Raw genomic sequence first — 144,179 nt, forward strand, 5'->3', positions numbered from 1 at the left:
GATCTTTCCACATAAACATGCTGCCCTGAGCGTATCTGCCACCCAAATTGATTTCTAATACCCTTTCCACTAAAAGGAGCCTGGGTTACTTCTAGAAAGGGCTGGCAAGGAAGGTCTAAGATAGACCTGAAATAGTTCATTGTGACAAAAACTGAAGAATGGCTAAAAATAAAATAAATAAATGGCTCAAAAAGAGAAAAATTCTTAATGACCAAATCTGAAACAAATGGAGCTTCGAAGTAATTAAAAATAGAAATGCTATAAAGCATTGACAAATCTGATACTTTTGTCATGAAGCACCAAGACAGGCTGAGGATGTGTATAAAGGCAACATGTCATTCTGAAGTAGATGTGAACTGAAAGAAAACTATGCTCAGTCAAGTGACAAAATTTTAGATTTCTTAGAGTTGTCAAGCCACTATGCCTATTTGTTCTTTTTAAAAATATGTTTCGGGTTACTTCTGGAAATGGGCCGTAGGCTCAACATATGTTCCATCTGTTCACAAGACAGTTTCTACACTGTGCGTATTTATGTCTACACACTACTGTGTTTGTTACTCGGTGCACATGTGACAAAGCAAATGGCAATTAAGACTAAGAACTGGTGAATCCAAATAAAGGATACACAAGATTTCTTACATTATGCTTGCAGTATTTCCCATAAGTGTGAAATCCTTCCAAATAAGATCTATGAAAACTTGAGTTCTGCATACAAAAAAATTAGACGTTTGCAAGCAGAAGGGATGATAGAACCATGTAAAGACGATGCAAGCAGAAGGGATGATAGAACCATGTAAAGACCATGCAAGCAGAAGGGATGATAGAACCATGTAAAGACGATGCAAGCAGAAGGGATGATAGAGCCATGTAAAGACCATGCAAGCAGAAGGGATGATAGAGCCATGTAAAGACAATGCAAGCAGAAGGGATGATGGTACCATGTATTGTGAAGAACAGTTGTGTGGAGGATGCGTAATACCTTGAGTTCGGATAATTCTGCTTGGTCAGCCCATTTGCTATAATGTCACTATAGCATGTATCAGTGCTCATGACTTGGAAAAGGCAGTAGTTTTTAAGCTACATAAAATCAATTTCAGGATCAACTGGTACAAGAGACATAAAAGCATATTTTTCTCTGAGGGAGGGTTCACTGGGTGGAATAATGAGTGAAGAGAATTAAGTAGTACTAGAAAAAGAGAAAAGTAGGTAGGACTATGAGGGCATCTTCCTTAAACAACAATGTCACAACATGACATCATAGGCGGGATCATATCTGGGAATGGCCGGCTGAGTCCCATATCATCCAATCCTCCTCCTTACCAGGGGAGAATGCAGGCACCAAGAGTCACTGTGTGTAGATAATAAAAGGTGTAAATTCCACTCCATTCTTCACAAAAGAAACTAGTATTCACACATTCGTGCTTCTGTACAATTTGGGATAATATATAATTTTAGCTGTTTACAAATAACATGTTATGCTTCAAATATTACATAAGGTTGATAATACATTTCTGGCAGAAATAAATATATTGCACTTAAACAGAACTTCATTAGATGTTACTTCATAGTATTAGGCTTATAATTTTTCCCCATAGAACATTTCCCACGCCCTTCCCCCCACCCCACACACTGCATTACAGTGACTTTTCCACGCAATTCATTAAGCAAATGAAGACACAGCAAACAAGAAGACCGTGACAGTCTGCTTAAACAGGTGATACAGAATTTCATATTTTAGTTAACAAAAGAATCTCTTCAGATTTCTAAAAAAAACATGTTAAAAGCAACTTAATACAACATGTCTTTGCACCAGAAGTAAAATACAACAAATTGTATCTTTTGTCCAGATGTACTATTATACACACACACACGCACACACACACATACACACACACACACACAATTTATTTTCTTTACAGAATGCTTTCTTCAAAGAGGGAAGAGATTGAAATTATGAGAGGGGGCAGATAAAGAAAGCTAGAAAATATGAATTATTAAGCCATCAAATACTTACAAGTGAGCCTTCTATGTTTAGCTTGCAGAGGAAAGGTAAGTGTTTTGGTGTTTTTAATATGGTATAGACTAGTAAGCCATGACAAAAGGGTTTTATGCTTCCTTAATGTTTTAAAAGTTTATAATCTTCCCGTTGCTTGTTTACAGCAATGTCTTTCTTTCTAAGACAATACAAAAAATACATATAAAACCCACACTTCCTGAAGTAACTTTCTAGAGGAATAAGCTAATTTTTTTTCTTTTGTCTACTGGTTTTTCAGAATGGGTATTGTTTTGTTTGTAATAATTATCAATTTTAGAACACTGAGTGAAAACCAGGGTTTTAATACAGCATGTTAGCATGTTCATTAGTGACTAAGTCACCATCGAGCCTTCCTGCCTAACAGTGTGGAAAATCCTCCCATCCGTTTTATACATAGGTGATTTTTCTCAGCATAACTGTCCTTTCCATAAGGACTGTAGCTTGAAAAGTTCATTGGAAATAGAGAAATAGGATAAACAACCTAGCATCTCCCTGAAACACTCACAGGCAATGTGAGACATGAGGTTTCACTTCTAAAAATATTTCTTGGACATGTTGAGGATTCCCTTTCTTTTTATTACTGTGTTTGGGGATGGGAGTGTTGTACCTGGAGAAGCAAAATGGTGGACGCTTGGCCAGTGGTTGGGGAGGTGAGATCTACAAATGGCCTAGGAGTCAGTGCAGCTCTTACACAAAGATCACACAATGTTACTGCTACATCATGAATCTCTACAGAGAAATTTTGCATCTCTGTCCCCACTCACTACCAGTGCTGGTAACCCTTCCAGACAATACACCATTGTTACTAGCTGGAAACGCCAGCAATTGAGCAGAAAGCCCTGAGCTAGACAGTGTTACCTAACAACTGTTGATATGTCATGCACATCTGGATGTAGTCCCGCAAGAACTGCTGGGGACAGGAAGCAGGTGGGATGATTCACTAAACAAAGAATGGGCACAACTCAGCTTAGAATTATTGAGGTATATTTTAAAGCCAGTGAGTTATGAACGAGTCCATTAGAGCTCAGTAAAGCAAGGCTGGCCAGGCGTCCTCAGCAGCACTGCGCTTGGCCACGCAAAGGGGAAGACCTGAATTTATTCCAACTATATTTTAAGGCTTAGTCATGATTATCCAATTGAATTTACCTGTTACTATCTAATTCTTGCCATTAATTTTGGTGGAGTGATTTTTAAATAGTAAATTCCCAAGGAATTAATAAGAATTGATGGCCAGAATAAACACCAAAGTTACAGGTGGCTCCCAGGCTTGACTGCTAGGCACTCACATGGCCCCATTTCCCTTGGATGGCTTCTGTCTGGTTCATGTGATACCAACAGGGGAAACAAACACCCAGTTAAGAACTTTAGGGGGAAAAATTTTCCGGAGCCCGCTTTGCTTGGCACCATCCATGCCATTCAGTTTCGTTCTTATATTGCTGAATTACAAGAAAAATTCCTAGAAATATTGGCAAAGATCATATTTAACAACAACAACAACAACAAAATTCTACTGTGAGGCACACAGATTGGGAAAACTACACACAGTATTAAAACAATCATCTCACTGTCATGGGAAAGAAAACGCAGACACTCACTCACTTCAGTAACCCGGCATCCTAGAAGACAGTGATTTTCCCTGCAACACTTTACTCCAAGGTCCTTTTGCAAGAGGCCAGTCATTGAGTACCATTACCTACCCTAACCCTACGAGCGTTTACTTTAAACATCACTCACCACTGGTTTTAAAAATAAATGCATGTCTGTACTTGTCTGGATACCAACTCCCTGTGGATTCACTGCGACACGATGACACATAAGAGGCCAGATTGACCAGCAGTGTCTGACAGGGGAGTTTAAAGTGGTTTTGTTGACAATTCATGCCTCTTTGGAAGCCCGGTATAGACTTTGGTGGAAGAATATCAGGTGAGAAATCTAAAGCCAGCATCCCACCCTACGCTGTGTGTGGTACCTTGTTTCAGAGGTTGGACTTGGCCTAGAAAGTCATTCAACATGGAAACATCTAACAAAACTACCAAATCAAATTGCCGAGTGATGTGGTACCTATATTGAGCTGATGCCTAAATACACTTCTGCTGTCAGGAGTGCCATTTCCCGTGTCTTCTAGCACATTCAATACATTTGAAGTAGGAACAGAGTAGAATGAAAACTACATACGAAATTTAAACTAAAATAAAGTTCAGGGGAACTGTGTGAAGCAAACCAGTCACATCCTAAAGGTGGAACACACTGTCTTCCAAGCTGAAGGTCTAACGACTTTAATAAATCTATGCTATCAGGGATTTATTATTGTAAAATACCAGATTTGTTGCCCTGGACTGTAAATGCTAAGATACATGTTGTTCAAAAATAACATATTGATTATATAGCAGTAAAACATAATCTCTAGTGTATTTATAGAGGGGACGCTTAAGAAGGAAGCAAGAAGCTGGCTGCAGCCCTAGTTTGCTGGTAAGAACTGTCAGGGTTTCTGTCAGGGAGTCACCAGACTAACATGCAGTTTCATGTTAGCGATGGGGAAAATGGAAGGGAGTCTATAAATGTAGCACGGAGAGATAAGAGAAGTCAGAGGCAGGACACACCCATGCCCGCAGGCATACGTGAAAGCGTGGTGAGCCGCCTGTGAGAGAATGGCCAGTGGCGAATCCCTGACCACAATGGCAGCAGCAATAAAGCAGATTCTAAAAAAATCAGATGTTGGCCCAATGTGTTTAAATACGCAAAAGATCCCCGACACTGAAGAAAAAACGAAGGGGACTTTGGTTCGCATGGCAGAGAAATCCCCTTCAGACGAGAACCGCCATATTTTGACTGTAGTTTGTACAGGGGAGCCTTGCGGATCACCACACACAGGCTCTGGAGAGGTCCTGGGTGGTCACGCCAGCAGCCTATTGAGAATGCAGCACCCCAAAAGCTAACCTCTTCGATAATAACAAAAATATCTTTCTTTAAAATAACAGACAGAGGGTTTCCCCTGCATACCTGAAAGGTTTTTTGCAAGAAAAAGAATTAATAGGAAAAAGAAAAGGGGAACGGAATGAAGACAGAACTTCTGGTGCCCTGGCCCGTGGGCAGCAGGAACTCGGGAAAGGCGGCTTTCGCTATTCGTTCATACCACAGGATGCATTAGCACCGACTCCGCCCCTTCCCCAGCAAACTGACAGAAAGGAAACTAAACATGCTTAAGCCACAGCACTATAAATGTTTCGCTATTGGCTCCCATTTCACACTGGGAGAAACGGAGTTGAGCATTTCAATATGCTATGTAGTATTGCCTTCTGGACGATGCTTTGGACCTGTTGATAGAAAGAAAACCTATACACAAGGATTTTATACAATACTGCATCAACAGGACTTTTAAACACTAGGAATAACGCACCTGGAGATTCCTTTGCCTTAGATCATTAAGCTTCCTAGGTAAACTGATGTTTTGTTATTTGTAGGAGCAGGCTGGCTAAACTTTACACTGGATCCAACTGCAGATGAATCCTTGCCCATGATGCATTCCCCTACACTGTGAGTCCAGCTCTCCTCTTTAATAAGTCCTGTATTTCCTGGAGAGCCCAGGCTCCAATTCCCTACATCCCACCCACCCATCCCCCTCCTATGTTTTCAGACCCTTTTGCACATTCTGGATCTAGCTCCCTCGACTCTCAGAAGAGTCATACAAATGGCGTCATCACCGCAGAGGAATGGCGTAGTCCTTGGATGGCTGCATAGGGCCCCTGCTGAAAGTAATGATGATATCGAGGCATATGGAATGATGGGAACGTAGGACCACTTCCCTGCATCGAGCTGGCAATGGCGGATGGGGTCAGAGGCATTCCCAGGCGGCTATATGGTGGCAGAGAACCCTGTATAGGGTGAGGAATGGGTGTTGCTATAGACGCTGTGCTGGTGCCAAGAGCAGTCAGGGTCTGTGGATGCTGAAAGCCAGGGAAACTGGAAGACGATGATACCCAGGAACTGAGAGACAAATTGTCAGATGTTGTAAAAGCTGATCCTGCAAGAAAAACACTCATTAGATTTAGGTGGCTCCATAAATATACTGATGAAGAACTAGAGATCAGTTTATTTTCGTTGTTGTTGTTATTTTGAGATAGGGTCTTACTATGTAGCCCTGGCTGTCCTGGAATTCACTATATAGACCAGGCTGGCCTGAATTCACTGAAAACTTACCTACCTTTGCCTCCTAAATGCTGGCATTAAAGACATGTGCAGCTATGCCCAGTTTAAGATCAGTTTACTTTTAAAAAAAAATTGCTAGTACTCCACATTCAATAGTAGTTGGGCAATAGATGGGACTCAATTATTTCTAAAGAAGGGGTTGGACTGTGTTGACTCATCAGTTGAGAACACTGTATTCCAGGGGACAGTTTGAATCCCAGCACCCACATGATAGGCCACAACCGTCTGTAACTCCAATCCCATGGGAATCTGATGCCTTCTTCTGACCTCTACAGACACCAGGCATGCATATGGTACACAAACATACATGAAGATAAAGTACTTGTGTGTGTGTGTGTGTGTGTGTGTGTGTGTGTGTGTGTGTGTAATAAATATATAAAAAGAAAGAAGAGAACTCAAAGTCAGGAGGCTAAAGAAGTGAGGGTGGTTGGGTCGAGGAAGAGTTTGGAGAGGGAGCTGAATGTGATCAAAACACACTCTATGAAATTCTCAAAGAATTAATAAAACTATTAACATTTTAAGAAGAGGGGAAAATGTTATATCAGCATTTCAAAAAGACAAACCAACATGAACCTTACTAAAGTGCAGATCCAACTTTCTAGATAAGAAGGTATCGTTGGCATCCTACACGGAAGGAAGAACTAACTAAACAGAAGAGCAGTCAGCTGATTGCAAGCCTGCATATTCTGGAGTGGCCGAGCAGTGATGCTTTGCCGGAGAATATGACTTCATTTCCATAAAAAGATCCACATATCTGTATCACCTATCTGTAGGAACCAGATATGTCTCAGCAAAGTCACCTTTTCCCAAAGTCGTCATGAAAACCAGAAGAATAAATTCTTCTACACCAGGAATGCTGAATTTTCCAACTGCGTAATGGTTCGTGGCTTCCTTTCCCTGAGTTATTAGAAATGCCCTGTGTTTTCACTAATTGTCTTGCTTGGTATTTTAGAAACAAACCCAGAAGAAAGGATAGAAATTCTTTCCCCATGTTACCAGCCTACGGTAGAGCCACACTGTCCTCTCTACTCTTTCTTTCCCGTCTTTCGTGCTTCCTGTGTGCTCCGTCTTCTCTCGGAGCTTTCTGCTCAAGTCAACTTGACTCAGTTCCTTTGTGCTTTGGACAACCTCGGGTGTCATTCCCCACCCCGTTTTTGAGGTACAGTCTCTTACTACTCTAGAGCTAACTTACTATGGCAGACTGGAAGCCAGGGAGCCCAGGGATTTGCTTGTCTCTGATTCTCCAAGTCAGGGAATTCTAGGTGACCAAGCCATCTCTCTACCCCTTGGTTCAATTCTTACTTTAACTATTAGGGCCAATGATGGCCCTCTGTCATGATATTTCTCTTTTAAAAGTGTTCTTCATTTTGAACTTTGATCCTAACAAAATATCCCTAATTTTCAAATAATAAAGCTGAGATTCAAAAATGGTAAGAAACTATCCAGAACTGTGATTGGTGGCTCTTTGGCAGTAAGTCACAGACAAACCCGTCTCTAGCCTATTCAAAGGTTCTATGCCTACTACCAACAAAACCACAGACATAGTAGCCACTCAAGCAAACTAAAGAGGCATAGGAGGATCAGCATTGGAGACTGCTTCTTTTGAAAAGGCTTGAAGGCACTTATTGACATGCGCTCCCAGAGGACCAGACATTCCATCAGCAACCTGCCTTCATTCCCTGTCAAGGGCTCTGGCCTCCAGCAGCTCCACATGTCCACATGGTAGACAGCCTTACCTCGATTTGGAGTTGTCTGGCTCTCCTCTCCCAGTACATCCTCTTCTCCGTAGGTGCGGATGGGTGACCGGGCATAGGAATGCTTCTGGATCAGGCTCTCCACACTCTCCCTGTGCAACAGAGAGACATATCACAGTTCTCTTCTGAGAGGAGGTTGGGGGGTTCACTAGCCTATTTTTTCAGCCGAAGAGCAAGACAACTTTCAAAGCTTGTACGTTCATTCACTGTAAAGAGACTTCTGGAACATGAGTTCAGATGCCTAAGTGCAAATGAATACAACAAGGCATAAATAGAAAAACACAGAGCAATGAAATATGGTTATAGGAGGATGGGATTTAATGAAGCAAAAAGTGATGAATGAATCTACTATAGGACGGCAATAAATCTTATAGACTTCAGCAGATAATGATTCAAAACGGATATGAATTGATTCAAATATACTGGCTCAGAATATGATAAAATATTGGGAAAAGTTCATAGTATCAGTTATAAAATGACTCAGTATTCACTCATAATGTAAACACACAGAGTACATTGCAATATAAACAGCTTGGATAATGGACCTAGAAGATCTTTGTGATGTTTAAACTGAAAATTACATAAAAGCTTTAACAGATACATGAGCAAATCAAGACCCTCAGAAACACTGGTACATTGTCTTTGAAGAGGCTCTCCCAAGAGGGCAAATAACTCTTTCGAAAAAACATAGTTATGACCTATCAAAGGGCCAAAAATTGATATTTTTAAATTGTGTGGAATGAGAAAGGAGAAGCCAAACACCCAACTGCTTACTGAAGAAATAAGAAAATAAATCAAGTGTCACAATAACAATTCAGTGTAACATTTGACATTTCACAGAGATAAATCCACACTTGTGAAGATGCTATCTAATTAATAGTGTGTTTGGGGTTCTAAAAGTTTACATAATCATGACGCTGTGGGGTCTTTTCACCAACAGATAATGGGGAGAGCCCACTTCTGCAAATTCCAATGTTTTGTCAATCTCTGTTTGTAGAGATCACCAAAAACCACAATGCCCTAATTTCTGTTGCTGAATTAAAGTATCAAATGAGTTTTCACCAGTACCCAAAATTCATTTTTTATTCAAAATTGTATTGGTTATTCTAGGTTCTTTATTTCCATATAAATTTAGTACTTGTTGATTTATTTTTAAGATTACTGAAATTTTAATCAGAATTGTATCTGAGATGTACACCAATTTATGGAGAGTCGACATTTATAATATTGAGTCTCTTTCAGCCTGTGAATAGTATGTCCTTCTGTTTATCACTAGAGCTAAAAAGATTTAAATATACCAGCCTGACACATCGGAGCCACATTTATCTCAAAACGTTTCATGTTCTACTAAATGCTTTTTAATTTCAATTTTCAACTTCTCATTTATAGTAGATATAAATGCACTTTTCTTTTGCATGCTGCATGTAGCTTCCAGCTTTGCTAGCACACATATTTGTCCCTGTGACTCTTTCAAAGATTTGCATTTATATGCAGTCATGATATCTAGGATCAGAAATGATTTCAATTCTTTGCTTCTGTTCATAATGAATTTTATTTTACTTTTCCCCCATCTTACTGCAACACCCATAATCAACTGCACAGCTCTGAATAGAAGTGTTCAGATTCACTTAGTGAGATCCCACACCATATACACAACGTTGTTCGCAGGACTTGGTGGTTGGCTTTCATTGGAATTGGTTTAATGAAATTCAAAGAATTGATCCCTCCTCATCCCATGTTGCTGACAGGATTTTTTAAAATAAGAAATAGATTTTGCATTTTGATTTTGTTTTTGTTATTTTCTGTGGCTATAAAGAAAATAAAATGGCTTTTCTTTTTTAGTAAGTTAATTTGATCAGTTACATTGGGTAAACTTCTAGTATTAAAATAATTTGGTATTTTTGAGGAAAACTCTAGTTGGTCATATTGGTCATATCAGTTTTGTTTAACTCAACCTCCTAGAATTATTTTAAAACTTTTCCCATGGATATTCAAAAAGGAATATTAGACTCTTATTTTCTATTTTGCAATATCTTTCCTCAATCTTGGTCTTAAGGTAACAATGTTGTCATAATGTCATTTTAAAAGTATCCTTGGATTTTCTTCCTGTTGCTATAATAAAATTGCCTACCAAAGCAACCTAAGGGGAAAGGGTTTATTACAGCTCATAGTGCACAGTTCACCATGACAGGAATAAGACAGAATAAGCCTGGGATGGCAGGTCATGTTGTAGTCACAATCAGGAAAGAAAGAGATGCAAACATGCTTCCTCCACTTACACAATCCAGGATCCAGCTAGGGCATGGTGTCACCTCACCCACAGGAGATGGGTTTGAGTTAACACAATCAAGATAACCACACATGCTCAGAGGTCTACTTCCCGAGTGACCACAGGTCCTGTTAAATTAATCATTAAAACTAACTATCACATAACCCTTCCCTTCGGTTTACTAGAAAAGCTAAAAAATTTTGTTACTGTACATTATTTAAATATTTTGTATAAGTCACCAGGGGGCACCTTAGCCCTTATGGAAACATTAATTACAAATTCACAACTATCAAATTACATTTCTTCTTGAAATGCACTTGATAGTTTTTGTCTTCAAAAAATTTATTTGCCTCCTTTAAATTGTTGAAATCATAAGTGTGCTGATTATTGTACTATATAATATTCCCTTATTAATTTTTGTCTTAGCTTCTTGTGTCTTTGCTGTAGTAAAATGCTCTTACAAAATCAACTTACAGGGGAAGGTTCTACCCATCTCAATTACTGTGATCAACACAACTCCCCACACATAACATAGAGCTGCAGTTCTCAACTTTCCCAGTGCTGAGACCCTTTAATATAGTTCCCCATGTTGTGGTGACCTCCAACCATAAAATTATTTCATTGCTTCTTCATATCTGTAGTTGTCTACTGTTATGAGTTGTCATTTAAATATCTGTGTTTTCTGTTGCTCTTAGGTGACCCCTGTGAAGGTTCACTTAACCCAGAAAGGGTCACAACCACAGCTTGAGAACCACTACCATAGCCCAATTTGCTCTGGTCAGTTCTTCATGGCGGTCTGAGAGTTGAGAGATTATGCAGTCTCAAGAGTGGTGTTAGTCCCCACATGCCTAATAACGGGGACTGTGTTTCCTTCCTGATCTGTTTGACTGGAGAAGTGTCAATTTTATTAATCTCTGCATTCATGGTTCCTGCTTTTCTCCCCTTATTTTCTTTTCCCCCAACAAATAGGACTTTTTATTTGTCACTATTAGAAACAGATTCTTTGATTAGTGACTCATACCCATCAGCCCGTTCAACTTTAGCACCTGTCTCATCACCAATAGCTTTCCCAGAACTACCACCTTCACCAGGGAGCTCCAAGAGATTTCCCAATTCAAACTTGGGTTTCTTCGGCATTTTCACTTTTCTAACAAAGACATCATGAAGAGAATAAATGGACTGGCAAGACTTTTCTATTTTTCCCAATGCTGTCTAGAATCAATTTATTAACCACTTCCTACAAGTCATTTTGTCTGCACTTCTCGGATTATAATTTTCATCATCTTCTGGATCTAGGGGACCTCCTAGTGCTGTGCACGGGAGGTCTTGAGTATCTGGTTATAGTGCTTTTCAGTGAAACCAATACAGAACAGACAGAGCAAATAACCATTGGGTGTCTTGACATGAGTGTCAATCATGGTCTACCACTTTTTGACCATAGAACACATTTTGTCCCAGGTAAGATCCATGCCATGAAAGTTAGTTGGACAGTTTTTACCCTAAAGATCCCCAGTAATTACCTTGAAATTTCTAAGTGCCACTTTGTCCTTCTGTACATCAGCAAGGCTCACTTCAAACATGCGACTCTTGGGGCCATCAGATGCAATTTTGGTTCCTTGAGTCCTTGTGAGCAGTGTTTTTTCAATGTTTCTGATATTGAACATAGTCGGAGCTTTCACATCATACCAACCTTTCTTCAAAAAAGATCACTCCCTTCCTGATGGCTTTCTTCAGGCACTTGTTCTTACTGAGCACCATGGTGCTGCTGAGAGCTCTTATGGTTTTTTTCCTTCTTCTTTGAATTGATTTGTTCTTCCTCTCCTAGTTTCTTTGAGAATGAAGATGTGGGTGATTGGTCTTAGACATTTCTTCATTTCTAAAGGAAGACTATACTACTCAGTAGTGTTCCAACAGCTTCCCTTTTCTTGTTTAGCAGTTACAGCTTCCTTCCGTTACTTTACCGACTGTCTCCACATTTATAGTAAATACTGAATTTGTCACAGTCTACCTTAAGGTGATATTGCACCTTTCAAGGATAGCGGAAGAATCTTGCCAGTCCACAGCACTTAAAAAACCTTGCAGTTATATATTTAATTTACCTCTTCTAGCTTTGTGTCCATCTTTTAAAACATTATATGTTTTATAAATTCCACTCTCTACTTTTACATCTTTTAAAGATTTAAATGATATGGAAACATTTTGTTTATCCAAGTCCTTTGCATTTCTGTCAGTCTTCGTTTCCTCCTGGAGATCCAGAATGAGACCTAGCACAATCTCTTCTGCCTAAAGGACTTCCTTTAACCGATCTACAGAGCAACTAGATGGTGGAGATGAAGTCGTCGGCTTTTGCGTGTCTGGAAAAGAATCTTTGCTCTGCTTTTGCTTTTAAGAAGTCATTCTGGTGGCTGTCATAACTCTACCCACGCACGCTTCCCCTCGGCTCTTCAAAGACAGTTCCTTAGTCACAAGAAGTCCATCGTCATCATCGCTGTCATCCTCAGCTTTGTTCCTCTGACATAATGTCTTTAATCCCCTCAGTGCTTCCAGTCTTTCCTTTGTCATTGACTTCCAGACATTCAGTTATGATGTAGCTTTTACTTTCTTTGTGCTTCTTGAGCTCAGCCCGGTTGAACCTTCTGGATTGCGTGTTTAATTGTTGTTAAATTGGGGAAAATTACATTTCTTTTCCCATCCTCCAGTGACCTTCCAGGGTCTCTAGTTACATATATGTGATGCCTCTTGAAGCTCTTTGTGTTGTCTACATTGTTTCTTTGTTCTCTTTCACCCTTGAGAGTTTGTTAGTCTGTCTTGGATCTCATAAATTTTGTCATCTTCTGAGTCTAATCTGCCCTCCGCCCACCCAGTCTACATTTGACTTTGTAAACAGTCACTTCTTTCAGAATTTGATGAGATCTTTTCTTCATCTTCCATGCATCTAACTCTGCATATGTGAAATAGTCATGACAACTATCTGATTATCTTTGTTGATTATCAGATCGACATGACTTTGGCATTAATTTCAGCTAATTTACCCTCGTGGTAGGGCATATTCTTTCATCTCTACATACCTGGTCCCTTCTTTCTCTGCTGATGTTTAGACTTGACCTTGTCACCAGGCATTGGGAACTGATCTTGCCAGGTACTGCAAGTCCTCACATTCCCACACATATTCTGAAACTTTGCTGTGAGACGTGGTTACATTAGTTGGAAATCCTTTGCAATTCTTCTTCCAATGATATGTTAGGTAGGACTGTCCTTAACCCAAGGCTATTTTTCCCTCCTCTTGTGAAACAAATCCTTCAGGAACTTTTCCCAGTGTCCTGTTGAAAGGTAGTAACCCCTGTGTCAACACTACTGCTGCTTATCCCTTCTGCTTCCACCTCCTTCTGGAAATCCCTTCACATATTTATGCTTAGCATCTTTCAGAACACCTAAGGAAGACTCTTCCTAGATCTCTGGGTTTCTTTTCTTTAAGCCCCCACCTCTCCCTCTCCCTCAAGTATCCTCCGAAGTCTCCTAGCATAGGACTCTTCCACTCTGACTTTTCAAGGAAGCCTCCAAGCGCGCCTCCCTTTCTCACTCCCATGTCCGGGTCTGAACACCCTCAGAAGTAATGCATTGGGGCATCACTTTCCTCTCTTCATTTGCTTTGTCCTCAATGACTGCGCTGCCTTTTGTTGCTTTAGGCCCAATGTCATTTTAGAAAATGTTTTCTGTGAAACTAGGAAACAATCTTCCTCAAGACTCAGTAATACCACTTTTGGGTATATATCCAAAGGATGCTCAATCGTGCCACAAGAACATGTGCTCAACTATATCCATAGCAGCATTGTTATAGCCAGAACCTAGAAACAACCTAAATGCCCCTTGACCGAAGAATATATACCGAAAATGTGGTACATTTACACATTGGAGTACTATACAGCAGAAAAAAATAATGACATCTTGAAATTTGCAGGCAAATGGAGCTAGAAAACATCATATTGAGTGAGGTAACCCAGACCCAGAAAGACAATTATCATATGTACTCACTCATACGTGGTTTTTAAACATAAAGCAAAGAAAACCAACCTACAAATCACAATCCCAGAGAACTTAGACAACAATGAGGACCCTAAGAGAGACATACATGGATCTAATCTATATGGGAAATAGAAAAAGACAAGATCTCCTGAGTAAATTGGAAGTATGGGGACCATGGGAGAGGGTTCAAGTGAAGGGGAGAAGTAGGGATGGGAGCAAAGAAAAATGTACAGCTCAATAAAATCAATAAAAAAAATGTTTAAAGATACTACCAAAAAATGTTTTCTATGTTTTGTTTGTTTCTCGCTCTTGATGCAACACCTTTTCTCAGAGCAGTGTTCCTTATGATGATGTCCTTCTAAGAATCTCAAAGCCCACCAGAACTCCTAGATCAACTCAATCACAGCATCCAGGGGTGGAACACTGGTTTCAGTAACTGGCAGAACTTTCCAGGTAATTCCAACAGAAGGCAAGATTTAAAATAAAGGGGAGATATATGAAGGAAACTTTTCACCAAGCACTCTTCTCTAAGTTTTGAACTTCTGAAGTATGTATTATTTATTCAAAAAATACTTATAAAGTATAAAATGTAATATGACTCTCACAGCTTAGCAAAGGCAGAACATAAAAGATCTGATGTCCAACAATAACAGTTCTGGGACTTATGATAATGGATTAATAAGAATACTAATCATATCAGCTTTTATATCAACATAAAGGACAGAGGAGATTTCATGTTACATTGGAAATGCCATAAATGTTAATGCCATTCATTGACTGTATGAATGAATCCATGAGGAGATGGACTACTTACAACACTCCAACCCTTATTACTAGCCTAACTTCTCTTTGTTTGTAAACTGGGGAACAAAATATTTGCTACACAAGTTCAGTCTTATGTTCAAGTAAATAAATATACTTTTGTACACTTATTTATATAGGTGCAGATATATGGAATTGTTACCACGAACAATATGTTATAGAAATTGTAGGGGTATTAGCAAATAAGACACAAAATATCTTCCCCTTGAAGGAGAATGATGAGAAAAAAAGAGGAGTGAGGGGAAGGAAAGAAAGTAGAGAGAGAATGTGGTAGATATATTCATGATGGTATATATACTCACGATGGTATAATATGCCATCATGAGGGAAACAACATCCTGTCTTTTTCAGCAAAATGGTAGAACAAAAAGACCTGAAGTTAAATGAAACCTTGGCTATGGAAACATGTGTTTTGTGTGTGTCAGTCAACAGAAAAAAAGGTTCTGATGGAAGTTGATAATTAGAGGTCAGGAAGTGGGAACATAGGACGGTAAAGAACAGAGAACTAGACTCAGTCTCTCTCTGTGTGTATGTGTAATGTGCATATACTGAAGCACAACACTAATATGTTAATTTAAAAGACTAAACAGAAAGGATGGCTTTAATCATGGCAGACCACACTCCTGTACTGTTGAAGATAGCAGCCTCTAGAGCTAGTAATATTTACTAACGACTCAACACACTGTAATATCAAAAGGGTCTCTGCTTAGGGTAAGTTAGGTGACTAAGAAGAAAGCCAAGTTGGCTGAACAACCCATCACAAAATGACAATCAAAAACTACACCAAAGTCGATGTCTTTTAAGTCTGTGCCTGAGTCATGCCGTTAATGTTTAAAATAAAAAGTTGAAAGAATTGGTCACTGTTTATACATAAGGAAAAGAATTTGCTTAAATGGCATAGGAAAATGCCTCCTTTTGAATAATTATAAGAGAATATAGCAGTATGTTTTGAAAATATATTCCTTTTCCAGGACTTTCATGTGTAAGCATTTAAATTCCAAAGAGGTGTGTAGTGTTTGCCTCTCCAAAATTGCCTTTACAGAACACCATTTAAGCATCTTTACATTCAACAAAAGAAAACTCATTTTCCAAATGACACGATGAATCACTGCCTTGTGAAAGAAACATTTTGCTTTTCAATAAAAAGTACATTACATTCATTTTGTCCTTGCTAGATCACTGGTATCATTACTTATGCTGTTCCCTGGGAGTGGGGGGGAAAGGGGGATTTTATCGAAGTGATTTACTTGTGTCAGGCCTGGAAGTGAACTGAAAGCAATAGCAGTTCTTATATAGAGGACGGCCTAATTGCATTACTGTCTTTCAAGTGATTGAACACAGTGGTGCATATCAGAGCCATCTCCTCGGAGATGCTGCAAAGAGTAGACAGCTCACGCTGCTTACTTTATGGCAAATCCCTGTTTGCAGCAGAGAGGAAAGAGCAAAGACTCTGTTTAGCCTGCAAAGCCATCAGAAGAGTTTCAAAGACACTGTCCCAAGACGAGTGTGGAGTTCAGCTAGCGGGATGAATGATTCATGTGTTATACACTGTGATGCTCAGTTCTGCTGCCTCATGGTGCAAGAGACTGTGGTTTCTGTTAGACTTGCCTTGCAGTTACCTGAGTACCACTGTGAAGGAGTAGTAGTTTTAGCATCTAATGCTAAACTCATCTAAGCAAAGGATGGCATTATTGCTTTAGGTAGTCTTCAGTGGATGGCTTCTGACTGCTCTGTAACTGTCAATTCTGGGAATACTTGTTCGAAACACAAGCAGACAGAAGTTGACGAAGCAGAGAGGAGGCAGGCAATCATTCTGTTCTCACTGCTTTAGTGTTCATAAGCACTGAAACCATTTCAATGATTTCTTCAGAGTCTCAGCAAGCAAAACCTGCCCACTCTGCTGGAAGTGGAAATGATTTCCTTCCTTCATCCTTGGAATTAAATTTTTTTTTTCCTCAATGCTCAAAACCCCAAAGCTTCCCCCCCCCTCACATTCCTTTTTGCATAACTGCCCTTCCAAACACACCTTTTTCATCAGCACCTGTCAGCTTAAGGGCAAGTATTTGCATGACCCTCTGTTCAGCTACTTTACTGGAAAACAAGGCAGAGGACAGTGGCTTCTTCTGGAAACTTCAGCATGCAATGCCTCTAAGTCTATCCAGCTCTGACCCAGGGCTTCAGCGTTCTGGGGTGTGGCCTGAGCACGTGGAATATTTCCATGTAGTTCAGATGTCATTGGCTGGAGGCCCCATATAGGGAACCACTGCCCTGGGCAACCTTCATGAATGTGTTTGCCCCAGTGCCTAATCAGAAGCTCAGCTTGGCAGCTTGTCCTGTAGCATTGAGGACATATTGTCTCACTATTCTACATCTCCATCGTAACACAACTAAAATGAAGATTTTATAGTGTTCTCATTCTTAGTGTTGTTATTAGATTATGCAAATTAATACAGTATTCATTGGTCCCTGACACAAGAATGCTCAATAAGTATGTATAGATTAAAAAACTCAGTTTGATTTCAAAACTGTATTCTATTAAGCAAACTTATTTTAGATAAAACTGACACTTCTGGTCCCTACACTTTTCCATGCCTTATTTTCCTAGAATTTGCTAAGTCACAAAGAAAATCAGTAAAAAGCAAATGTCATTTCAATTTAATTCTAACTTTCTCTTTTAAAGATAGGCCTTCCTCCCCTCCAAAAACAACCAACAAAACAAACAAAACAAAAAAGCTTGTGTTTAGGAAGAAAATGTCAAACACACTAAAATCAATCTAATTTATAGAAAACAAAACATTTAAATTTTCTTTTTCATTAATTTGTTCTTTATCTCTTCCCTTCTGCTCCTGATTTGGACCTTGGGGTTGTAGTCTGATGCTCCAATGTGGGACTCTGTCTCTGTCTCCTTTCATCACCTGATGAAGGTTAATATCCAGGAGGATGTCTATATGTTTTTCTTTGGGTTCACCTTCTTATTTAGCTTCTCTAGGATCACGAATTATAGGCTCAATGTCCTTTATTTATGGCTAGAAACCATATATGAGTGAGTACATCCCATGTTCCTCTTTTTGGGTCTGGCTTACCTCACTCAGGATAGTGTTTTCTATTTCCATCCATTTGCATGCAAAATTCAAGAAGTCATTGTTTTTTACTGCTGAGTAGTACTCTAATATGTATATATTCCATAAGAGAGCACGAGCAAGGAAATCAGGGCCATGAGGGGTGCACCCACACACTGAGAAAATGGGAATGTTCTTTTGGGAACTCACCAAGGCCAGCTGGCCTGGGTCTGAAAAAGCATGGGATAAAACCGGACTCACTGAACATAGCGGACAATGAGGACTGCTGAGAAGTCAAGAACAATGGCACTGGGTTTTGATCCTACTGCATGTACTGGCTTTGTGGGAGCCTAGGCTGTTTGGATGTTCACCTTACTAGACCTGGAAGGAGGTGGGAGGTCCTTAGACTCCCCACAGGGCAGGGAACCCAGTCTGCTCTTTGGGCTGATGAGAGAGGGGGAGTTGATTGGGGGAGGGGGAGGGATTTAATAAATAAATTAATTAATTAAAAAATTTGTTCTTTATCTCATGTCTCATAAGTCTTTTATAAATAACTTCTTGTCACAACATCTTACTAAAGATTTGTGCAGCTATGTTGTAAATTATAATTCTTCAATATCTGTACATTCCATAAAATATTTAAAAAATGAAAACTTTGGGATAATACAATTTGAGATATATTATAAAACATTAATTTTAAGAACTGAAATATAGTATGTAATCAATTTTGGAAAAGCAAATAACTCTTAAGTTCATCTTTTAAAAAGCTTTTGGACTTGATGTTTATTTGACTAAATCCTATTGGGTTTTATTTTCCTTAGTAGTATGTATTTCTCATTTTGTATTATCACTAACAACTTAAATAAGTAAAGAAATCACTGAAAAACGCATAAGATCTGTTGTTTTGTTCACTAAAATCCCTGGCTATGACTAGAAGAAATCTCTTCAGCCAACTTCAAAGAATTCAGTCTATAAATAAACCCTGTAACTCATGAGGGATTCTTTATTGCAGATACTGTAGGCTTTTCACTATATGTTTGGCAAAATATAATTGTAAATACAACTGAAATACAAATGAACGAAATGAAATTAGCAAACAAAGTTATAAACCACAAAAATGTAGTTACTTTTGCTTCCTCCTATCCATGACTGATTCCCTCCTTTAAAAACTGAAGTAAACAATATTCCCTTGGCCCAAATCTATTCCACCGGCTTTCTTTCAAGAGCTAAGGAAGGAAAGAGAATTACTTCTGTTGTACACTGGGCTAACAACTATTAGGTTGAATTGGTCAGCTCACAGCATGCATGGCCTTTTCAGGAGTCCTGGGTGGCAGAGTCCTCTCTTTCCGAGCTAGACAGTACTGGGGAGAAAGCACAGAAGTGCAACCCAGAAGGATGAAGGCAAAGATGTACTAAGGGCCCACACATGTACGGCAGAAAATCTCATCTGTGGGGAAAATGGCTGCATGTCTAAAATAAAATGACAATAACATCTAAAATAGTGGGGTAGAGGGGGATTGCTTTTAAGGAAATGCCTCTAGTACAGGAGAGCCAGAGAGGTACCTGAGGGTAGCATCCGTTCTGTTCCACCGAGCTCCCTTGAAATGGCTCACGTGCCAGAGAACCAGATGAACTCCATGAGGAGAAGGATTCTTCATAATCCTCACGGTGCATTTTCCCCACAACTGTCTGCCCTCCTCTAAACCTACAGTCACACTTTCAGCCACACAAAGACATGCACTGGGAAACTCACCAGAGCTTAGTGTGGGGATGGTCTCGGACTGTCTTCAAAATACGATGCATCGTAAGAAGTCTTGCTTGGTGCATGAAGGAGTGAGCAAGGGAAGTTGTAGCACTGATGCCACCCTCCCCATATTGTGTCACTTCTATTTGGAAAAGACACAGATATGCAACAGGTACAGAGTTCCTGTCTGAAGATTCTGCCCACAGATGACAAAGAAATGGTAGCAAAAGGAAAAAAAGATTTTCTAACTATTTAATGATGTAAGAGTATTTTTAACATCTATATTCATGTTTCTTCATGCTGTCTTTCATACCAATTCTTCAAAGACCCTTCAAGTTCCCAGGATCCTAAAGGGAGATGGTGTTACACATGTATTTGATGGGGGAGAGTCTTCTGTTTTGTATTAATTTCATTGGTTAAATAAAGAGACTGCCTTGGCCCTGATAGGACAGAAAATTAGGTAGGTGGAGTAGACAGACAGAATGCTGGGAGAAAGAAGCCGAGTCAGTCAGTTGCCATGATTCTCTCACCCAACACAGACGCAGGTTAAGATTTTCCCTGGTAAGCCACCTCATGGGCTACACAGATTATTAGAAATAGGTTAGATCAATATGTAAGAGCTAGCCAATAAGAGGCTGGAACTAATGGGCCAGACAGTGTTTAAAAGAATACAGTTTCCATGTAATTATTTTAGGTAAAGCTAGCCGGGTGGCGGGACACAGCCCCGCCATTCCTATTACAACATGTATTCCTCCATGTTGCTCTGCTATACCAGAGTACGTGAGCTTGGGTTCTTCCTAAAGAAAAGATGTGCACCTCTCTTGTGATTTTAGAAGTTAAATATCCAAGAAAGGTCATGCTCACTTTTCTAGGGCCAAGATCAGCTCCATCTGATGAGATCCTCTTGCTATTTCATAACTTGGCAGGCGACATTAAGTGACAGCATCAAGTGTTAGTGGCAAGAGAACACCCAAAAGAAACGCCATAAGGTGGTAAAGAAAGCAAGAGAATAAATATGCAAACGAGGACAGGTTTCACTTGTACTACTCACTCTTGAGGTAGGCAATATAATTTTTCAAGAACAAGAACTCATACCCTATGGTGGGGAAAAAGCATCAATCCCTCTTGATGACCTAGTACTCAAAGACACTACTTCTCTACACAGCCACATTGAAATTAAAGTCACACAGTGAAACCATATAGGGTCGAGTTATTTTCAAGTTATTCATAATAAATGAGGCACATATTTAGAAAACAGGCAAAAATAACACAGTTCTTCGAGATGTTTAAGAGGTTTTACAGGTGCACATCTACACATTGTCACTGTCTCACCCCACCCTTGTCACCTCAATCCCACCCTTATCACCTCCATCCCACCCTTGTCACCTTTATCCCTACCCTTGTCACCTCCACACAACCCTTATCATCTCCACCCCACCCTCATCATCTCCACCCCACCCTTGTCACCTCCATCCCACCCTTGTCATCTCCACACAACCCTTATCATCTCCATCCCACCCTCGTCACCTCCATCCCACCCTTGTCACCTTTATCCCTACCCTTGTCACCTCCACACAACCCTTATCATCTCCACCCCACCCTTGTCACCTCCACACAACCCTTATCATCTCCACCCCACCCTCGTCATCTCCATCCCACCCTTGTCACCTCCACCCCACCCTCGTCATCTCCATCCCACCCTTGTCACCTTTATCCCTACCCTTGTCACCTCCACACAACCCTTGTCATCTCCACCCCACCCTCGTCATCTCCATCCCATTCTTGTCATCTCCATCTCACCCTCGTCACCCCATCCCACCCTCGTCACCTCCATCCCACCCTCGTCACCTCCATCCCACCCTTGTCACCTTTATCCCTACCCTCGTCACCTCCATCCCACCCTCGTCATCTCCACCCCACCCTTGTCACCTCCACCCCACCCTCATCATCACCACCCCACCCTTGTCACCTCCATTCCACCCTCATCATCTCCATCCCGCCCTTGTCATCTCCATCCCACCCTCGTCATCTCCATCCCACCCTCGTCATCTCCATCCCGCCCTTGTCACCTCCATTCCACCCTCATCATCTCCACCCCACCCTTCTCATCTCCACCCCACCCTTGTCATCTCCACCCCACCCTCGTCACCTCCATCCCACCCTTGTCACCTTTATCCCTACCCTCGTCACCTCCATCCCACCCTCGTCATCTCCACCCCACCCTTGTCACCTCCACCCCACCCTCATCATCACCACCCCACCCTTGTCACCTCCATTCCACCCTCATCATCTCCATCCCGCCCTTGTCATCTCCATCCCACCCTCGTCATCTCCATCCCACCCTCGTCATCTCCATCCCGCCCTTGTCACCTCCATTCCACCCTCATCATCTCCACCCCACCCTTCTCATCTCCACCCCACCCTTGTCATCTCCACCCCACCCTTGTCATCTCCACCCCACCCTCGTCACCTCCATCCCACCCTCATCACCTCCATCCCACCCTCGTCACCTCCATCCCACCCTCGTTACCTCCATCCCGCCCTTATCATCTCCATCCTACCCTTGTCATCTTCAGGCCAAAGCCGCAAGTACTAAAACAACCCTAATAACATCTTCACTGCCAATGTGAAAACAGAAAAGAGAAACTAAGCAGCAACCGTCACTACCTGGACTTCAGAATAAAGCAAGCCTTTTAATTTAACCCAAAAGGCAAGGCAAGACTGGACTGATGGTACATGTCTGGGTTGCAAACATTTAGAAGCTGGGGTGGGAAGATGGGGTTCAAGGCTACTATAATGTGATTCTGACTCAAAAAGGGGGTGGAGAGAAAAGGTAAAAAAGAAAAGGTCCCTTGAAGGAAGTACTATTTCTTGGTGGGAAGTCACCTGGCTGTCAACATTCCCCAGGTCATTAAAACCATACCACATATAGTTAAAGTTTTTCTGTGGGTCCTGTGGTCTCCATATACTCAGCTTTGTGGCTGGAGTAGAGAAGAAGCTACATTGTGTAACTAAATATATAAACTAAAAACATAACTGTGTTCCAACAAAAATTACTTCATCTTGCTAGTCTTGTTCCCAAACTCCACATTTAAAAGTTTTATTCAATGTACAGGAATTTTTTTAATGATTTTCTGAGGCTCTAAGTATGGCTTCTAAAGCAACATGGTAATATAAGCTTACGTATTTAATTTCCTGCTCCACTTTCATGACTAGAGAAACCCAGAAAATGAAGGACAATGACAACTCTATACTTGTATATTTCAGTCACAATAAGAAAAGAGATGGGGAGGCACACCCATGTGCCACTTACCAGTGTATAAAGAAAAATACTACTTGAGAACAACAAATCATTTTTTTTTCTAAATCCCAGCTTGGACTAGTTGGTGAACAACAGGTTCCATACTCCTGAAGAGTAAGAGAAGCCAACAAGGAACTGCCAAGTAACAGTGCACTTGGTTGGTTGGGAGGTCCTTCTGTCTATGTGTTGCTTTCTTTGGTTAATGTTAAAGAAACTGCCTTGGCCTGTTGATAGAGCAGAATTTAGGTAGGTGGGGAAGACAGAACAGAATGCTGGGAGAAGGAAAGAGTCAGGGCGACGGCATGGATCTGCCGCCGGATATAGATGTGTTTGCTAGTAAGCCACTGCCACATGGCAATACAAAGATTAATAGAAATGGGTTCAATTAAGGTGTAAGAGTTAGCCTATAAGAAGCTAGAGCTAATGGGCCCAGCAGTGTTTTAATAAATACAATTTCTGTGTGGTTATATTGGTTCTGAGCAGCCAGGACAAACAAGTGGCCTTCCTCCTACACTTGGTACCCTAGCGGAGCCATCCATGACCCATATCTTGACTATCTCTAGGGAAGGGTGCATGCTCACTTAGCTGGGAGTGGTTGGAGCTTAACCCAGATGAGTTATGCTGCCAAGGCAGGCAAGAGTGCTACACGAGGGGCTGGAGAGATGGCGCAGAGGTTAAGGGCATTGACTGCTCTTCCAAAGGTCCTGAGTTCAATTCCCAGCAACCACATGGTGGCTCACAACCATCTGTAAGGGGTCTGGTGCCCTCTTCTGGCCTGTATGCATACAGACAGACAGAATATTGTATACATAATAAATAAATTAAAAAAAAGAGTGCTACATGAATGCAAAGATTTAGTCCAGCAATGGGATTCCATGCTGCTGAAATGACAATGAATTATTTAACCTTCTTCAGTCTCAGTTTGAAGAGCAAACCAACCATCACATGATTTTATTCAGAAGCCATTTTGATTTCTAATATTAAGCAAACATTTGATCCTATAAATGAATTTTATAGGGGGATATTATAAAATATTCAACAATAAAAAGAAGGAAAGCTACTATTAAAATATAACAAGATTCCTTTTGAAACAAGTTTGCTGCAAACAATAGGAAGACACAGCGCTAGCTTGTGTTTTGGAATTTTGATATTTAATAAAATTAGATGAACAAAACAGGAGTTAAGATCCACAAAATGGGAACATTTTGAACTTGGTAAACTGTTCAGAAATAACAAAATAGTAATTGTCACATTTTATAGAAACTCAGTAGAAACTACCAGCAGAATATTACATGCAGCAGAAAGCAGAATCAACACACTAGAAGACTGATAAATTTGCTCCAAGAGTCAGAAGAAAGAGTTGGGGAGACAAAGGACCAGGACAAAGACTCAGGGGTGCTGTGTATGTATAGAAGGAGTTTTAAAGCCTGACTGGGGGCAGATGAAAAGCAGCAACAGAGAGGAGAAATGCAAAATCCAGAAGAAGTTTTCCCTGAGCTTAATTAAGACTTTTTATCAGCACAAAACGTTAATCATACTTAAATGCTAACAAAAAGTCTACAGTGGACAGATATTTGGTATTGTTTGAATTTCGAAGTTTAAGAAACACTTCAGAATCATATTCTATAAAAAGAAAGAAGTAAGCTCCCTATAACTAAAACCATAAGTTTGGCATTAGCTTTTATCCCATTATCTACAAGAGCTAGATGACATAGTGTTGTGTAGCAATTTCTCTGAGATAAAACATTTAATTCTGGAGGGAAGGTTATTAAGACACAAGATGCTCTAAATCATCCTGTCCTACAGGGAAGTTCCGTGAAACCCAGGAGTAAACAACTCATACACTTCAGGAAGTTCCTGAAACTGATCAGATACACTAGGATCCTCCTTTTCCAATCATATATAAGCTACAAGGACTGCTGAAAGATGCTTAAAGACGCAGAGACCAGTCCAGTTGTCTGAAAAGGGACACTGTACAATCTGTAGAACTGCCTACAAGCTGTGCAGTGTACTTGGATTTTAGAAGACCCCAAAGGCTGATATTGGAAGTTTAATAGTTCATAAGGATCCTGTTCTCATAAATGGGTTACTTTCGTGAGACCTTGCTGAAGGAAGTAGATCACTAGACTACTGCTTTTGAAAAGAATGCCTAGCCTTCCTCCTTTATGAAAACTATGAGGCATGGGCTGATGGGCCTCCTCTGCCATACACTTCCATAGCCATGACATTCCACTTTACCTGAGATCCAAAGTGACATAGCCTATCAACCATTGCTAGGAATAGTCCTTTTGTACATTGCAAAAATTTGTCTTTTGAATTAGTTTAATAAATGCTGATTGGCCAGTAGGCAGGAAGTATAGGCAGGACAATCAAACTAAGGATGATGGGAAGGAGAAGGTCAGAGTGAAGAGCTGCCAATCAGATGCAGAGGGAGCAGGAGATGAACATGCCATGCTAATAAAGGTACCACCATGTGGGAGAGCATAAATAATGAATAGGGGTTAACTTAAAATGTAAGAGCTAGTTAGTAATGCACCTGAGTTATTGGCCAAGCATTTGTAATTAATATAAGCCTTTGAGTATTTATTTGAGAGTAGCTGTGGAACACAGAAGCTTCTTCTTACAAACCATGGTCTGAAATTTCTGAAACTGTGAACTAAAATTAATCCTTATCCATGTAAGTGTTCTTTCGTACTTTGTCACAGAAACATACATTAATAACACAATGCATATAGAAGAGGATATCCATGGCCTTCCAGAATCATTCATTGTAAGTTTACTACCAACTGAGAGTCAAATGAATCCAATTCCAGTAGCTGGAAAGAGTATGGAGGAAATAAGTATAAGAAGAGTTAAGACTAAAAAGATTGTGGTTAATGTATTATAAAAACAAGAAAGACACAAAATGGCATAGGGATGAAAATTTGAGCTCAAATTATTCAAATAAAAATTATTGGTTGATGAAGGTTGGTATCTAGAATAGGAAAATATGCAATTTCACTTTCATTCAAAACAGAGAATTACAATTAAAATCTTTTAATTCTAGAATTTAAAGGTGATGATCTTGAGTTTAAAGGTAATATTTAAGAGCGATATACTGACCATTAGAGAAGGGGATTTTATGGAAAGATGGCTATATGTCATGCTGTAGACTCAGAAGTTTCTAGGTGTACCTTCGCTGAGGGACTATATTTTATACAGCACAACCTGAGCCCTTCTGAGCCCGAGTACTAAGGCTGGTTCTCTGTCACACTAATGCCACCTCCAGTCTAGCACAAGCACATAGCGTTGCCAGAATAAATAGTTACAAATGCAAAAATGGCCACTCGTGCTCTTCTGGATTAACTCAGGGACACACAGCATATCAGATGACCTCAAAAAAAACCAAGTCTGTGACAGTGCCATGCCCCTGAGACCAGTGAGTGATGCGCCTCTCCTAAAATACATTTAAAATTGGACTTATACCGGTGGCAAGGCAGTGCCTGTCAGCCGTCAGACTACCTAGGGTATGTATCATGAGACAGCCAGGTACAAGCTTCTAAGTGTAGGGCTGGAAAGATGGCCCAGCAGTTGAGAGCACATACTGTTCATGCACAGAACCCACCTTCAGCTCCCAGCATCCATGTCAGGATCCTCACAACCACCCGTGACTCCAGCTTCATGGAATCTGATACCCTCTTCTAGGTAGGTGTCTGTATCCACATGGTGCACATACATACACTCAGGTACACACACACACACACACACACACACACACACACACACACACCTCACCATAAATAAATCTTAAAAAAAAAATAAAACTCTGGGTGTATACCCAGGCTTCAGTTCAGTGCTATCTACCTGCTTGATGCTGCCACTGGGAACTGCCTACACTCTAAACTGAATGTCCTGACAGTCCCTCCCCTGCAGCCTCTCCCCTGCAACCCCTCACCTGACAGATCTGCCCTGAATAGCCTGTGTCTTGGCTCAACAGCTCTCATCACCTTCCTGACTATTCCAACTCTGACTTCACTTTCAGCAAGGTTCTTTTGATTCCTGAGGTAGCATTAACCCTTCCTTGTCCACCCTCTCACTCCTGTATTGTTGTGTGAAGTGTAATGTGTGACTTGAATGTCAGTGACACTGCTCCTTAAGGTTAGACTAGAAAAATGATTTGCATTTGTCCTATAAGTGAACTTAAGACATTTTGGTGAGTTAAAGCGTAAGAAATGACAGCACTTGTGAATTTACTAGTGCTAAGTCCTGATTGTGGAAAGACAAACAGTCCATCTACATTGCTGGCATAACTTGCCCAGGCTGCCTTGGTTTCTAACAAACTAAACAGGCTTTGATGCTCAGCTGTCACAAATCGTGTGACTACTGACAGAGCACCAGTCTCACTCAGCTTTATTTGTCACATCTACCAAACAGAGATAAGCTTCCTGGTGAGTGATTGTTTTGAAGAGTAATAAAAATTCACCTTTCTAGTGTGTACTTCACTGCTGAGCACGTATGGAGAGATCCCATCACAGTACTAAGAGTGAAACAAACTGAGGATGTTCTACACAAGACACAGAGTTCATAACAGCTGTCCTACACAGGACACAGAGTCCATAACAGCTGTCCTACACAGGATACAGAGTCCATAACAGCTGTCTTACACAGGATACAGAGTCCATAACAGCTGTCTTACACAGGACACAGAATCCATAACAGCTGTCCTACACAGGACACAGAGTCCATAACAGCTGTCTTACATAGGACACAGAGTCCATAACAGCTGTCCTACACAGGATACAGAGTCCATAACAGCTGTCCTACACAGGATACAGAGTCCATAACAGCTGTCCTACACAGGACACAGACTCTATAACAGCTGTCCTACACAGGATGCAGGCTCATATCAGAGAAGCACCATACAAATTAACTGTCCCAGTCTTATAGAGGTTTAGCAAAGAGAAAGTAAAGACCTTCACACATTTTCCAGATATACTGAATGATATTTTTAAAGACACATGATCAATAATACAACTTACCAGCAATACTTGAGTGTTAGTATTACCAGACTGAAGACATTAGAATACAAAGGCTGAAATGAGGGCGTTAAGTACAGTGCTGGTGGAGGATCTAAGTATTCCCACTTAGCCTTGGCAAGCTAGGAGAAAGACAAGAGACCAGGGTGTCTAGAGCAAATGGGCAAGAGAGGGACAGATGCACTTGCTTGGAGACCAGGGAGAACTCACTGGGCCTTCAGTGAGTAACTAGAGAACTGGGCACAGCTTCTTGTCACTGAGAAAGTCCTTCTGATTGCTCTATTGAAAACAGACAGAAGGACAGAAAGGGTGGAGGCAAACAGATCAAGTAGAAAATTAATGTAATAATCTAGGAGAAAGGGGATAGTGGCTCCATTTGTGTGTTGGTAAGCAACATGGCAAATGTTTGAGGCTCTACAGTGTATTTTGAATGATTAGATAGTAAGAGTCATCAACTGTTTCAAGACAAAAAGAGGAGTCAGAGTGACCTCCCAGTTGATGGCCCGAGCATGACTGCATCAGGAACAATGAGGGAAGAGCACGTGGAGGGGGCAGTAGCACATTCCATTTCAGGTAGGTAAAATCTGAGGTGCTTTTAGCCAGGAGGGGACAGTAAAAGCAGTGGCTGGTTATATGTTTGAATCTGGAGAGAACTCAACAAGCCCTGTAGAATTGGCCTCACACTGAGATAGACCTCCCAGGATGCATGTGCAGCCTAAGAAGCAAAGATGGAAGATCTAAAGTCTGTATCACCTCGCCACTATGGAGGAGACAATGAGGATGGAACAGCAGGAAAGTCTACTTAGAAACCAGTAGAGGGAGAAGCTGAGAAGCCCAGAAGGAAATGGAGAGATGTACTAGATTTGCTGATGTGCTGAGCAGGCTGAGGACTGGAAACTGGTCTGGCAGTCGGTGGGTCACAGGCAACCAGGCCAAGGTGGACTGTAGGGCAGTAGTGAAGCTCTACGAGACAGGGCAGAAGAAAGGGAAGGAAAAAGCTGAAGAAAGTATGTACAATTCTAAGAAGGCATTAAAAAGGAACAAAAACCTAGGCAATGAAAGCAGGAGATGCTTATTTTTGTCTGAAAGAAATATCAGGATGTTTGTTTGTTGAAGAAAGAGAGGAGAATGCATTGGTATCATGACTTCTTCTAAAAAATGGAAGGGCAGGGGCTGGAGAGATGGCTCAGTGGTTAAGGGCACTGCCTGCCCTTCCAAAGGTCCTGAGTTCAATTCCAGGCAACCACATGGTGGCTCACAACCATCTGTAATGAGGTCTGGTGCCCTCTTCTGGCCTGCAGACATACACACAGACAGAATATTGTATACATAATAAATAAATAAATATTTAAAAAGTGTTTTAAAAAAGAGACACAGGCAAAACACCAATGTATATAAAAATAAATAAATAATTTTTTTAAAAAATCAAAGGGCAATCAAAAGAAAAGGTCAAAAGAGAGTGCATGCATGGTTAGATGAAGCTGAAGTCAAACAAATGCCCTAAATGAGACAAAGTCCATCTATAGTTAGCTATGACTTGTGGAACAAACTAGGAATTTTGACAAAGAAGTGGTCCTCTCAAAAAACACTGCAGCTGGTGTTTGTGCCAGCCTGATGCACTCTTCGGGTAAAGGTTATTTCTTTTCTATTGAAACTAAATTCAAACGTGAAAAGAAGAAATACTATATTTCCATTAAGCAAACTGAATTTGATAGTGAGAATGAAAAAAATCTGAAAGGGCCAAAGAGAGAAAAAGGAACGAAGTCCTACCCATTACAAATATCAGCAAAAAGTCTTAAATAAAACACAAATAACTAAAGTCTGACAATATACTTCCAAAGCAACATAAAATCCAGATGGGAATTATTCCAAAAATAAGATAATAATTCAACAGGCAATATGAGAATAATAAATCATATTATTATGTAAAAAGTAGACAAAAAAATTAAATCAACTCAACAGATTCTAAAAGAATGTTGAATGTAAACCTAACAGTGTTGGCTTAAAGGAACTTCTAATTCCGGCTATGGTGCTTCTGGGGCTTGTGTAATAAGGAATCTGAAAGCCAACCAGCAGAAACTACCCACAGCAAGACCCAAGAAGCACTACAAAGGACAGAGAAGAAAAGAGAAGAATGTCAGAGATTGTGTTTGTCGGCAATATGCTTTAGTCATTGTCAGAAAGAAAGAAATTGCTTTAAATATGCAATTATAAAAGATAAAATTATCATCTCTTGTAAAGACTGTAAAGCAATATAATTGGAAATCAACAAACATTAGAATTTATTAAACTAACCTTGTGTTCACTACAGTGATGGAATGATATGGGAAATTTGATCATTTTTAATAAAAAAGAACAGTTTGGTTTCTAACTTAAAATTGTATTTATCTCAGCAAACTGTTTCATAAAAACTCCTTATTACAGTATTTTCTAGTGGAATAAAATGCTAGCCACATATGTAATTCTCTAATAGTCTAGTAGCTGCATAAATAAGCAATAAAATATATTTTATTTAATCCAATAACCCAAAATATTTTAATATCTAATGAATATTATAAACTTCTTTTGGTTGTTTCAAGACACGGTTTTCCAGTAGCTATGGAGCCAGCCTTGAAACTTGCTCTATAGACCAGGCTGGCCTTGAGCTCACAGAGATCCACCTGCCTCTGCCTCCTGAGTGCAGGAATAAAGGCACTTTAATAAGAGTTTTTCATTGTGCTTACTAGGGCTTTAAAGTAAAGTTCAGATGGACGGAGGGTTCTTTTACTTTCATTCCTAAATTCAGGATTGGGAGAGCCTCCCTTCAAATTTTCACTGACTACCTTTACCCAGAGCTGTTGCACTAAATGTTGCAGCTTCATAGAACCAGGTACTCGTCTAAGAAAATTAATATGGGATTTCAAAACCTGAAAATGTCCAAATTCTGTCAGTGATAGTGTTAGCTAACAGAGTAAACATGAATAGTTCTGAGAAGAACTGAAAGGAATCCACAAGGATGACCCCCAGCTAGGACTCCTAGCAATAGTGGAGAGAGTGCCTGAACTGGTCATCTACTGTAATTAGATTGGTGACCACCCAATTATCATCAAAGAGCCTGCATCCATATACACTATAAACACATCAATTTTCTCCTGAGAACTTGTGTATAAATTCAACAGAAACAAAGCCAAAATTCTTATGACATTTTCGAGGGAAGATTTGCCAGATGACTCTGAAGACTAGATGGATGCATCATAGAGCATCAAGGAAATTTGAAAACAACAAGAAAACGGAGGTTTGACATCTGAGACACTTGAGTATTTATGTATGTTATCAATTTATGCAAAGTACAAAAGCAGCAGCTAGGAAGACTACAAGACTTAGTATAGATAAGAATTGGGGGAAAAAGAATCAGGTAAACTACCATCTTACATCTGTCAGAATGGTTAAGATCAAAAACACTGATGCAGCTTATGTTGAAGAGGATATCGAGTCAGGGGAACACTCCTTCGTTGCTGGTGGGAGTGAAAACTGTACAGACACTTTCGAAATCAATGTGACGGTTTCTCAGAAAATTGAGAATCAATCTATCTCAACACCCATCTATACCAATCTTGAGCATATACCCAAAGGATGCTCAATCATACAACATGCTTAACTACGTTCATAGCAGCATTATTCATTATAGCCAGAACCTGGAAACAGCCTAGATGCCCCTCAACTGAAAAATAGATAAGAAAATGTGGTACATTTACATGACGAAGTGTTACTCAGTTGTAAAAAACCAATGACCTCATGAAATTTGCAGGCAAATGGATAGAACTAGAAATAATCATCCTGAGTGAGGTGACCCAGACTCAGAAAGACAAACATGATATGTACTCACTCATAAGTGGATTAGGAGTAAGTATAGAATAACCAACCTAAAATCCACAGCCCCACAGAGGCTAGATAACAAGGAGGGCCTAAAGTGGGATGCATGGATTTCCCTGGGAAGCGGAAATAGAAGAGTTCTACTAGGCAAACTGGGGGTGGAGTTTGGGGTGGGGGTAGGAACTTGAGGGAGTGGATTGAGCAGGCTGGGGGCCAGAGGCAGATGAGAGGCAAGATGGAGGGAGAGAGTAATGAAAGAGACACCTTGATTTGGCGGGGGGGGGGGGGTCATTTTGGAGAAACCTGTTGCCAGGGAAACCCCCAGGAATCCACAAAGATGATCCAGCTAAGACTCCTAGCAATAGTGGAGAGGATACCTGAACTGCTCATCTACTATAATTAGATTTGTGACCACCAAATTGTCATCAAAGAGCCTTCATCTAGTAACTGATGGAAGCAGGTGCAGAGATCCACAGCCAAGCACTGGGCTAAGCCCTGGGAGTTCTGCTGAAGAAAAGAAGGAGGGAGTATACAAGTGTGAAGGGGGGTCAAGGTCATGACAGGGTAGGGGGTCACAGAGACAGCTGACCTGAGCTCCTGGGAGCTCATGGACTCCGGAGCAACAGTTAGAGAGCCTGCATGGGACCCACCTAGGCCCTCTGCGTGTGTGTGACAACTGTGTAGCTTGGTCTGTTTATAAGGCTCCGAGCAGTGAAATCAGGACCTGTCCCCTGGTGCTTAGCTGGCTTTTGGGAACCTGTTCTCCACGCTGGATTATCTGCCCAGCCTTGATGTAGGGGGAGGAGCTTGGTCCTGCCTCTATTTGATGTGCCTTGCCTGGTTCAAGGCCAAGGGAGGTCTGCCTCTTTCTGAATGGAGAAAAAGGAGTGGATGAAGAGGGGAGTAGATGGGATGTGGAGAGGAACAAGAGGAGAGGAGGGAGGGGAAACTGGTCAGTATGTAAAAATAAATGAAAAATGTTAATTAAATTTAAAAAAGGAATTAGGTAAATAATCAAGGCAGACATAATAAAAATTGATTTACAGGTAATATATGGTATAGAAAAAATATAAAGTGATATGTCTCTTTGATATATATATATATATATATATATATATATCATGTCAAAAATGTGAATAGTAAGCTAGAAGGAAATACGATGACTTCATGTTAACTGTCAACTTGGAGTCAAGAATGGGGAGACTGGCCCCTGATAAATCTGTGGGAGACAAATAAGTTGACTGTATTAACTGAAGTAAGAAGGCCCACATCCTGGGGGAGACACCATTCCCTGGCTGGGATTCTGGTCTGCATAATAAGAGAAAGTAATTGAGCAGAAGCAAGTATCCATCACTCTCAGATTCCTGGCACTGGACCCAATGTGTCCAGCTGCCCCAATCTCCTGCTGTCTTGATTCCTGCCATGATAGACAATACCTTGAATGGAGAGCTAAAACAAACCCTTTCTTCCTTACAGGCTTTTGTCAAAGTTCTCATGATGCATAAATGGCTTTCATAGGTTGATAGGAGACAGACAAAGCAAAAAAAAAAAAAAAAATAGAGCTCCAGAAATAGGCTAATTCCTAAAAATTTGTATTTAGACCATCATCTTAGCAAAAATGAAACGGTGACCACCATTTTTGACAGGGCACAAATATATGAACAGACAATCTTTTTTTCCTTCTTCCTTTGTTTTAATACCTAAATGAGCTTTCTTGGAAAACTTGGTTGTGTGTTAAATATATTTGAGAACATGTGTCCACTCATTACAGGAGATAATTAACTAGGCAGATTCACACAGACAGAAACTAAAATGGATCAGGCCAGGAGAAAGAAGGGAGATGGGGGGGCTGGAGCGATGGCTGAGAGGTTAAGAGCACTGGTTATACTTCCAAAGGTCAATTCACAGGAACCACATGGTGGCTCACAACCATCTATAATGAAATATGGTGCCCTCTTCTGGCCTGCAGGGACATATGCAGGCAGACCACTGTATACTTAATAAATAAATATTTAAAAAAGAAGAAGAAGAAGAAGAAGAAGAAGAAGAAGAAGAAGAAGAAGAAGAAGAAGAAGAAGAAGAGGGATGGGGCCTGAGCATACCATCTCTTTGTGATACTGAGAACATTCTGGAAAAGGATAGAGGTGATAGCTGCATGACATTATGAATCTACTTAATGTCACAGAATATCTTGCTTAAAATGATTAAAATAGTATTTTTAATTTTATGTATTTGAACACTGTTTTCTAAATCATGTGACAATAAAGTTTATTAAATCATTTCCTACTATTGAAAGCTTAGGTTCTTTCTCTAGTAAAACTGACATTTAAAAAATAGCAGAATAGTAGAAAAATAAACAAAACCACATGCTTTCACCCAGTATTTTTACCTTTGGTTACTTATCCTATATACATAATCAATAATACATGTAAAGAAATACATTTTTCTCCCTGTCATTCTTCAAAATGGGAAAAAAATAAGAACCCTAAGTAACTAAAATTGTGGTATAAAATCAAAAAAAAACAAGACAATAACTTATAAATTATAAGGTAAATATATCTAGAGGGAAAGTGGTTAAAAACAGCATCTGGTAACTGGTGTCCTCAGAAAAAGAACCCAGGGGAACACACAGGCACTGGAGTCTGCTGTTGTTTTTATGCTTTTTCCTTCCTGGTCAACATTCATTGGTTTTTTGTTCTGCAGTTGAGCAGTAATTCTTTGTCCAAGGAGCGGGACTAACAAAAGCACTGACTTCTGAAGAAAATATCCTAAGTTATCTTCCCTTCCTCGGAAGTACCACTGAGCTTTTGTGCCTCTATGAAACCCTCCTAAAAGTGGGGAGGGGTGGAAAACACAGCAGGCCAGAGGCTGTCCTAGGCTCCTTACTACATAGAACCAGCAGCAAGGCTTTCCCTGGTCTAACTGGTTAAAAATTCATTCCTGTGGAGTCATCCCTTTGGGATTTGTAGTGTGCTTCCACTCCTGATAAGGCCATGAGTTTGCTTTACAACTCAGGACGCTGACCCTGCACAGTGAGGCTGCACATGAAGGGCAGGAAGGACACATCCAGCGACACAGACCCCGCCAAACCCAGACCCAGAACAACCGTGAGGCCTTAAGAAGCACTCGGCGCTGGTAGTTATGAAAAGACCACGTTAAAATCCAAGAACACACGTCCGATGCTGACAGTATTTGGGGGCGGCTGTCCTCCACAGTAGGTTATAAATCTAGGACAGGAAACTTGAAATCATTAAAGTCACATATTTATTACATCATATTCAGTTAGGTTAGAAAAATGCAGCATCTGTCATCGTGTCATAAAAAAATGTGTTTTCCCCTCAGATCTCTCATAAAGAAAAGCTCCCAGGATTGATACAGATAGGGCTGTTTTCAATCAGTTACAAGGAACAATTCAATTACTACATGCTTTAGTGCAGTAACTGACTCCAGACTAATTTAATTTCTTTAGGTCTCTAAAGATCAATTGATCTGATTTGTCCCATCCCCAAAGGCTATTTAGGAAAAATTCAGACTTAAATACCTGGAAATGAAATCCAAAACCTTGGCCAGTTTCACACCACTTAGGTCATCTTGCAAACTTTCAGCTAGTCACATCAGAGCGCTCTCTTGGCCTTAGGACCATCGCGAGGCACTTAGCTTCACAAGCAAGCAAGTGCTCCCACATCAGAGCGCTTATTCAATAAGTGGAAAATGTGGCCACATGCATTATCAAATCTGCTGTTCTAAAGGGCAGCCAGGCTGGGCTCCTATCTCCTGAGCATGGGGCAACTCCAGGACTATTTTTACTCTAAGATCAGCACACAGAGAGCGTTCAGAGTTACTCAGACAGGGTCTAAAGGGATGGATGCTAACGCTACTCTAAGACCAGAGACTCAGAAACATTTCTGCCCTTTGGGCTTATGTGCACTTTTATAAATGCCACCATTCACAATTCTCTAACCAACCTGCTTTTTGAGACTCGGGCAATAGATGTCCCTTCAGTGGCCTAAGGTTTGTCGCTGACTTCACCACTCCAACCAGTAGCCAGACTCTCCAGCGATTAGTCTTTATTTTTTTTTTAACTCAAGCTCTCCAGCTTTCTACACAGCCCCTACATCCATTCCCTCCAAGTATGTCAACCACTCGGGGCTCTGCCACTTTGGCAGGTTTCAGAAGAATCAGACACAAGTTGATAAAGCACAGTTAACCTTTCATTTGAGTTGCCAAGACAGATTGGACAGAGGTGTCAAGGTCAGAGATGCCCATGTGGTAAACAATAAAATGAAAAGCAGAAATGTGTGGCAGTTGGCAGGAGAGTCGCACAAAAATATTAAGCTACAGTATAAGTGAGGGGGCTGGTAGCTACGTGGTGTTCCACCCATTAGCAAACATATCAGACCTAGTATGAAGATGAAGGATAGAAATTTACTGTGTGTAAAGAGTGTAGATAATCAATTGGCTCAAAAATCTTCTCGAAAAAAATACATTTCAGCATTCGGAACGTGCTAGTAGCTATGGATCCCGATCACTCCGTGGTGTCCAATGACAACAAACAGCTGTCACTGTGGAGGGGTAAGTTTCACATGCACAGCCGCTTCTTGTCTGCTTCCGGGCCCTCAGACTTGGTATTTATTTCTCCAATGAAAGATAGCAACCCACTTTACAGACAAAATTGTGTGGCCTCAAATTAAATGGCATCTCCTTGGTTCAAAATTGCAAATCATCCCTCAGTTCTTTGTGTTACCAAGCACATCCCCTCTGAAGGAAAATGGCTATGAAGTCCCTCAGAGTGGCGCTCAGGAAGACAGTGTTCCATCGTAACTAGGACCCACTTTCTAGTCACAGAAAAGCCAATGTTTCAAAGTGGAAGACACGGTCCATATCAAACAAACCTCTTTTCTGGGGAATCATTTGAGAGATCCTGCAGCAGGCGCTCTCGAGACAGAGGAGCTGTACAATGACAGGGCTTATGGTTGGGGAAGGAAAGGTGCGGAGACAATGGAAACTACATGCTGTAAAAACATGCTTCGTGGGCGTTAAGAGGCACCGGTTCTTACCACCCACTCTTTTATCTTATCTGGACAAAAGAACAAATAGAAAATTCTCATTACCTCTCAATGTCAGTGAGCCTGGAGGAGTCCCGGAATCCTTTGGCAAACGGATTGCTGTCTATTTTCAGCTTGGTTATCTAGGAAGGAAAAAATGGGTACAAAACGATCTCATTTCAGAGGTCAACATGACAAAACCAGAAATAGTTTTTTCATTTCCCAAAGACCCCAGTGATCCTGTAAGCATCAGGAGAAGTTTGGGTTTGGGTAAGGGACAAGTCCACAGGTGTCCTGGGGTCATGATTGAGAGCAAAGATTTGGTGGCCTTTCAGGCAAGACGGAACATGAAAGTAGATTGTGAAGGATTTAAAATGCTAGGGAAAGGTTAGGACCAACTGGGGCAGGGGAACTACCTCGATGGGAGAGTTGTGCAGACCGTGTGTGCTGTGGGGAAGTGAAGAATGGAAGCAAAGACGCTGTCTCATTCTGACTTGGAAGCATGAAACAACTTTTTGTGCAGGTGACTATATACTGTAATAGATAAGAAAATTAAAAGGCTAATTATAGCCCATGTTCAACACTGTGCTGATACTGACGTGTTTTATATAAATGCAGGACATGAAGCCTTCAAAGTATAAATGTACTACCAGTATCCTTTCCGTTTGCCTAACTTAGAATGGAAACAGTTACTTTGTCAGCCTTCTGTTTAATGTCACTCATATAACTATGCTCATCTAGAAAGAATTACTTTGTAGTAAAAATCAGTCTCCAACATTAAGTGTCCACATTTCGGAATTTATAAATCTTGTAGTGTTACTTTTAACACAGAGAGACCCATTAGACTCTGTGTGTCATACCTCTGAGGAAATATACTTCAGGCTGTGAAGCAAATACCGAGGAAGGACTGATGAGAACAGATTCGGAATGGATTTCTGTTAGCACTAAAAGGAACCTCACCGACGAGCAGGCTATGCCTTCATCTGGCAAACAGTCACAGTGAGTCACAAGGAGCTCTAGGACCCAAGTACCTGTTCCTAGCCGAGTTAGTAACAGGGAACTCTTTCAAGAGGGTCTTAGCTTGTAACATCAAATTTGGGATACAGGTTCACCTTTGGAGGAAGACACACAAAATACTCTGAGCAGGGAAAAGGGAGCCATGGGTGTGGGGTGTCCTTCTGCTTCACACTAAAGAGAAAGCAATTAAAACAGAATTTTACATGCTAACTATAAAATTTATAAAAATAAGTATATTATTTATTTATAAAAGTTTTATAACAAATACTACTTTGAAAAAAAATGATCAGACTACATCCAAAATTCAATACTTCGAGTTTCTCTTATCAATAGAAAGAAAGATACCGTTTCCTTTTGAAAATATCCTCAGTGTGAATTGTGTTTGTAAGGCTGCCAAGAAGCTTTCACCTCCCTTAGGGAGCCCTCCATCACACAGGGGGATGCTCTTCTCTATCTGTAGCACTGACAGGCCCAAGCAAGAGCCTGTGACTTAGAGTCTTGGGGGTACCCGCTCACTCAGAACATCTCTTGCAGAGCAGCAAAGGGATAATGAGGTTCCTTTTCAGTAAAATTATGGATATTGCTAGACAGGGATGGAGCCATGATAGACAGTAAGATCTGTTCACAATAAAAAGCAATAATAAAGCGTGCACAGAGCCGAGTCCTCCAAGGCCTCAGGTGGCCTCTACAATGGGCACATCCAACGCTTTGGGATGAGAATCTCTTCTCATGCATGGCTGCCGCTCCTGAAGACCAGTCTGTTCAATCATTTGTTTCGGACTTGAACTTATTTTTGAATGTCCACTTTCAAGAAGAAAAAATATTGTTTATTCAATATAAATTATAAAAATTCTTTAAAGTCCATAGAACCAAAATGCCCTAAGATTATAAGTCCCAGCAAGATTTTAATCTTCAAGAAAAAAGATGTTCTTCTTTCTGCTCAGCAACTGTAATGTAAAATACTCTATAATGTTAAACTGTCATAAGGCATTCATTAGCCAGTATTTATGTAATGAGGATCGGTTGCTTTGGTCCAGGGTAATGGCAGGTAGAGACCTGAAACTCTATGGAACAAGTGCAGAGATACACCCTGAAGAGCCCTGGGTGATGTGAGTCCATTGCAAGGTAGTGACACTAAAGGCAACTCAAACCCCAATGAAAATGTTAACTGTGTGCCCAAACAACAAAGGCAGATCTCGTTCTCAGTAACGTATTCTAAAACTGAAAAGTGACTGGATTTGCTGGTAGTTAGAATTGTCTGGAGATAATGGCAGATGCTGTGTCTAACGTGGAGGGCAACATCAGAAGTTCTTGGAGCCTTTTCTCTTCCATGTGAACCACAGCAAGCTTTATTTGGTTGCAAATAAACCATGCAAGAGAAAGAAGTGTCTACACTATGATGGCTGCTTTGTCCTGGAAAGGATTTTGAAAAATTTATAATTGGTTTTCATATTTCCAAAGTTTAAAAGTCAGTGGCTTTGAACGACGCAACTTTGGTTAAAATTCTCCAGTGCCCTGATACAAGTAGAGAAATGAATGCCAATTAATGTGTCCATGATCTAACATTATTGTCATAACTTTGTGCCTGGAAATGAACTAAATACAGCATGAGTTTCTTTATTTCTTAGAATTATCTTTCATTATTATAATTATCTACCACAATTTTTTTAAACTTTCCTTTTTATAACATTCACTGGTATCAATGATAGCTTTTCTTCTCCACATCTTGATATAATTTCAAGCTTCAGAAAAATTGCAATAGGGCATGGTCCTCTGTATACCTAGGCCTACTAATAAAGTACAATGATGATTTAATTTAGAACAATAATTAGAAAGGAATGCAAGACAATTGCCTGATGTTTACTTTCTCTATGGATGAGTTTGACTAAATCCAGGGGGGAAAAAATCACTGATTTTGAGCATTAGAAGAGAAAAAAAGCTGGGTGAATCTGGGGTTGTGGTTATATTCTCTCCAGTGAATATAGCAGCACAGAGATCGTAGTTCCCTTTATACCTTATGTAGCTCAGCTCACCTCCAGACCCAAAAGACAACCACAGCAGTAATTCCAGACAAGACTGTTGAGCTTTATGCTAATGACAAACTGCTAAATTATGACTTAATGATTTTGCAGACTATGTTAAACTGTGTGTTAACCTAGAATGCTTAAAAGCATTTTATTTGTTTTCTTTTTTCTTTTTAATCGTTTTTCAAGACAGGGTCTCTCTGTAGCTTTGGAGTCTGACCTGGAACTCACTTTTGTAGACCAGACTGGCCTCAGACTCACAGAGATCTGCCTGCCTCAGCCTCCCAAGTGCTGGGATTAAAGGTATGCTCTACCACCTCCCGGCTTTTATTTCTCTTTCATATTTCAAGATTAAAACACACACACACACACACATATCCACATACATATATACATACATATGTGTAAATGAGTGTGTGTGTGTGTGTGTGTGTGTGTGCGTGTGTGTGTGTGTGTTGGTTCTTTGAGACAGAATCTCTCTACATATTCCTTGCTATCCTGGAAATCACTATGTAGACCAAGTTGACCTCAGTCTCACAGAGATCAGTCTGCCTCTGCCTCCTGAGTGTTGAGTATAAGTCTAAAAGTTTGTACTATCATATCCAACTGCAAAATAATTTTAAATAATAAAATTTTTATTTTCTAAGTAACAACAAACATTAGTATTTAAATTAAAAACATGGAAACTTGCTTATGAAGGGGAGTCTGACATCTGCTGAAGGAGGCAGAACTTGACTGCTTGTTCGTTTCCTGGCCATCCAGACCCCAAAATAACAACACAGAAACTGTATTAACTAAATCACTGCTTGGCCCATTAGCTCTAGCTTCTTATTGGCTAACTCTTACATATTAATTTAACCCATTTCTAATTAATCTGTGTATGACCCTGTAGCTGTGGCTTACCGGCTAAAGTTCCGGCATCCATTTCTGGCTTCTCTCTGACTCCACCCTTCTTCCTCCCAGCATTCAGCTTAGTTTTCCCTATCTAGCTAAGTTCTGCCCTACTATAGGTCCAAAGCAGTTTCTTTATTAGTTAAAGGCAATCACAGCCTACAGAGGGAAATCCCACCTAGACATCCCTTTGTAGAAGTGAGGATAATGAAATGACTGTCTGTGAGAATGGATGAGACGAAGTGGCTAAGCACCTGGACCTACTCCAACAAACTACACCAAGTAAGTTCGCAGCCTACAAAGCAGCTGCCCTGTTAAGCCAGAGACACAGATCTTTTTATTACTCAAAAACAATTATTTTAAAATTTATTTTTATTGTGTATATATGTATGTGCCTATGTGGGTTGACATTTACTACATGTGTGCAAGAGCCTGCAGGAGGCAGAAGAAGGTATCTGATCCTCTGGTTGAAAAATGCCAGATGGGAATTCTGGGAACCAAAGCCCAGTCCTCTGCTCTGGATCAAGGAGCCGTCTCTCTCCTCCCCTGAATCAGCTTTTAAAAGCAGCAAGATCCTTCACTTGGTGAAGAGAATGTATTAACAACTAAGAATAGCACTACATACTTAAGAAATCCTGCCATGTGTATGTTCATGTACATGCAAAGACTTGTGTTTTTGCTATCATTGAAATGTAGGAGAGTAATGCAGGGGAAACCAGAAAATTCATTAATTTTACCATTGCTATTATCTGTAAATAAGTGTATTCACAATTAGAGGGCAGATTTGTGATGCCAGCAGCAGTGAATGGAAAGACAACTTTACAGCGACTGTTATTCTTTTCTGCTGTCACAACACCGGACTCAGAATCCAGCTGGGGTCCCAGCCATAAGGTAAAATTGGCCCTTGGAGACCATTTCTCCAATTATCAGGAGGAGGTCTGACCAAAGGCATTTAGAAATGAAACCTGACCTACACTTCAACTCCACAGCAATGATCTGCCAGCTCAAAAACAATGCATGACCTTTAAATCTTAAATTATAAAATAGTTTGTTGAAAGTATAATGTATTTAGCGTTTATCTAATAATGTAAAGAAATGCAATCATCCCCTTGCAAAAAGCAGAAGAAGAAATGGGTGAAAAGGTCCCATTTTCATTAATTTTAAATAAAACTACCGGTGTCAATAAGTAAGAAGGTTTCACACACACATACACACACACACACACACACACACACACTTTCAGAAACTTTGACTTGAATTTATCAGACATAAAAATATTAGTCATATCAAAGTTTAAGACAGAGAGAAATGGGTCCAAGTGGAAACTTTTAACCCCTCCCCCTTCTCATCTTAGTTCTTCATGCCTGGAAAACTTTTTGTTGATGCTATACACAGTATGTATTTTGTTTGTATCATATTTATTTTTGTGTGTTAACTGTAGGTAAATTAGTGCACGCAGTGTGGCAATGAAAAAGCAGCTGACTCCTGGAGCCCTGGAGGTGAGGTAGGGAGAAGACAGCACCCACTGAAAGTGGCAGTTCCTGAACTGATTTCTAAAGAGACCTCAGTCAGCTTTATTTGCTGAAGGAAATCTATCAGCCAGTTGTGCAAATGGTCCTGCTATATTAAGCCACATTTATGAATGGTTTTATGCTAAGGATGACATTGAAAGTGGATTACAGAAATAAACCCAGGAGTCTGAGGAGGAAGATGCTTCTATTGTGGGCTATTCCATGGTGAAATGGCCTACTAATCCTATTAATCTTTAGACTTTATGATGCAACCAAAGATTGATGGGTTCTTGGGACTGAATTTTGAACCCACTTGTTCTTTTGATTAGAAAACTAAACATTAGCGAGAAGAGTAATGAATGTTAGAATCTGCATTAGTTAGCAATAAAATATACATTATTTTAATATAGTAGCATTCTCAAATTCAGCTTTCAAACTATTGATCTTAGAAGTGATTACTTTATTGCTTGCAATCCAACCCAAATGGAGGAGCTAGGACTCAGAAGTTCAAACCTTCTTGACAGGCCTGGCACTTATCAAATATGTAGCCATGAGTCCTAACCACTTGGAACTTCAGTTTCATTATCTACAAAATGATACTCACCGGACTCCCATCAGGGATTCATGTCAGAATTAAATAAGATTACTGAGAAAAATGTAGAAGGATTTTTCTGAATTAAAATAACCAGCCTAGACAATGAATCTTAGTTGGAGCTTAGAACAAGAGGGAAGAAACAAAACCACAATGGGTACTGTGGGCCAACACTAAAATTTAGATGAGCTGACATCGTATGAAGGGATATTTCAATAGATGATCTGGGCTGTCTTAAAGACAATATGGTCACAACAATAATATCCTCACCGTGGGACCGTGCTTGCTGGAAGGAGTCAGCCTCAGTCGATGAGACTACTATCTTAGTTTGGATTGGCAAAACAGTACAGACAGGAGAAAAAGGAGTAGACAGAATGAAGCAAACTTGGTAACATTTAATTGTGAAACCTGGGTGGAGAGTGTATGCAGTTCACTTGACCATTTGCTTATAAAACTTTCCTTCTGACACTGAAGTTTTTCTGAGTAAATAGGTTAGTAAAAAAATAATTCCATGAGACTATCAAATGGATGGGCATGGTATAGCTTTGCTAAAGTGAGCCAAGCAGACTCTTGGCCCTCTTGTTGAGGATAGTAACCCTCACATGATACTCACCAATATCCTGTGTGAGCATAGCCCCACACAGCCAAAAATCAGTGAGTGTGTGTGTGGTGAGGGGGAACAATAATGTAAAACCCTCTGGGAAAGATGTATGAAGGTCCACCAGGGTCAGAAGCTCAAAGAAAAGGTGTCCTGCCCCTCTGACACTCAGTTCAGAGATCAAGGACTATAATAAGTGTAATAACTGCCTTGCTTCAGATCCACGATGGGCACAGCAAGTCACCTCAACTTCCCCCGCTGTGTATTGCGTAATAAACTACTATTTCTCTGATTTAATAAGATTCCTGCAAAGATTAGATAAAATCAATCCTTTAAGTGGCACTTTGTACAATAGCAACCACACAAAGTCTAGCCACCTTTATGTAATCTATGCGCTGTGGCAGAAGGCCTGCTGGTGGTTTTTTAGGATGTCTCCTTCGCCTATCAAAACAAATCTAAGGTATTGCACGTGGAAACTTCCCTCCATATTGGTTCTAATTCATTGCATTTCTGTTTAAAAAATAAAACTTGTAATTTACTTTTTCTAACTTTGTCCCTCTTAAAAGGGAATTCTGAGAGCAGCATTGAAGTTTCCATAGGACAAGTTTTTATTTCATCCCAAAACATCAACAAGGTTTTGAAAAGTGTTATACGTCTAGTATTGTATCATAAAGTTACACATTCACTTAGTGGAAATGAACTTAATATTTCTCGGAACCTGGGAGAGCCACGTTCTACGTGCTTTCCACAAGTGCGGTTGTGGCTTCAAAGATCAAGATCTTCAGGGCTTTAGGATGCTGTGGACTTTGATCTATTCACAAAGTTTTCCTTGGATATTCTCTGAAAGTCTCTCCTTTTGTGCTATCATTTTGGAGAACAAAGACACTTTGTTTATATAATAAGGTAATTTATGTAACAACTGTGCACTGATTTACCTTAGCAAATATGCCAACAAATTTTTAATTTCATTTATTTATTTAAATGTGTGTGTGTGTGCGTGCATGCGTGGGTGAGTGCATGTGTGTGTGTGTGTTTTCTAGGGATCTGCCTCAGGTAAGCAGGTCACAAGTGCCTCTACCTGTTGAGCCATCTCCATGCACAGTCACTGACATTTTAAAGTCCAGGTGTGGATAAGCACTCTTGGCACTCCTGAACAGTCCAACATTGTATTCCCAAGACATGTTGGTACACATCATCCCATCTGTGGGGCACTGAAGTCTCCAAATACAGTCTGGTTAGTTCTTAGCCCCAGCTTAAAAGCCAGGGAAATGGCAGCGATAGCTTTAAACGGAACACGAGCCTTCTCCCCCACTCTGGCCATTCTTAAATACTTCTTCTGTCTGTCCCTACTTCTTTTTCTTTTAAGATTTTAATTTCTTTTATGTATGTGAGTGCTCTGTCTGTATGCATGCCTTTACACCACAAGAGCGCCTCAGATTCCACTATCAGTGGTTATGTACCACCATGTGGCTGTTGGGAATGGAACGCAGAATCTCTGGAAGAGCAGACAGAACTCTTAACTGCTGAGCCATCTCTCTAGCCCCCTTCCTGCTTTCTTATTTGCACAGGACTTCCTCTGCTTTCAGCTTCCTCCTGACTTCCCAGAGCCTCTGGATCTCCTCTGCCTACCCACCCACGTTGGATTCTCAGCCAGCAGGCAGTATGATTGTTTTCCATTACAAACCTACACCAACAGCCCACCAGGAGGAAGGCAAGCACCTAGCTACTTATAGCTAATCAAACAAAAGCGAGATGAAGAACTCTGAACAGCCGCATTGTCAATTAAACTAACGGTGTGAAGACCTTTTATTGTGTGCACTCAAGGGAATTCTACTTCCTGCTTTTTTTTTTGACTGCAGAAAAGTTTCTCACTCTTCCTTCCCCTCAGCTTCCTGGCCATGCCATTCAGCTTCAGTATGATGCTACAAACCTGTCAGCATTCTGCTGACAATGAAAGAATAAAATGTTTGAGCTAGTGCCTAACAGCACTCAGCCTTAGTGGGACAATGATAAATATTTACTAAGACTAAATCTTATGCATGAGAATAATAGTCCAGTTGGAAATATGGTGTGTGACAGAGAGTAGAAGATAGGACCTGATGTTGTGAGCTGGAATCTTGACGTCAATGAAATATCCGACTGGAGCTTTTTATTTAAAGAGCCATTCACAACCATTTTCCCTATCCTCAGTTGTGGCTAAGCTCGTCTCACAAAATTCCTCAAGTGTTAGTAATTTGGGCAGCTGACTACAAGATTTACATTTGTTAGGAAAACAAAAATAGCATGCTTCTGCAGTAGGAGGAACCAGTATCAGGGAGCTCTCTGCAGAAGGTACGCTGGGATGGATTCAGGTTAGGGCTCAGCTACCAGACAGCCTGTATTACAGAACACAGGTCCTAGAAGATAAGATGATGCAATACATGGTCCCTTGGTACATGATGCTGTAATGCTGATGTTCAATAGCTCTCTCCAAAGAAACTTCCGTTCTGGGTACAAGGAAACCCCTTGTGCAGGAGCTGAACTCACCAGCTGGTTCTGGTAGGCAGTGACTGCTGTGAAAACCGTCTCTGGAAAGATGAACGTTCTGAATTCTTCAGACTTCAGATTGAGCAGGGAGGCCGTGTGGTCCTTCTTCTTTATGATGTGCACCCGTGGCTGGTACTTATGCATTGAATTCAAAATGATCTACAGTAAAGAGACAGGAAGTCCTGAGTTTCACATCCTTAAGCCATCCATCAACAACTTCAAGTTCAATTCTAAGAGTAGGAACGACACTTTCCCTTCTGTCAAGTCATTCTCATAAAATTAGAGTCGTCATGGAGGCGAACATTATACCAGAACAATGGCAAATCACAGGAGCCATCTTCTAAATGATGGAGGCAGGAGAGAAGGCATCTGGAGACATGCTGCATGTATTAGATTGAGGGTGTGTGTGTGTGTGTGTGTGTGTGTGTGTGTGTGTGTGTATGTGTGTGTGTGTGTGTGTGTTTCTCCGGGTGTTCCTGTATGTGGACACATGCGTTCATGCATGTAGAGGCCAGGTTGAACATTGGGTGTTTTCCTCAGTCTCTTCCTCTGGACAGAGTCTCTCACTGGACCTGGAGTTCACTGACTAAAACACTGGCCAGTGAGCTCCAGGTTCCAAGTGTCTCCATCCTACAGCAGCCCTTGCTGAAACCTGTCTTTTGTGGTGGTGCAGAGAATCCAAACGGAGGCCCTCACGCTTACGTGGCAGGCATGTTACCAACTGACCCATCTCTCAGACCAAGTCTTATTAAATTTTCAAAATCAATCCTTGGGTCAGTGAGATGTCTCAGAGGGCAGAGACACTTGCCCACAAGTCTGATGAACTGGATGTGATTCCTGGGAGCTACGTGACAGAAGGAGAGAACAGACTACTGGAAGCTTTCTTCTGAGTTTCATACGTGCTCTGTGGCATGAATGCACACACACACACACAAATAAATAAATAGATAGATAAATAAATGCACTTGAATATCTGGAGATATGCCTCAGTGGTTAACAGCTCTTGTTGCTCTTGCAGTATGGCAAAACACTCAAACACATAGCATAAACGAATTAAAATAATAATGTCGTTTTATTTATTTATTTATTATAAATATGTATGCCTACAGGCCAGAAGAGGGCACCAGCCCTCATTACAGATGGTTGTGAGCCACCATGTGGTTACTGGGAATTGAACTCAGGACCTTTGGAAGACGAGGCAATGCTCTTAACCACTGAGTCGTCTCTCCAACCCCAAATAATAATGTCTTTAAAGATTTTTGGTGTTTGGTCTATTCAGTTCATAAAATGCATGTTTACATTTTCTAAATAAAAAACAATATTTTGTAGGCCAGACTGCTATTTACAGAGGGAAAAAAAAGTAAAATGATTTAGAAATACAGGCAAGCACACAGACAGAATATTGTATAATAAATAAATAAATAAATTTTTTTTTTTTTAAAAAAAAGACTATTACCCTGTGAGGCACACAAAAAACAGGAATTGTTCAAAAATGGAAACTATTTTTTGAAAAAGAAAAGTGACAATTCCTTTGACCCCAACTTCCAGTTGTAAAACTAAAGTTTAGCAATGTCATGGCCCTCTTCCATGTTGCAGCTACCAAAGCTGCAAGTTCACAGAGATGGTAAACATATCTTGGTTGAAAGGGCAGCTGAGAAATAGCACTTTTATTTATTCTATAACGAGCTTATAAATATTTTGCGACTGTGCAAAATGAACGACAAAACTTGTGAGTACTTGTTTGCTCACTGATGTGTTTGTTTCCAGGCAGGGTTTCACTTTGTACCCCAGGCGGGTCCTGAAACCTTGGCAACTTTCCTGCCTCTGCCTCTTGAATGCATGAGCTACCACATTTGACAGAACAAAACTCATTTTTAGGTATAAAATGTTTCCCAAGTGTCTCCACTGACAGACAGCTACTTAAATGTACAAAAGCCTTTTCTGGAATTGGAGGTTCAGCTGTATCCTCTCCTCAAACACCGTGCAAATCCCCTGGCCTCAGGAAGCACCCCATAAATGGTACTTTGGGGCCAATAGGTGTTTGTTATATTGACATGGTGACTGAAGGGCCCCTTGGTTTCTTGACTAACGTGGATGGATGTGGTGAAGGGAAGAGAGTTGCTGCTGAGTGTTTTTACAAACTCTCCACAAGATACTGTGGATAACTGATACGTGGCAACATCTGCATCTTTGGGTGATGCCCCTGCGGATTTAAACAACCTTAAACAGGGCCAGGCATGGTGGTGCATGCCTTTAACCCCAGCTCTCAGGAGGCAAAGGCAGAGATAGGTGGATCTCTGTGAGTTCAAGTTCAAGACGACCCTGATCTATATAATGTGTTCCAGGGCAATCAGGGCTACAGGGAAGAAACTCTGTCTCAAAAAAACAAAAACGAAAACAAAAACAAGAAAGTAAATAAAATTAAAGTAAAATAAAATAACAACCTTAGATAAAAAATATTGTGCCTGTTAACTATTCACATAATACTTGCATTAGATATTACCAGTAACCTACAGAGCACTCACAATATAGAGGAAATTATGTGTCAATAGTGACTTTAAGTTTTATTAAGTGACTTGGGCCATGGTTTTACTATTTTCGGAACACCTTAGAAACAATGTCCACAGAAATGAGAGAATAGCTGACCACATAGTCAGTGTCTCTCTGCCAATCTCTCTGACTTGTAAATCAACCTAGAGTTATTAAATAGGATTGAACTTTGTACCTGCTGCTCCTTCTAGTCTCAAACCAGAATAAGAACAACTAAGGAGAAAGAGATCCTCAAATGTATTAAAATAAGTTTTGAAAAAGAACCTCATTTCTCTGTATAATGTACTTCCTCCAAGGAGTCCAAAACAATGGGACTTGATCATAGACCTGGATTCAACTTGAAGTAATAAAGGCAAATATTTGTCTCCTAATATAAAATGTCTTTCAGAATTCCTTATATGTTCAACTGAGAAGATAAGAGCACTCAAATAACATTCCCACTGACCCACAGGTATACATACCGAAATGAGATAAAAAAAAAAAAAGCAAACAAAAACAAAATCAAACAAAAAATCCTTCAATTTAAATAACACCCCTCATACTCCTAAGCTCCAGGCTGGCTTCATTTAGTAAGGGGTGCTGAATAACCTCAGACTCCAAGGCCTGCTGATGCTCCTCCAGACCTCACAGAGCTAAGAGCCAACATAAATGCCCACTCGGCTTTCTTGAGAACATACCTTCCTGGGAACAGTGATGTTCCTGTCAGGGACTCAAGAGTAGTGTGTGTGTGCGAGAGGGGAGGGGGGGGCGAAGGAAGAAGAGATGGGGAGGAGAAAGTGGGGGATCTTTCGGAGTGGATAAGGAGCACTGGTTGCTCTTCCAGAGGGCCTGGGTTCAGTTCCAAGCCTCGACACGGTAGCTAACAACTGTCTATAAATCCAGTTCCAGGGGATCTGACACCCTCCCACAGATAAAACATCAGTACACATAAATTAAAAATAAATTTAAAGAGAGATATAAAGTTCATCAATCTGATTCCACGAAGCTGGCTAAATAATATATTACCTAAGGACCCTTCTTACTCAATTTCTGAGGTTATTAATTCTGGTGACAAAGGGGAATATTAAATCAGACAAGTTTTGAGGCTAGAGTAAATATAAGCAGCCACCGACAACTGAACAATTGACAAGATCCAACTGCCACACAATTGGGCTAGATCTCAGAACCCTTGAAACTGATGCTAAAATAAATCATTTAAATTCTGGGTAAACAATCTGCCATTGAAGTCTAAAGTTTTTCTGAAGAATCCTAAAGAATTCTAGAACTTTCACATGTAGAATATGAAACAGAATTTTCTTTTTAATTGTACTTTCTCTCTGTAAAGATTCCAGTTGGAACCTAAAATATTTTAATTTGAATCACATTAAATAAGACGGATGACTAGCCTACAAAGAATATCTCAGATAGTTCGTAAATCTTAACCTGACAAAAAAACCCACTGAGTGGAAGCATCATCTATTTTTCTTGAAGGGCAAAGTAGGCCAACACTGAAAAGGCTATTATCTTTCCAAGAGGTGAAACAACAGAAGCTCCTTAACCCATTTCCAATGTCTCTCCAATGCCACCCACAAGATCCATGGTCACCCTGATGTTATTATAGTAAGCACAAGGATAGGGACACCAACTCAAGTCATTGGTTTAATTCTAGGTTCAGTTGAACTCTCTGAAACCATCTCTAGAACTCTCTCGCTTATTTTCCTCCATACTTCACAGATCCAAGAAAAACTGAGCCTTAAAGTCACAAGAACCTTATTTAGTAAAAAGATAAGAGAGATTATAGATTACTGTATAACTATAATAATTATCCAAGGCAAGAAACTATGAAAGAAATCGTGTGCTTTCCAACAATGAAGGCAAAAACACAGAAACAATATTTTCAAAAGAAGCATGCTTGTCTGCCTTGAGTTTCTCACATAAAATCTAAGAGAATTTTACATCTATTTCTACTCAAGAGCATTGAATCATAGGGGCTTGGGCAGTGGCCCAGTGAGTAAGAGTGCTTGTCCTAAAAGCAGAAGGTCCTAATTTCAAATCCCCAGCATCCACGTAAAAGGTTGGCACAGCCGTGTATACCTACAACCTCAGCACTAGGGGACAGGAAGAGGAGGGTCCAAGGAGCTCGCTTTCCCACTAGCCTGACTGAGACATCAAGCTTTGACTGGGGGAGAGATTCTGTCTTAACATAATAAGGAGAACAGAGGTAAAGGAAGACACCAGATGCCCACCCACCTCTGTCCTTGGCATGCATGGCATGGGGCACACACACCTACAGACATGCCCATGTGTACACATGTGCACACACACACACTCCTACACAGGCACACACAGGCACAGGAACATTCAATCGCATCAAAGACAATGCCTGACAAGGAATGTAGCAAATGGCAAGGGCCCTTTTATCAATGGTTATTTGCTCTATCAAATACTGATAGAAGCTCCGAGCTATATTTTCTCTTGGTCCAACAACCAATAACACTTTTTTCCCATCTTACAGTGAAATCTTTACCTACACCAAATAAAATGTGTTTTGTTTTGGTTTGGTTTCCTTATTGAGACAAGGATTTTTGGTCAAGGCGTGTTACTCGGACCAAGGACCAAGTTGCCTCCTCCTGGCTTCACCTCCCCTGGAGAAATGACAGGTGAGCAGCATGTCCTCTGCTCTGTTTACAATGACAAATGTTGTCTGTCTTCACACTGGTGCACCTCACCCAGAGGGCAGACAACTGCCTCAGCCAGTGCAGCCGAAACTAAAACTTTTCCTGGAAGAAAAGAGTAATGGCAGAGCCTGCAGGAACACACAGACTCTGGGTTCCTTTTAGGGAGAAAAGAGGACAACTCTATTCTACAATTTGGTGTATTTATTTGGTGCAGAGTAGTGTCACTGGGGGTGCCAGACCTCCTCATCTAGAACCTTAGCAGTCACAGGGTTCTGAACACCCTCTCAAGCACTTCCTCTGAAAGACACACCTGCTGGCAGGAGGGTGTTTTCCTCCTGCCCTGCTGTTTTCCCAAGGAGACAGGCGAATGTCAAAGGGAAGATTAACTGGGTCAGAGTTTGCCCTAGGTGTAGGGTTGCCCTTAATAAATGCTTTAGAGGCTTTCCCGGGTCTGTACAGCTACATACATGAGTCAAAGCTTTGCGGGATTCTTTGGAAATGAGGTCCTCTCCACTCTGCTGCAGGCGCAGCGTGCTGCGCTCTGCAGAATGCACTTAGGAGGCTCCCACAGGAAGTCTTGGTCCTACTTTTTTATGTGATATCAATATACTAACATCCGTAACCCAAAAATGTGTTTGATGGCCTCCCTAAACTCACATTTCCTTTGTCTTGTTAGAAAATGTGGTGGTGTTTGCAAACATATTAGGAGATCCTTGCACAGAAGGTCCCAGACCTCTTTGTACAAACAGTACAACACAGCATCCACATGAATGGCTTTAACAAAAGCAGTCAAGGTAACCTGGAGAACGTGAGTGTTCTCATACAACGACTCCTAGATGGATAGCAGGAAGTTTGGATAATTGGGAGAGGAGAAGGTAGAGGGAGGGGAGAAAGGATATTTTATATAACGTGTCCATTGCATCTAGGCGAAGCTGCAGATGCAAGGCTCTGTACTTACATGGCCATGTTGATCGAGTTCGTTGTTGGTGAGTTTCACCTTTTCAAAAGACACCATCTGTTTGAGGAGCTGCTCGCCAGTAAAGGGGGAGTCCGGATGCACATAGAGTCTAAGAAGAGGATTGGAGAGCCTTATTGAGGTGTGCTTTAAGACTCCCTCTTGAACTAAGCATAGTGGCACATGGATCTGTCATCTCAGCACTCGGAAGGCTGAGGTAGAATTAAGAGTTTGAAACCAGCCTGGAATGCATAGTGGAATCCTGGATCAAAATACAACAAAATCGGGTCCTTATTCTAAATGTTTTGATTCTAAAGGAACACAGAAACGTCATGTAAACGGCACTTTTCATTTTTCCCATGTACCTTGAATTTATTAAAATAGCAATGCTAAGATAACTCCAAAGCATCTAACAAACTTATTCATGTCCCAGAGACCTTAGAAGTAATAAATACATTTTCTATTATCTGCTGAGCAAGCAATTTTTCAGGGATGAATTGTTTCTGTCTTTTTTTTTCCCTTCCACTCTACTGGTCTACATCTATCAAATACGTGATCTTACTATTAGAGGATTTAAAAGACCTGTTACAGCAATGTGTACGTTTCTATATAGGCATTACTGTAGAGCAGTGAAAAAGAAACAAGTTAAATGAGGAAATAATTTCAGAGAATCAACTCGTTTAAATTCAAAAGTGACTTCGTTTAATTTACCAATACAAGACTGTTGAGTTTTCAGTATAGGACACAGCAAATGTTCTCTAGTGTACAGATCAGAGCTCAGAGCTTACTGCCCTGCCTACTCTAAACTCCACCACACAGCTTCGCTGCTATCTGGTTATACACTGCTAAAGGAGAGTTTTAACAATTTAAATGAACCTCTGTCTATTAAATTGATTCATTTATAAAAAAATTTAGACATTAAAAAGCTTTGGCAAGGAAAATCTATCATCTATTGATTAGCTGCTGTGTGGAAGGAATAAACTCACTGTAGAAGAAAGGCTAGCCCTCTCTCCATCCCTGCCGCCACACCAGCTACAGCACTGTGTACAGTGTACACCTGAACACTGCTCTCTGCATCACAAAATCTTTCCAAATCGAAGCGAGATGGCAGAAGACTGAGAAGGAAAGCGACATCCTCTTTTTCATAAGACAAATTACATTTTCCCCTTCCTTCTTCTTTTGTTTTCTTTCTCTTTCTTCTTTTGTTCTTTTGTTGTTGTTTGTGTGTTGGGAATTGACCCTTGGGCTTGATGCATGCTAATGCTGCATCATCAGGAGCATCATCAGGAGCCCTGACAAATTCCTTTACCCAGGTGTCAGCTTATTTCTATATAAGTTTTACATACCATCCTTCGAGCTGGAATTTGTGAACAGTTGTGCTGGGAAAAGGTCATAGAGCAAACATTACTGGCAATATTTGGGTAGAGAATGAGAAGTCTGTGTCACGGTCTGTCATACGGAAAGACTAAGAATGGAAAGAATCTGTCCCCTTGGTGAAAGAAATGAAACAGTCGGAAATGAAGCACAGTGAGGCTGGCGGGACCAGGGGTGCCACCCCACCCACAGTGGACTCTCTTCTTGCATTGTCTTCCCCCAAAGTGTCATAATTGTCTGGTAAATAAGAGTAGTCTTTAATAGCTTGAATACAACAGCATATCAAGGTTTATCTCTCCAAAGGTATAATTTTAAAAATACTGTTATTTTATTGATCAGCCTCACATTGCCCTTCTCTCCTAGAATTCCAATTTACTAAAAGATCTAGAAATTGATGACATGTTCCTCCTTTATCATATTCACTATATGTAATCACATTAGCATAGATATGAACTTGTGTAAATATAAGTTACAGTAGTGGTATAGAACTGGAGCATTACTTTTGGTCATGAATAATGCTGTGCCTGTTATAACTACCAGATAATATTACCAAGTGTTGTGCTTCCTGATTAGAAATCACTGGCTTCAGTCTGAGGAGGGAGAAAGGCATCTTAGATGTAGAAGTCTCTTAGAAACTGACTTTCTACCAGTAGCGAAAGCATTCCAATTTCCCAGATTCCTTCCTCTATGGAGGTAGGAAATCTGGAAAACTATATTCCATAATAATAATAACAACAACCAGGAATTTTCATGAATTATCTGAAATGTCTCCATTTCATGGTTTTATCTAATATTGATTTAAATAAGCCAAACTGGGATACATGGAACAACTTACAGGAACTTTCCCCTCCCTTACCGCCTCCCTCACTCCCTCCTCCCAACCTAAAATTCCAGCAATAGCTTACACAAGCTTCAGTTAAGATAGCACACTGGTAGGCACTTTTCTTTCTCTAACCAGAACAGATTAGAGGCATAAACAAGCATGTCATATTTATGAAGTACCGCTGGCTTGCAGCATTTGGCCATACCTTCAGAGAGGAAGAAAATGAGGGATAAAAAAGAGAAAGATTAAAGAAAAAAAAAGGCTAGAGAAAGCAAAAGCAAATGTGTGCTCAGAAAAATGGTTAGAAGTCTGCTCAAATTCATATCTGCCCCCATTCTCCTTTCTCCTTGAGATCCATGTTAAAAATAAATTAGAAACTGAGCATTTGTGAGTCCCGTCATAATGCAATCAGCTGGATGCTGCGGCAGGAGGACCATGAGTTTGAGGACAGGCTGAACTACATAAGACCGGGTCTCAAAAGAAAAACAGTTTTTAACTGAATTGACTTTTCAGAAGTAAATTATAGAAAACGCCAATTCTATTGATTTTAATATCTGTTATGAAGGATTGTTTTTTAATTTAGAAGAACAAAATGCCATTTGCAAGTATTTCTTAGTCCTAATTGTTCAATATGCTGACTTGGAAGCCTTGGAAGGCTGTTTTCCTCGCCTGTTTTAAGAACAGAGAGTCAAAGAGGGCTGTTATCTGTTTTCTGATGCTTGGAACAGGCTGACAGGCCAGTAGAGAAGCAGAAGCACCCCGCTGAGTCCGTGGTGCCTATGGCTGTGGACTGGATGCTTACCAGTCACACCTGCAAGGGTTTTAAATCTGATTGTTGAAATACATGTGTTGGCTGTGATCTAACTTTCAATCAAATACCAAAGATCAGTCAGGAAACAAGCAGTTTCTTATTCAGAACAGTGGAGTCAGCTCATGCAATGTCCTGTATAGTAACAGGAGTTGCCACAGCGACAGACTCCTGGGACTCCGGCTATTCTGCTGCTCCTCCTGAATATGCCTCTGAGGAAAACGCTCATGAGAAAGGTTCATAGGAATTTTTGACAACATTATCAGCAAAGGCAACCAAGAAAACAAGCTGCATTGTCTCCCATATACTATCTGAGTTTGATGTAAAAGAATATTAACATATTGAATTATGTTTATTCATCAAAATTGTGGAAGGGCAAAGAAATTGTTGTCCTTACCTAAAACTTGTGGCTCTTGCATGGCTCAAAGACAACCAGTTTTACCCAAATGCCAGTAGGTGTATGCAGATATAATCACGTTGCTAAGAAATGGTTAAACATGTCATAACTATGTATACACATGAAGACTCAAGGGCAAATAGCAGTGCATTTATATATACTTACTCATCAGCCTATCAGCAATATTATATCCCAAAAAGGTCACATTTCTAAAAAAAATTCAAACTCAAATTTCACGAATATCTGGAATTAATTTTGAGAGATAAAGGCAATGTTTTCTCTATGCACAAATTCCACTTTTCTTGAAGACTAACCGACAAGTTTTGAATTCAGTCCTGCGCTGTCCTGCCTTGGAAATCTCTCAAGTCAGAGCTCAGTAGTTAAAAACAACTTCCAAAGAAGGATTAATATCACTTTGATCTGCAAGAAGTCCAAAGTCACGAACCTGGCTGGCAGAGGAGGATCAGCCTTGCCGGCCACGAGCCACGAGGACCGATGGTAGGCATAACGATACCTCTTGTTGTCCACCGGGACGATGTCCATCAGGACTATGTACTTGGCCTCAGGATCCACTCCAGAAAATGACACGCGGATGGTGGGGAACATCCTCCTGGCAGAGAGAGAGAAACTGGATTCACTCATTGTAACGAGTTGACACGAATTAGGGAGAAGGAAGAAAACTGGAACCATCCGCTATGCAGTGCCCGATTTCCCATTTGGTTGTTGTTGGTTTTGTTTGTCCTGTTTATGAACCCTCAGAGATGTGCCTACAGAGACAGGACTTGCACTGCAAAAACAAAAAACAAACAATAACAACAACAACAACCACACAAAAAAAAAAAAACCGATTCTGTCTCTTTTACAGGGGCCCCTACCGGTAGATAGAAATTTTGAGCTTGTTTTATTTTCTCCCAAATAACCAGAGGTGGGTTGCATAACCCATCAAAAATCCCGGGCATTCCTGAGCGAGGGGATTCGTGGAGTTCACTTCCAAGAGTCCCTACTGGAATCGCCCAGGGTCTGGCTTAGAGGAGCAGCCCGCCTCCTGTGCTGGGGCCACCTCCCGGGCCTTCTCCCTACTCTGAGTTCTGTCTTCCGCCCCGGTTTTCAACTGAGTTTTTATTGGAAGAGGGAGACTCTATTAAGAGTCATACCGCTGTCTCTTAACAGAACCTTTAGATGTTTCTGTTGCCCAATCTTTGATTTAGTTTAGTTATATATTGTATACCGGGGAACCGCTCCTTCCCCCTCCTGCAGTCCCCAGCCGAGCTCCCGCCAGCCGGGCCTTTATCCGAACCCAAGATGCCTGGGTGGGAGCAAAGACCACGCTGTGGGGAAAGATCTCCGTCTCCGGATGTGGAGTCTTGAAGCCACACCCTGCGATTGCAGGACCTACTCTAGTACCGAGAATCTTTCTAAGGGAACTGGTGAGAAGCGGAGGCCTCTGAGCTCGGTCACCCCTCATACTCACGTCCTGCAGCTCCCATTCCAGACCCCCGAGAGCGCAGAGTGACAAACCCTTTGCTCTGCATGCTCCTGCCCACGCCAACTACCTTCCCGACTTGGTGATGATCATCTCCGTGCCCAGTTCGTGGAATTTGTCCCAGAGCTCCTTCGTTTCCAGGCTACAGGCGATTTTAGCCATCTCCTCGCTGGGGATGATTGGAGTGGTGGGGATCAGTGGCTCGGTGCACAGAGAGGATGAGGAAGGGCTTCCGCCCCCGTTGCCGAACTCTGCGTGAGCCTCCAGGCTGGTGAGCTCACCCAGGGGCTGGGCGCAGGACGACTTCTCCACGAATTGTTCTGGAGGCAATGAGAAGTAAGATTGACTTGCTGTCACTTAGTTAACAACAGACACTTTACAAAGGAGCTGGGCAGAGCACGTAAAAAAGGCACTTGGTCGCCGCTAAACTCCCCAACTCCAGCCAAAAAGCACAATCCACCACAGGACAAAAAGTACCTGGGGTGTGCATGCCTGGGGCTGGACGCCAACTGAATCAAATGAGGAGGGTCTATCTAGAACCAGGGCCTATCACCGAGCTGCCTGAAGCTACCTTAGGAATAAAATATGAGTGAGGAAAAGAAAAAGTTGTGATCATGAGGGATAAAATGTTAACTGTTACTACAGTCATCCCAAATTCTAGGCTCTGCAGCTACAGAGGGTAGCATTAGAAACCAGCATCCAGCTTGTTAAATCACAGGAGAGGGCTCTAACAGACTTTGTTTGTTTGATTGATTGATTGATTGATTGAAGACAGAAACAGATTACTGGGGAGAGAATGTAAGCAACTGTTTTTCCTCCAAATAGCCCTGGAAGTGAAGAAAACAACTTCAACCCCAGTCTAGCAGGAAATTAAAATAGAAGGTTTCACCACATATGAGTGGCTTGAAATATCACTGCTATGGACCATTCTCCTGCACAGATGCTAAAAGACTGAATCTCCACAGTAACTTTGTGGAACACAGGGAGATTTTTAAAACCCGGCCAATTATCTTTCATTTCTTAAAAAGAAAAAAGAATGAAGAAAAACTATCTAAATCTGCAGTCCCCCAACCAGACCAATCTGTTCTAACTGCTCTCAAGAAAAGTCTCTCAGCTCCAGCTGTGGGCATGCGCCTATATATGGGTGTGTTGTGTGCTCCTGTTTGTTCTGAAATGATTTCTTATTCCTCATACCTCTTAATGTGAGGCTAATACAAAATAGGATTTTGTCCTTCTTGTCATAAAGCAACAATCCAGCTCATGCAGATGTTTTAAATGAAGGACAATCAAATTAATTGTCATAAGGCTGTTCCCAGATCAAAGACTGGTTAGACAGTACCAATACCTTATTTTCTAAAAAAACTTTTGGAAGGAAATTCACACCACATATTTATAGCGGATCAAAAAGCAAACTGAACTTCTCATAGTTGTAGCAGCTGACAGGTGAGCTCTCTCAGCATCACCTGGGCTGAGCATTGCAGACATCGAGAAGGAAGATAACTGCTCCAGTACTGATCCCCTGAGTGGTGGAGCATGGGGCACAGGGGAAACCCACCCCTTGCGGTTTTATTCTGTTTTTCAATGAAAAACACCCCCACTGTCTCTTAACAGAACCTTTGGGTGTTTCTATTGCCAACTCTTCAGTTTAGTCATTTATTATGCTGTGTTGGACTGGAGAATGTAAGGGACTGGAAAAGGAATAGGCCGGAACTGTTCTCCAAACAGGTGAACAAATGCATTTCAGAGACCAGAGCTGGTAGCTATCTGGGGGAGGCTGTTGAGAGCCAGGACTGGCCTAGCATTTAGAATTTGTAATTTTGATTGAAGGGTTTTTTTTTAAAGAAAAATTAAAGAGAATACTAATGTAGACATGAGAGTAGAGTTGGCAGGCTTCCCAACCCAGTACTCACAAGTCTGTCAGGAATTTTGACCTGAGAACTTCATTTTCTATTGGGTACCAAATGAAATGGGGGTGTTCCAAAAGAATTCCCCTAACCAGGAATAATAATGATACTGCTATGACCCTCAGCAGTCCAATTGTGAAATCAGTAGCCAATTCTATGTCTAAAAAGGAGGATTTGGTGACTAGCTCACTGGCTTTCGAAGATTTTGATTTAGATGGAAGTTAAAAGAGGGGGGTGCAGCTCAGAGCTAAGAACTGTGTTTTGACACTGGCATTTCCTTGGTTTCAAGCCATTTCGGACTTTAGTTCTCTCCTCTTCATGTGTAGTCTCCTTATTTTTCCAAGCCCCATAAGGGTTCTTCTCTGCTGTTATCTAGGAGGAAAATTAGTGAATTTTTTAAAATTTGCCCTAAGTTGGCTATTTGATTTTTGGCAGTATTTTAAGAGTGGTGGTGATTCAGGTGTGTGATAATGTTTTCCGAAGACCCCAGAATGAACGGCAACAGCTCTTTCTCTGTGGGTTGGAAGGAGGTTGTCAGGGGCATTTGTTTTCGTATTTCATACAAATCAAAGTTGCCCTCCTCTCTTGCTCATCTCTCCTCTCTTTAATTTGATTCTAATGTCTTCTATAAAGAAAACAGTTTTTTTGCAAAAGCAGTGTAAGTAAACGTGGGGAAATTTAGGGAGAGTTTTGCTAATCTCGACTGAAAATGTCAAATGTAAATGAAGGTTGCAGATAAGTCTAGCCCTTCCTTGGAGAAGCTGCTCCTGCTTGGAAAACCGGATAATTTTATAGTTCTTGGCAGAGAGGAGAAAGATGTTTGTTGCGACGGAAAAATTAAACTGGTTTCTTGTGAAGTAGTTCAGTATCTTTGATTCCAAGTACATACTCAGGTGTTACACACAGGGTGGATCCTGGTCTTTAAAAAAAAATCTTATTTGTCCTTGAATTTGTTTTGATTCGAATTTGAACATGCATGCACTATCTACATGACCTCAGGATTCCAGGAAACTCCAGAGAGCAACTACAAACACAAGCTGGATTCCCACGACCTTTAGATGACCGTGAAACCCCCAAAGAAAACTTGCGCAGAGAAGAAAATGGAATCTCCCTCCTCAGACCTATATCTGGTCCATAGTCTAAGTCGTAGAAGCAGATCTGGCCGGGAGAAAAGGCCACCCTTGCTGCCCACGAAGCAAACCGCCTGTAGCCAGGGGACATAGAGAAAGACGGCCCCTGTGGACAGCCTAGCACCCCGACTTACCCAGGGGTTTGATGGTGTTTTCTGCTGCCTCCTTCTCCTTGGGGCCACCGCTGGACATAAGCGCGGCGATGGAGAAGGCATTGGCTCGAGAAGAGAGCTGGGGCTTTGGTGACGCCGTGAACTCCATGGTCCCCAGCGTGCTCTCCTGGTTAGGGACCGGGCCTGCCAAACCGCAGTCCAGCTTCTCCCAAGAGGGACAAAAACCCGAATTGCAGCTCAAAGTTCCCGAGTACAGTCAGAGCGGAACTGAGGACTCTCGAAGGGTCCGGTCCTACGTCCCCAGAACTCCACGCTGACCTCTCCAATCCACTAGAGCAAAGACCAGGAGCCTCAGAGACTTCGAACTAGCGGGAAAGCTGGGTGGGGACCAGCCGCGAACTCAAACTGTGTGCAAGCCGCGGGGCACACCAGACTTCAGTTGAGCAAAATGCGGGATGCACCCAAGCGGAGTTCCCCCTCCCTCCCCTGCTGACTGAGGAGTGGCCCGGGCCACCGGGAGGTGACGACCCGCTGTGGGACTCTCGAGGGTGCGGAAACCAGGGAGCCCGACCGCAGCTTTGCAGAGCGCAGCAAGGCGCGACCTACACTGCGCCTGGGCTCCCGCGGCCCCGCGCCTTAATTTGCTGGTGGCGGCCGTCCCTGCCTGCAGCAGCCAGTCAGAGTGGTCTCACGTCACCGCTTCCTGGCTGTGTGGCGTGGGGCGGGGCCAAGCGACGCCTGCGAGGAGTGCTTGGGGCGCGTCGCCCTCCTGCCTCAGCGCTCTGGAAGGAGAACTGGGCACCCCTCACAGTAAATAGTGCCACCAACAGGGTAACGCAGCTGCCTCTGTCACCTCGGCCGGTGTCTCAGCTCCCGCGGGAGGGCGGCTCGCGGTGTCTGGAGCTGCACTTTCACTGCCGCCCAGAAGATCAAGTGATGTGCTCCTAGCGCAGGATCCGACGCCACCAGAGGAAGCCCCTCCGAGTTCGGCTATTTCCACTCTTGCCTACTAGCGTTTAAAAGTTCCCAAATAGCTGAGAAGAATAGAGAAAATTTCGCATCGCTGAGTGGTATTAACCCGGTTAACGCCGCACAGTCCCCATGGCTAGGTTCTCTAATTGACGGTCCCCCAAGTCACATCTACTTTCTCAGAGAGCTGGAGAGGTACAACCCTGGGAAAGAAATGCTGAGATGCAGGGATCGTGTAGGAAGAATACTTTATGGAGAAGCTGGGCTTTTGCGGCGCACTGGTTGCTCCTGGGCTGATTATTTTACTCAGAAGAGGGACTCTGAAAGTAGGCAAAACCAGGGCAGAGCAAGGAGCCCTGCGGGGACCACGCGAGGACGCTCGGTGGGAAAGTGTGACCTTTCCATCGTTCTGGCTTGGGGGTGGGGGGGGAACGAGGACACGGAACTATCTGCCTTGCAGACCCGGCTAGGGCCAGGACTTCCCACGGCCTTGTGTAGGGAGTTCTGTTGGCCTTGCTCAGTCTAAATAACTCAAATTCTCCAAATTCGCAGGGTAATCCGCTTCGCTAGCACTCCTGTAAACTATAGAGGACACACACACTCTCAGGCTCTGCTTGTAAATGTTTGCTCTCCTTTCCAGCCAGTTGGTCTGGCGATTAGGAACCTCTTTGGTAGGTCTTAAAGTGGGGGAAGAGAAAGAACAGGACACACACACACACACACACACACACACACACACTCACACACAATCTTCTGCCTCCCACTGCATCCTCTTCACAGCTTCTGAAACAAAGCCATAGAGAAAAGAAAATGCCAAAATAACTATAAGAGCATCCGATGTAAACAACATGTTGGCATCTGAGGAAGTTCTCTTCTAGGCTGGCCTGGTCATTCTAACATCTCTGTCCAAATGCAAAGTGTCAAAGTTGGGGAAATTTGAAATTAGTAAAAGGACAGAGTTTTCAGGCTAGGTGTTTGTTTACTCCTTGTCTGTGCTATGCCTCACTTTTAAAAGATCGAAGGTGACAGTTGGCAGAGCAGCATCTCTTCCCCCAGGCCACCTCCCAGCTAGAAAGGGTCTGAAGATCCAGAGGCACACTCCAGTCCAGGTCCCGATCAGACCCAGACTCTGCAGCTCTGGCTATGGAGGAGTTCATAACAGGACTAAGGCCAAATGGCAGCAGGCTTTGGAGATAGATCTCCCTGCATACAACACATTTTACATTTTTTATTATTTACTTATGTGTTTGTATGTATGTGCCTGAGTACCACATGCATGCAAGTGGAAGCCAGAAGAGAGTTATCAGATGCCCTGGAACTGAAATTACACCCTCCATGTGGGGGCTGGGAGTGAACTCTTCTAGCCCCTCTAGAAGAACAGCATAAGCTTTAGATTGCTGAGCCATCTCTCCTGGTCTTATATAAATTATCCTAATCAAGGTAACATTTTCTTTTTATTGTAAGGTTCACATTGTCTTGCTTCTTGTCTGAATTTTTAGAGTTTGTCAAGGAAGATGAATTTTTTTTTAAGAAGCGAGGTTTTTATTTGGGAGAGAAAGAGGTTAATATAGACTTTGATATAATGCTTCAACTAATGCTGCAGGTTTTGTTTGCTGCATCTAGTTTTTAATAACTTGTATCATTATATCTCAATTGATAAAACTTCCTATTTTATCTTATATAAGGGGGGCACTATTTTTTATTACCTTAATGACTTAGCTTATAGTTGGAATGGCTGGCACCCCGGGAGATGGATGTGTTTCAGAGAAACTGACAGAGCATGGGAAAGCTGAATTGTTGTTGAGCAACAATTGCTCAACAATTGAGCTTTGTTGCCATTCTTACAGACTCCACCTTAGCCCTGTTCTGGGACTTTTGTGGACAGGAAATCATGCAAAACCAGGAGAGGTTGAGCAAGTGGGAGGACAGAGCAAACTAGAGGAATTGAAATAAACACTTAAACAAATCCAGGAGCCGGAGTCACTTGGGTGTCCCTTAGCCATGCATCTCGTCGGTGTTGAAACCATCACCACAGTGAACAATGCTGCAGGCATACTGTCCTGGTAAACTGTTCCTCCTCGGAATTCACTGCCTTTGCAAACCAATGTGTTGCTATAAGATGAAGAACTGGTGCTAGTGGAAAGTTGCAGTCGTGGGGTAATTCAAACCTTCCACCTGGGAGCCCAGAGGAACTAGTTCTGAGGTCCCTTCAAAACCCTCGGGGAGCAAGGGTTAACACATAAAACCACCCACGGAGCTAGAACAAAGCAATCACATTAACACTTCCCGCGACCCTGCTCAGGCTGCTGACAGGCTGTGTGTTCAGGCTCCTTTCAGATACTGGAGAAGGCATTGGACTTGAAGAAAGCTTCTTGTTTTAACATGTGTTTGTGCTGGCGTTTTGAAGGTTTCCCAAACTGTTCGAAGCCTCCGTGTCATCGTTTACCTTACAGTGGGACTAATACTCCTATCGCTCTGTGAGTTAATAAAATCCGCAGTGAGTGTAAAACACCCAAGGATAAGTAACATCGATTCTTACTCCGCATAAACAAAACAATGCATTTTAATTATTTGATTTTGAGCTGCATACTCTTAATCGCAGAGACATCAGGTAGTTCTGTAATTGATGCAGAAGACTGGGACCACATAAAGGTGCTGGGATTACCACAGACATTTAAGCTTCAGAACCGATAGAGGCATCTAAGATTTTGATATTATCTAGAAAGACGGGCCAATGCCCCCTAATGTAAGATATGCATCTTAGAAAATTCTGTTTTGTAACTCCCCAGAACTCAGAAGCAAAACTGTCCAGGGACCGATCGGCCACCCGCATTCTGCCAAGGTCCCCGACTTAACGAATGCTCCCTGAACGTTTTGCCGGAAGCTGCTGGGGCAGATGCCACACAGGTCTAGCTGACAGTTCCTAGGGGCTGAGGACAAGAGCTGAGCCCGGGCGTTGGACCAGGTATCAAGCAGAGGTACTAAGCAACTGGGATTGGGAGGCAGAAGCCAAGGGCAAGAGTGACACCCGTTTCTCCGCAAACAGGCAACTACTTCCGAAAATGGCCCGAAGTCTTGTCCTGATCTTCCTTCTAGTTCTGCCGGGTAGAATCTATAAAAACGACAGTCAAAAGCCACCGCGCCTTTAGATCAATAAATTTGGTTTACCGAGGAGGAAAGCCGCCTCGAACAGTGCGGGGAGCTAGGCGACCACAGTCCTAAAAGGCCTTTGAGGCTAGTTCCCCGTGATGCGGAGCTTTGCGCTGCTAGCGCTGGGTAGGCAGCGAGGTCCCAGCCTGTGCTGCGGGGGGCCTGGGTTGGTGCCCAAGCACGCGGTTAGCGTTCGGTATTCTTGAACTCGCGTGGTTCGCAAGAAGCAAGAGCGTGGGTCCCAGTTCAAACCGCAGGATGTGGCCCTAAACATTCAGACCTTCGGGAGACCCTGGTTGGCGACTTCGTCCAGTTCCCTTTGTAAGGCCAAGCAGAGTCACCCTGTGCGGGGAGGCTCAGTGAGCGCGCTATTCACCTGGGAAGTCACGTTCCTGCTCGGCGTAGACTGGGAGGAGATTGACGTGGCGTCCACGGCCCACGTGATCTAGCGATAAGGACCAGAGGCTGAACTGCGGCGACGACATTTATTTCTTCAGCTGCAGGTTTGAGGAGGCCAGCAGCTGAGGAGGGCGCAGCCTACACGGTCACGCATGTCCTCGTGGGGGCCGGTCCTCTGCTTGCCCTGCCGGCTTTCCGCAGCGCCTTCGGACCTGAGACCTCGAAGGCTCCTGCACTCCTCTCCTTTTTCTACGAAGTGCAGCCTCTTCGGCCCCCAAACCATCCAAATACTGGCAGGTGCTATTTAAAATTAAAATTTCAAACTTTTCGCGTTTTTAAAATCACATTAAACTATTTGCTTGTTTGCTGATATTTGAGGCACTTTTAAATTTGGGGGTCTCACCTGGTCCCAGGCTTGTCAGGAAGGTTAAGAATTTCATCAAAATGAAGCTGAGACTAGCAAGTGGAACCAGGACTCAACACAAATGTGCAGTTTGGAAGAGTGGTACCTGTAATTCAGCATTCACTCTTAGAGCCGCCCTCTCAGCTGCTGGTGGAAAAAGGCACAAGCTGCTTCTTCATGGGCCTTCGGTAAAGATCCGACGGACAAATTCTCTAGCGATATGGAAGGACGTGGGCTAGGGCCTGTGTACATGAGTGTCTGGACAACTGGCCAAAGGATCTTTCCAAAGCTGCGGTTTCTTAGGCGTTTTAAACTAAAGTTTTAAGTACATCTAGAACAGCAGCCACCGCTGCCTTCCTGCGCCCTTTCCCGGTCAATTGGGGCCAGTTTAACCAAGTTAAACTCAAAGCAATTCTGGATGGTTCAGATAGTTCCCTTTGCCTCCACAACTGTTCACTGGCCCTTCTGGTGACTGCAGGAGCGGTTCCCACGTTTTCCATTTTGCATTCTGCTTAACTGCAATAGATCCACATCTTTATCAGAAAGTTAGGGATGTTACAGTGGCAGGAACTAGCCTCTTCCACTAACCTTAGCAAGACACAGGGAAAGTCACTGTTTGACTGCAACCTCCCCACACACCCCGGTACAGCAGCTGACAAAACGCATCCCTTCAGGGCTTGGGTACCAAATGCCAAATGTCAACTGGCTTCAGACAGCCTGAAGCAAACACAAGGGAGCAAATGCCTATGCATCTAGTAAACAAAAAAAGGGCACAGTATCTGTTCATTCACCAATATTACCTAGTGATTACTTTGTTCTGGTTACTGTGCCAAGCTTAGCGATCAGAATCTTAAAGGTCTCGCTTCAGTGCTTCAGTACAAGTCAATACAGGCCACAGATAAAAAGCACACAGGCGCAGCATATAGAAACTGAAGGGAAGATTTAAGTAAATTAAGAGGGGACTTAGAGAATTCAGTCTATTAGTGACAACTCATTTATTCCGGACCAGACACTCCCCATAAACTTGAAGATTTATTTTTCTTTTTCTTTTTTAAAGGATTCATGCAGAAAATAGGTATGGCATTTGCATCAAAGTTTTGCTAAGAGATTTCCAGGGATATAGGGGTGCGAACTGCTTAGCTTTGAAAACACGATGGGACAAAATAACAACTTTCAAGCCCTTGCAGAAGAAGCAAATAGAGTCTGGCACTGGGCTTTGTTTCCACATCTGTACATATGGAGACTGCCCACATCAGCTATTAAGTGAAGCCACGCATTCCTTCTGGCCAACATGCCTTTCTTGATTTAGAAATTATATAATTATATCTTATCAAAAAGTTGTGTTCAAGAGACATAATTCCGCTTGAGAAACAGCCGGCTCTCTGGCTTCTGTGTGCTAACTCTCAGAAACTTTGCCAGGAGGGCTGCTTCCTGCAGAAGTCAAGACTGTGACTGTGAACACCTTATTAGAATATCTGGAGACCCGCAGCCTCCGTGGCTGGATTGCCACGCATTAACTTACACTTCGGGAACGTTACCTTTCAGTTTTCCATAAATCCCGAAAAGCATTGCACTCATAGTATTGCCAGGCTTTGCAATGGCTGAGTGTCATTTGCCCAAGACACAGGAGTTTCAAGGTTTAGTATGCGCCCCTGGCCCATGCAACCAGTCTGCTGGCTTCTCAGTGACAACCTCTAGCCTTTATCTACTACTAGCTGCCCAGGTTCATGGAACAAATATTCCTGGGGCACTAACTAATCTCAGAACCCAGAAGCACGAGTGTGTTTGTTTTAAGAAACTTGAGCTAACTCGTGCACCACTGGCCTCTGTAGCTCTTGTGATTCTTTTCTGAAAGTTACTACCTAGGTACTACTTCAGGTACTGCCCAAGCAGCCAGCCAAGGCTAGGTTGTCTGTGGTGTCATTTGTCTTCATGAAGGAGACCCTCCCAATCAAATGCCCCGTCCGGACTTGGCAACCTTTCTTCAGTTTCCCAGAGGCTCCTTTACCCCTAAATTTAGGAGACAGGCTGCCAAGGTTGTCTTCAGCTTGGTCTGCTGCCGTCCTGTGACCCTGGGTCACTGTATTTCTCTAGGCCTTATTTTCCCTGGTTTTGAAAGGAGGGGCAGGTGTTCTTGTAGCCTGATCTTATGGGAAGGCAATGCGGGTTGAGTGACCCAGCGAGGGTAAGGCTTGCCCGTACTGGGCACCGTCTGGGCTGTGAGGGAGGAACTGGCTAGTAGATGTGTTTGGCTGGCCGCACATGTCTGCTTTTTCTAGGCAGAGTACCGACACCCGAGCCGTCTCTTAGTTCTGGGTTTTGGGGTGCCTTGGTCCCCTCCTCTCCTTCCCCAGCATCTGCTCCTAGCCCCAAACCCAGACTTCAAAGAGGCCAGTCCAGCACAGAGCTTAGGGGCTGGTGATGACGACGGAGTGCTAGGTGGCTTGGCTCCCCGAGACGTATTCAGCCCAGCATTAAGGGGTCCCTACAACCCTGTCTTGGGGCCTTTGCCGGGTCACCTCTGCCCCCATGGCCTTTCCTCCAGGCTCAGAGGCCGGGAAGTGCGCCTTAGACTGCAGCTGCGGTAGCCCTGGGCTAGGAGGCAGACGCCGAGGCGGAGCCTCCGCCACCGCTGGTCCCTGCTAGGACGGCGCGGGGACCCGGCGCTGGCGGCAGCGGGGCCTTCCCATGGCTGCTCCGCCATTTAATCAGGGCTATTATCAGACTGGCCTTGCAGGATGGCGCCGGCCAGCTTTACCCCCATTAGCACAGGGCCGGGTGGGGGTTGGGTCCCGGCCGCAGCTGCAGCGCTTCTGGGGTATTGTGAGAAAGGGCCCCAAATTGGTCTGGCGGGGTAGGCTACCTCTATCCAGCTTCTTAGAGGCCACGTTTTATTAGAATTTGATTTCCTAGCTTTCGTCTGATTTTCTAGTTCTATACAGCGGAGACCACTCACGAACTACTCTGAATCTCGGTTTCCTCATCTGAAAAATGGGTCTCGAGAGATGTTTCACTCCAGCTTGTAAAGATGAAATACGACAGACCAGAAATGTTTAAATGTTCTGTGGAAGGCCTGGTACATACACCAGGCGGCGTTGCTACTGTTACATTAAAATCTGGTGCCTTAAAAAGATTTTTTTCCCCCTGAGATAGTCCTGGCCAGCCTGCAACCTGCAACTCTCTCTCTCTCTCTCTCTCTCTCTCTCTCTCTCTCTCTCTCTCTCTCTCACACACACACACATTTAAAAAGGAGGACAGGACTAGAGGTTGAAAGCTTCAAAAAAGTTGAGCACTTGACTTGGGGGTTACTGGTTTTTTTTTCACTGCTGAGTGGGTAGTTACAGCAGCCTCGCTGGACCTGGGTAAACTTGGGCAGATGCCTTCCTTCATCTCTCAGAGCCTCATTGCTCATAACCTTAAAGTAGATGGAGGACTTTGCACCCATGTCACATGGTTATGAATAGACCACGGGCACATGAAATGAGCCCAAACCTTGGAACGCTGAACAGAAAATACATCCAGGGCATTTACTGATTGCTATTAGCAAAAGGGTTTACAAGCCACAGGTTTCAGGCTTTAAATAGATCTTAACTATCCAGTTTTCCTCTGATCCCAAAGGGTAGCTATGGGGAAAGGATTTGGGTACTGGTACACAGAGGGTCCCTGTGTTACCCAACACTCCGATTTCCAGTTCCCTCACATTGCTTGCATGACACTTCATTGAAGGTCCTAAAAGCAACAACCCAGCATAGAGATCAGTCACCATTATGGCCCGACTGCTGCTTAGAAACCCTCCTGAGCGCTCACTGCAAGCCTGCCTCCCGAGCATTCATTGCAAGCCTGGAATTATCAGCATTGTTTCTAATCAGTAAAGTGTAATTAGCAAAGCAGGGCTAATTAGTAAAGTGGCCTTCTAAGTAGTGAATGTTTGCGAATCGTTCTTAAGTGGGATGTGCTGGGCGCACAGCCCAATCCCAGGGGCAGCCTAGGATTCCTTCCTCCTGAGGCCAGCTTCTGTCTGTAGTGGCTCTAGCTCACCAATTTACTCCAAAGCCTAATTCTAGCTGGAGTTTTGAGCTGACTTTCCCTTTGTCGCATGAACCAGCCATCTACAACAGCAGGTCTCAAGTGTTTAATTGTACCACGAAGCAACACAAGTGCCTTGCCAGTGTTACCTAATTAGATTTCCCCCATTTAACTGATGGCAGAAGGAAGGTTCCCATACAAACTCCTGTATTCCGCTCAGCTCCAGGTGGTGGTGCCTTGGCTTGAACTCAGTCTGCCTCAGCTCAAACTCTCAGGCACTGTGAGCCCAGGCTTTGATGTGGTAATGAGCAGAGACAGGAGGGAGCAACACAGGGAGCCAGGTTCCTGCTGCTTCTTCCCTGGAAGTCTCAAAGGCAGCGACTTCAACCGATAGCAGGAGGCTTGTATTAGTCAGTGTGACCACCTCACCGCCACCACTGGCCTTTGGGCTACCCATAAACTCCCTCCCACGATGGGATCGATTGCATGCTTCTTGTTCGCTTGTCACGCCATCTATGTATCATGTGCTAGGATCTAATGTATGCTAAAGCCCAGGTGGAGGTGGGGTGTGTGTGTGTAACATATATAATTTCACTTTGAAATAAATTTAATGAATTAGACTTTATTGTAAATATAATCTACTTTACAGGGCTTCAGTTTTAACCAACCAGATTATTCAGAAAAATAGAGTTTGCTAGAACATTTTTATTATTTACTTTAAGCATTCTAAAAAGAAGCCACATTTTTTAAGACAATATATTTCCATATGAGGTTCAAGGTCTTCAAAGACGTTTCAGATCTTTTGTGTATTTCTTGGAGTCACCCAGAGCTGTTGGACCCAGGACCCCTAGGATGCTATTATTACCCACCTTACTCCAAGAGTTTGACTTTGAGACATGGCATGCCTGTTGCTTCATTTGGAGAAGGGGGTCACTGAAACTGCACAATGGCTTTTGTGCAACTTGAGCAAAAGAAAGGTTAACCCCCCTCCCCCTCACCACACACACACACACACACACACACACTACTACCTGAAAGACTGGTAGTGGTGACAATGTTTAGCTTCGATCTCTAAAGAGAAACAATTAGGAGAGTCTGGGTGACTGGAAAAGCCATGAACTCTACTTCCCTTCCATTCTACAGGTATCATCTACATGAGCAGTCTAGGGACACCTTCGGGTGCACTGTGACCCAAGGGGGAAAGGAGAACCTCTCCTTATTGGCTTGACGGTATTAGTGCTATTTCCAGGCAAACTTTCCTCCAGGGTCACATATGCCTTCAACAGGTCTCATGACACATCTTACTTTTTTTTTCTTTTTCTTTTTTTCCTTTTTTTTTGTATCCATTGATTACAAATAAGATGGAGATGTAGCAAAAATATGAAACAGCAGCCAGAAGCAGAGGCAGGTGGATCTCTGTGAGTCTGAGGTCAGCCTGGTCTACAGAATGAGTTCCAGGACAGCCAGGGCTACAAAGAGAAACTGTCTCAAAAAACAAGACAAACGAAGAAACAAGGAATAGGAAATATTCTGTGCTCAAGAAGGATCTTAAGCCTGGCTTGGAGGTGCATGCTTATAAGCAGTGCTGGAAAAATCGAGGCAGTGGGATTACAAACGGGAGACCAACCTGGGTTATAAAGCAGGAATGTCTGAAAAAGAGTAGGTGAAATTCTACATTTTAGGGAAACCAAGACTCTGAAAGATCATACTTAGAAGTTATACTTGAGTTTGTGAAATTGAACGTTAAGTATTCATTTTTTTTTCTTCTCAGGAGACCTGCAATGTTCTCCTAGTGACGTGTGGCAGAATATAGGCTGTTTCCTAAATTGTCAGGCTTTGTATACTTAGGGAGTTAAAAGTGGTTTAAAAGAAAAATAACAGGGCTGGAGAGATGGCTCAGCGGTTATGAGCATTGCCTGCTCTTCCAAAGGTCCTGAGTTCAATTCCCAGCAACCACATGGTGGTTCACAACCATCTGTAATGAGATCTGGTGCCCTCTTCTGGCCTGCAGGCATACATGTAGACAGAATATTGTATACATAATAAATAAATAAATAAATAAATATTTAAAAAAATAAAATAAAAATAACATTTTATATAATTTTCATGTCACAAAATGTTCTTACTGCACATAAACAATTTTTTATTGTAAGGGCTTGCTAGATTTTTCTGTAAATGCCAAATAGCTAACATTTAGATTTTGGGAGCCATGTGGTTTCTGTCACAAATCCCACTCACCCTTATAGCACAAAAACAACCTGAGAAAATAAAAATAAATATAGCTATTTCTGATAAAAAAAATCTTGATTGTAGCCACTGTAATTTAAATTTTGTAGAGTTTTCAAATTTAGATTTTTAAAAACCATAAATTCCAGGCATGGTGGCATAAACCTTTAATCCCAGCACTTGGGAGGCACGGGCAGGCAAATCTGTTTTTAAGGACAGCCTGGTCTACATAGAGAGTTCCAGGGCAGCCAGGTCTACAAATTTAAGAATGCATAACCCAAGACTGGATAGATGTCTAAGTGGGGAGTGTTGGCAGCTCTCGTGTAAAAGTCAGGCATGGTGGCTCAAATCTGTAGCCCCAGGAGTAGCGACACATTGGCTAGCCCGCTGGCCCATCCCAAAGAGTACACCGTAGGTACAATGAGAGACCCTATCTCAGCAACCAGGGCAGAGAGCAATAGGGGAGAGCATCTGACAGTGACCTCTGACCTTGACCTCCCAGGAGTGTGTGCAGGGAATTGAGCCCAGAACTTCACAACATGTATTTTTAGGAACCATTGATCTAGATGCTTTGACAGAGAATCAATAACAAGTCCATTGAGAACTTTGTATCTGCCAGACAGTTGACTTGGTATTGATGGGACTTTGGTGACTTTCTGTTCATCAAAAGATTAGTAGCATATTTTAGAACTATGAATTATCTAATTCTGAAGACAGGAATATTTCTTACTTGATATTGATTCTCCAGGGAACAAATGCTCCTCATTGGACATGAAGGCAGTCATTAGGCATGTTGATTTTCTTAAAGCAGCCCTTCCTCCATCTTTCACGAGTCCCTCCAGACATTTATAACCTACTAGATCTATTAATGTACAAATGCTTTAAAGAAAAAAGATAGGGCTTTATATTCTCCATCCACCCCAATTCTTTCTATAAAACTCCATTAAACTCTTGCATTGATTCGTTGATTCTGCCCCCGCTCCCTAGCTTACGCCTTGATGCCTATTGATCTCTATTCTCTATGTTTTGTTTCTTTTTCCAACATCACTAAACTGAAAAATCAACTTTCCAAGCGCATGAAGCTTTGATATTACAGTCACGAGGAATAGAGAGCTTTGCTAGTCATGGAATTCGGACTTACAGAATGGGACTTCACTCTGGTTCACCTTCCAACCAGAAACAGACAACTTGGAAGCTGGAGAGAGCAGAAATCAGCCGACTGAGGAAACAGAATAATCTTGTCGCCCGTGAGTAGTACTGAGCTGCAGCATTGAGGAGGTGCTATCCATGTTCACGATGTTTAACAATCATGAGTGGAAAGCCTGCTGTGCCTTATTCTTTTTTCTACAAGCCTGTAACTCAAAGCTGGCTCACTAATTCCACCTGTACCGTTAGTCATATGAGCCAAGGCTGGGATTACTGTGGGTTTTTTCTACAAGCCTGTAACTCAAAGCTGGCTCACTAATTCCACCTGTACCGTTAGTCATATGAGCCAAGGCTGGGATTACTGTGGGTTTTTTTTTTTTTAAGATCTGTTTTTATGATTATTCTATTTACTCTGTTTGCTTGTTTTTTAAAACAGGGATTCTCTGTGTTACAACCCTGGCGGCCCTGGAACTCACTTTATAGACCAGTTTGGCCTCTAATTCACTGAGATCTGCCAGTTTCTGCCTCCTGAGTGCTGGGATTAATGGCCTATGGTACTATTATTCTTACCCCAGATGGAAGGCCCCTGATGGTCACAAGCCACTCACTTATAGGTTACACATAAGGAATTACTAATTTCTTATCAATTGAAGTTCACAGATTAGATCCTGGTGCTCATTTTTATTTTTATTTAAATTAGCAGACTTTTTTTAGAGAAAACAAATCAGGTTGTTGACATTTAGCCGTGATCCTTTGTTGTTCTTATTTTGAAAAGAAAACTACCTTGAATGTTCTTAAATTATTAAACTCTTATTTAACCGAGTTATAGTGATATAGAAAAAGCAACGTTCTAGCAAATACACACACACACACACACACACACACACACACACATGTTGAGGTGTGCTCTGTGAGTGCGGAGAGCTTCCCCTTCTTGACTGAAAGCTTACTGTAATGCAGAGGGATTAGCCTCTTGGGTTAAAAGGATATAGAGTGAAGGAAACCTGAAAATGAAACCCAGCTAGACCTCTTGAAATAAATCATGTGGCTGGTTTAGGAGACTGGTCCTCCTAAAAGGGAGGTCACCCACATTAGCTATGGCCTTGCATGTGGCCAATTACCAGTTCTATTTTTAAACAGGAGTTTTACATCAGGGCAAAGAACATCTTAGATCCTCCAAGGAGCGTTGTTCTGAAACAAAAGCCAGGTGAATTTGGAATCCAGTTGCATTTCCAAAATAATAAGCCAAGTGGGGTGGAAACTGTGGGACTAGTGATCTGAAACTCACCATGCCAATCCGGGTCCTTACCACCTGTAAGAGGAAAAGAAAACGTCTATCCAGCTTCCTTGAGATGCTCTTACAATTCTCTCATGGTGCAGTTCACAGTACTTTTGTGAGGTCTGAATAAAGTCATGAATGTAAAATTCCCCTTTAAAAATGAAAAATTCTCACAAAAGGAATTTGGAAGATTCAAAAACTCTTAAAGAAATTTTAACATCAACATGAGTATTTTAGCAAGAAATCATTTCCCTGGTTTTTTTTTTTTTCTGCTTTCCAGACTCAGATTTCTTGACATAATTGTGTGTTATGTGTGTGTTATATGTGTATGTGGTATGGTAGTATGTGTGTCATTTGTGTTGTGTGCATTGTATTGTGTGTGAATTGTGTGTCTTATGTGTATGTGGTGTATGTGTATTGTATGTGGTATGTGTTTATTGTATATGGTATATGTGTGTTGTGTGTGAATGATGTGTGGTGTGTATATTGTGTGTGTATCGTGTGCAGTGTGTGTTGTATGTGTGTAATGTGTGTGTTGTATTGTGTAGAGTGTGTGCGATGTGTGCTGTATTATGTTATATATGGTGTAAGAAAGATTTGGAGGCTGACCTTTCCTGTCAAAACCCAGCTTTGAGAAAACTTGCACATTCTAGGGTAAGAACATGAGGATTAGAATTATTAGGCAAAAGGAATAGAAATAAAAGAGAAAGAAGAGACTGAAATATATGGCAGTTATCAGAGGGACACTCAATGAATACTGAATCCCTTTGGCTTATTTTCCACAGGCTTATATACTTCACTCCAAAAGGGAAGGGGGAGGTAACTGACTTCATTAGCATGACACAAGGAATAGACTTGAATTCTCAGAACTTTGGTCCAGGTGGAGCAATGACTTCAACACTCAAAATACTAATTAACAACACCCTAGGCCAGAATCTCTCATTTGTAGAACAAAATAATAAGCTCAAACTGTCCGACCTTCAGACATGGTGGACCGGGCTCACCTCTGTGTGCGCCCCAACACTTTCCTTATGATGACTGATCAGTCTTTGAGCTCACCAGCCTCCTGGTCCCTGTTGAACCTACTTCCTGGCATGACATCCTTGTCTAGCTACCTGCTGCTATGAATGGAGCAATTTTCTATATGACTTTTGATGAGATGGAAAAGCAAAGGTTGCCGGGTGGTGGTGGCGCACGCCTTTAATCCCAGCACTCGGGAGGCAGAGGCAGGCGGATTTCTGTGAGTTCGCGACCAGCCTGGTCTACAAGAGCTAGTTCCAGGACAGGCTCCAAAACCACAGAGAAACCCTGTCTCGAAAAAGCAAAGCAAAAAAAAAAGAAAAGCAAAGGTTGAAATGAGGGTACATAGGGATTACTATTTATGTATATTTCAAATCTTTAATGCTGGCCTTAACCTCTTCAGGTCCTCTGGCTTTCTGGCATTATTTTTGGCTTCCTGTTCTGCCAGAAGAGAGACTGTCTAGGATCTCCAGCCTGGCCCTCCCTACCACCCTCTTACATGTCAGGCAGTGGGAGAGGATGTTCTGCTTCCCTGGTATTCTCTTAGGTATACCACTGCTGAAGAGGACACCACTTGACCAGGACAGCAGCCCCCAAGGTTTGTTGTAGAACTGACTGGGAACCAACTCTACTTACCACGGAGACTTTTACAAAAGTTTATCCTTTACCCAGAGATTGCAGAGTAGTGTAAGAGGTCCTTCTGTTTGTGTGTTGCTTTCATTGGATAATGAATAAAGAAACTGCCTTGGCCTAGTTGATAGGACAGAACTTAGGTAGGTGGAGTAGACAGAACTGAATGCTGGGAAGAAGGACAGAGTGGCAGACACCAAGGATCTCCTGCCTGAGACAGACGCTGGTTAGAATCTTGCCGGTAAGCCACAGTCACATGGCGATACACAGATTAATAGAAATGGATTAAATTAAGATGTAAAAATTAGCCAATAAGAAGTTAGATCTAATGGGCCAGGCAATGTTTAAATGAATACAGTTTCTGTGTGATTATTTCGGGTGTAAGATAGCCGGGCGCCCAGGACAACAAGCAGCCCACTCCTCTTGTTACAGCAGAGAAATTTGGAGTTACAAGAAACTGAAGTAACTATAAAACCATATCTAATCAACTCCCCTGTCTTTTGTTGCTGTGTTCCCTCTCCCTGGTTTACTGTCCCTCAGTTATGTAGGCACAGTTTCCTCTGGAGACATATAGAGAGATATATTGTCTTCTGCGATAATGGGACTTGCTTTCCTTCCAAGTCAAGGAGTCTTGGTCCTTAGAGGTGTTTAGGCTTTGGAATGAATGAGAGTATTTTCTATTGTGACGTGATTGTGACCACACAAATCATGATTATGCTCAACAAACCCACTATTTTTCTGCTAATCCACATCAAGTAATATTTTGGCAGGTTGTCATCTTCTTTCCTAGAAACACCTAGTAGTTGACCACTACTACCTATCCTGATGTGTTCAAGCACCCTGACTGCCACTCAACCCTAGCATTCACTAGGGCAACAGCATAGCATCCTGCCATTGGGCCACTTCTTTCTTATTTATTTATTTATTTATTTATTTATTTATGTATTTATTTATTTATTTATTATGTATACAATATTCTGTCTGCATGTATGCCTGCAGGCCAGAAGAGGGCACCAGACCTCATTACAGATGGTTGTGAGCCACCATGTGGTTGCTGGGAATTGAACTCAGGACCTTTGGAAGAGCAGGCAATGCTCTTAACCACTGAGCCATCTCTCCAGCCCGGGCCACTTCTTTAAAATCTCATTATCCCACAGAAACCAGCATCTTTGCTTCACTGGAATGATGCCTGACTTATAAGAGACAGTCAGCACAGATGAGGCTTAGCTTTTTCTCCCCAGTGCTTCTGCACATTCCACAACAGACTGAACATCTCTCGGGGGCCGCAAATTGCTTGTAAGATATTTACAAATATCTTACAAATTGCTTGTAAGATATTTACTGTGATTTACATATCCCTGGGTTTCTGGAGCTCTTCTTCCACATCAAGCAGAGAAGTTCTGGTACCATTGTCTCTTTGAATAGAGCCCACTGGACTGTTTCTTCCAAAGAAACAACATGTCAAAATTATTTCAGTCAGGAAAAATGGTCACATTAAATTCAGAAAATAGAATGGGTGCAATCCTATCAATAAGTTGGCTTATACTGTATTAGGCAATGAGAGTACACATTCCCATAAATGCTCCTCATGTTCTGGCCAATATAGACAACCGATGAATAAAATGTGTAAAATATGCATATTTATAAACACATATATTACATAATTTGATTTAACCATAAAGAAGGATGAAATTGTGTCATTTTCAGGGAAATGGATGTAACATAAAACCATCATGTTAAGCAAAATAAGCAGATCTCAGAAAGAAAACGTATGCTTTCTGTCATGGAAAACGTAGTTTTAAAAGTATACATATATGCACATACATGCACACACACACACACACACACACACACACATATGCAGCAGAGAGGGGACTCTGGGGGAACTTGAAGGACCACCAGAAGTGGGGAAAGGGCACTTGAGAACATAGTAGGAGGATGGATATGAGCAAAGTACAAGAGCATAAAGTATAAAAATGTCACAATGAAATGTTGTCAGGTAGCTAAAAGGGTTATAATAAATAAATCAAAATGACTGATTATTTAAAAATTGGGAAGTAGGTAAACCACATTTCCACAGAATAGCCGCCACAACTCTTCTGAGGTGTTTTGAGATCTGACTAGCTATAAATTTGGAGGCAGTAAAATGAGATAGTCTTGAAACAAGTTTAAATGGGAGGTTGGTATTAGCGCTAATGGAAGAGATGTGCTAAGGCTGTACATTCAACTTTTATCACCCCAGAGCTATTATATTTAAGTCTCATTAGAAATTTTTAATAAATACTGGTAGCAATAAGACCCGCTTTCCTGTCAGTTCAAGACATCTGGTTTTGTCAAGTTGACAGCCACATAGTCATGCCTGTCCTTGGCTATAAGTGATTAAGAATCTTAAGGCTGCTGTTGAGATAGGTGAGTTGTCTGGTGGCTGATTGTGCCTTGAATTGAGATTTAAATTACTGGTCCTGGAGGCTGGAGAGTTGTCTCCATCAGAGAAGTGCTTGCTTTGCAAGAACAAGGACCTGAGTTGCATCTCCAGGCCTCAGAAGGTGAGGTGTGGTGTGCCTTGTAGTCTCAGCACCGAGGGTGCAGAGACAGTAGACTCCAGCCTTGTGAGCAAGCTAGGAGGACTGAATTCATGAGCTCTCCGTTCAGTGGAGGACCTTGTCTCAAAAGAATAACAAGAACAATAGGATAATTAAGGAAGACTTCCTATGTTGAGCTCTGGATTCCACAAACAGGCACACACACACACACACACACACACACACAACATGCACACAGATAAGCACACCAGATGCACACACATTCAGGCACACACATATGTACACACAGATACACATGCACATACAATATACCACACACACACACATACACACACACAAACACACACACATACAAAAGACTGATCCTAGAATTTCAGTTCTCATGCCAGGTGATGGTGGCGCACGCCTTTAATCCCGGCACTCGGGAGGCAGAGGCAGGTGGATCTCTGTGAGTATGAGGACAGCCTGGTCTACAAGAGCTAGCTCCAGAACAGGCTCCAAAGCTACAGAGAAACCCTGTCTCAAAAAAAAAAAAAAGGAATTTCAGTTCTCTTAGCTTTCCAGCTTCATTAGAAACCACTGACACCTTCCATGGTTTCTGAAATCTTCATTCCTCTTAGAAAAGCGTATGCAGCAGCCTTTAACTCCACAACGGTTACAAGTTGGTTTGGTTTTTTTGTATATTTATCTGTTTGTTTTGTCTGATTGTTTTCGAGACAGAGTTTCTCTATGTAGCCCTGGTCATCCTGGAACACACTCTGTAGACCAGGCTGACCTCGAACTCAGAGATCCACCTGCCTCTGCCTCCTGAGTACTAGGATTAAAGGTGTACATTACCACTGCCTTGCAGTTACAGGACTTTTAAAATTAAAGTCATATTGCTGCTATTAAATGCTGTATCCTCAGGATTCCTTTTCCTGCTAGCAATGAGTTTTACACTATTGTTAGCATCTATTCTGACCTTATATACCTTACATACTTGGACAAGCATCTTGTCTATAAGATTCTATTTGAGATGGATATAATGATGTTGGGATACCAGGAGAAGTCCCTCCAATCGTATTAAGAAACAGCTTTGCTTGCTTTTTAACATGTGTGCAGGTAGATTCAGGGTAGCAAAGAGGTAAACTAATGATCAGCAAATCATGGGAGTTCATGAGCCTGGAGAAATGACTCCCCAGTTAAGAGCACTGGCTTCTCTTTCAGAGATCCTGAGTTCCATTCGCAGCAACCACATGGTGGCTCACAACCACCTAAAGTGTGATCTGTTGCCCTCTTCTGGCATAAAGTGAAATCTGCAGATAGAGCACGCATACATAAAATAAATCTAAGAAGGAAGAAAAATTCATTATACCTCAATCTCTGTCAGGCAGTAATGACCATAAAAATCTCTCCAGGTATCCATATCTTGTATGCTTCTCTTTTTAAAGAATGTTTTGAACAGAATTATACAAAAATAACACCCATTCAATATAGACTTAAATGAAAATATAGAAGTGAATTGTCACATACGTACATTCTATCCTTCATACTCTGGGTGTGAATTCCTAATGAGTTCCTCTGCTGCTAACATACTCCACATGCAAGGGCATTTTCAAGTGTATCACCCCACAGAAAAACAACCCCCCGAGGGATAAAAGCTGGAAACTGCGGGAGCTGAGCCTTCTGGGAGAGAGGGACAATAGAGGAGGAACAATGGTGACAAACGCTCAAGAAGTCATTAGATTTGGAGAGTAGGGACATAATTAGTGATTTTCCAGAGAACATTTGATTACAGTCTCTAAGCTGACACCAGATTGTTAGCGCATGAGGCCCAGTGGCTGGTGTGAAGCTTCTCTTTGAGAAGTTCCATCCCAAGCTTGGGTCACCCTCCTGGGTCAGAAGAAGGCGATCAGGGTTGAAATGCAAAGAGCCACATGGACACCTCAGCCCTTCAGTCAAATGCTCCGTTGAGAGGCCCTGCTGCCACACAACTGGATGGCTGTTTGTTAACACCTTTGGTCACAACCTCCCTGGCAGCTCCACGCAACCCTCATGCCTCTAAAAAATGGACAGCATCGTGAGCAAGCTTCCTGATTCACGATTAGCATCTTTTGTAGCATAATTAGGTTTCATTATCTCCCCCACTCTTTCTTCCTAGCATAAATATAAGTAAAGATATAAAGTTGTCCCAGGCGACACAATTTGCACAATAGAGACTTTGTCTCTTGGGAGCCCACAGGTGAGGTGGGCATGAGAGGAAATGGTCCCAGAAGACAGTCCATGTTAGAGGAATGGGGAGGTACCATGGACTTATTGTCTGAGAGAGCGTCCTACAGATCTAGAAAATGGTTAAGAACTGGCCGAACAGTTAGCTATTTGCTATTCTTAGGAGGCTTTGCCCAGCTAGTAGGCGGAGGGAGGTCAGAGGAGGCGGTGCTTGTGCTCTGCCTTTTTTTCCAGGCCACAAGATGATGCATATATCTTTGTTTTGCTCAATAATTAAATGAGAAAAAGAAAGTGTGCTTGTGGTTTCAGTAAAGACAGACATTTTATATAAGGTTGGCTCAAACTCCAAATTGGAAAATAAGAGACTAGAATTATACTAATGGTCATGTAGTCACAGTGTCCTTGGGCGGAAAATCACCTGCAGAGAGAAATATGACTTGTCTAAAAGCCAAGTCTGAAAATGCATTTACATACAGGGGAAGATGGGGCCATCCTGCTGTGAGAATCTAGGCAAGATACATACTGGTCCAAGGTCTGTCTTCCTCTAGTCCCGATTCTTAATGAATCCTCAAAAATAGTGGGTAGGCAGGGAGGCAGGTAATTAATTGCTTCTTCAGCATCCCGAGGTACCTGTTGTGGAATATTACTTTAACTAGGCAAAAACGTGTTATGTTTGTTTATGTTTCATTCTGATTGGTTTAATAAAAAGCAGAATGGCCAGTAACTAGAAGGAGGGATAGGCAGGGCTGGCAGGCAGAGAGAACAATGAGGAGGAGGATTCTAGGCTCAAAGGGAGTAGGGAGAAAAGAGAACAAGGTAGAAAAAGTGGAAGATCCCCTTACCTGGGGCCAGACACAGAAGAAGCAGAAAAGTATATTGGCTTTGTGGGAGCCTAGCCAGTTTGGATGCTCACCTTCCTAGACATGGATGGAGGGGGGAGGACCTTGGACTGCCCACAGTCTTTGGACTGGAGAGGGAGGGGGGAGGGGAGTGGGGTGTGGGGAGTGGGGGGAGGGAGGAAAAATGGGAGGCGGGGAGGAGGCAGAAATTTTTAATTCAAAAAAATTTAATAATAAAAAAAAGAAGCAGAAAAGTAGGAAATACCGAATGAAATAAAGGTAAAAAGCCCCGAGGCAAAATGTAGATGAAGAGACGCAGGTTAAAGCAAGGTCTAAGAGCTAGTGGGACAAGCATAAGATAAAGTCGAGCATTCACAACTAATAATAAGTCTCCATGTCATGATTTTGGAGCTGGTGGTCTGCGAAAGCCTGCTCCAGCTGTCTCATCGGGGTGCTGGGCCAGTGTCCTCCCTAATCCTTTCTGATGACAGGCCTGGTGACCTTTGCTGGCACTTGGACTTTTTAAGGGGACAAAAAGAATCATGAAGCACGGAAGCTCAACAATCCAGGCCCCGGGATTAGCAACCCATGTCGAGCCTTCATAATGAATTCTTCATCTTGCTCAGTTTCTCATTAGCATGAGACAAAGTATAAAAGTCCCAGAATCAGAGTGCAGGCTTCTTCCTGCTGCATTTCTGCAGCATAATTAAAATGCTCACTTCCCTGCTCAAGCAGCCAAAAAGGAATCCTAGTGTAACTCTTAGAGGAACATTTTGCGAGTCAGCGAGGGACACTCACGGTATTAATACGTACCTACCTGTTCCCAATTCCCTTTCAATAACGTGTCAGGGAGCAAAGGTTCCCTATGAAATCTGACAAGCATGGGCTGTTGAGGAAGTGGAGGGAAGCTCTCTGTTCATATGACTAATTACACAGGCTTCATGCTGGCTTGCTCTTTTTTGATGCTGATCCTAGTCCTAATTGTCAGTTTGCTCCCTGGAAAAGTGTGGCTGAGTTCAAATGCTTCTGTAGACTGTTTTCTCTTAGCATTCTGAGCTGAAACTGATGCAAGCTGACAGCGAACAGATGGAAAAAGAGACTCATTGCACTCGGCAAAGCTTTTCAAGTTCCCCAAGCAAGAACTATAAGCAGCTCTAAGAGGGTGGGATTTACCACTTGCTGTGCCTCACACCAGCCAGGAGCTGCATCCAGGAGATGGCAGGCCTCTGTGATGGGCAGCCAAGAGTCCAGACATGCTGATTAGAGGCCAAGGTAGATGTGCAAACTGCACACGGCCTGTGTGTCTGAGAGAACACTGAGAAACAGACTGTGAGACTGATGGTTGGATCTCCTTACCCGGTCCTATCACTATGCCTTTTGCAAGGCCTTGAAACTATTCCCAATAAGAAGTAAATCTGTGTCTTCAACCAGACTAGGTAGGTCTTTTGATTTGTATGAACTGATAGAAAACACTGCATAGGATTTTATGTTAGTTAATCCCAGCACTTGGGAGGCAGAGGCAGGCGGATCTCTGTGAGTTCGAGACCAGCCTGGTCTACAAGAGCTAGTTCCAGGACAGGCTCCAAAACCACATAGAAACCCTGCCTTGAAAAACCAAAAAAAAAAAAAAAAAAAAAAAAAAAAAAAAAAAAAGGATTTTATGTTAGTTACAAACCAACAACGTGAAAATCCAGAGAACACAGCCCCTTCCTCCTCAGAGAATACTGCCAGTACAAACCTGAGGGCAGAGAGTTCTATGTCTCCAACCAAACTGGAGTTCCCTAGCTGAGATCATCCTGGGTGATTCTATGAGAAGCTACGCAACCATCTGGCTATGATCCATGGGCAATCCCAGTCAGTGCTAACTTAGCCTTTTTCAGATCAGAGGCTAAGTTGGAAGTTTTTCTCAGTCAACACATGAACACCTATGAACAAAAGGAAATGCTTATTGATTGTAGTGACTGAACTTTAGAGTGTGTGCTAATTCAGTTCTTCTAAGCAGAATATGAAACATGGAGTTAGGGAAGCAAGAGACTGATTTGTGAAATACCCTTAAGGGGAGAAATAGAGATAGGGAGAACCTTCAGACTGAGATATAGGTTGGACTTTCATGAAATAAAGAAGGGTGTTTGGGAAAAACAGCCCCAGACTACATCATGGTTTTATGAAAGTCTGGCTAATATGATGAAGACATCTTGAGCCAATGTAACTTAAAAGGAGCCCTGCTCTTCACAGAAGTGGGCCTGTACTAGTAACTCTATATGCTCAGTCATAGGCTGGAAGCAGCCTAGAGAAAGTGGAGCCGCACTGTGAACTCAGAAATGGATCTGGAAGGGCATCAACAAGAGCCATTGGTCACTGAGCAAGAGATCTGAGCAGCATATACAGTTTTGCCATGCAGCTGTATTAGGGAGGTAGACCAGATAGCTCTGATACATGAGGTAGATAGGGATCTGACCTCCAGGGATCTTGACTATGACCTGAGATTGATATTGTTCACCTTATGTGTTAGCTCTGATAAAAATCTAGAGAAGCTTTTTTTAGAATAGCTTCAAAGTTTCCCACTGTTCTTTGCTAACTACAGCCCTAAAGCCAGTAGTGTCCTGAGAAAATGCAGCAGATCCAGAACTCACTCTTCAGGGGGCACAGGGTGTGCACATTGTTTATCACTTTACCTAAAAGAAGTCACATGTTGCTCTCCTCAGTGGGCCAAAAGAAAACTGAGTCCCTGGCCAGGAGGCTTTCAATTACCTCCAGTTGAAACTCTCCTCAACCTGTGTGATAAAACTTACAGAATATTGTTGGTGGCAGACCCTTCATGCACCTGGGGCAAATGGGTTAGAACACCTCATTTCTATTGTTTTAATAAAGCAATTTGGTTATAAGCATTTGTAATCAGTATCATTAATTAGTTTTTATGGACATCTAGGGAGAAGATACAACCTCAAATTCAATTAACATTTATGGAGCTCTGTTTATGTGCTAGGCAGCTTGCCAAGGAGGTATTTTATTGAGTTTTCACCAAAACCATGGGAGGCACTTAATATTATCTCTATTTTTTTCAAGGATCACACAGTTATATAGAATGCAAAGGTCCCCTGACTTCACAAGCCATACACTCAACATACTTTAATTAGGTGTACAGCAAATTCTATGAGCTAGACTCTTTGATAGTCATATCCACATGCTCTCTTAAGTTCCTCGTAGGCTGGGAGGTGGAGAGGTATCATGATCAAATACTTTATGGTGATGCGTGCTGCATCTGAGAACTGAGAGGCTACTTGGGCACTGGAGAGTGGCTATGGGCTGGTTGCCCCCCAATTTGTACACTGAAGTCTTGACCTCAGAAACTTGGAGTATGACTTTATTTGATGGTAGGTCTTTCAGGGGGACAAATAAAATAAAAGAAGGTTGTATGGTTGGTTTCTAACCAAAAATGGCTGGTGTCTTATGGAACAGGAGAGCAGGACACAGACACGTGTGTGTACAGAAGTGTGACTATTTAGGGACAGAAAAGATAGTCAAGGGATAGGCTTCAGGAGGAAGTGCCTCTGCTCACACATTGACTGGGAGTTTCTGGACCCATGAACTTTGAAGAAGTAACGCCAGGAATGTTTCTGAGTGAGGCAGGTACTGCAGCAGAGCAAGAACCACAGAGGCAGAGTCAGGCTGAGAGTCACCTGTCTGTGGGTTTACCCAAAAGCAAATCACCTTTTGTCTCTGGACCACAGATCATTTATCTGTGAAGTGAGGAACTAGTCCAGAAGTGCTTCCCAAAGTCTGTTTCAAAGATTGTTGACCCCCAGAAACACATCTCTAGAAAGGGAGTGGGGGATGTTCTCCATGTCCTGATATATTAGGGAGCACTGTACACCAGAGTCTCTCCTGAGTATTGTGACTTGGAGCATTATGCCAAAGGCTATGAGAAGGTCTTCAGCAGAAAAATCATGTTTTATGTAGAATCCATCAACTTTATTTAGCCATTCAATCAGTTTCCATAGTGCACATAAAACTCACACTGCAAAGGACTTGTATTGGGAAACTCAGACCCAAGGGCCTGCTGCTTTGATCCCCTATGCCCTGTAGTTAGTAAATTTATAAAATTTACATCTCAGGTCTGAAATCTGAGATTGAGGATGAATCCTATGATTTAATCTTTAAGAAATACTACTCACTTGAACAGATGGAGAAGAGGTGGCATTAGTTTATGTTTTGTTTTAGCACTTAAAGTTTGCTCTTTCATTTAACTATTTCTTTAGCAAAAATTTACCTGCCAATGCTGAATAATATTGGTAACAGTGTTAATTTGAACTTATTTTTGCCTTAAATATGCCAAAGTGTTTCACATCAACTTGATGGTAGCTATCCCCTGAAAAACTATCTTTTATTGAGTTAATGAAAATTTCATATATTTTTAAAGAGTTTTAATGAAGATGATTGCTTGGTTTTGATAAAATCCTTTTTGTCTTCTATGGGGTGATATGACTTCTAGCCTTTGCAATAAATTAATTTATAAGATGATTCTAACATTACCGGGATAACAACACCTGGGTATCATTTATTAACATGAATACATTAACTCATTTAAGAATTCCAGTGTAATTACTGTCTTTCAGCTATCTGTAACCAGAAGTATATATTTTTAAAACACTTAAACAAAACAGGTCTGTGCTGATGAGAGTTTTTCCCAGTGTTCCTTAGTTCTCATTAGGTAAGCAAGCTGTTCAGGCCTAGTTCAAGGTGGTATCAGTCAACTGTTAATCTGTTTTAATCTCCAAGACTATTCGGTCTTGAATTTAACAAAAATTTAACAGAATTTAACAAAAATTGGCCAATCTCCACAGCACTAGCTAAAGAAAATTCTGCTGCACATAGCTCACTTTATGAACATTAGCTGCAACAGTAACAAATACTGTTGAAAGAGCTATAATTTTAGGTTAAATTAAAAATTAGACAATGAAAATATTTTTTAAAGTTATTCCAGAGGTTGGAGAGATGATCTCTTGGTGCTCCTGCAGAGGACCCTGGTTTGATTCTCAACACCTACAACCATGTAGCTAAAGTTCCAGAGGAGCTGACAGGTCTCTGTTGACATCAGACACACATGTGGTAGTCAAGCATATATGCAGACAAAACATACAGTACACATATATTTTTTAATTTAATTTTAAATGGTATGTCAGCAATTGTTTGTATATATTTTTTTAATTTAATTTTAAATGGTATGTCAGCAATTGTTTGTAAGTTCCTTCTTCTGATCCCACAAACATTGATGCATAAGGGTCATTTTTCAATCACCATATGTTAAAAATCACCATATCTAATATCCACTAACAAAGGTATCTATGATTTATTTTTAATGTGATTTTTTATGTTTGAGGATTTGATATTTTTACATCATTTCCACCCCTCTCTCTCCAACTTCCCTTATGTCCCTCTCAAATCCATGACTTTGTATTCTATATTTATTCTTTTTTTTTTTTTTTTTTTGATTTTTCGAGACAGGGTTTCTCCGTAGCTTTTGGTTCCTGTCCTGGAACTAGCTCTTGTAGACCAGGCTGGCCTCGAACTCACAGAGATCCACCTGCCTCTGCCTCCTGAGTGCTGGGATTAAAGGCGTGCGCCACCACCGCCCGGCTTCTATATTTATTCTTGATACACATACATACATCTTACTGAGTCAGTTTAGTGTTACTCATGAATACACATATTTAGGCTGATCACTTGGTACTGGCTAACCCATCAGGGAGTTTGTCTTGGAGGAGAAAAAAATAAAAACAAAAAATGATTCTTCTTCTCTTAGCAGCCATCAATTACCCACATTTCTTTGAGATTGTTACACAGACCCACAACTGGTTCAAAATTCAGAGAATCAGTGACTGTGTTGGTACATCTATAGCACCTGCCAATTTCTTGTCATGTGGTCCCAGCTAAGAAAATGTATCTTATCTCCATCTTTTCTCAGACTAACTAGAATATTTAAACAACACAGCTGGACTAATTATGGAGATAAAATGGAAAGATCACCAAAGCTGATATTTCATGTTTCTTTTCCTATTAATGTAAAACAAAGAAAGAACACAAGACAGCAGGAAAATTGCATTGGGCTGGTTGATTTGGCTTTTAACCAGTTTATTTTGCATTTATTATTGATTTAAATGCTTATTCGAATCTTGATAGGCATACTCAGATACACATCAGGGGAAGATTATTAATTTATGCTCATCTCAGTAATGTTTCTCAGCTATAGAGACAATCAAGGTTTTGGGATCTTCAGAAAAACACACACTAAACAGTAACATCATTAACTCCTTAATGTCCTTACAACCAAAGCAATAACCACAGGCCCATCCCTTGTCATTGCTGCTGCTGTGTCTGGGGAAACACTGGTGTGGGTTTTTCAGTCCCCAAATTCCTGGATCACGTCTCTGCCGAATGGGGATCGTGTCTCATTGGATCACAGGATACCAAGGTTGGGAAGGAGCCCAGCTTCTCAGGCTTTGTCACCAGTGTAGTTTAATACTTCTGGTCTTTGATGATTAACCCCCATTCTTATATGATATTTTTTTGAACATTAGTGAAGATAGATGCCATATCAAAAAGTTAAAGAAAGGTACTGGAGAATGAGAAGTAACACTCATCTTTTATTATTTTTCAACCCAATTTAAAGATACAGATGCTCTTTGACTCACGATATTCAAGTGAACCTAATGTAGGTTGAAATGCCTTCAATGCATCTGCCTTTCCTAATAGCGCAGTTTAACAGCATGGTGATCTGTAGAGTTGGCTTTGCTCTCATGGATGAGTAAGGAATGTAGCTCATTGCTGTTGCACAGTATCTGAAAATATCATCCCACATACCCCTAGCCCATGAAAACATGCAGCTTCACACATCAGCCTATATTCCTAGCCCATGAAAACACGCAACTTTACGTATCAATTCATATTATCCTAGCCTGTGAAAACATGTAACTTCACTATTGAAGATGCTGTTTTATTGACTATATATTGCTACTACACCACCTTAAAGTTAAAGAATTATAAGTCCATTGTAAGTATGGGACAATCTATGCTCCTTAATAATCACAGAATGTTAGAAGGGGCTGCAAAATTCTACATTCCAACAAGCTCTTTGTATACTGTAAACCAAGTGTCGGAGTCCTTAAATAAAATGGTTTGGTTTTGTGTTTCACTGTTATATTTCTTTAGTTTGTAAAGACCAGATTTCCAAAATGTGGTGAGATCAGCATTAGGTGTCTACCACTGGGAAACAGGCAAGGCTTTATGGGTCATTCTGGGCATTGTGGACTAGCCTATGTCTGGTCAGCCTCTTCTGCTATTCATGAGTGATAGACAAAGAATCTTGTGGCACTCAGGGCTCAGGGAAGCCTAAAATCTGACAGGGTACTGAGAAGGAGGCAGGCACGTGGCTGCAGAGCAAGCCTTTCTGGTATTAGCCTGGGAACTGGAAGTCATGTGCCATAGTATTTAGAGGAATTCCCGTGACACTTACAGTCAGGGAGCGATAGAGCTAGAACCAAGACTCCCAACACCCTGTTCTATGTTGATCAGAGCACCCTCTAGGCAGAATCATTCATCTCCACAGATCTCCAGGACTATTTTCTCTAGCGAAGGTTCTATCAGTTAGAAAGCTCAAATAACAAGCAATGAGTGGTCATACTACTATTCTCACAGCAGTGCGTGTGCTTAGTCTCTCAGGTACAGCCGATGGGTTGCTGGGCAATTCGATACTGCAAAACAAACCACTTTTTTTGATGGTTTGGAAGACAGGGAGGAACTTAACTCTGTTTAGGGACTTCTGGAAATTTCCCAGGAATAAAGGGATATGGACTTAGTGTGCTGAGGAAGATAGTTGCACAGATTTTAGTGAGTCTTTTACTTTATCATTGGCTTGAAAAGATGATTAAGAAGCTATAGGTGGGGAATATTCCATTTGCCTTTCAAATGCATATTGAGCTCATAGCAAGCCCTGGGCAGCCCATCTGCAGGAGTTCATGACTGGACCCAATAACCATCATGCTTATGGGGGGGACTCGAGGCAAGGCTTGTTCCTTCTAGCCATTGTGGTTAGACCCACCGATACACTGCCTTGGGCTGGAAACCTTTAATTCTGTCTCTTGGTTGTAAGTACTAATTTTTTGGATTGAATATTTTCCCCTATTACTCTTTTCTGATAAATATTTTGAAATGGCAGGTTTTTGGTGTGGATCAAAATATGATATACTTCGAGTCTTCTCATATCATTTGCTTTCTTGGGAAAAACATGTTGGAAAAAAATTGTTGACTAAAGTAAAAAGAAAGATATAAGGAAGGTGAGAATGTAGATGAGTACATTTAGAAAGACATACACAAGGGCTGGAGGGACAGCTCAGCAGCTAAGAGCATGTACTGCTCTTGCAGAGGACCCACGCTCAACTCCCAGCACCCACATCAGGCAGCTCACAACTGCTGTAGTTCCAGCTCCCAGGAACACAGCGCCCTCTTTTGGTCTCCTTGAGAACTTGTGCTCCCATGCCCCTACACATATACATACAATTAGAAATGTAAAAAAGTCTCTTTTTAAAGGACACATACAGGCTGGATAGTGGTATGTGGGAGGCATAGGCACTTAGAGGCACCAGGGAGGCAGAGGCAGGTGGATCTAGGTGAGTTTGAGGACAGCCTGGTCTACAAAGTGAGTTCCAGGACAGCCAGAGTTATAACACAGAGAAACATTGTTGCAAAACAAAACAACAAAACAAAAACAAAAAAAACCCAAACAAACAAAAAGACACATACAGTAAAGCAGATCAGCCAAACCAATCACTTGTTCTTTGACCACGGGGTTTGCTAATCTGGCTAAAGCAGGCAGCCAACAAATGACTGGGTTCCATCTGCCCTTCCCTCCCCTGCTCTAGGACTGGGGATATCTGTGTCTAACTTTCTAAGTAGTTGCTGGGATCCATGATCAGGTCACCATCCTCGCAATGCAAGACTTTACCATTGGCTTTCCTCTTCATCAAGATTTCTGTCAATATTCTGAGGTGGTTTCAGGTGTATGCATGTTGACTTAATAAAGTCGTTGTTTTACAGTATACTTTTAATCTCTAAAAACATTTTGGCCCTAAAGTCTAATTTTTATAAGTAGCTAAGGTGCACTCATTTGGATACTGATTCCATAGAAGTGTTGAATACTTAAGCATAATATTGATATTGTACATAATTATGTCTTACTTTCCATATTCCTTATTTCTTATGTTTTAGGAAGGTATCTCATCAACTTTCCTATCAATCATCTTGTTCTACAAATAAGAGCATTTAAACAGTGATTTATTTTAATAGAATAACATAGTTGAATTTGTTTTACAAGTTTCCACCTCACTCTAGCAGACTGACTTGCAGCTGTGGGCAGTATGATTTAAGCTGCTATCTGAGAAAGGCCTCCTGTGCCATTGGGTGATACCCAATCAAGTCAGTTTTATTTTTTGGTTTTTTTGTCTTCTTTTGCTTTGTTTTGTTTTCAGAGAGATCTATACTATCTGATGGAGTGCATGCCTGGCCGGCAGCTTAGTTCCATCCACCCTACCTCCCTACACAGGATGAATGCCAGAGCCAGCTTTCCCTAATGTCCAGAGCACCCTGAGGGATGTTCCGTTCCTTCTGCGGTCCTTAGAGATGGGCAACAAAGTGGCCATGTGCAGAATTTCATCCTCCTGTCTTTAGCTGGGGCTGTGACGTGGGATAACCGTGTTTCTCCTTTTGGTGTTTATGGGGGCGGGTGTATTTCCTTCCGAGGGATGATAATATTCTCCCCTTCTCAATTCCAGATTCAAAGGACAGTGACATAATTTCATTGCACCGTGGCCTGAGGACGTTTGGGTGGGAAATCCCACATGGGCTTCGCACTGCACTGTTCACGTCAAACTGTCCCTGTTCTCCATTTCTTCCAGTTCTAAGATTCCCCTTGGTTCATCTTTAACCTCTTCTGCTTCCTGGCATGTGGTGGGCATCAGAGTAAGTACCAGCAATGTGGAAATGGAGGAGTCTGTAACAACTGACTCACTGAGGAGCATGGACATCGTTAAAGACACTCAGTCCCGTGAGAGGAAGATTCTTCCGTACCTACTGGCAAGCCGTTCAGGCGTTGTTTCTCTTTAGAGGGAAGACAGGCTAACTTATTTTGTGCACCTTCGGGTTTAAAGCAATAGCTTCCCGTTGTCTGCAGTTTGTAATGAATGTCCTCATTTTTCTCAGTGTTCTCCCCAGCAGCTCTGAAGGTTTTCGTTCCACCTGAGGTGAGCTCAGGACAGAGACTGCTGCCAAGACTGCTTTCTGCTTTGAACTGATCAGAATCTAACCCTGTCTATGACAACCAAGGTTCCATTGGAAGGGGTGTTACCAAGAACTCTGTCTGTGCTAGCTAAGATATAAGTTCCTTTAAGGCAAGATCACTGCATCTAAATAACACTTAGAGCTGTCTTAACAGTGGGCCTACATTCCTTTGAACACGAAGCTCTACGTCTTCTCTTCAACTGTAGACATTATCAAATGGGACTGATGGCCCTTTATTCTAGCTTGCCTTTTTTATTGCTATCGGAAAATAGTCTAACCAAGCAACTCAGGAAAGAACAGCTTTACTTGTCTTACATTTCTAGGTAACAGTTCATTACAGAAAAATCAAGGCAAGAACTCAAAACAGGAACCTGAAGGCAAAGGTTGTGGAGGACTGGCTACTTACTGGCTCCGTCAATGGCTCATGATCAGCCACGATTTCTCCTAACTGCCTAGGGATGGTGTTACCCACAGTGGGTTGGACTCCCCCATATCAATCATCAATCAAATAATCTCTCACAAGATACAACTATTGACCAGTCTGACTTGGGCATTCCTCAGCTTAATTTTTCTCTTCCCAGGTAACTCTAAATTGTATCAAATTAACAAGAAAAACTAACTAGCACATTCTTCAAACAAAGTCACTGCAGTATTTTCAAGAACTTGTCCTTGGTGAAGTGAGTTCTGTGGTAAAGGGCTAGTAGGACCCAAAGGGAAAGAAGAAGCCTAACTAGTAACTGCTTGGGGAAGTGTGCTATTTTTTCCCAGATAGGCTTTTTCTGTGCAACAGCCCTAGCTGTCCTGGAACTAGCTCTGTAGACCAGGTTAGCCCCAAACTCACAGAGATCTGCCTGCCTCTGACTCCCAAGCGCTGGGATTAAAGGTGTGTGCCACCACCACCCAGCACAGTGTGCTGTTTGTGATAGTCATTTGGAATGTGATCTGGGCTTAGATGTAGAAGATGACTCATTCAGACCTGGAGAGATGGTTCAGTGGTTAAGAGCACTGGTTGCTCTTCCAGAGGTCCTGAGTTCTATTCCCAGCCACCACATGGTGGCTCACAACCATCTATAGTGGGATCTGATGCCCTCTTCTTGCATAAAGTGGATAGAACACTCATAGACATAAAATAAACAAATAAATCTTTAAAAGTAAAGAAAGAAGGAAAGAAGGAAGAAAGAGGAAAGAAAACGACTCATTCTAGTTAATTGGGTGCTCGTAGATGAAGAATATTGAGACCTAGTGGAATGTATGTTGTCACAGTAGAACAAAAATAAATCTAAAATATTCTAAGATATTCTAAGACAAGACACAGAAGACAAGACAAAAGTGTCATGTTTATTTAAAGTTTGGTCATGGTCCCAAGGCCTACCATGGCTCCGAGGATATTTGAGACACACATACCATTCCAATGGTAGTCCTTGTCTGGAATTTCAAGGAAGGGAATTCACCCATGGATTGTAGAAGCAGAAGTAGGGGATTGATCTTTGATGCTGAGATAGAAAGAGCATTCACAAAGATGATGCCAATATTTTAAATGTTCACGAATGTAGCAAGGAAAAAGTGGTCATAAATCCACATGGTGGGGTGGAGGAGGGTTTCTCATGTTTGTCCATGGGATCCATATTAGCATCATTGGGAAGATAACTCTCCCTGAGAGGACATTTAGTTCTCGTAGTCAGTAGACCAGTAGCATCCTTCAGACATTGTACAACAAACATAGAAGTTACCACACACTCCTAAGCTCTCACTAGTGAAGTGACAGCACCCTCTGTGCAGGCCAATGGGGAATGCCCGAGAATCCTGACTCTAAGTTGTTCTTTCCCAGTCACTTTCTGTGAGTCTCTAGACAATCTTTTGTAGATATGTAGACTTTTTTCCTTATCTAGAAAGTTATTATAAGCATTCTATATGAATTCTATTAAATTTGTATCCATGCAACCTGTAATTTCTATAGTAGTAATGTTTCTGTTACTATAACAAAATACTTGAAATGATTAACTTATGAGGAGGGCGGGCTGATTTTGGCTAAAGATTTTGAGATGTTTCTGAGGAGGCTTTGTTCTGGCTGTAGAACTCCTGCAAGCCCAGTATATCATGGCAGAGACACAATGCAGAGGAAGCTAGTGAGGGGGGAGGCAGGCCCGTGGCTCCTGCAGAACTCAGCACTCTTCTTCCTTCAATCACCCCAGGAAGGAGTAGCTTATTTTGAACTGGGATTGGGACAATATCCAATAAAATGGGAAAGTGAACAAGTATCATTGTTTTCCACAAGTTTGACAAGCAGTTCTTTGTCGTTTGCCTCCTGTTTGCTTCCATTTTACGTCTCTCCTCTCCCACCTTAGCCCTCCCTCTAAGAACCAGGCTTTTATCACTGAGAGCATTTGTTAAAAGTCCAATCTTGCTGTGTAAGATTGCAAAAAGGAACTACGTACCCAGGAACATTCTCACCCTTTCCAAGTATCAATTTTTGTCTCACTTGCTCGGTAGAAACGTTTCCCCTCGGGGTGTTCTTAGTCACTTGAGTGCTTGAAGTCTACATTAATACACTTATTTCAACTAGACCCTTAATCAATATTTCACGGGATGTATTGAGGAGACCCATTTAATCTCTTCTCATCTCTGCAGGTGCGGGAGTGACACAGCACTGGCCCAGGAAGGCTGGCATCATTTACACACAGATGAAGATGTTCTTATTGAGCAAGAGCTTGTTGGAGTGATCACGCTTGCAATGAATCATTTATAGGAAGTGGACAAGGCATCTTATGTTTTACAGAATGGAAATTTTTGATCGATAAGTACGTATCTGAGACCCACTACTGGCAGAGTCAAGGACAACCACAGATTGACCTTCTAGAAAGGAAAAATAGCAAGAAAAAAATTAAAAGGCTTAAATAATGAAGCCACTTGGGGTCACAAAGGATTGCAATATTTGTGATATGACACATTTTAAAGAGATCTTGGGTTTCTGTTTTCCATAGATAACTAAGACTCAATGAATGAGACTGTAAATATGGTCTTTGAATTATAATTCCATTTTGGTATGTGGTAGTAAATGGCCCAAGACTTCAATAAGGTTCCTACTGATGTAATAAACACCACAACTGAAAGGAACTTGGGGAGGAAAGAGTTTATTTCACCATGCAAATTACAGTTCATCATGTAACGAAGTCAGAGAAGGAGCTCAAGTCAGGAACCTGAAGGCAGGAACTGAAGCAGAGCCATGAGGGAAAGCTGCTTTGTGTCTTGCTTCCCATGTCTTACTCGGTTTGCTGTCTTATGCCAATCAGGACCATCTGCCCAGGGGTGTCACTTCCCCCAGTAGGCTAAACACCTTCCACTCACATCAATCGTTAATCAAGAAAGTCCGGTACAGACTTTCCTACACACAACCTGATGTAGGCATTTTTACAATCACTACTTCCCACTGCTCCCACTGCCTCCCACTGCTCCTCACTGCTCCCCACTGTTCCCACTGCTCCCCATTGCTCCCACTGCCCCCACTGCTCCCCACTGTTCCCACTGCTCCCCACTGCTCCCACTGCCCCCACTGCTCCTCACTGCTCCCACTGCCCCCACTGCCCCCACTGCTCCCCACTGCTCCCACTGCCCCCACTGCTCCTCACTGCCCCCACTGCTCCTCACTGCTCCTCACTGCCCCCACTGCTCCCCACTGTTCCTCACTGCCCCCACTGCCCCCACTGCTCCCCACTGCTCCCACTGCCCCCACTGCTCCTCACTGCCCCCACTGCTCCTCACTGCTCCTCACTGCCCCCACTGCTCCTCACTGCCCCCACTGCTCCCCACTGTTCCTCACTGCCCCCACTGCTCCCCACTGCTCCTCACTGCCCCCACTGCTCCCCACTGCTCCTCACTGCCCCCACTGCTCCCCACTGCTCCTCACTGCCCCCACTGCTCCTCACTGCCCCCACTGCCCCCACTGCTCCTCACTGCCCCCACTGCTCCCCACTGCTCCCACTGCCTCCACTGCTCCCCACTGCTCCCACTGCCCCCACTGCTCCTCACTGCCCCCACTGCTCCCACTGCCCCCACTGCTCCCCACTGCTCCCACTGCTCCCATTGCCCCCACTGCTCCTCACTGCTCCCACTGCCCCCACTGCTCCCACTGCCCCCACTGCTCCTCACTGCCCCCACTGCTCCTCACTGCTCCCACTGCTCCCCACTGCTCCTCACTGCTCCCACTGCCCCCCTGCTCCTCACTGCTCCTCACTGCCCCCACTGCTCCTCACTGTTCCCACTGCTCCCACTGCCCCCACTGCTCCCACTGCCCCCACTGCTCCCACTGCCCCCACTGCCCCTCACTACCCCCACTGCTCCTCACTGCTCCCACTGCTCCCCACTGCTCCTCACTGCTCCCGCTGCCCCCACTGCTCCTCATTGCTCCTCACTGCCCCCACTGCTCCTCACTGTTCCCACTGCTCCCACTGCCCCCACTGCTCCTCACTGCCCCCACTGCTCCCCACTGCTCCCACTGCTCCCACTGCCTCCACTGCTCCCCACTGCTCCCACTGCCCCCACTGCTCCTCACTGCCCCCACTGCTCCCACTGCCCCCACTGTTTCCACTGCCCCCACTGCTCCTCACTGCCCCCACTGCTCCTCACTGCCCCCACTGCTCCTCACTGCCCCCACTGCTCCCCACTGCCCCCACTGCTCCTCACTGCCCCCACTGCTCCTCACTGCCCCCACTGCTCCCCACTGCTCCCACTTCCCCCCACTGCTCCTCACTGCCCCCCACTGCTCCCACTGCCTCCCACTGCTCCTCACTGCCCCTGCTGCTCATCACTGCCCCCACTGCTCCCCATGCTCCTCATTCCTCCCCATTGCTCCCCACTGCCCCCACTGCTCCCACTTCCCCCCACTGCTCCTCACTGCCCCCCACTGCTCCCACTGCCCCCCACTACCCCTGCTGCTCATCACTGCCCCTCACTGCTCCCCCACTGCTCATCACTGCTCCCCACTGCTCCTCAGTGCTCCCTACTGCTCCTCACTGTTCCCATTGTCCCCCACTCTTCCCCCTCACTGCCCCTGCTGCTCATCACTGCCCCCCACTGCTCCCCATTGCTCTCACTGCTTCCCCCCCACTGCTCTCCAATGTTCCTCATTCCTCCTTATTGCTCCCCCACTGCCCCCATTGCTCCCCACCATTCCCCACTGTTCACCACTGCTCCCCAATGCTCGCCATTGATCCCCACTGCTCTCCTCTACTCCCCGAGACTGCTCATATTGATATTCACTAAACCTGTCCTCTTCATTCAGATGTGACCATAACCCCAGCCTTCTTGCTTCTCTAAGTGTAATAACTAGGCCTCCTCAATAACCCTGCCTTTTTGTTCAAGTCTATATAATAAACATCTGAGCTTCCAGGATGTTCCAGCTTCTCCAGTAGAGCCCAGACCACAGGATCCCAGATTTGTGTCTGCCTATGCGTCTATTATTTCTTCATTCCTATCATTTCTTCATGTCTCATAGTCCTCAGTCAGGTCCAGGTCTCTAGAGGCCATAGACGGACATAGCAGCCTAGAGCTTAGCAAATCATCTAATACGAAGACTACTTTATAATAAAGCATTGAACATCTCATGTATCCTGAACACAGCTTACTAAGTGGTGCTGGTGGCTCTGGGACTTGTCTTTGAATGACTGAAAGATTGGGGCAATGTGGCTTGCTGTCACCACTGACTGAGAAGCCATATCACACCCTGAAACCATCAAAAGATTCCAATTCGAAATTGAAAGTGTAATTTCTAGCAGATGGACATGCTTCTGCACCATTATAATTAAACACATGTGAATCTAGCCATTACAAACTTGGAACTACCTGGATTTTTTTCCACTACTCTTTTCATATCTTTCATCTCATTTTATTGCCTGTGCTGACTGAGACTTACAGTGTGGTGTTGAATGAGATTTGGGAAGAAAAAAAGAGTCATCTTACTCCCAAACTATGGCACTCAACTCATGAATATTCATAAAACTTCTTTAAACTTAACTTCTTTAAAATCAGAACTCATTGGGTTACTTCCACATTGGGCTGCCCACTCCAACATCCCTCTGCTTTGTCTACATGTATATCATGTAAGGATGCCAGGTCCCCTAGAACCAGAGTTATAGACAGTTGTGGGCTGCTAAGCAGGTGATGGGAATTGAACCAGGAACCTTTGGAAGAGCAGTCAGTGCTCTTAACCTCTGAGCCATCTCTCCAGTCTTTATGTCATCCTTCTTATTCCCTCCCTTACGGCCTCTTTCTCTCATCACTTGATTGAATTTTTTTCCTTCAAAAAGACAAGAGCAGAAGGGTCCTTATCACGTTTATGGATGCTGCTTAGCAAGTTAAGAAATGTCTTCTAGTTCAGATTTACAGAGACCTTTTACAAATTTTGCAAGTGGGTGTTGAGTTTTGTGCTGTGTTGTTTTGCTCCATTGAGCCAATCATATGAGCTGGTTTTTTTTCTAAGTCTACGAAGATAATAAACCACATTAGTTGGCCTTTATATCTGAGCTCCCCTTGAATTTCTTCCAGGACTCTGTTTGCTTCCCCATGACTCTGGGCATGCTTATCCTTCTCTTCAGGCTGGTGTTCTTCTCCGTATTCTCTGCAGGCTGGCCTAGTGGCATGCATTTCTTTACTCTGTTACTATCGTGGCAGTCTTAAAAGATAGTTTCTGTGGCTGTAACAATCTGGGTTGACAGATGTGAACTTTTGGAAGTTGGAATACACCTCTCCAGGCCTTTCTGACTTTAATAATTTCTCTCCTTGAAATTAAAAAAACTTTTTTTTAATTTTTTTAAGTGATCATTTTATTCTATTATTCATTTTCATCAGAAATCATGTGAGAATTCTTACTGCAATAATCTCTTTGAAGAGAGAAAGATAAAATTGTTTAAGCAAAATCAACACAAAAATTGTGAACTGTACATGGAATCCTATACTCAATTGTTTTTTTGCCATTCTATATCCTTATAGTAGGTATATTTAATTTTACTTTTGTAGCCATTAAATTAAATATCTTTTAGTTTTATAATTCTTTTTTTAAATTTATTTATTTATTAAAGATTTCTGCCTCCTTCCTGCCACCGCCTCCCATTTCCCTCCCCCTCCCCCGTTGCATTATTTATTTATTTGTTGATTGATTGGTCGGGGGAGCATATGTTGCGGTGTGCACAGGGTCAGAGGTCAACTTTGTAGAATTGGTTGTACCCTTGCTCTTCTACAGGGATTCTGGGGACAGAACTCAGATCAGCAGGCTTCACGGGAAGTGCTTTACATACTGAATCATCCCACTGGTCCCTGTTTTCTTGGCATTTTTCTTTAACTATCATGACTTTTAAATTTACTTTTTGTTTGTTCTGGATGAGCAAGTATAACATTACTTTAAAAAACATGTCATCTCTTCGGTATATTCCCAGGAGTGGTATTGCTGGGTCCAGGGGTAAGTTGATCCCGAATTTCCTGAGAAATCGAAACACCGATTTCCAAAGTGGTTGCACAAGATTGCATTCCCACCAGCAATGGATGAGGGTACCCCTTCCTCCACAGCCTCTCCAGCAAAGGCTATCATTGGAGTTTTTTATTTTAGCCATTCTGACAGGTGTAAGATGATATCTCAAAGTTGTTTTGATTTGCATTTCCCTGATTGCTAAGGAGGTTGAGCATGACCTTAAGTGTCTTTTGGCCATTTGAACTTCCTCTGCTGAGAATTCTCTGTTCAGTTCAGTGCCCCATTTTTTAATTGGGTTAATTAGCATTTTAAAGTCTAGTTTCCTGAGTTCTCTATATATTTTGGAGATCAGACCTTTGTCTGTTGCGGGGTTGGTGAAGATCTTCTCCCAGTCAGTAGGTTGCCTTTTTGTCTTGGTGACAGTGTCCTTTGCTTTACAGAAGCTTCTCAGTTTTAGTAGGTCCCGTTTATTCAATGTTGCCCTTAAAGTCTGTGCTGTTGGGGTTACACATAGGAAGCGATCTCCTGTGCCCATCTCCTGTAGGGTACTTCCCACTTTCTCTTCTATCAGGTTCAATGTGTTCTGACTGATAGTGAGGTCTTTAATCCATATGACAAGAGCATTTGTTCAACTATGTTCATAGCAGTATTATTTGTAATAGCCAGAACCTGGAAACAACCTAGATGCCCTTCAATGGAAGAATGGATGAAGAAAGTGTGGAATATCTACACATTAGAGTACTATGCTGCGGTAAAAAACAATGACTTCTCAAATTTTGCATGCAAATGGATGGAAATAGAAAACACTATCCTGAGTGAGGTAACCCAGACCCAAAAAGATGAACATGGGATGTACTCACTCATAATTGGTTTCTAGCCATAAACAAGAGTCACGGAGTCTACAATTGGTTATCCCAAAGAAGCTAAGTAAGAAGGTGAACCAAAGGAAAAGCATATAGTTGTCCTCTTGGCTATGGGAAGTAGACAAAATTGCCGGGGAGAAAATTGAGATCTTGGGGGTGGGGTGGGATGGGGGTAAGGGGAGATGTGGAGAGAGGGGAGAGAGGGGGAGAATGGGGGGAGCTTGGGGAAGGGGGAGGATTGGGATGAAGGAAGGTTGGATGGGGGAGCACGGAACCACAATTCTTAGTTAAGGGAGCCACCTTAGGGTTGGCAAGAGACTTGACCCTAGAGTGGCTCCCAGATGCCCAAGCCAAGGTCCCCAGTTAGTTCCTTGGGCAGCTGAGGATAGGGAACCTGAAATGACCCTATCCTAGAGCAATACTGACGAATATCTTGCATATCATCATAGAACCTTCATCTGGTGATGGATGGAGACAGAGGCAGAGACCCACACTGGAGCACTGGACTGAGCTCCCAAGGTCCCAATGAGGAGCAGAAGGAGGGAGAACATGAGCAAAGAAGTCGGGACCACGAGGGGAGCACCCACCCACTGAGACAGTGGAGCTGATCTATTGGGAGCTCACCAAGGCCAGCTGGACTGTGACTGAAAAAGCATGGGATAAAACTGGACTCTCTGAGCATGGCGAACAATGAGGGCTGATGAGAACCCAAGGACAATGGCACGGGGTTTTGAACCTACATAATGTGCTGGCTTTGTGGGAGCCTAGCCAGTTTGGATGTTCACCTTCCTAGAAATGGACGGAGGGGGGAGAACCTAGGACTTACCACAGGGCAGGGAAATCTGACTGCTCTTTGGGCTGGAGAGGGAGGGGGAGAGGAGTGGGGGGAGGGGGAGAAGGGTGGGAGGAGGGGGAGGGAAATGGGAGGCTGGGAGGAGGAGGAAATTTGTTTTTTTTTTCTTTTCTCAATAAAAAAAAAAGTTAAAAAAAAAAACATGTCATTCGGCCATCTCCTACAACCAGGCAGGACTTGCAGTGGAGGACCTGGGACACCAACCCATCCTCTAAAGCTTCAATATGCAATTTGTCCTGCCTACAAGATGTGCTGGGGTAAAGCTGTGCAGAAATTGCGGGAGTTCAGCTTGCGACCCATATCGTGAGAGGAAGCCCACCCCTGCCTCTGCCTGGAGGGCCAGGAACCAGAGGCTGGACAGCTCAGAGACCTAGGATAGAACCAAACGTGATTGGAAAAGAAAAACAATATTCTGCTATACTCATAGATTGGTGCCTAGCCCAACTGTGATCAGAGAGGCTTCACCCAGCAACTGATGAAAACCGAAGCAGACCCATAGCTAAATATTAGGTGGATCTTGGGGAATCCTGTAAAAGAGGTGTCAAGGGCAGCACAAGAAAGCCCACAGAGTCAAGTAACCTGTGCTAATAGGAGCCACAAAGACTGAAGTGATAACCAGGGAGCTTGCAGAGGAGCGACCTATGCCCTTTGCATATATTTACAGTTGTGTCGCTTGGACTTGTATGGAACTCCTAGCACTGGGAACAAGTCTCTACTGCTGCCTGCCTCGGGGACGCTTTCCCCCTACCAGAATGCCTGTCCAGCCTTAATCAGAGACTGGGTGCCTAGCACTGGGAACAGGTCTCTACTGCTGCCTGCTTCGGGGACGCTTTCCCCCTACCAGAATGCCTGTCCAGCCTTAATCAGAGACTGGGTGCCTAGTTTCACAGCAACTTGATGTGCCTCGGCTAGGTGACGTCCATGGGAGGCCGCTCTTCTCAGGCCTCGGCTAGGTGACGTCCATGGGAGGCCGCTCTTCTCAGGCCTCGCTAGCTGACGTCCGTGGGAGGCCGCTCTTCTCAGGCCTCGGCTAGCTGACGTCCGTGGGAGGCCGCTCTTCTCAGGCCTCGGCTAGGTGACGTCCATGGGAGGCCACTCTTCTCAGGCCTTGGCTAGCTGACGTCCGTGGGAGGCCGCTCTTCTCAGTAAAGGATAGAAATGGAGGAGGAGTGGCTGGAGGTGGGGTGTTGTGGGGAGAGAGGAAGGAGGGAAAAGTGCAGTTAGGATGTAAAAAAAATTATGTAAATAAAATCATAAAAATGGACAATAATAATAGATATCAATCTCTCACACTTCCCAAGTGGTGTATTATCCTTTAGCTGTTTGCTATGTAGTGACTCTAAGGTCCTTACAATTTTAGTAATTCATATTTCATAAACATAAAATTCTGTATAATATGTGTACATAGTATTTGCTAATATCCTCCACTGTAAATCTCTCTCTATCTAACATTCTTCTAAGCCTTGCCCATTCTGCTCAGGTAGCCATTGACGTCACTTTCCATGTTTTGTGCTTTCTAGATCACATGGGTGGAATCATAAGGCACATGACCTTTTCAGAGTAAAATTCTTTTTTGCTTGTTTGTTTTGTTTTTTGAGACAGGGTTTCTCTGTGAAACCGTCCTGGCTGTCCTGGAAATCACTAGGCTGCCCTCAAACTCACAGAGATCTGCCTATCTTTGCTTTGCCTTCCAAGTACTGGGATTAAAGGCGTGCGCCACCACTGTCGGCCTAAGTTCTCTTTTGAAAGTATTTTTTGTTCACACACAGAAGAGTGTATTTCATTATGAGATTCCCATACATATACATTACATCAGTGTACACTGTTCTTTCTGATTCACCGCCACTGCCCTCCCTGGCCCCTTTATCTTAGATAATTGTGTTCTGTGTCTAGGTTTCCCCTGAAGTCTTTGAAATACCTGATCATTCATTTCACACTGGAATATTTAATTCAGCGTGTTCAGTCCATTTATTCAGAGGTACTATTCTTTATTAATTCCCAACTCAAGGACACTTGGATGACTTTTATGTTTTTAACAATTGTATCATTTATTGTGTGTGTATGTGTGTCTGCACATGTGTGTGTGTCTGCACATGACAGTGCACTTGTGGAAACCAGAGAACACATTTTAGGAATAGATACTCTACCACACTGAACTTGGAGTTCAAACTCAGGTTGTCAGGTGTAGTTTCAGGGGTCTTCATTCAGACACTGAGCCTGCCACATTCCAACCCCCAGTTCAGAACAAAACCACTACAAATGCCCTTGGGCAACTTTCTCTGTGGACGTTATTTTTCAGCTGTTTGATTGGCAGAGTGTACGATAAGAAACTGGGAAGTGCTTGTGGTTTTGCCTTCCCAGCAGCGGTTCCTGCTGTTCCACATCTGCACTGGTGGATGTTGCTGGCACCCAGAGTTGAGCATTTTCACAGGTGTGTGCTTTTCTCATTCTGCACTAATTCTAATTCCCTAATAACACACAATACACAGTATTTCAATCCTTTATGGCAAGTGGTTTTATTATCCTGGTTTATTATCTTATTCTTAAGATTCATATGACCTCGGAGTGGTGGTGCATGTCATTAGCCTCAGCACTTTAGTCTTAGGAAGCAGAGACAGGTGGATCTATGAGTGTGAGGCCATTCTGGGAGAGCGTGTCTCAAAATCAACAATCCCCTCCTCCAAAAACCAAACCAAACAAAAAAAAAAGTATGGACATCTTTATTTTTTTTTTAAAGCCTGAAAGCAACACAAACTTGAATAAATTTCTATAACTATAGAAGTCTGTGCAGAAAAGGCAAAAGTCTCTCCAGTTTTAGTTCAAGCCTATCCACTCTTCATTTCACGGTTTGCCACAGTGTTTCCCGATGCCTACATCAACCACAGCCACAGTAAGACCTTCTGCCCACAATTATTCTTTTGTGGTTACTTTTGTTCATCGCCAAGCTCTTCTTTTTCCCTAGTCTTTCTCTTGATTTTACCTTTTGTTTTGCTGAAGAATTTATGTCCTTATACAATTTGTTTCAGAAAGGGTTTATGTATAATAAATGTTTTGAATCCCTGTCTTTATAAAAACAACAACCATATTACCTAGTATGTAAATGATAATTTCATTGCTTTCTAGAATTCCATGTTACAAAAATCGAGTTCAATATTGACCAAATTCTAACTCCTCTATAAATAACTTATTCCTTTCATTTCAAGGTAAGTTCAGAAATTTCACGATTACATATCTAACAAAATTCTTGGAGTTTTGTTTTGTTTTTTTGTTAAAACAAATTTATTTTGTTAAAAAACCAAATCTTTATTAGTTCTTTTTGTTCATAGGTCAGGAGTGAGTCTCCAGGCCTTACGTCAGTTCAATAACATTGTCCTGAATTATTACTTTTACCATGACTCCCACTTCTTCAGCCTGCTTTCTAGTTCTTTTCTTATTAAATGAGTATGTAAGTGGATTTCTATTATTTAAATATGCCTATATAAAATATTTCTTACTTCTTTTATTTCTATTCTATTTTATGGGGTGCTTTCATTTTCCAGATTTCTAATTCAAACGGGTGACCCATTTTTACTTCAACTTTCCTCTGGAGCTAACACTGTTCTGATTGTGTTTTTAAAAATAGTGGCCTGCTCACTTTTCACACATGAGAAAATCCTCCAGCAAGTTTCTGGATGATAGATATTTAGTAAAAGAACAAAAATAAGTTTGATTTGTATCACAATGTCCATGCCTCTTTGTTGGTCTCTCCTCGGCTGTCATAGCGCCCCCAGCCTTGCACTTCGTGTTTCTCAGCTCTCCAGAGATCTTCAGAGTCCTCTTCACATTAACCGAGTTCCCTTTCTAGGCATAGCTTATCCATAAATAAGCCCCTCCCCCCACGGAAGGGATGACCTAGGGTCAGGTCTGACACGCGTGTTTCTATCTGGAGAGAAGGCAAAGCAGAGGCAGAGAAGCTTGCGAGATAGGCACACGTTATCCCTTTAAAAACCTTTTATGGTTCTGGTTCTGGTTTCATTCCTGAAAATGTCTTCCTTCCTCCCCACCCTTCAGTTCCTCATTTCTTTCCTTTTAAATTCAAAACTCCTCCTTTTTGCAGAGGGATTTGCTACCAGGGGAGCTAGCCAGTGGATTGCCCGTGTGTAGAAATTCTCAGAGGCTGCAGACCCTGCTGTGTCAGGCGCCATTCACTGGTTCCCTCCCCCAGGGCTATCAGTCTAGGGTCTGCCCAGATCCCTGTGTTTGCACCCAAGCTATAGAAGGTTCTAGAAAACCTGGGACCAACAGTGCTATTCTCTACATCCTGACCCAAGACTGCTGGTCTATGAGATAGGTCTGTTTCCTCTACTCTGGTGTTTTTATACTCTCTAGGTTCCAGAAAGTCTCAGAAATATAACCTTTCCTTTTTTGCTGCTGTGGGACAATGGTCTTTTATCCTGTCACTTGTATTATTTTAATAAAATGTTGATTGGCCAGTAGCCAGGCAGGAAGTATAGGCAGAGTGACCAGGCAGGAAGTAGAGGCAGGGTGATGAGAACAGGAGAATTCTGGGAAGAGGAAAAAGTCAGTCTGCAGTCATCATCCAGTGACAAGCCAGACACAGAGGAAGCAAGATGAGAATGCCTCGCTGAAGAAAGGTGTCAAGTCACATGACTAACACAGACAGGAATTATGGGCTAATATGAGTTACAAGTGTTAAAAGAAGCCTGAGCTAATAGGCCAATCAGTTTTTAATTAATGTAGACCTTTGTGTGTTTCTCTAAGACTGAATGGCTGCAGGACCAGGTGGAACAGAAACCTCTGTCAACAGTTTCCTAGATCCTTACAAATTTATTCTTAAATTTATGTGTGATGTGTCATTTTAAATAGATTTGGGGAGGAAGGCCATGCTTACTGGAAGGTTTCACCAATTTTGATCGACAGTTAAAGTTGCATAGGGCAATCAACTACAATCAATTACTAGAAACTGTAAACAAAACCTGAATTCTTTTTTGCATTATCTTTAGTGCCTAGATGAAATCTCTGTGCCAGGAGTTCTTATCCTAGGGAGCACAGGATGCTAGCAATTCAGCAATCCTATGCTCTTCAGTAGGTCCCAATGCATGCTTTAAAGAACTTTTAGGGAACTCACACTACAATAAATCCTTATAGTTCTTTTTCAATAACCTCTCAAAATAGCACTAGACAACTGAGCTGGTGATACAGCTCAGTGATTAAGGGCACTTGCTGTACATTCAGAGGACTTGGGTCCCATTTCCAGCATTTACGGTGGGAGGCCCTATTCTAGCTTTTATAAACACCAGCATGCACACAGTACACACACATACATACAAACATACAAACAAACAAAACATTCTTGTGCATGAAATAAAAGCAAATAACTTTTAAACAACAGCAGTAGTGGCACAGGCCTTTAATCCCAGCACTAGTGAGGTAAAGGCAGATGGGTCTTTGTGCGTTCAAGGCCAGCCTGATCTACAAAGTGAGTTCCAGGACAGGCAGGGCTATTACACAGAGAAACCCTGTCTTGAAAAAAGAAAACAAACAAACAAAAGATCAACATCAGATAATTTATAAACTGTAATTCAGAAAATTTTCTACAATAGAATTTTCCAAAAAAAATAAAAAATAATTACACAGAGGATGCCCATCGACTTATTTCACTTTTACCATGTGCCGAAAAGCATTTGGTGTATCTCATTTTCATTCCTTCCCCTGGCTAGTTACTTTCCTTTTGGTACACTTCTAGGGAACAAACATTGGGCGCTTTAGAAGGTGTTTTTACAATACATTTTCTCTAATATCACTTCCCCTACTCCCTTACCTCCTTTGTCATCCCATTCTCATGGTGGGAAGAGGCAAGCTTCCCTCTGAACCTCACACCTCCTTTTGCCTGGTGGTTAGCTGGGGAGAAGGCATGGGACGAGGAGATTGACTGCTTTAAGGGGCATCTGAATGGCTTCCTCTTTTGCAAAGCCTTCTTGGACTAAGCACATTGACCATCTCCTGTGATCTCAGAGCTCTTGGCCAGATGTCTGCTTAGCCGTTTATCAAATGGGCCATGTGGTTCTTCCTTTACGTGAGTGCCTTCGCTGGGTTTTACTCTTCCTATGTCCAATAACTACAACAGTTTATGGGATATACAAGGTGAATGAACCAGTAGATGAGCAAAGCTGCCTTGCTGCAGATAGACAAAACAATTGGATATGTTTTTGCTGATCATGGCTTTTCTATTACTATCATTATTATTTACTTTGGTAGATCAACTTAGAATGGTTGTTTTGCTTAAGGCTATTTATAATCTACGTGGTTTTTAGTGTAATGCTTTAAACAAGCCAAGATAATGGCCCTATCAAACTACAAACCACAATTCTAGGTTTATACCTCAAAGTCAAGGTGGCTATTACTGTGCAAAAATGGAATGACGGGATCAAGCCCCAATCTCTGACTCACAACACATGTCACGCCGTCTGTGTTATTCTTGGGTAGTGTGTCCAGGATCCTTTCAGGTTCTTCATCGGATTAATAGATTCCACACCACTCTGAAGTTATTATTTCTGGTTTTCATTTTTCTCATCTTAAAAAATTCCCATGATTCAAATTAGCAATGACTCCAACGAAACCCACATCAACAGCTGCAGAGAAACCATGAGTCATGACGGAGCCGCTCTCTATGACAAGCCCCTCTTTGAGTGCCAGGGATTCAGAAATAAGCTGTACAGAGAGCTCACGTCAGGGAGCAAGCAGGAGATGGGGTTCGGGTAAGTGTGCGATGAGCTTTATTGATGTGCTGCCCTGGTTCCATGGGTTGCTTCTGTGGAGCTACAAATAGTCTCTGTCCCACTGGTCCCCTTGAACTGGGTTTTCTCTGCTCACCTGTTCCCAAAGTTGCTTATAAAATAACCTCTCTTAGGTTTAATATTAATTACATACTCTTTGGCCTATTAGCTCAGGCTTCTTATTAACTAACTCTTACATCTTAAATTAACACAAATCTATTTTTTTAATATTTTACTATAAGACTCGTGGTTTGTTACCTCACATCTTGATTCTTGGGTGGCTACATGGTGTCTGCCTTCTTTCTCCCTGCATTCAGTTTAGTTTTCCTGCCCTATATTCTGCCCTGCCACAGACCGAAGTAGCTTCTTTATTAACCAATGGTAATAGAACATATTCAGAGGGGAATCCTGCTTCACTTCTGTCTTAAATGGCCTCCCTGTGAAGAGAGACTGGATTAGAGGATTGACATCACTGGGGCGTGCTGTTCACAAGGCTCGCAGTCACTACTGACACAACAGAAAGAAGCAAGCTTCTTTCACGGTGTCCTCACCGTTTAGAAGTGGTGCTCAAAAGCACTATCAGAGAGCAGAGATCCTTAAGCAAGGCTACAGGGCAAAGTTGACTCATAGTGTTTGCTGTTGCGTAAGAAAGTGATTAGCATATTGCCTTCCTTGGTGCAGGACCAGGGAATGAACTCTTAGGCCTCCTTGTGGATTTGTGCCCAACCACCAATTCCTGAAGGCATGGCTCCTCCCTGCCCTTCCTCCTCACTTGCCATAGCGGCCTGCAGCCTTCTTGCTTCCATTAGGTAGCCTGAGAGTTAATTGGATCAAACATAGAAAAACTGACCCAGAAGGGAAAAGTGGAAATCAAGTGTGTTTCACAGTTAGAGAATTGCCCTAGCTAGGAAGTTCCTGGGCCCAGTTCACCTGGTCGAAGGCCCCCAGCAGCCTGCCCCAGCCTGGGACTCCAACATGCTCCCGTGGCCGCTTTTCCCGCTCTGCAGCTTTGGGGAAATCTGTGTTTGTGGGAGCAGATAAGAAATGAGCTTAGAGGGGCCCTTTATCAGCTGCTGCGTTCACAGAGGCCAGATGATCTTGAAGATGTTCTTGGGCATCTAAAGCACGGATGTGACAGGGAGGCTTTGATTCCTGTTCTCTGGCCTTCCCCCTGAATCCAGTGTTTACACAAACTTGAAAAAGCCTGCCACTACTGCTCATCACCCTCGTTTTTCAATCTTAATGGTAATTGCATTCCGAGGGCTAGGAGAGATTTAACCTTTCCTTCAAGTGTTGGATTGAAAACTCCCATTAACATGGCCTAGGCCGTTAGAGCCTGGTCCTAGAGGGCACTGTAGGTGTGTTGCTGGAGTCACAGAAACTGCTACCCAGGAGTGTTGAAGTTGGTCCCTGGAAAACTTTGACTTGTTTATTTATTGACTTGTTTCAGCACCCAAAGTTCTGAGTTCTATTTTTAATTTAATGCACCAAAGTATAACAAAATGTTGAATAAAAATGAAACTCAAGAGTTAGAAGGAAATGCTTGCTCTCTGCATCCAGTGGGGAATGCAATCCCTTTCTAAGCCAGCATCCTCCTCCTCCATCTCCTGCAGCTCCTCACTCTCAAACTCAGATCCCACTTTCTCTCTGATCCTTTCTAATGACAGAAATGGAAACATGAAAGGGACAGACCTGTGAAATCAGTTCAGAAGCCTAATAAAGACGGTTTGTCCTTTATCCACTTGGCAGTCCCCCTTGCCTGTCTCTACTTCAAAGGCTCCTTAGGTATCTTTCCCATCTTACCTTTTTCTTCCATAACTGGGATTTATCCTTATTTTCAAAGAGCTACATTCATGCTAATTATTATAGCATATCACAGTATTAGAAAATCGATCCTTGAGGATATGAATCCTTGTAAACCCAATCTCATCAGCACACTGAATGGGGCCCAAGAACAGTAAAAACAACTTCCTTACCAAAATTGGATGGATCATGGAATCATGTGTGAGGGTAAAATCATGTTTCTCTTCTTCTTCACGGCCCTTTCCTAGTCAGGCTCTACAGGATAGAGGTACGGGACTCACGGTGACCAGATCCTGGGCCTCGAACATCCTAGGTCCTTCAGGGCTGCTCTCTAACATCTTCTTGGCAACCTGAGTGTCCTCAAGCCCTGGACAGGCATAGTGCATTGATGGGCCCTGATTTCAGGCTGACCAGTGGAGCCGTGCCAAAGGCTCTGGGCACAGCCACTCAGATGAAAGAATCTTGGGTCCTATCCCTGGAACCAAGAGCAAACATGCTCTTGGGACCTTTTCTTCCTCCCAAGGGCTTGGCCTCTGGCAGGCTTTTGTTCTCCCTGTCCAGAAAAGCCAGCTTTCAACAACTGTGGTTTTAAGATACATTGTCACATTCTCCTTCAAGAGTCGCCTTAGTGTAGAACTCTAGGCTTTTTCCTAACCACCCCAGCTTTCCTGGGAATAAGAATTCTATAGACTTAGTATACGGATCTGACATTTTCCAACTTTCTTATCTTTGGAAAAAAATTCATGGGAAGATGCAAGATTTCTTTTCTTCTTTGCATGTGATCGTGTGTGTGTGTGTGTGTGTGTGTGTGTGTGTGTGTGTGTGAAGCAGTACTCAGGTCCCAGACTTGACAGAAGTGCTTTCACCTCTAAGACTCTGCAAGATGCGGATTTTGTTTGACCTAAAGTCTTGGGAAATGTTGGAGGTCAGCTTTAAGAAAACTATGAAACAAAAGTAAGCGCTGTATGAGTTTGATTTATCTTCACTATGGCAAAACCCCCGGAAGAAATGACTTAGAAGAAAGGCCTGTGCTGGTCACGCTGTCTGTCTCATGGCGGATTAGAAGCATGAAGGACGATAAAGAGACAAAGCAGGACGGCCTTCAAGGCACAGCCTCTGTGACTTCCTCCAGCTGGTTCACCGCCTCCATTAGAGCTCAGATTTCCAGCTCCTCTATGGGTCTAAACAATTGATTTCATCAGAAAGCGCATGATCTAATTGTTTCTGGAAATCCCGGCACAGATTCCCCGGCAGCAAGCTCTACTAATCCCCTATGTCACTCAGTTCTACCAGGTTGACAGTCAAGTACCTAGCACAGGTCCTCAGCATACTGTAGAGAAATGCCCTAGAAGCTGCTGCAGTGACAGCCTGGTCCCCAGTCTCTAGTGAGGCTAGGAGTTGGTGGAAGCTTAGGGAACGGGTGCCTAATGTGAGGGGCTGTGTCACTGGGGATGAACCTTGTCCCCTTCCTGCCTTCCACTACTTTCCCCTGCCCCCATCCATTGCTCACTGTATATGAGCTCAACACAAGCCCAAAGCAATGAATCGACTGACCATAGCTGGAAACCTCTAAAACAGAGACCCAAATAAAGCTTTATCCTGCTACAGTTAATTACAGCAGGTCTTTTGTGGCAGTCTTGGGAAGTCTTTACTACACAGTCCTCCAAATACCTATGACATCTCAAAACTACCAGCCCCGCTGGAAGTGAGTTAAAGTAGAAGGCCCAGGAAGAGAGCTACAAGGGAGAAGCCATGCAGCTAATGTCTCTGCATTGTGGGTCTGTGGCCAGTATTCTCCTCAAGACACAGCCTCTCCTCCTCTCAAACCACATTCTGGGTTCCTGAAAATGCTTTGCAAGTGATCTTCATGAAGACTGTGCCTGTGTTCCTCATCCTGAGAATTATATTTTGGAAAATATAATCTAGAAAAAATGCCTGGATCATGACAAATCTTTATACATGAACCTGTCTATTGGAGTATTCTTTATAATTGTTCAGAGTCTGGAAATTCTAATGATTAATAGCACAAACAGAAGGAAACTATGACATATTCAACTTGGGGAGTTTTTTTTTTTAAAAGTTTCATTAATGATTAATTTATTTTTATTTTACTTTACCTACATTAGTATTTTTTCTGCACATATGTCTGTAGCAAGGTGTTGAATCTCCTGGAACTGGAATTACAGACAGATGTTAGCTGCCGTGTGGGTGGTGGGAATTGAATTCTGGTCCTCTGGGAGGAGCATCCCATGCTCTTAACCTCTGAGCTATCTTTCCAGCCCTATCTTGGGGAGTTTTATTCCTTTAGTGTCCATGACTTTTTCTCTTTCAGAGACAAAGTCTTGTTATATAGATCAAAATGACTTCAAACACAGCGCCCCCAAGTAAAGCATGCCAATGATAAAAAAAAAAAAAAAAAAAAAAAACAAAAAACACCAAAATGCCTATAATAATCTGGGGAAAGTGAGTATATGAATGTTATCTGAAAAGAGCTGCACAGAGCAAAGGAAGAAAACTTCCAAAAACAACATAAAACTGGCGTGGTAATCCTAGCATTGTAGAGGCTTGAGGGTTAGCAAGTTCAAGGTCAGCCTCTGCTACAAGAAAAGTTCAAGATCAGCCTGGGCTACAAGAGACTTCATCTCTAAAATACAAAAAGAGATTAAAACGCCAAATCTCACTAATAGAGAAATAAGAAAAGGAGTTACAGAAAGCAAAAACAAGACTAGATGGGATTTTTCTCCACAAGTACATCAGCAGTAGTCACATCAAGATGCTCGGAGGAGCTGAGTTCCTCCCCGGAAGCCTCCTCCAGGTCTCCAGGCATCAAGTGAGCCAAGACCACAATTCCTGTGGCACAGAAGCTCGGCATGCTAAAGGGGTGTGGGAGTCTGGAATGGAGAGATTTGCAATTCCTGGTTGCAAATTGGCCTCAAGCGGAAGAACCTGGCACAGCACCCTGATGTCAGCAACAGAACAGATGGAGAGACTTGCAGAGAACCTGAGCTATTCTGAATTCACCCCTATTCTTCCACCCCTGCAGTTGTGGAGGGTAGCTCTAGGCAATCCCAGGAAGTTTGGGAGAGAACCTGTTTTGTTATCCCAAGGGACTGAGAAAATGTAAACACAGGCGGCTGAGTCCCCCTCATGACCACAGAAGCCCCATGTGCAGACTGGCTGACCCCAAAGCCCCAGTCAGGCTGTCATTAGCAACCATGGCAAATCAGACCAGTGTCCGGGGAAAGGGGCTTCCAGCTTTAGAAACCCGGCTCCCAGAAGCACACACTTCCCATGTTTGAACTACAGAAACTAGCAGCCCCTCCCCAACTTGTGGCTCCTGATTAAAAAAGCACAGGTCATGTTTTTTCAGCCATGAAGAAATATCCTGACTGAGATGAAGAAATACTACTTTCTATTTCATTTGATTGATTTTTTTTATTTTAATTAAAGAGTTTTTTACTTTTTATACTTCTGTGGGGTTTTTGGTTTGTTTGTTTTGTTTTTATTTTTTGTTTTTATGAGACAGGTTCTTTCTATGTAGTCCTGGTTGTCCAGAAATTCATTCACTGTGTAGACCAGGCCGGCCTCCCAAGTGCTGAGATTAAAGGCGTCCACCACCACCACCCAGGTATTTCTGTATTTTGATTGTTAGGTTGTTGCGTTTTAATTTGCATCTTGCTGTGCAAAGCTTTTGTATCTGTTTTTATTTTGTCTTTCTCTATACCTAATAGTCAATCATCTCCCTACAACTTTCTATCTCTAACAACTCTTCTTTTTTTGTTGTTTGTTTGTTTGTTTTTGTTTTCTAGAGACAGGGTTTCTCTGTAGCTTTGGATCCTGTCCTGGAATAGCTTTTGTAGACCAAGCTGGCTTCGAACTCACAGAGATCTACCTGCCTCTGTCTCCTGAGTTCTGGGATTAAAGGCGTGTCCCACTACAGCCCGGTTCCTTCCAATTCTTACCACATTTTCTCCTCATCCCATTCCCTTCTCACTCAATCACTTCAGTTCTAAAATACAAACAAGCATACATACATACAAACTGTCTTTTCTCCACCCTGTACCCTAGTTCTGCCACTCTGAACCCTGACGACCAAAGTGAAGCACACAGCATCTTCTGCACTTACGACCCGACTGCTATCAAATCATGAGTTTTTTTCTGTAGTTGGTTTTCTTTCCCTCAAAAGTAAATCAATGTCAAAGCTGCAATGGCTCTTTCTCTGCCCTACCAGCCAACTCCCAAATAATGACACAGAGAATTATTCATGAGTCTGCGGCACCTTAGCATCTGACGCATGTCTACATTCATCTCCTCCTTCCTCCCTCCCTGTCCGGAAGTCCCACCTATACTTCCTGACTAACTATTGGTTGTTCAACTCTTTATTAAACCAATCACAGTCATGTATCTTTGTGCAGTGTACAAAATTCCCACAACAAAAGACAATTTACCAGGAAGATTTGCATAAAGCAATGGGAGCAAAACAAATAGAAATGGGTAAAAATAAAATCTGAGGACATATTGATCTCAACATATGTGCAAATATAGCAAATGAACATGTACACCATGACACAGAAATCTACTATGACTTCTCCACAAACCTGTAACTTCTCAGTGGAAGAAAATAATGATAAGGAGTTTACTGAATTTACATGAAAAGACTGAAGCATCTCACCTTTGTTTTGTTTGACAGGCAGGGTCTCATGGATCCCAGCTCTGCCTTAAACTCCATGGGTAGTGAAAAACAGTGTTCTTCAGATCTTCCTGCCTCTGCCTCCCACATGCTGGAATTGTAGACATTTATCATCATGTCCAGTTTATTTAGTGCTGGAAAGAAAACATCAAAGCTTCATGCATGCAAGACATATACTATGCCAACTGACGGGACTCTGCCCAATTCATCTGTGGCAAGCATGGCTCTAGCAGGCCTTGCCCTTCTCCCTCATTCCTTCTGACTTGCTAAAAACCATTAGATTGCATTCCTAAAGCTAGCTACCAGGTCTATTCCCATCTTTGGCTACTTCCTCCTCTTGAGGCTGACTACCAAAGTCCAGCTATCAAAGTATTAAAATTCAACAATCAAAAGCCCCCTTTGGTTCAACTTCTTAACATGTCCAGCCAAAACATATCAAAGAATCTTAGCCCATTCTAACACAGACCTCCATTTTTTCCTACTAAAAATTATACCTGTAAGGTCATTTGCTGCTGTTTTTTGACTTTTCTTCCCTGCTTAATAAAGGATCTCTCTGTTTGGGTGTGGTTTATGCCTAACTCAGTAATCTGGAAAGGAACCCCACTGTGCAGAGGGTTTCCTTCACCAACTGTGCTAAGTTTTCAGTCAAAATCTGACTTTTAAATGGATCAGCATTGGCATAGGTGACTCAAATAAGCAGAAAAACCTAGTAAGGAAGTCAGTTCAGGTTCTAGACAAGAGTTACCAAAGTAGATGATGCAGTTCATCATTAACTTGGAAAGAAAAATGAAAAACATGGAGGAAAGTCTTAGCAAGGAAATTGAGATACAGGACAATATCCAAATATAGATTTTGGAAATAAAGGAATCAGTTGATCAAATAAAAACACACCAAGGGAGATGACTACGTAGGAAATGAATTTCAGAGATCCAGGACAAGATTGAGAGAGTAATACTGACATATGAAGAATAAAAAATAACTATGACCTAAACTTCCAAGAGCTCTAGGCTTTATTCAACAAACCCAAACTAAGAATATATGTGGTAGAAGAAGGAGCTGATGTAATAGCTAAAGTCTTAGGTCATTTATTCAATGGAACTGTAGTTGAGAATTTCTCAGATCTAGAGGGAAACAAAAAAATCATCAAAACACAAGAGACCAGAAAAGATGTGACTAGATTTTGACCTCTTTATATCACATTATAGTCAAGTTGTCAAAATTGCAAAACAAACAAATGATATTGAAAGCTCAAATAAAAAAAAGCTAACATACGTACAAAGGCAGAAACCTATCATCAGATCTTCTTTCAGCAACTCTAGAAAACAGAAAACTGTGAAGTAATACATTCAAAGACCTAAAAGTGAGTAACAGTCAGCCAAGATTGTCATATTCAACATGTTATTTTTTGAAATAACATATATTCATTTATTTATTATGTGAACATGTGTGTGTGTGCTTGCAAGTACATTGCTTATGTATGTCATAACACATGTGTAGATGTCAAAGGACTACTTGTATGAACAGCTCTCTCTTTCTACCATATGGGTCCTGGGGGTGGAACTCAGGTCATGAGGCTTGGCAGCAAGGCCCTTTCTCTACTGAACTTTCTTTCTGATACAGCAAGATCATCTCTAAAAATTGATAGATAAATAAAAACATTTCAAGACAAGCATGCCCAAGGCAGTTCATTACAGTCAAACCAACACTGCATACAGTTCTAAAGACTTTTCTGTAATAAACAGAGGAAGAAAGAAGACAATCTCATCTACACAAACATGTCATGAGAAGAACTGATGAACAGAAAGAAGTTAGGAAGGATTCAATCTTATCTAACACAGCAAACCAGCAACCCTCACTACCAACAAGATAAGAGGAAAATAAATACCAACAGTCAAGCTTACAAGAACAGCTACCAACAAAACTATAGGAAATAGGAAACCTTTCTCAATAACAATCTTACATGCTCAATTCACCAGTTAAAAAAACAAATAAACAAAAAACAAAGGGATTGGATTTAAAAAGAAAAACAAAGCAAAAAAATAAGCAAATAACCAAAAAAACAGGACTCTGGGGCTGGAAAGATGGTTCAGCGGTTAAGAGCACATAATGAATGCTATTGAAATACCCAGCAGTTCAGTTCCCAGCAACCAACTTTGGGGATTCACAACTAGCTATACTCCTACTCCAAGGAATCCAAAGTCTTTGTGTAAACTCTCAGGGCACCTGTACACACACAAACACACACACACACACACACACACACACACATAAATAAACATGCAAACAAATAAGTATTAAGGGGGAAAAAAAGGAAAGAAACAGGATCCAACTATCTGATGTCTCCAAAAAACAAATTTCTCTGGCAAAGGCATACCATAGTTGAGAGCCAATGCCCGAGAATCAACCTACCAAGCAAACTGAAGCTGTCAACAGTTGGTGTAGCAACTGTCACATCTGATAAAGCAGATTTCAAACTAAATCTAATCAGCATAAATAAAGATGGCCATCACATATTAATAATGGAAGCAATTCATCAAGAAGACACAACAATATTTATGCCCCAAATCTTGGGAATCTGAATTACATAAAACAAACACTGAAGGGCATAAGAGGTCATGTGGGTTCTGACCCAGTGACAGTTGGAGACTCCAACACTTCCCTCTCACATCCAGACAGGTCTTTCAGACTAAAAACCTTCAGAGACTGCAAATCTACACTATATATCATCTGCATTTAATAAACCTACTGAATATTCCACTCAAGAGAGAGGGAAGACATGCTCTTTCCAGAAGTACACAGAATAGAACCTTCTCTAAAACTGATCGCTTTTTGGGAAATGTAGGGAACCTTTACAAACACAATAATAGCAATATTAATACTTAGAAAATACTGCTTTTATTTTATAAACTAACACTGGAAAACCGTGAACAACAAGAGAACAAACAGAAGCTACACAATTACTTGAAGATTGAATAATGCAACATAGACTGAACAGTAAGTCTTGGAGAAATCAGGAAGGAAATTTAAATTCCTGGAAGCAAATGAGAGCACAATGTAACAGTTTTTGGCATTTTGTGCTCAAATGAAAAAAATCAGAGAGATCTCAAACAGCTAACCAATGATCCATGTCAAAATTCAAGTAAACCAAAGGCCAAGTCCAAACACAGTTCACAGCAAGTAATAAAAATTATCAGGGTATAACTTACTAAAGATTACTATGCACATATACATATATACTAACACATATACATTCACTCAAATAAAGATATAGTTCTTTGAAAAGATTAACCAAACAGAGAGAGGAAAAAGAAAGGAAGAAAGAAATAGATATATGTGCCCATAAAATTGAGATGCAATCATGAGATTACACATACATATCACATGAGATTACACACTACAATGGGAAAACCCCAAGATGCTTTAGCAAGTCCACCACGATGGACTGTGCCCTTAAAGTGTGATCTAAACAAACCCTGTCTCCTTTAAGTTGCTGTTGTTGAGATTTTTTCACAGTAACAGAAAAAGAGACTAAAACGTGGCTTTAGTGCAGTGATCTTATTTAAGCTCATTATTATCTTTAAGTAGTTCAAATAGGCATATAAGAGTGATTGATGAAGATAGGAAGATTTAGGTGTGTACCTCAAGCTGATATCTTGAAGTATTCCTACCCAGGTATTCTAATCCCAGGAATTCTAACCCTTAGCTCAGAGTTCCATCCCACAGAGAAACATATCACTGTTTTAATATTTCAATCAGTTAATGGAACAAAGGGTGAAACCATTTGTTTACTTCAAGCATAGAAGAAACATTTCATAAGTTCACTGTAGTTTCATGATCAATAACAGACAGGAGCCTTCTAGAATCTTTTTCTGATCTTCAAAACAGAAGGGTGTTTCCCTAATCTAATAATAATTGGCAAAGATGAAAATAATTAGAAAATTATATCTAATGGTGATTAGGAATTGATATTTCCCTCTTGGGACTGGAAAATAGTTACAGATACTACTATTCTCGCCTATATTTAGCATTTTTGAAGGGTAATTTTAAAAAGGGAGAAGCTAAATGCTTTAAGATGGCTGCGCTTACAGCTGCTGTCTTCTCCGAGGAAGCACAACAGACTCCCCACAAAATCTCTTCGGACTCCACGCTCTGAAATGGAGGCAAGCACAGCATCCATAATGTAAAATCAGCAGAACGCAATTTTAGAAAATGAAAAATCTGAAAATGTTATTCAACAAGGGACCAAAATAAGACAAAACTTTCAGCATTATACTCAGTTCTGAGCCTCAACTGTAAAACAGTCAGGTGGTATTGGCAGAACTTCAAGAAGACTCAGGTAGGAGAAATACATCATGCTCATGGATTTCACACTGAAATAAGACCGAGTTGTCACCCAGATGGCCTAAGGAATGAATATGATCCCAAGCCCAATTCCACAAGCCTTTTCTTTCTTTGTAGAAATTGGCTAATTAAGTTCAGAATGTATAAAGATTTGCAAAATATCTAAAGACAAAACGATCTTCTTGAAGAAGACAGAGCTGTAGGAATTACTCTCCTAAATACACAATGTGGAGCTATTTATACTCATTGATTATATTAAAGTGGAAATGAGTCAGATGTCCGTTAGTAGACTCGTAAGCAACTCACACATTTATGCAATGAAAAATCTGTATCTTAATAACAATGAAGGAGACATTACTGCACACAACACCGTAAAAAAGCATGATGCTGAGCGAAACAAGACAGATGTGAGTATTCTATTTGTTGTGATTCCATCCAAGTTAAGTTAAAATTGGGTGATAGTAATCTATGATGTCTACAGTCATGTTAGAAGAGGAGGGAGCACTGATTAGCACGGGAACTGACAGAGCATCTGGGCTGTAGGCTATTCTTTTTCCTTGACACAGGAAAGGAAAGTTGCAAAGGATTGTCTGCTTTCAACATTCCCTAACAGCTGTATCTGACCCACACCCCTCTCAGAATGCACTCTGGGCAATACCTGTCAGGCACATCTGCTTAGGATGCTCTAGGAGGCTTCTTTTACATGCCAATGGATTTTACATGCCAATGGAATTATTTGTCGGATTTATATGTGACTAAGCTGTACCTGAACTCCTTTTTGTTTTTAAATAAAGACTTTTTTTAAATTATATGTGTGTGTGTGTGTGTGTGTGTGTGTGTGTGTGGCGGGGAGTTTATGAACACAGGTGCAAATGCCTACAGAGCCTAGTCAAGGAAAAGTCACAGGAAGTTGTGAGCTGTCCAATGTGTGTGCTGGGCACTGAGTGTGGTTCTCCGCAGGCATAGTAGACATTATTAAGATCTCTCCAGCCCCTAAATTCTGTTTGTTTTTCCATCAAGTTTGGTTATGGTGTGGTTTTGGTTTTGGTTGTCTTTGGTGTTTGTTTGTTTTTGTTTATTTTTTGTTTTGTTTTTTTATGAAACAGGGTTTCTCTGTAGCTTTGGAGCCTTACCTGGAACTAGTTCTTGTAGACCAGGTTGGCCTCAAACTCACGAAGATTCTCCTGCCTCTGCCTTCTAAGTGTTGGGATTAAAGGCGTGAGCCACCACCGCCTGGCTTGGTTCTGGTTTGTTTTAAGGGTATATGTTGTGTTTTATATTGTTGTTGAAAGCACACATACATATAAATGAGTGATTATTTCAAAAGTTACAGGGTCCTTCCTTTCAAGCCTTCTACTTGAAGGTGGGTGATTGCTTCAGACAGTAATATGTCAGGGTACAGTCCGTGCTTGCCCTCCCCCATTGTCTTTTGCAGACCTTTCACTTCTGTCCTCAGCTGATGGAAGCTGTCTCTGGCTGTCTCTTCAATAGTTTTCTCGTCTGTGCTTGATTGGCATCTGTTTCTGCACTTCTGTTGATGGTTCAGGATCTCCTGGTCTCATGTTTCTTTTGTTGCTCCTGTTTGGTTTTCCTTCAGTGATTTGGGCAATGTTCAAGACTCCCCCGCTTATTCTACCGTTGAACATATTTCAACAATCAATCATCTCTTTAATTCTTAAAACTATCTTATATCCTGATTATTCCTTTCCTTTTTGTTTCATAACCTGTGGGTTAAATCTCTGCAAACCTTACAGAACCTACATTCTCAGATGCTTTTGCGGTCACTGACTTTGAATTTTGTGTTTTGAACCGCTGCTGCTCATGAACTGTCTTGGGAGTACTTGGGGACACACATGCAGAGCAGTCAGCCTAGTCAGGAGTTCCCTGTGGCTGATCATTAGCGTCATTAACTCCAGTTATTTCTTACTGTACCAGGAGAGGAGCTGACTGCCATGCCCAGGCCTCCAAACGCTGGTGTGAGGACTGATGTACTGAGATACTCATGGGCACAAACACCCACAGGAACTTCTTTGGTTCACATCAAGCATGTAGGAGTGTCTTTTTTCTAACAGAGGGATTGAGTTTAGTCACCCACACTTGCTAGGCAAGCAATTTGCCGTGAACAACATCTTTACTTTTTTTTTTTGGTTCAAAATATTTTATTTTATTAGAATCTTTTGGATTCAAAACAAATACTTGCATGAAAAACATGCTATGTAAATATCCATTCTGTGTGAGTGATGGGGAGGAAGCTTTTATGACATTGTCCAAATTGTTCTTGATCTCTATTTTTACTCTTTAAGTTTTCAGACAGAGCCTCATGAAGGTGCTTAGGTTGACCTTGAACTTACTTTGTATCAAAGGCAGGCCTTTAACCTGTTGCCCTCCAACTCTTATTCTTCCTTCTTTCTTCTCTCTCTTTCTAGTTCCTGCTCTCCTCGTCTCCAATGCTCCCCCTCCCTGTTCTCACCGATGATGATTCCATATCCATTTTCTGTCTTAAAAATAAATCAAAACATTTGTCAACTGGTGTAAGTCTTCCTAGTCTTTTGACTGTTGCATTTATGTCTTCTTTGTTTTATTATAGTCTTCTCCAGATAGAAACCCATGAAATAGGGTTTCTATCATGGGAACTAAGCCTATTATCTTTAAGTATGTTCATGTACTTAAGAAGAATCCCTTGTTTCCATAGATGTTTCATTTAAGGTAGCCCTGAAAAAAAAAAAGAAGTAGAACTTGAATAGACAAAGAGGACTGTAGAACCCAATGAAGACAGGGAACCTAGTGTGGAGTAGGTGTGACCATGCAAGACTGAGAAAGCACCAAGCACACCACGTCAACATGGGCCCAGAGTCCCCGAGGAAGAGTCACCAGGTACAAAGCTGAAAGAGCAATTTAAATCAGAACTTTGAGTTCCTACTGTGAACTTTTGGCTATGGGATTTTTGAGTGAAATAGCAATGAAATCAATATTTTAGAAAGATTCATTTGGCAGGACAAGAAAAATGTTTTGAAGGGTACACAGAATTGAGGCAGAGGGCCAGTTAGAAAACAGCCATAATTATCCATTTGTGAGATGGAGGATGATGAAGCAGGTCTAGGAGAGCAGGCAGGGATATGTGCAAATTAAAATAAGCTGCCTGAGTACCTAGGGACCAACAGATTGGAAAGGCAGGGTCTGGTGAAGTCGAGACACTCCTCAGACTCATTGTATATCCACCTCGCTTCTCTTGGAGATTGGTTTGCTAACGGCAGAAATCTTTAACTTTTCCATTTGCATTTTCGTAAGTAGTGGAGTCAGGAAGTGTGGTGGCACTGATGGCGGAGACAGTACTGATGGAAGGATGGCAGGAGGGGTGGAAGCAGTGAGGTGATAATTACAGAAGGTGTGCTGGGGTTGATGGCACCGACACAGTGACTGGTACTGATGTCAGCAGTGGTGGCCAAGCTACTGGTCACTGTTAGGTCTCAGGCAGTCCATGTATCTAGAAATAAGCTCAAGATGGACTATAGAAGGCTCTCTAGGGGTTAAGAAAAACCCGCATTCTTCAGGAACTTGTGCACTGGTTCCCACCTTCCAAAAGGAGTCATTTCCCTTACCACTTACAGAAAAGATATATGGTTACCTGTGGTGCCCATCAGCGTATCAAAGCTCATGCTGTCCCTGTCCCCCATGCTCTCTCAGTGTTGCAAGTACTTGTTATACATTTCAAAATCCATTCTAGCACCCTGCCCTTCCCTCCTTGCATCTACCAGTCTCCTTATAATACACATGATTTGTCTACCCATCCCTTGCTGTCCATCTCTATCTCTGGTTATACTCTTGCTCTCTCTCTCTCTCTCTCTCTCTCTCTCTCTTTCCTTCTATCTACCTATCTATCTATCTATCTATCTATCTATCTATCTATCATCTATCTATGTCTTGCTATGCTTCTGTTTTTAGTCTCTTATTATCATGCTATATTCACTATTCTCTCCTGCTTTCTGCTTTCCCACTGCCCTAGCCCTGGCCATGACTAGTCTGTTTCTCTTTCTCTCTGCTCTGGATTTTTCCAGATGCCTCTGTGTATTATAATGCTCTTATTTAGAAAATGAATAATCTTTCCCTAATAATGGAGCAATTGTGTCAGCTGTTTCTTTACTGCATCTCCTCCCATGCAATAACACCTGCAATGAGGAGGGAGTGGTGATAGTGATGTTGAAGGTGGTGCAAGGAAAGGGGCAGCGGTAAAGAGAGAGCGAGAAATTTTTATCCCTGTGCTGAAGATGCTACATCTTGGGAACTAGCCGTGTTGGGCTTCAATGGCCATAGATTTTCTCAGGGCTCTAACATGTATACACCCTCCCCCTCCACACACACAGCCTATCAGAGCTGAGAAGGGATCTTTTACTCTCAAAGAACCCTACAATGTTAGGCCAAAGTTTGATTTTGCGGGTCTCAATAAATCAGGTTTAGTAACTTGTCCTAGCAACCAAATGGGACAACTGATGGAGAAAGAGGAAGAGGAAACTGAACTGATGCTCAGGGTTACAATCACGCCATGCTGTTGCAGAGGACACAGACTCAGTTCCTAGGGAGTTTGGAGGAGGTATTCTATAAACTCCCACACCATCCAGGGAAGGGAGTCCATCCAGAAGCACAGCCAGATGGTCTTGAAAAAGCTGTGACATGGTTGACATTATCTCAGGATTGTTCAACAGGGGGATTGTCATAATAAGGTACTCCTTGCTACCTAGAGGAAATTTCAACTTTTTTTACAAGATATTTTATCCATCAGATCTGCTGTTCCTAGAATCCAGGATAACTGCAAGAGAGACTGTCTTCAAAAGGACAAATCAGAATGAGAGCACAGATGTCAAGCTTTTTGTCCCCGTCTTAGTTACCTACTGGGCATGTGTAGAGTCCGTAGGTTTTCGCAAAACCACCTGTAAGCCCTTGTTGTAGAAGGATGGAACAAAACCACCTTATTAAACACTGTGGCCATTTCCTTAATCATCTATTCTCTTCTTTCTTAGTAAACCTTGGCTTGCTTGGGATAGAGATAGATGCTTGTATCTGGAGGTTTCCTGTGCTGGCAGATGCTCTCAAATATCTACTTAGTCTTAATATTAAATATACATGCTTGGTCAATAGCTCAGGCTTGCTACTAGCAAAGCTTACATTTATAATTAACCCATATTTCTTATCTATGCTTTGCCACGTGGCCTGGTATTTTTTTTTTTGTCAGTATGGCATACCCATCTTGCTTTTCTCTGTGTCTGCTAGAGAATCCTGACTCCACTCTTCTTCCTCCCATTTCGGATCTCCTGCCTAACCTTATCCTGTTCAGCTATTGGCCATTCAGCTTCGTTACTAAACCAATCATAGTGACATATATTCACACAATATAAAGGATTATTCCACAGATCATCCTAAAAGGCTCAGTATTGAGGGTCTCCTGAATAGAGGTGTGGCCATCTAACAGCTGGTGTGCCCAGAGGGGAAGAGTGGTGTAGGCTGGACATCTGGCAAGGTTGCTAGAGTTTAAAACTGAAAGGGAGATGTTCTCTGTGGCTCCTCCTTTCTACTCACAGCTAGAGTGGGATGATACCACGCACCCCGACTCTGAGAAAAACCCGAAGACAGAATTAGTCTTCTAGAACAGCAAAGAGTGGGCATTTACAGGAGCCTTGTGGAACACCTGCGCTGTACTCATCCCATGGAAGAGAGACAGACACCTGTTTTCAGTTACTTTGATCTCTGATAGGGGCTGAGCACTTCTCACAGTAAGACACTGTGCTAGTGCATTGGTCGGCTGCTCCTATGTTGATGAGGACCCTAAGTTTCAGAAGGCTCCTGGCATTAAGGATTCTGAACCAGGGGGTTCCAGCTTTGTCACTCTAGTTGAATAAAACTCTAAATTTCTAAGCTTATGTAAAATGTCCTTGAGTCTACTGCCTACTTTCAAATCGTAGATTTTTGTTTTATGTTATTCTTTCTAGAATTCCTTGCCTTGCTTTTCCATTGGGAAACTGCTGCTCATCCTGCATGTCTTTTGAAGATTCCCGAATGGAGACCCCTTTTCCACTTTTTCCTGTCGCTCCATGCTGAGTTCTATGAGGATATCCGTGGCATGCCAGTCGCAGATACAAAAGTCCATCTTTTTTAGGAACAAAATCTTCCCATCTCTGCTCTCAGCTTTAGTTGACTGCTCATCCAGAAAAGGGAAAGTGAAGTAATAAAAATGAAGTAAATTTATTGAATGACTGCCTGAATGAATAAAATTTGGCAGTCCAGTTGAATAATTATGGTACTCTTTGGAGAGTAACTATAGCATAGCAAGGCTTATCTCCTTGTCTGTTTCCTAGGCCACTTGACATCTACAGGGGACTGTGCCACTGGCAGTCTACTTGAAAGCGAGACCTCTAAGAACTCAGATCTCCCCGGAGCCGCTTGCTGTCTTTGTAATTCCACAACCTCCACATCTGAAGACAACTGTGGCAGACTTCCAAATATCTTTTTGCTGTGGCGTGCTACTGAAAGATAGCGGAGCTGTGATTTTTGCCGTAGTTATTTTAAGGAATTGAATCAACTTTGAGGCTACATCCCTTCTTCCAGATTTTGAAAACTTAGAATCCCTCTTAAAGAAGACTGTGATTGACAAACCTAAGGAAACATTAGTGAACAGTTAAATACTAATTAGCCAAGCCCTTGCTAATCTCCAGCTGTCAAAGCAGAGATAGAGACAAAAGCTTCAATTAAACCTAAGTTGGTCCCAGAGGAGGGAGAGGTCAAAGGGGAATGTTCAGTCAACTGTGAGATTATGTGAACCAAGTCCCAGGGAATTATCATGAAGAAATAAAAAACGCACATGTCCCTTTACTCATTTAAAAAGACATCATATTGAGCTGGAAAATCTCTTCTTGTCACTTCCCCTCACACAAACCTTCCATCATTTCAATGGTTCCCACCACGTTAGGGACCGAGTTCAAAGCCTTTCCTCTAGAGCTGTTCCAGTGGAGATTTCCGGTTGTTTGTAACTTCCTCCTCTGGAGCTTCCTATATGTCCTTGCTGTGTGCCTCCTCAGGTGCAGGTCTTTCAGACAGAACCTACTCCAGCCTGCCCTGTGCACTCCAGATCTGAGACATTCAACACAATCTACCTGTTCTTTAAAACCCATTACATTAAAAAGTAATTGACAACTGAACATAACATAAGAAATTACAGTAAGACTAGACCCAAACCCTCACGTCAAGGTGGGACAAGCTGATCCAATATGAAGAAACAGCCTCAATTATGAAACCTCCTTTGCTCTTTCTAAATCCCATTATTGCAGTGCATCTCTTATTGGTTTTTCTCTAAGGACTTTATTTAAAATGCAAATGATCTTGTAAAGGCTACTATAAGGCATAAGAAGAAATGGAGACTCTGTAGTTGTAAGAGGTAGTGGTGGTGATTTGGAGAGTATTGTAGAGAAAAGGTGGAGAAAACCTAACGTGGTCTATAGAAAGACTTTACCTCTGCCATTGGGAGTCAGATCTCTACAATTCACTGTTTGCTGTTTAAACTTTTTGAGCAAATACAACCCGGAGTTTTGATTTTGTCCAAGTCAAGTCATGCTAGCACCTGTCCTCCGAGGAGGTCATTGGCACCTTAGGGGCTCTTTCATCCACTCCTTGGTAAGTAGGTGAGTTGGGGGTGTCTCATAGTTTTCATTTGGATCATATTTTAAAGTTACAAGAATTATGAAACTAGTTGAGTAGAGATTAATGAAAAGGATTCAAACCAGTCTTCTGAAATTATAGTCTGTGGAACACCGGTGTTAGGATCATCTTGGATCTTATTTTGTTTGTTTGTTTTTAATACAGATTTGTATAGTCAACACAAAACTATTGACTTAAAAGTGTGATCTGTTGTTTCTGACTGTGGCAGAGCCAATGTAATCATGATCCCATAGTAGCCGAGGCTGCTTGCAATGGGCCTGCATATGACTGGGTGGCTCAGTCATCATCACAGATCAGTAAGAGGTTCATAGGGCTTTATTCATTCCAGCTGAACTATTGGCTTCTGACAGATTCTGGAGGAGGGGCAGCCATTGTTGATGGTGTTCTATCCACTATGGAACACATCAGGCTCCAATGGGGATCTCCAAACTCATGATCACACTGATCACCCTGACTAGACTCAATGGGACTCAAAGCAAAACAAAAAGAGAAGATGTGAATATTGGAAAGATGTTTACCTGGAGAGTGGAGGAGTAACAGGGAAGTGTACTGTAGGGTGGGTGGGTGGGGTAATAGCGTAGCGGGTTAGAGAAGGTGTCGGGTTGCAATTTGTAATCAAATACACAATATGCTCATATAAAATTGCCAAAGCAAACATTCAATGAAAGTTATTTGTTTAAAAATCTGGTAGGACAACCCCAGAATCTTCACTTTAAATCATGTTAGAAAATGTACCTTAAATTTGAGAATTGCTGGCTGTAAATTGATTCAGTTCTATTTTAGCTTGCTTAATAGCTATCCATTTGACTGAATCCTAACCACTGAGATAGTTAATTTCTAGGGCTTGTCTAAAGGCAATTATATCATGAAAAGTAACTATAACCTTCAGTTTTCTCAAATTTTATCACTATTATTTCTTTCTATTCTTTTATTGCACTGGCTATTCTGTAGAACAGAGCCTGACAAGCCATGGAGCAAGCCCTCTTCACGTTTCAAAATGCTTATGTAAGTACCCATGTTATAGCCACCACGTTCCTTCTTGGCTAGCAAATTCTAAATACTTACTATGTGAACATTTACTTTAAAAGCATGGCTCAGAAATGCGCCACCCAGAGCCTGGCTTTGATGAATGACAAGCCATGCAGCCTCTTCCAAGGCTAGCCTCAGCTGCAGACAACATGCTGTCTGACAGAAAGCCTTTCAGGGGAACTTGCAGCAGATGCGTGGAAGCAAAGTGGGCAGGAAGGCTGAAGGCATTTGAGCTCTGGGCAAGACACTCAGTTGGTAGGACTTGCTGCAGACCTTGCCATCAGTTAGCCAAACACCGTGGGGCCAAGTCACATTGGACTATATTCCTTTTGAATTCCTGTTTCTCACTCATTGCCAGCATCATATTGACTAACTTTACAAATATCTCATGTCCAAAGTGATGCTTCAACATATGCTTTGGGAGAGCCAATCTTTACCAGGCTGGAATTTAGAGTACAGTGGTAATAATACTGATAAAAATGAAGGCTACATCTTTTCCTCACTTGGGGAGACGTACCTCTTGTTCATTGTTATGTGGAATGTTTGGTACCTATTACAAGTGGATGTTCATTGTGTCTTTTTGAAAATCATGAATATGTAAATTAATTAAATTTCTATTTATTTTTTGTTTTGTTTTTGCTTTTGTTTATTTTGGGGGGATATTTACTGAGCTCTACATTTTTCTCTGCTCCCCTCCCTGCCTCTCCTTTCCCCACTTCAATCCTCCCTCAAGGTCCCCATGCTCCCAATTTACTCAGGAGACCTTGTCTTTTTCTACTTTCTACTTCAATGTAGATTAGATTATGTAAGTCTCTCTTAGTATTCTCATTGTTGTCTAAGTTCTCTGGGATTATGGTTTGTAGACTGGCTTTCTTTGCTTTATGTTTAAAAAACCACCTGTGAGTGACTACATGTGATAATTGTCTTTCTGTGTCTGGGTTACCTCACTCAAAATAATGTTATCTAGCTCCATCCGTTTTCCTGCAAAATTCAAGATGCTGTTATTTTTATCTGCTGTGTAGTACTCTATTGTGTAAATATACCACATTTTCCTTATCCATTCTTCGGCCAAGGGGCATTTAGGTTGTTTCCAGGTTCTGGCTATAACAAACAAAGCTACTATGAACATAGTTGTGCACATGTCCTTGTGGCTTGATTGAGCATCCTATGGATATGTACCCAAAAGTGGTATTTCTGGGTCTTGAGGAAGGTTGTTTCCTACTTTTCTGAGAAATTGCCACACTGACATCCAAAGGGGTTGTACCAGCTTGCATTCCCACCAGCAATGCAGGAGCATCCCCTTTTCCCCACAACCTCCCCAGCATAAATTGTCATCAGTGGTTTTGATTTGGGCCATTCTTTTAGGTGTAAGATGGAATCTCAGAATTGTTTTGATTTGCATTTCTCTGATGACTAAGAATGTTGAACATTTCCTTAAGTGTCTTTTAGCCATTTTAGATTCCTCTGTTGAGAGTTCTCTGTTTCGGTCTGCACTCCATTTTTTTTTTATTGGATTATGTGATCTTTTGGTGTCCAATTTCTTGAGTTCTTTGTATATTTTGAAGATCAGACCTCTGTCTGATGTGGGGTTAGTGAAGATCTTTTCCCATTCTGTAGGCTGTCATTTTGTCTTGTTGACCTTGTCCTTTGCTTTACAGAAGCTTTTCAGTTTCAGGAGGTCCCATTTATTAATTGTTTCCCTCAGTGTCTGTGCTGCTGGGGTTCTATTTAGGAAGTGGTTCCCTGTGCCAATGCATTCAAGTGTTCCCACTTTCTCTTCTATAAGGTTCAGTGTTGCTGGCTTTATGTTGAGGTCTTTGATCCATTTGGACTTGAGTTTTGTGCATGGTGATAGATATGGGTCTATTTTTATTCTTCTACATGTTGATATCCAGTTATGCCAGCACCACTTGTTAAATATGCTTTCTTTTTTTCCATTTGATATTTTTTGCTTCTTTGTCAAAAATCAGGTGTTCAAAAATGTGTGGATTGATATCCGGGTCTTCTATTCAGTTCCATTGGTCCTCCTGTCTTTCTTATACCAATACCAGGCTGTTTTCAGTACTGTAGCTCTGTAGTAGAGTTTGAAGTCAGGGATTGTGATACTTCCAGAAGTTCTTTTATTATACAGGGTGGTTTTGTCTATCCTGGTTTTTTTTGTTCCTCCATATGAAGTTGAGTACTGTTCTTTCAAGGTCTTTGAAGAATTTTTCTGGGATTTTGATGGGCATTGCATTGAATCTGTCACATTTCTATTTATTATAAATTTTATTAAAAATTAATTTTAAATTTTACCACATACGTCTTTTAACAGTTTCTAGGTTTTTTGTTTATGGGCTAGATTACATTTTAGAGATTTTGTACTAGTCAAACATCCTACCATATAAATTAAATGTAGGTAATATTACAGTCCTTTTATTTATTTTATTTGCATAGTACTTAAACTTTTTACTTTAACATTTAAAAATTAAAATACTTTGAAAGTGAAGTCTTTGTCTTTAGGTAATACACCACCACTACCATGACCACATCAGCAAATAGTATCATCATATCAGCTAATTTTTTTTCACCTCATATTAATTCTTTTTCATTAAACTCTTTCACAACTGTTGGGAGAGGCGGCTAGTCTGTATCTGACTGCTCTGACTTGAAACAATCACACAGAAACTATATTATTTGCAATACTGTTTGGCCAATAGTTTAAGCATATTTTTAGCTAGCTCTGATATCCTAAACCAACCCATCTCCATTAATTTGTGTATCGCCATGTGGCTGTGGCTTACCGGGTAAAGTTCTGTCCAACGTCTGATGTCTTGTCTCCAGCATGGCTACATGGCTTCTCTTTGACTCCACCTACTCTTTCTCTATGTCTCCTTCAGCCTGGCTTAACTCTGTTAAGCAGTTGGCCAAAAGCAGCTTCCTTATTAACCAATAAAAACAACACATACACAGAAGGACTTCTCATACCACACAACCACTAACTCCTAGTAACCACTGATTTTCTCTGCATTCCTGTGACGTCTGGCTGGTATCCATATCCTATAGACTGCTTTGAACACAGCTTCTACAGTTTAGTGTATCCCTCTTTTTTTCCTGGCTGTTTCATGTCTCTGCTCTTGGTTTCATTCCTCTTTGTTGCTTAGTAGTTAAAATGTGTGGATGCACCCTTATTTTCCCACCCGTTTTTTGAAAGACATTCATGTCCAGTTTGGGGCTCTTATGAATGCAGCTTCTATATACATTCATGATTGGGTTTTTGGATGTGCAGAGTTTGTATTTCCATAGGGTAAACCATCATAAATGCAATTTCTGATGACTTTTATCCCAATCAGCTCTCCCATCTTGTTTTCCAACCATTGGTGAATGAGAACATTTGTTGCTTTGCAATCTTGCTGGCATTTATTTGTTTGGTTTAGCTTCTAGCTACCATTTTTAACAAGTGTTTAAAAGTATCATGATTCTAATTTGCATTTGTCTAGTGATTAATGATTTCAAGTATTTTTGCAAGTGCTTTTGTATCTGTTCTTTGGAACATTTAAAACGACTGAACTGTGTTTTCTTACTGAAAGATTTTGTGTGTTTTAAAAATGCATATTTTAGAAATAAGTCCTTTGTCAGAAATCTAATTTACAAGTATCAATTTTAATTCTACTAATAGTCTTTTTATACAGAGTTCAAGTTTTGAACTTACTTTCCCCCTGAGGGCTAGAGAGATGGCTTAATGATTAAGAGTATGTGCAGCTCCTGCAGAAGTTCCCTGAACCTCATCAGCTGGTTCATATTCAACTGTAACTCCGGGTCCAGGAGAGCTAATGCCCTGTGGCCTCAGTGGGCACAACTGCACATATGTGTTGCACTTGCATACACTCACATACATGTGTGTACACATAGAATAAAACCCTTTTCTGTATTAGATTATTAACATAGCAAAAGCTATTATAATTCAAGGTCACACCGATTTCCTTCCGGGCTTGCTACTTATTTACATGGCTTTACATTTGGGTCTATGATTGGTGGAATTAATATTTGTACGATATGGAAAAATCTGAAGGTTGCGAGTATTTGATTTTCATATGTGTATCCAATTGTTTAAAAAAATTTGCTAAAAAGACAATCTAAAATTTGACCTATTTACATGTCTTTTTTTTCCTCCAAATTTTCTATCCTTTTAAAAAAATTGTTTCCGTTGTTCTCGTTCATTAACTTGTCCCACAAATCTTAGAAGCAGCCATCTGTGTTGACAAAAATCTCAGTGAGATTTCAGTTGTAATTGAGTTCAACCTATGGGTCCATTTAATGAGAATGGAAATCTTGGTGGTGGATTGCTCGGCTCATGAGCACCTCTGTAGCGGCTCCCTTATCCAGAACCCAGATTCGTGAGATGTTGACACACAGGAAACCCTGCCGACATCTTGTCAGCCTCCTTGCTAGGCATTTCGCTCTCCATTTGGGCCATTAAAATGGCAAAGGTTTTTTTTTCTAGATGTTTTCAATCGCTAATTGCTAATAAATAGAAATACAACTGATTTTTATGTGTCGATTTGCGTCTTATGACCTTGGTAACTTACTTTTCAGGCCATGAGCTTCACTGTGTTCAACTTTGCAAGATCTTTTACTGTAGCAATCAGTTATGATCCTGCAGTTTTTTATTCTTCAGAAAGTAGAATGGATTGATTTTTAAAGCTGAACTTGTCTTGTATTTCTGACATAAACCCACTTGTATTCTCCTTTTATATATCTACTGAATTAATTTGATAATGTTTTGTTGAGATTTTTCATATCCCTTCTCTTGAGAAATCTATGCCCTCAGTTCTCACTTCTCACACTGTCTTTATCCAACTTAGGATCTAGTTGATGCTTGCTGCGAGAGGCAACTTAGGAAGTGGTATTTTCTCCCTTTTGTAAGACATTGCATAGACTTTCTATGCCACCCTTCAATGTTAGATTTACAGTTAAACCACGGGCACCTGTAACTATTTGAGGGCAAGATTTAAATGGTACATTCAATTTAGCATAATCAGATTATTTATATGTGGATGGGTTTGGTAGCTGTGGTCCAGAAATGTGACCATTTTATTGATAGGATTATTGTGATGTTCTTAACTTTCCTTCTAAAACTATTTTATTTATTCATATTACGTGTATGAGTGCTTTGCTTGTAAGTATGTGTGTGTACCATGTGTGTGGCTGGTGCCCACAGAGACCAGAAGGGAGCATCAGATCTCCTGCAGCTGAAACTACAGGTGGTTGTAAGCCACCATGTAGTTTTTTTGGAATGGAACTTTAATCCTCTGCAGGAATAGCAGGTGCTCTTAACTAGCAAGCTAGTCCAACCCAACTAGTTAGTTTTTTGATTTTGGTTATTCCATCATATCTCAGTACTTAACCACCTACTTTTTCTTTCAACTCTTCAAAGGTGATTAAGCAATTATTCTTTAGACCAAAAATACATGTAAGATTTTGTTTTAAGTCTTGTCTATCTGGAAAGTTTTCTTTATTGGGTATACAAGAAAAACAACTTAACTTAGTATAAGACTTCCCTGATTATAATACTTTCCTTTAAGAGATTTTGTAGATGTGATTTTGTTATTATTTAGAATTTAGCAAAAAAATAATAATTGTAGACAGATCTGTGTCTTGCTCCATAAGAAGAAATGTATTTTCCATCCTTTTTTTCTCACTTGCTTTTTGTAATTCTAAGACTAAAACTATGTTTACAAGCATGTGTCAATTTTCAATAATTTTTGTTTGGAATCCAGTGAGTTTATTTAATCTCTGCGTCAGTCAGATAACATCTCTGGCTGTCACTAAGCCTAAGCTCTTCCTTGTGAATACCATCATACAGTGCTGGTTTCTCACTTCTCTTCTGTATATGGATTAGCTTCAGTCTTTGTCATTTTCCTGTTGATTCTCTGCAATCTGTAATACCTTCTTGCTTTAATATCTTTCTATCTCATCTCAGACTCCTGAATTTAGATATTTTGACCCTTATCTCTTGAGGTTTTTTATTGCTGTTATTCTTTTAATTTTTTGTTGTTGTCTTGTTTGTTTGCTTTCTCTGTATAACAGCTCCAGCTGTCTGGAACTCTCTATGTAGACCAGGCTGGCCTCAAACCCTCTGAGATTTACCTGTTTCTGCCTCCTGAGTGCTGGGATTAAAGGCTTGAGCCACCACTGCCTGGCCTTGAGTTTGTTTTTTTATTTATACTCTTTAGAATGTGCCAACTAGTTGATGAAGTTTTATCTTGACTTTTGCAGTAGAATATATCCTCTCGGGTTGAACATTTCTTCTCTCTTTGTTGCATTGCTCTTTTTCTTTGTTTTTCAGCACTTAAAATGAACTTACATTGGTTTTCTCATCTCTGCTTAGTACTGCCTAGCTCAAGCCCCAACATACAATAATTTGATGGACACTTGTTTAATGAATAACTGGCAAGGAAAGTGAAGTACTTCCAGCCACACAGAGGATGCGAGAAACCACTGGCTTTGCTTTTATATTAATTATCTAATGGCTTAATCCTCTTTTCAGAGCTATAGCTATAGACTAATTCACACACATAGTCTCCAATCAGATTTCTGAGCTCTCAACTATGTGCTTTTCATCTTAAAACCTCTTCTGCCTTCCTGGTGTGTGAACTGATATATTTCATGGACCAGCAGAACCTTCCTGGCTGCAACTTTCTTCTGTGCCTGCTCAGTTCCAATTTCTCATGGGATGTGGAGAGCCCATGCACAATGAAATAAATGTGTCTTCACATGTTTCCTGTCCCTCTGACCACTGACATTACTTCTTTGACTGTAGGGAGATGTTATCAAGATCGGGGAGGTTTGTGGACAGCAGTAAGCAATCTTAGAAGGAAAAACAGATGTCTGATTTTCTGAGTGGTACTGACTGGACTTTCTGAGTATGTACTAGCACAAACTATAGCATAATTTTACTTTTCATCTCTTTTTAAAATGTGCTTATTTAATTTATTTGGAAGTTAGGAAATATTAAATACAGACCTATAAGCCAACATGATTTTTGAACCAGAACTCCTCTTCTGGCATTAGGATTTATTGTAAAATGCAGCCAAAGCCAAGTCATTTGTTCTGAATGCAGACACATCGCTGTTTTTCTCTTGTCATGCTCACCTCCTCCCACACAGTCTTATCCAGAAATTCACCAAAATTAAGTGTTCACACTGCACAGTCACCCCAGGAAGACGATAAGGGGTATTTGAAATATGTGACAAACATTTATTAGGGAATATAATAGGAGTTCTTGCCAAAACTAGCATCCCACCTCAGATTATTCACAGCTGAAGATCTCCAAAGTCATGCTGTTATCAACTCATATTTTAGTTTTATTATAATGCTGACACGATATTCATTCTCAGATCAGCTCAAAGTTATCAACCTTCTCCCTCATGAATTCCCAGACCGATTAGTGGCCCCTAGTATGCTGGGCTACATTAGCTCTCACTGTCTTACGCAGGTCTATTTCTAGAACAGTCTGTTTTCAGTTTGTAGTTCTAACCTTAGGGCATTTTTATAAAACACCTTATTTTACTTTGAGATCTTTTGCTTTACATCTAGCTAGCCCAAAGTGGATTTCATCCTGACATTCCTACATACACACCCCTGTGGTCTGTTCACACACTCCTCACGCTTCTCAATCACCGTTACCCCAAAACCCCTGTGGTCTGTTCACACACACCTCACGCTTCTCAATCACCGTTACCCCGAAGAGTTTACTTCCCTGACCAGAACCATCAAAAGATTTCATTTCAAAATAAAAATTGGTAAACAAGGTGTAGAAAATTGTGTGTTTCTTCTCAAGAGAAATCTAAAGTGTAGGGTCCCCATGGGCTTTCTCTGTATCATCTTGCACAGATCCCTTCTCAGTTCAGCAAGCAAGCCTTGGTGTGTATCAGCTGTACACTGTGTACAAAGGCTTCGAAATTCTCGGTGAGAAACAGCCAATGAAACCCTGAGGGCAGGAGGACATGGGCTGGATGTATACGGAGGTGCATTTTTTATTTAAAACATTGTTGGCTCCTACTGATTGGTGTTGCCAGTCTCTGTTGGCTTTTTAAAAATAAACAAGTGAAAGCAATTAACACAGTCCAAACGTTTGCCTTCACGATTCTCAGGTCCGATGTTTTTCTTTGCACGATGGCTACAATCATGTTTTCTCAGGCCTCTTAGAAGTTAACACTAATAAGAAGTAGCAGACAGTTTTGTCCCATGCGTTTCGAGGGTGGATTTCTCATATGGCAAGACAAGAAAGGGGAAAGAAATGAGGCTCTGTATCTGAGGCTCTGTATCTGAGGCTCCGTGAGGTCATGTCTGTGAAGCAGATTGGAGTTCTGCGCCAGCGTGCCAACTGTAGATGCGAAGGACTTGTGATTACAGAGGGACTCTGCTCTGGGACTGTCAAGTTTTAGTTCAATGACGAGACGAGTTCAGAAAAGTCAATCCCTCACAGCAGCTTGTCAAGGGCGAAAGGGAGTGTGAACTGTCTAAATCCTTTCCGTGATTTTTATCAATCTCCTTAAACACAGGCATTACTGTGTTAGGAGTCTGTAGTCTTCCCAACATAGTGTACCATATACAAAGTTTGCTTTGAAGTTCACGCTGAGCCAAAGCTAACTGTAATTGTGCCTATAGTACCAGCAGCTGATTCACCCCATAAACATTATAAGCATAAAGATACCTGCATGTGTGTGTTGATAGGCAAACCAAAGGAGTGGTTTCAGAACCAGCAGACGTATTTGTCAGTGTAGAGCCTCTTGTCTTGTGCATAGCCTCAGTGGGCTATTTGGTTGAGAATCACAGCACGTTGGCTGAGAGAAGGCTGGTGAGAAAGAGAGGATCGTGTAAATTTTCTGGTGGGTTTCTAGAGAATTTCTTCAGTCCTGGACTATAGAAGAGTGGGTAGGATGGAATGAAGAAAGGTGAGCCAGGGAAGAGGCTGGAGATTGAAGCTGATGTCTTCTAGAGTTCTCCATGCCAAAAGAAAGGAAGACATCTTTAATAAGAACACTGCTTAAAATCTAGTCGCAATTTATGTATTATATGGCTGATTCTCTTTATTTGACAGAGTTGAATCTGTAAAGTTGCCACAACTACTGACTGGGCAAAACCTGAACACTGCTCCAAGGAGCCGGGTAAGGTTGATTCTCATGAGACCTTGGTCACACATCTCATCAAATGCTAAGGACAACCTTGCTTTCTGAATTTCATTTAAGGATGCCTTTTCTAATATCTGTTGTTGGTTCATTAACATTGACCTTATGCCCTCAGTACTCAGACTTCTGTGCAGCTTAGGTAATGGACAGTATTTGGCTTCATCACTATGGTTAGGGCTATTTATTTGTCAGTTATTCTTGAGATTTCCCAAGCTGATCTTGAACCCACTGTGAAGCCCAGGCAGGCCTGTAACTCAAGATCCTCTTTCCTTACTCCTTCTCCCCAAAGTACTCCGATTTCATGCATGTACCATTCCTGTCTTGGTAGCCATTTTAAATAGAAGAAACGGGAATATGAGAAGGATAAAATGTAGGACAAAATAGCACTAACAGACTCTAGAAGGGGATTTGTGGTGTGGGACAATTGTCTATATTCTGTCAATTATGTTTTAAATAAATGCTGATTGTTGGCCAATAGCCAGACATGAAGTATAGATGGGACAATCAGACAGGAAGTAGAGGCAGGTCAATGAGAACAGGAGAATTCTGGGAAGGAGGAAGCCCATTCCTCCACAGTCCTGTCCCAACCACAGAAGAAGGAAGATGTGATCTGCCCCGCTGAAAAAGGTTTCGAGCCATGTGGTTAACATATACTAGAATAATGGGCTAATATATACGTTATAAGAGTTAATAAGAAGCCTGAGCTAATAGGCCAATCTGTTTATCATTAATATAGACCTCTGTGTGATTTCTTTGGGGCAAAATGGCTCTGGGACCTGGTGGCAGGACAGAAAACCCCCGACAACAGATTTGTTTTACTCAAACTTGTCTTTTCTGAGCTAGGACTGTGTCACGTGACTTGGGTATTTTACCATTCTGTAAATGTTCCTTTAAAAAATAGTGAACAAATTGTGGTATATCAAAATCAACACTGGGACATATGAAAGCTAAAACTGTACTTGTTGCTCTGAAGTTCAGATTTAATTGGGTGTCCTGTACTCACCTAATCTCTATATGATCTTTGTTTATGTTCTAGATTCCAAAATTATGTTTACAGATGTATTCATTTTATTTTATATGTATCAATATTATGCCTGCATGTATATAAGTGTACCATGTTTCTGTAAGATCTTGGGAGGCCAGCAGTGGATATCAAATTTCATGGAACTGGAATTACAGACATTTGTGAACCACCATGGGGGTTCTGAGTACAAAACCCAGGTCCTCTGGAAAAACAGCAGGTGCTTATAACCCCTTATCCATATCCTCAGCTTCCTTTAAAAGGATTTGTTTTTAAAAATGGTATATGAGCTCACATTCAATGAGAGGAGTAGAACCACTGAATTATAAGATGAGAGTTACAACAGAAGAATTAACCTGTGCACAGCTCTGGAAAGATCTGGGCATATAAAAGCTCAAGACGCAAGTTGAAGGATGGAAGGATCACCAACTTGTCAATCTGAGGAGCCAAGTACTTCCAGGTGAAGCATAGGCTCCACAGAGGTTCACAGGCAAGCAGGGTGTCCACAGAACTGCCGTCTCTCAGGAGCTACTGCTTAAGTGTCTGTGGGCCTGATGGGAACCATGTCTTCCTGCCTTCACAGGGCAGTGGCCATTGCCTCGTTTCTGTTCCCAAATGCTGTCCATATTCATCTCAGGACAACATGGAAGAATGGTTTCTGGAAAACACAGTTCCAGCTTAATTGACTGGAAACACTACAAGCAACCTTGCTTGGGAAATCCATGGACTTACTGAGAAGCTATTGAAATCAGCGCCAGAATCTGAAGATACCAGGGAAGCAAGCCAATACCTTTCTTATTTACCAGTAGCAATGAGTTAGACAATATATTGGGGGCTGTGGCAGGCTAAGACATGAAACACATAGGAGAAATAATGTGGTAAGAATTGGGGTACACTTGTGTGTAGTAAATCCCAACATTTTATGAAGAAATATAATGCCAAGACTGTGTGAGTTCAGGTCCCTGGAAATATAAACCATGTTCTTACATGGATCTCAGGACTCAAGAAGCCAGATCTTTATTTTATTTGTTAAAGGGTGTGGTAATTTGAATGAGAATGGTCCCAGTAAATTCATATACTTGTGGTGTAGGAGGGTCTTCTTTCTATGTGTTGCTTTCATTGGTCAAATGAAACTGCCTAGGCCTTTTGATAGGGCAGAACTTAGATAGGAGGGGAAAAGAGAACAGAATGCTGGGAGAAAGAAGGCAGAGACAGAGAGCCGCCCGCCATGAATCTGCAAGGTCAGGCATGCTGAATCTTTCCCGGTAAGCCACAAGCTCATGGTGACCTACTATTAGAACTGGGTTGAATCCAGATATGAGAGTTAGGCAATAAGAGGCTAGAACTAATGGGCCAGGCAGTGTTTAAATGAATACAATTTGTGTGTTGTTATTTCGGGGTATAAGCTAGCCAGGCAGCTGGGAGCTGGGCGGTGGGAACACAGCCCGCTGCTCTCTTTACAACAGGCTTGAATATTTGGTTTCCAGTTTGTGGACCACTTAGGAAGTCTTAAGGCCTTGCTGGAAGAGGTGTTACTATGGGTGGGGTTTAAGGTTCCAAAACACCACAGCCAGACCTAGTCTTCTCATTCTCTCTCTGCCTCTGACTTGTGGATCAGGTGTCAGCTGTCAGTTACTGCTCCAGTGCCATGCCTACCTGCCTGCAATCATGCTTCCTACCATGATGACCATGGACTAATACCCTGAAGCTGTAAGCAACCTCCCAATTATTGCTTTCTTTTATAAGCTGCCTTGGTCATGGTATCTCCTCACAGCACTAAAGCAGTAACTAAGAAAATGTGGTACAATTCCAATGGCATTATTTTTTGAGATCTTCATGAACAATATTGAAACATCTTCAGAGCTGGGTGGTGGTGGCGCATGCCTTTAATTGCAGCACTCGGGAGGCAGAGGTAGTAGATCTCTGTGAGTTTGAGGTCAGCCTGATCTACAAGAGCTAGTTCGGGACAGGCTTCAAAGCTACGGAGAAACCTTATCTCAAAAAACCAAAAAAGAGAAAGAAGGAGAGAGAGAGAGAGAGAGAGAGAGAGAAAGAAAAAAGAAAAAGAGAAAGAAAAAAAAGAAAAGTCATCAGAGGTGTCAACAAAGAAAAGCAATTAAGATCATGTAAAAAGGAATAATAAGAGAGAGGTCGCTCAGTTAAGATACTCTGTAAAGTTATTATCAGTATAATACACTAATCACTGGAATGGAACATCAAGATAAAAAGCACATATATAAAAGCTTTGATAAAAGTGACATTAAGAACATTGGATCATAAATAGATTGTTCAATAAATAATATTGAAGTAGATAGTAAATTCATTTAGAAGAATGGAACTGTAGTTCAAAAAACCTACCAAAGTAAGTTTCAGGTAACTTTGAGATTCAAACTGCTAGAAAATGTAAAAGAAATATTTGAGCACACCTTTTAATACTAGGGTGGGAAAAGGCTGTTTCTTTCAGAAATCATATGCACAAATCATAAAGGAATGATGAACTGATTCATTGCATAGATATTTAGAACGTTATAGCAAAAGAAAGACAGACAGAAGAGAGAGAGAGAGAAATAGAGACAGAGAGAGATGGAGGGAGGGAGGGAGAGAGAGAGAGGAGGAAGACTGAATGAGAAAAATTAGCTCAAAGAAAAATAAAAACGGGAAAAAATGTAATCTTTAATATTCTTATGCCTTAAATCCTACAATTTTCTAAAAATGAACATCTTGTGGAAATACGTGAGTATGGGCTGTGGACTAAATGTTCATGTCACCCAAATTTATAAGCTGAATCCTGAGTGTCCAGGGTGATGAAGCTTTGGGAGGCAAATGGATCCTGAATGTGAACCCTTCAGGCTAGGATTCAGGCTTTTCTGAGAAGACATGAAAAAAAGCATTTCTCTTGTCTCTAGTGTATGTGGACACAGCAAGCTGACAGCCATCCACAAGCCAGTTCATAATTTACACCAGATTTTGTATTTCTTTGCTGCCTATAAGACATCTACGCTTTTTGTAATAGTTGTCCAAACAAGGTAACAAGCAAATCTACCTCTGCACAAAGGATAGATAAAGGCTAAAATTAAATGAAATTATTTCAAAGTTATCCAACAATCAAGAAAGGAATTAGTATGAATTAGTATGATGACATCTACTAATGTCATCAGATGAGCAAAGATGATGAGAAAGATCACATCCCCAATGCCTTTGGCCAACTCGGTATTCATATCCTCCAGAGAGAACCCAGGACTGGGAGACCACAGTCAGCAGTGGACACCAACAGTCTTAAAGTGTGCTCACCCAGCCTCTGTGCTCATGCTTTGGTGGATGGCCTCACACCAACTCAACTGCTTACAAAAATATAGAAAGAAAGAAAAGGAAGAAGAGAGAAAGGAAAAAGGAAGGTGGAGTAGGAGGTTTTCTATGGATTTAAAGAGTATTAGGATGGTTGGGGCTAGATATCATCAAAATGCATTGTATACATATATGCAATTGTCAAAGAATAAGTACAAAACATTTTTTTATGTTTTTATTTTTTATTAAATGTGCTTACCCTTTAATACAGAAAAGACTCCTTCTGAGTAACAAATAAGAGTCTGTCTCTGTCTCTGTCTCTGACTCTGTCTCTCTCTCTCAGACACACACACACACTCACACATACATATTCTCTCTGTCTCTGTCTCTGTCTGTCTCTCTCTCTCTGTGTCTGTCTCTGTCTCTCTCTCTCTCTCTCTCTCTCTCTCTCTCTCACACACACACACACACACACACACACACTTTCCCAGTACACTTGCTTCAGGCTTTCCCCAAGATTATAAGTCTGGACTTTTATCCGAGCCTCTGTGCCCCTGACGTCACAGTTCTTAGCACTGCCGGTCTTTCTGGTGCCATCTGCAGCACACATTTGTTCCGCTGAATTCAGAACACTAACTAGGAAGGGCCTGGTTGTGCTTGCCACTCAACAGGCTCAACACTGTGTTTTTCAACAAAATGGAGGATGCTTGCACATTGTTCTATTGGGGTTTTTCTTCCTATGAGTCTCTTGTGCTTTAAGAGTTAGTTGGTCAGGGAAAATTTTTAAGTTGCATGTTCCTTGGGAAAGCAATTTATCCAACAATCCATGTAGTTGGGATGCAGAGATGAGCTATAAAATATGATTTCTTCTCACTACTGTCCTTTAAATGACATGGTTTCGTGTAGAAGTACCATAAAACTTGGTATATAAGAGTTATAGCATTTAGATCCATTGCCATTGTAGAAACGATGGTAGGAGATTCTGATTATTTTGACATTAAATAGATTCAACCTTTTTATGATGGTTTTGTTTGGCAAACCAGAGTTACCAGCATCAGAGGTGCTCAGCTGGTCAGCTACATGTGTGCCCTAAGCTGGTTTCCAGTTACTCTTCTTCTCCTAGGTGTGGCATGGCCACCTGGACTTAGCTATTCTAGGGACCTGCCTTGAGGCCATGGGCCCTGTGCATTTCCTACAAACACATCTGGTGTTTAGGCCCAGAGCGAGCGAGAGGCAAGTGAGCCGGCAGGGCCTGCTTGTTCACAGCAGCCTTATCAGTTGTTGATGAGACCCTGTCTAGGCTCACAGACAGACCGTTTCCTCCAGTCCCAAGCCCGAGCCTGCTGTGGAGCCAGAAGAAGGTGATAAGCCCCCCGAGAAGATTTTTTAGGAGCCTTGCCTATCTTTCACACCAAGTCGCCAGTGTACATTTTCCATGGTCGCCATTTACAGATAGGGTGGCTGCTCTGGATAAGGCTGGGGGGCGGAGGTAGACGGAGGTCATTAAAGGGAGCAAACAGCTTTCCAATTAGCTTCCCATAGGAATTCTTGAGGGTCCTGCAAGCTTTGTTGGCAGTTAACTAACTTTTCTTTCCTTGTTTCTTTCTTTCTTTCTTTCTCTTTCTTCCTTTCTTTCTTTCTTTCTTTCTCCTTTTTCTCTCTTTCTTCTCTTTCCTCTCCGCCCCCTTTCTAAAATCCCTCCCAAGGCAGCCTAGAAACTCCTTCAAGCTAAGTCTAAAGCAGCAGACAGGGCAGGCCTCCTGGAGGTAAAAGAGTGGAGACTTACTGGGCCTCAGCCATGGGGAACAGTCTGTCTAAGTCTGTAGGCAGGAAGACTGTGGCAATAGAACCGGCCTGTCTGCCAGAGAGGAGACCCAAGGAAAGGCCAGTGCCAGATACCGTGGGATTAGAGGAACTAGGTTTGTGAACCTAACTGTTGGCTTCTTAAAGTTCCCCTGTATGCATTTCAACAAAGCCCAAACCAGAGATTGCGGGGCCAGAAGGTAGGCTTCCGCTCCAGGGCCCTGAAAACCCATCTCCTCCCTGGACTCTAGCACTGGAAATGAGCGATGGCGCAGATCCACTGCAGACCAACAGCGTATGCAGGAGGTGGAATGAGGCCTGCGCACCGCATTTAGATTGTGCATTACCTTGGCTTCAGGTTTGAACAAGTAAATATGCGTTCCAGAATAACGGAGAGAGCACATACTAAGAACTAGCAAATGCAGAGACTGAATATTTACTGTCTCGCGGAACTGTTTTTACGAGTGTTTCCAGACTTAAGCCGCACGCCCAGGCCACACACCTCCCAGGGTCTGAACAGAGCTGGCTGTTCAGGTGATGAGCTCTTTCTTCTGCCTATTTGTTCTGCTTCAGGGTTTTTCACCGTCTGGGTTTGTCCACAGGTCCCCTGAGCAGACCCAGCATGCAACCTGTCAGGTGATTTGACACTAGAGAAAGCTTTGGTGAGAGGACCCTGGTAGGATGGGCTGGTGGAAGGCTGGCAGGTGTGAGGAGCGGATGAGGCTTTTTTATGTCTGCAATCTGACTCCCATTCTTGACTGACATTTCCCAGATGACACACCAGACTGTTGCCAATGCTTTGAAGCACACTCTTCCTGTTGTCACTTACATTGTAATAGTGCCAGGTTTCTCAGTTACCCCTGTACAGAGGGCAGTCTGCTTCCAGTTCATGTATTTGGGTGAGGTGATGCTTGCATAGCCTAGAGGCAGGCGGAGAGTGGACAGTGGGTAGGTAGTAGCTGCGGTGTTCAGCTATCACTATTGTTTCTGGAAAATAGTGGTGGCGTCAGAACTGACTGAACCATTCACTGCAGCAAGAAATATATCAGCACAGTGAAAAGTGGGCAACAGAAAGGACAGGGCTTCATCTGAATCTCCCAGGCAGTCTTGTGAAGTGCTCCTCGCCTGGGAGTACTCCATAGTTAGAGGCCGCACACCAATTCCCCGCCTTTGAAGAGTTGGCATTTCCTCATGGATTTTATACATCCTCAGAAACTTACAATTTGTGGAGTAAGTCTAATGCCATTCCATTCCCCCTGGAAGAAACAAAGAATTGGCGATCTGGAGAGTGGGTGCCTAGCACCAATGTTTACCTTCCGGCCTAGTTTTCTCCAGACAACCTCAGGCAAGACCACCAGCTACTCACCCTGCAGGCAGAACTCCACACAAGGTGGCTTATTTGGTTGACTCTGAAGGTGGAAATGGGAGGCCTAGCCTTCGCTCCAGATGTCAGCGCTGTTGTCCACTGGACTCCACCATCATCCCAGGCAGCATTTTTCTTTCAACAATTCGGGGTGCCACTAAAATGCTCACCACATTACTTGAAGACCCCATGAACACTTTCAAACTTTGGGGATAGACTGCCACAAAGGGTGCCTCAAGAATCATTCTCTGGCCGGGTGGTGGTGGTGCATGCCTTTAAAGCCAGCACTCTGAAGGCAAGGGCAGGTGGTTCTCTGTGAGTTCACGGCCAGCCTGGTCTACAAGAGCAAGTTCCAGCACAGGCTCCAA

General features: G+C 42.0%; 1 protein-coding gene and 1 pseudogene across 1 annotated transcript; both read right to left on the reverse strand.

The window, feature by feature from the left end:
- Positions 1 to 5,660: 5,660 nt before the first annotated feature.
- Positions 5,661 to 61,074, reverse strand: Tbx20 (T-box transcription factor 20). Its single transcript, XM_041656720.1, has 8 exons — positions 60,500 to 61,074; positions 57,402 to 57,651; positions 56,294 to 56,458; positions 52,450 to 52,558; positions 46,285 to 46,443; positions 37,192 to 37,268; positions 7,978 to 8,087; positions 5,661 to 6,056 (listed from the first exon to the last, which is right to left on the reverse strand). Exons 1-8 carry the CDS (start codon positions 60,624 to 60,626, stop codon positions 5,716 to 5,718), a joined length of 1,338 nt encoding a protein of 445 aa, XP_041512654.1. The 5' UTR covers positions 60,627 to 61,074; the 3' UTR covers positions 5,661 to 5,715.
- Positions 11,240 to 19,842, reverse strand: LOC121451642 (annotated as a pseudogene).
- Positions 61,075 to 144,179: the final 83,105 nt, after the last annotated feature.

This window comes from Microtus oregoni, unplaced genomic scaffold, assembly GCF_018167655.1.
Source record: "Microtus oregoni isolate MIOR12 unplaced genomic scaffold, Mior012 000008F_ref0000371, whole genome shotgun sequence".
NCBI lineage: Eukaryota > Metazoa > Chordata > Mammalia > Rodentia > Cricetidae > Microtus > Microtus oregoni.

Coding starts and splice junctions, on each gene's coding strand:
- Tbx20 (XM_041656720.1), bottom strand. CDS start 60,626: ATGGAGTTCACGGCGTCACCAAAGCCCCAGCTCTCTTCTCGAGCCAAT. Junction 46,444..52,449: donor AACTCGATCAACATGGCCAT/GTAAGTACAGAG, acceptor TCTTTACTGTAG/ATCATTTTGAATTCAATGCA. Junction 6,057..7,977: donor CCAGACAACTCCAAATCGAG/GTAAGGCTGTCT, acceptor TTTTTCTTGCAG/GATCAGCTTTTACAACATCT.